Genomic DNA, 144,179 nt, shown 5'->3' on the forward strand with positions numbered 1-144,179 from the left:
TGGAGTAGCCAGATAGTGGGGTCCGGGCGGGGGCCTGTCAGAATGTACCAACTCTGGCTGATGGATGAGGTTTCCCACCGGCTGTTTCAAACTGAATTTACATTAAACACGATTTTCTACCTGCTAATCAAATGTCTACAGTCTGCTGTCGAGATCAGTTCAAGCGTCTGCCTCTTAATTTGTCACTCCTCCGGTTTAAATATTACATGGAGGTGGAGGTGGCCCCCTCCTGCAGCCACTTCACCTCCTGTTACCCTCCCTTTGGAGGAGCAAGTGAATTATTGATGCATGGAGGTGAGGGTTGGAGTGCAGGTTGCAAAACACTCCTACCTACCAACACACACAACCCCCCCGTGAAAAACCACTTAAGATGACATGATTGGATTGTACAGCTGAGTGTAGGCCGGAGCTGCTGGTGGAACGTGACCACATGGCAGGACAGAGCAGCGGGGGGCTAGTTCATGATTAAATGATTCACTGCTGATTGAATCATTTTAGACTCAAGCCTGGCAAAGCTATAAATCCATGGATACTTTGTATAATAATTCAAAAGTGTAAATCAATAGAAAATCAATAAGGGAAAACAGCATGGGTCAAGGCCTGAAAATGATTCCTATAATGCCTAGTTTTTAACATTGTGTTGCCAAGTTTGCGTTGGTCAATCGGGTCAGAGTCTGGTCTTGCTTTACAGGTGCATCTCAATAAATTAGAATATGAAAAGTCAATTTCCAGCAGTTCAAGTCAAATGGTCCCAACCAAGTATTGAGTCATGTAGATGGAGATACTTTTCAGAGGCCAACACTTTTTAAAATTGGTCTTTTGTAATATTCAAATTTTTTTTGAGACACTGACTTTTAGGTCTTCATTAAATGTAAGCCATAATCATTATAATAATAAGAAATTAAATAAATTAAGACATGAAATGTTTAATTCTTTGTGTAATGGATCTATGTAGTGTGTTATTTCCTCTTTTTGAATTGAATTACTGACATAAGTAAACATTTCTATGATATTCTAATTTATTGAGATGCACCTGTATTACTACAGGCCTGGGTCTGTTTAACGTTATGCGTAAAACTCGAGTGGATCCGAGGAGACCCAGTCACAACTGATCATGACAGGTCAGAGAGCAAAAGTCGAACTCTGAGACCGACTCTGACTCCAACTTTAGCATCTGTGACAACAAGCGATTAACTTAGTTCAAAACAGCAATTATTAAAGTTATTATGCTAGATGCAATAAAACTGCCAAGCTGAATCAAAATTAGTTGCGTTTGTCGTCCATTACCGTGAGTGAAACAGGTGAACTTTTCACTTTGACTTAGCAATGCTGTTTCAATTTGCAAGTGAGAAACAGGATGAAAGAAAACGTATTTGTATTTTACCAATGATAACAGTTTAATTAAAGAGCTGATATCTAGACATTTTCCATGGTTTTCTTGAGAATTATTTTGGTTATTATCAAGAAAACCATGGAAAATGTCTAGATATCAGCTCTTAAATTAAACTCTTAGGAACTATTTTTATTGTTATTATATTTGTCCAAACAAATGTACCTTTAGTTGTACCAGGCATTTAAATGAACAAGAAACTGAAGAAAACAAGGGTGGTCTTATATTTTTTTCCATGACTGTATGTAAAATTAGTGGAGTGCCCCTTTAAAAGCTTTCGTAATTAAGCTTTTAAAGGAATTGTCTCTGTAAGAAATCCAAGGTTAAGGTTTGGAAATTGAATTGGAGCCTTCTTGGAATGAGGAAATTATCTTTATGCACACCGAAAATACAAAAGGTTTCTGTCAAAGCTTTTATAAAAATGTTGAGCTTTTTTACAGGTGAAGAAAGATACACAATAAAAGTATAAATCTTGAAATGATAGTTTGGGTTGCTGTAATTGACATCTTTTTCTATATGTGTCGCACCATCTATTTAATCCTGTGGAGCTGATTTGAGTGTCAAGAATAAATAAAGGATCAGAGCCAGCTGTTAGTGTCAGAGGCGTCCCTGTCTGAAGATGAGATCACCGTGGCTCTGACTGACTCCAGCAGCTGCACACACGCAAACACACACACACACGCCAACACACACACACCCCTCAGAAATCTATGAAAACAGACTTGAACAACACATCAAAACACCTACAGAAGTGGCCGATTAAGGAGTCAAATCAACAAATTGCACGGAAAGTGGTTACAATTTTTTACATCTTTATTCATTAAGATTACAGAATATTTTAAATTATTGCTCATCATCTACCATTATCACTTGCAATATTTAAACATAGGGTTTTTTTTCTTTAATAGACAACTTAAAACATGTTTGAGAATTTTGCCAGTTTGCACTGTATGAGGATTTACAACAATAAATACAGGAGTGGATTCTTCTTTTACCTTCCTATACTTTTTTAACGGTTGTCATATCTGTATATATTATGCATATACATATACGATGCTGGTGTCTTCCCCTGCCCACCCGTCTGCTGGTCAGCTTACGGCTGACGAAACAAAAAAAATGGTTTCTCCCCCTAACGCACAGGCTAGGATCCTGAGGCAGCTGTTAATGGCTACAAAAAGGATGAGCACGAACACAGAAAGACAATTTGACACACACGTCATCATGGGAGTTCGCGAGGTTGATTGAGAGGATATGCACCTTTCAAATGTCTTTAAACTTTAATTTGCTTTTAACAAATTTCAAAAGGAATACTTTGACTTTTTGGGAGATAGCATTAGTTACGGTGATGGAAAAAAACATTAGACCACCCTTGTTTTCTTCAGTTTCTTGTTCATCTTAATGCCTGGTACAACTAAAGAGATATTTGTTTGGACAAATACAATGATAACAAAAAAAAAAAGAATTAGATAAGAATAAGAATTTAATTTAAGAGCTGATATCTAGACATTTTCCATGGTTTTCTTGATAATAATTTTGGTTATTATCAAGAAATCCATGGAAAATGTCTAGATATCAGCTCTTAAATCATTATATTTGTCCAAACATATTGTACCTTTAGTTGTACCAGGCATTCAAATGAACAAGTAATTCAAGAAAACAAGGGTGGTCTAATATTTTTTTCTACGACTGTATTTTCTGGTTGAGATCAATGCAGCTGGGCTAGCTGCCAGTTAGCTTAGCACAAAGACTGAAAGCATGGCCCCGTCCAAAGAACACAAAATCTACAAACCAACACATTTAACATCAGTTTGGTTGCATTTGCACAAAAACCTAGCTTTAGAGTTACAGGTAGTTGGATTGTGTTACCTTTTTCCCTTTATGCTAGCATAAGCTAACTGGCTGCTAGCACCAGTAAGTGAGAATTGAATACATTTTCTCAACTATCTGCAAGAAAGCAAATATGTCCCAAAAGGTTGAAATATTTCTTTAAGATATTGGTTGTCACTAAATATTATGCAACAATATTACATATGTAACAACATAGTTGCATGAATTGTGCATATTTGCATTTTAAAGTATTTCTTCAACTGGTAAACAAAGTTTATTTGTGCTATTTGCTCCTGTTCAAAAGTTATTTATCCATATACAGTACAGTAAATTTTCAGACTTGGTTAATGAGCAACTGAATGTGTGTTTAAGCATCTGATGCCCCTCTGAGAGAGGAGAGCTGGCAGCGTCTCCCAGCAGGTTAGCAGGGATCTGATTGGTTCAGGGGCAGAGTCAGTATAGCAGCAGGGTGCACTGGGCTGTCAGGTGAAATGACTGTCAGGACTTTTAATAATTTCCACCGTCAGGTCAGCTGGGGACGATGACTGTGCAGCTCATTATACCGGTAGAATCTAAGCTTCTTAGATGGGGAGGGAAAAACTCAAATACAGTCATGGAAATATTATTAGACCTCCCTTGTTTTATCAATTTCTTGTTCATTTTAATGCCTGATACAACTAAAAGTATGGTTGTTTGTACAAATATAACAAAATAGCTCGTAAGTTTAATTTAAGAGCTGATATCTAGACATTTCATCAAATAATGATGATGCTGGTGTTATTGTTGATGTTGCTAGGCGCTGTGGGAGACGGTCGCCTCTCCAGTAGCTCTCCAGTTTTAAGCTCTTTTCACTTGTTTACTTTAATATAGTGTATTGTTTTATGTTTACTGTCAATTGTTTCTCAACTGCATTTGTATTTATATGCTATTGGAACTTCAATTTCCTTGAGGGAGTCATCCCAAAGGGATCAATAAAGTACAGTCTAAGTCTATTTTCCCTGGTTTTCTTGATAACCCAAATCATTATCAATAACACCATGGAAAATGTCGAGATATCAGCTCTTAATTTAAACTCTTATCAGCCATTTTTGTTGTCATCATTATATTTGTCCAAACAAATGTACCTTTAGTTGTACCAATGAAACAGATATTAGACAAAATAAGGGTGGTCCATGACTGTATACCTGGGGTAGAATGGCCAAATTTGTTCATCTTTAAGAGACCGTTCACTCCAAAATCAAACTCATATTTAGCAATCTGGTTTTGGTGTGAGTTGCCAAGTGTTGGCGTATTGACAACAATCTTTGTTTGATTTTAGGGTGAATCGTCTCTTTGAAAAGGTTAATAAAAACAACCTCTACAGGTAAATGCACATGAATCGACTGAGGAGGTAAACATGCTTCTTGGATGAAAAGAAAATAACTCACGGTGGATTTTATTTTTTAAGCTGAACCCCTTGACTGTATCTGAGTACCAAAGAGTTGTGGTGTGTATGGTAGGTACAGTAAATCTTAACAGCACCATACGTTTCAATGAGGACGTGATTGAAGATAAAGTACCGGCCAGGCAGCGACTTTCTGCTCATTTGGTTTCTTTGTAAATATTTTCTGTCACAGTATTCAAAGTGAGGGTTTAAGTACATTTTTTATTACACTTATCATTAGAACATTTAATTTATCTTTATGACATATGTTGATTTTTTTTTATCTCCAAAAGTTATGATATTAGATGGTGCAGGAAGAGAAGAAGATAGAAAAATCTTAGTTTCAATATAAATATCTAAATATACAGTACACCCCTTGTAATGATCTGACAACCTGCCATGTTACTAATACAGTATAGTCATTGTTGGTAAAGGAAAAGACAAAATGATAAAGGTTAGCTCTCACACGCTTGAAATACTTCTCATCACTTCAACACTGGCGCCATGTGAGCAGCTGGAAGCAGAGAAAGAAGCAGCCAATGAGATGGTTTCACTGTGGCTTTGAGTGACAGGTGGGAAGAACCGGTCACCATCCAGTCATACGAAAAGAAGAAAACAGTCATGAGAAACTACAGGCTGATTGGAAAGGGAAAGAATGCATAAAAAATGTTTTAAAAACCAGACACAACGGTGAATCTCAATGAAACGATCAAATAAAAGACATGATATGATTGGACCCTGAGATCCCGCCTAACCCCCGCCCACTAGGTCTAACCCCGCCCTCGCAATATTACACAAGAGAAAAACAAAATCACAGGTAGAAAAGAAAAGACAACAACAAAGAAAAAAAAAAAAAAGGACAGGAAAAAAAGTGTCCGTCACTAAATCTTGAACGGTCATCTTCATTCACACAGATTTTTTTTTTTAGTTAAGTTTTTTCTTTTATATAGTATATATCTTTTTTAGCATCAATAATTTCATCTTTAATAGTTAAACAATAAAAGATCTGGCAATGGGGAAGGGAGGATGGAGGATTTACATACAACTCGACACACAAATGAGCGACTAAAGAGATAATGGCGGTGAAATGACGAGTGGAAGGGAAGTAAAACATCTTCCAGGAGAAGACGGCAGGGAGCTAGCTAATGGCAAATGGCGGGAGCAGCTCCACGGAGTTAGAGTTAAAGTTTTCATTATTGTTGTCGAGCGTGAATAAATAAAACGGCTGCCATAAGCGCAGGGAAAGCCACGCCCCTCTGCACCCTCCCCTTCCCCTCAGGCTCAGTCAGAGCTCGGCCCCTCCCCTCCCCAATATAAAGCAGGTGTGTTCTGTCCATCCGTCCGTCCTTCTGTCCTCCTCCTCTCCCTCTACGGGTCTGTGCCTTTCATGGAGTATTTGTATTTCTTCAGTCCAACCCCGACACTGGATTAATACCTTAGGGAGAAAAAGAGAAAGTCAGTTAGGATTATAGGTGCTGTAAATATAATAATGGTGGGGAGAAAAAAAAAAAAATCACAATCCTGTACATGCAGGACTCAAATGATAGTTTCTGGCTTTATAGGATTATCTCTTGAACATTCCTTCTCATTTGCATAATGAAGAAGAAATGCTTAAAAAAATACAGTCATGGAAAATATTAATAGACCCTTGATTTCTTCAATTTCTTGTTCATTTTAATGCCTGATACAATGGATTTTGGTTATTATATAGAAAACCATGGAAAATGTCTAGATATCAGCTCTTAAATTAAACTATTATCAGCTATTTTTGTTGTTATTATATTTGTCCAAAGAAATGTACCTTTAGTTGTACCAGGCATTTAAAATGAACAAATGCAATGAAGAAATCAAGGATGGTCTAATATATTTTCCCATAACTGTATGTGAAGCAAAAATGCAAAATTGAATCAGTTTGATGAACAAAATAGGTGAAAAAAAAGGGTAAATTAATCGAGAAATAAACACATTTTAAATGGATAAATGAATGTGAAAACACAGTTAAAATAATTAAAAAATAATAATAACATTTATAATGAAACATTATAATATAAAAAGAATTAGAAAATAAAATTAGGTTATTAATATAAACCAAAAATAAACAAACTAAAAACAAAATGTCAACTTCCCAATAAACTCATATTTGATCAATTAATTATGGCTACATTTAAGAATTATTTATAAATCATTTTGATATTATTTTTGGTTAATTTACGGAAATACTAATGTATCTATCAAGTAATTTATATATGCAAAAATCACAAACAAGCTCCACTGTCCACTTAAAATGCCTTTTTTTATTCTTTTATTGCATAGTCATGTTAGACCTTGTGCAATTAAAATAAAGTTAAATAACTGTTTAGAAGAGAGTGCGTTGGAGTTTTCTTGTGATTTATTCCAATCCAAAAAGCACTTCAAACTAATTATATTTCAGTTCAGGAAGTGTTCCGACCCAATTAAAAAATTAAAAAATAAATAAATAAAAAAATAAAAAAATAAACATATATATATATATATATATATATATATATATATTTTATATGTTGTATATATATATTGTATATATGTATATGTTTATATGTTGTTTTAAATTTTGGTAGCTTCCATCTTCCATACATCTACAGGACTTAGGATGAATTAGGATGTGTTGAGGTGATTCCATACCTATAGTAGTTTGGCTTAAAGGGCCCGTTCTTGTTCAAGCCCAGATACTTGGCCTGCTCATCACTCAGCTCTGTAAGATGTGCATCAAAGGTAGGGAGATGTAGGCTGGCCACATACTCATCTGGAAGGCAAGAAAGAGAGGAAGAACATGTTAACATTCATCAGGCGTCTGTGGTTGATTAATCATTCAAATGAGAAGAGGAAGAGGGAGGCTCTGGGATTTACCGTATCTCCTTCTCTCTCCTCATCTCTGCCCTTCCTTTCATTGCTTAATCTTCCTCTCCATCATCTTTCTGTCAGTGTGTGCTGTGGCAGCAGCAGCAGCAGCAGTCACTGACAGGCTGACCTACATTTGGCTCCCTGTTTTTCTTTACTATATATGTGTTCTGATCTAACCCGCCGAGGGAGCGCTGAGAAATGTGACGGGCGACGCTGCAGACATACTGTGGGGTGTGCACGCACACACACACGCACGCACGCCTCATTCTTGTGTGAATGATAAGCTATCGAGGGAACAACTCTGGACTGAACAGATGAGACTGGCTGTGTTAAATGCGATACGCCTGCAGGCTCTCTGCTGGGGCATAAACAAACTCCCTGTAATCACTTCCTGCTTGGTGGCTACTTAAGTACCAAACAAGGTTATTTTGTATCTCCCTGGCCTGATAGCCTGCTGTGTTTGTGTTCTCCAGCAGACATTTAGACTCCTATTTTCTGTTGGTTTTATTTGTATATTTGCATTCACAAGTTTAATTCCCTTAACAAATTCTGCAGCTCTTACCCATCTTCTTGGGCAGCAGGTAAACATCCTGTTTGTAGCGTCCCTCTGGGGCGTTGTACAGCTCTATCAGAGCCAGCGCCTGCACAGACACAAGTGTTACTCACATACACACAAACAGCTTCGTGCATCCACAACTTTACTACTGATAAACAGACAGGGCTGACATTAACTTAGTCTGGGACAAGTGGATTTATTTTGTTGGGCAAATGGAAGAGAAATTAACTTGCCCCAACGGACAAGTTAATAGGCCTGTCACAGTAATTACTATATCGACTTATTGTTCAATATATAAAAATGGACACAAAAGTTTTTTACCGGACTCAATATATTGTCGTTTACATGGTGACTTTTAGTGCTTTTTTATGTTGTGTTTAAAGTAAAGCTGCAAATGTTTGACAGGCAGTAAGAATTGGCAAAAAAAAAAAAAAAAATTCCCAAGCAGCCATTCCAGCTGTTTATATGTTATTTTAATAATGAAATTATATAAAACATAATGTTTATCTCATTGCAATGTTTTGTTAACAGCCTGGAAGTCCATTTTATTTGTTTTGGTTTGTATTTGATTTATGTTTTATTTATCTAGGATATTTTAATATTTCTTTTCCACATTTGGAAAAGGATGCACTTATTATCCTCTAATGTCGTTATAAAACTAAAAACAACATAGATACAAAACGTTTATCTTGATAGTTTCTGGGAAAATATATCGTCCTAAAAAACTTGTTATCGTGACAGGCCTACAAGTTAAAAGTTTAAAAAAAGCAACTACTACTCAGTTATTTAGTTTAATAGCAGACTTTGGTCAACTTATCTGATAAGTGACATTAGCCAGAAAGCGTTAGCAGCTGTGTCATTCACTAGATAACATTAGCTCAGCACCAACCTACAGAATGTGACCTGCTCTCGCTGATCAGTTGCATTGATCCAAAAACAACATTTCAGATTAGCGAAGCTACAAAAATAGCTGCCAAATTCAAGAGAGTCATCTATCAGCAGCTGCAGCTACTTTCAGACTGCTGTTTCCAGCCATGATATTTTTGCATTTGTGACGTTTTGCCTCCAATCATTACGTCCCAGAGGTGTGATTTTAGAAAAGGGACCTCCAAAGTTTCAATATCATCAAATAATCATGTTTGCAATGTCATGAAAACCTTCCCTTCATGGGCTAGCTGATTTTTCCAATACTACTAATAATAATAATACATTTAATTTATAACTGCTTTTCTAACACTCAAGGACACTGTACAATAGTTTGAATGAGACATAACAGGGAATGAAAACAAGACACAAGAAATAAAACAAAACAAAGAAAGTGCGGTGCGGTACCAGAAAATAATTTAAAAAAATAAAAATAAAAAAAGAAGTGCAGTACAATCATACGGTGCAGGAGAACCATGACTGATGTGATTTTACTCTACAGATTTTGAGGAATTTTAATGGAAAACCAGCTTTTATGACAAGTTAAATGTGATCAATTGATGATATTTTAACAGTGGAGCCCCCAGGTAGTAGTACAGTAGAATAACTTACATTTTATGAACTGAACAAATTAACTTAAACTTGTCAAATTACTGCCCTTGGGAGAAATTAAACTAATCATGCACAACAGAGTCAATGAGACAGAAACTGATCCACTGTTTACCTGGGTGGTGGCGGTGATGGAGAGCACGAAAGTGGGCACAGTGGAACAGCTGAGGTTCAGCAGACGACCCTGTAGAGGAAGACAGAAAAAGAAACAAGGTTAGAGAACAAAGTGGCACGATGAGGAGTCTGGCGTAGATGATGTACGTTTTACAAATCTATTTCAAGTCCCCTAGAAACATTTTCAAGCCCCTCACTTTTTGTAATCTTATCTGCAACGGTTTGTTTTCGTGTCAGTCTGACAGCTACTGCTCCACAATTTATATCAGGAAAGATGTGACGGAGATGCTGCATTGCAGTGAATTTGTGAGATCCCAAGTGTTGCAGAAAACTCGATAATTAGTTTGTAAAAGTGAAACACACTGCTGAGATGAAGAGGGAACTGAGAAAAGTAGTGTTGTTGTTGCAAGATGAAAGCAGCATTAAAACCATAATTAGGCCTTTTAATGTCAAGTGCACGCTGAAAATCACATGACTCATTGAAACTCAAACTGTTAATCACTAATACGCTATTAAGATGTATATTATTAATTGTCAAAGAAGTGTCTTTATTGTGTTATTGTGCTGTTTTGACCTTTCAGTGATAAACACAAAGTGCATCCACAGCTGAGATTGTCTAGTCTGTCAAATCCTGTCTTCTTGTACCGTCTCTCTCCCTCTGTGGTTTAGCAATAGAGCCAAGTTTGACTTAGTATAAATAAATGTAAAAGTGTATAGTCTTACATTGTTTAACAAAGAGTGAAAGAATGAACAAATATCATCTCTTTAAAGAAAATCAGCTTCCAACAATGCTCTTTATTTCAAAGTTTAGAGACACTAAAAGATATTTAGACGAGTCATTACTTCTTTAAATAAAGCTCTATTTTGGATCACAGGTGTTGGGACAGACAGTGAGGATGGAGGAACTGATCTACTGATGTGGTTGAAACCTGCTGGAGATCAAACAGAAGCAGAGTCACTCTGACCCTGACAGACTGTTCCCATTCTGTCACAGCCTCTACAGAAACACAAATATCCCTCATACATTTTATACAACTGAATTTGTTGACAAAAACCAAGTCTCACCAGTCTATGTAACTAAATAATAATTACATAACTACACATAAGATTTTTTGCCAGATTCTACTCACAATTTACAGTTGAGCAAAGTCTGCACGGCTACTTGGCACAGAATTAGACCATATCGCATATATCAATATAGTTCAATTTTTTTCTTTTATATATAAATGCTGCCTTTACCAGGGTTTGTCATATTTAGTTCTTTTGTAATATTTGTTGTTCTTTTCTCATATAAATATATTTATTTCAGAAAAAGATTGACCTATTTTTTATTTATTTAAATGTGCACTTTTTGGAGCTTTTGAAAATTTAAAAAAGAAGATTTAAAAAAAAGGTACTTCTGTTATACAGTATTGATGTTCACCGAAATAAACGGTTTCAATAAGACTACTTGTGACTTGTCATGTTTGGCTTTGACATTGACTGAACATTTGCTCTTACTGTACGATAAATATATTAGATATTCAGCCTAAATATATTGGGATGTGACTTTTGGTCCATATTGCCCAGCCCTACTTCTTCTTCTTAAAGTTTATTGGCAGTTTGCAAACAATAAATTGGTGCATTACCACCACCAACTGTTATGTTTGTTCACCCTTTAAACTGTCGCTCTCATGAGAGTTTAATGCGCTCAGTTGGCTTTAGTCGGTTTGACTAATCATGTAGTCTGTGATCCCTCATCAGGCGCAGTTGTTAAGTGTGTGATCCCCAGTCTTTCAGTTGTCACACAAAAATCTGTTGAAACCAGTCATGTAGTGTGTACTCCATGTCCTTTAAAAAATTTGTAAAGACTGAAAGTGGTGTAGTGTGTCCCCAGCTGTAAAGTGTGTATGCCTGAGTGTGTACCTCAGCCAGCAGCACTATCCTCTTGCCATCGGGCCAGATGACGTGGTCCACCTGAGAGCGCACTCTCTCCCAGGTCAGCTCAGGAGTCCGCAGGCTCGCCTACAGGATGAGCACAACATCATAAGCGATTATTTGTTTTTGTTAAATGGGATTTTTTCCTCAGTGCACTTTTGTGAAGTTGTGAGTCACAACTTCCTCAAGTGTCTGAACGACTTCCTTGATTGCAGTCTTCTTTAAAAAAAAAAAAAAAAAAACTTCCACGGGTTAATGTTTTTCTATTCCTAGCACTTCTGTCTCACTGTTTTGTGGTGAGGAGAATACAATCAAGTGCTTCATAATATACGTTATTGGTTACTCTGTGATTTTAATATACACTCACTGTAACACACATTGCATGACATATCAAAAATGTTGGAGTGTGTGCTGTATACTGTAAATCTGTGGTGGAATGTAACTAAGTACATTTACTTAAGTACTGTACTTACAGTACAATTTTGAGGCATGTGTGCTTTACTTGAGAATTCTCATTTTATGTAACTTTATAATTCGACTCCGACATTTTAAAGGCAAATATTGTACATTTTACTCCACTACATTTAGTTGCCAGCTTTAGTTAGTTTTCAGGTCGAGATTTAACATAAAAAAAACAGTGTGATATTAGTACTTAAGTAAATGATCTGAATACTTCTTCCACCACTGCAGTATGAACAGTATTGGCAAGTATGAACAGCAATCATCCTATTTATTTATATATATTCCACTATTTATGTACTTACTCTGCGCTTTACTGCCTTTTTTGACTTCTGGTTAGATACCGTGTTTCGTGTTTCCTAGCACTTCTTATCTAATCTAAATCTGGTTAAAATACTTGCATCATACAGAAAAACTATGACAGGATTTGGGGAAAAGGTAGAATAACTTTGTTGAAGTCTCCTAGCCTAATTCTGACCACTACAGTATTTCACTGCCACCTCACTAACTCACGCTAAGGAGCCAGTTACAGGGTTCGTACACTCTTTCAGTGGTCAAATTCAAGCACTTTTAAAGGTTCATTTTCAAGCTTTTCCAGTACCTTACAACGGTTGTAAATTGTATGTTTTAGGTGAGTACTTAAACACTGAAGGGGGTAATTTCACTTAACCATATCAATAGTGATGGCATTACACTTTTAACAACCAAAAGTATGGTTTGCTAATCTCATAAAACATCACATACTGGCATGGGACGCTAGTAAGCTCAGAAAAATGATCAATCGGCAGCTGGTGGAACTAAACACGACTCAAACTAGGAGGAAACCCCACAAATACTCCAGGACCCCTCGCATCCACTATAAATTTGAAAAATTCCCTTCAATAAGAAGATACAGGGTAGAGCAACAAGAAACGTCTTTAAGAAATATTCTCCACTATTTTCCAAATTTGCACGTGTGAAAATACAAAATTTAAATTTAAGCATTTTCAAGGATTTCAAGCTCCCGTACGAACCCTGCAACTGTTACTTTTTTGGAAATTTTTGTTTCTGCATCGCTGATTCTTAATTATGTTTAGATCTTCCATAAGTTGATACAAGCTGGTGACTGACCACATCGATCTCGGTGTTGGAGTGTCCCATGTTGCAGACGATGCAGCCGTTCTTCATGCGGTCCAGGTACTCTCTCACCACCACGTTCTTATTGCCTGATGGACAGAGAGAGGCGATAAAGGCAGAATGATGAGGACAAATGCAAAAAAGAGCACAAGGTTAAAACAGTGAGACAGAAAAAAATGTGAAACAGACATAAAAGATAGACTTATAGAGAGTAGAGTCTCATCAAATGACATGTTGATTTGATACTCTAAGCTTAAAAAACCCAACATAGGAAACCTTGGGGCTGAGTCTACATCCAGTTCTGTAAAATTAGCTTTCAGTTACTTCTTATTTCACAATTAAGCGTCAATACTTAAGCCTGAAAATGTTGTTTAGTTTGTGCTCCATCGGCCTGTGGATCTCTAACGAAATATAAACTGACATTTTTATAAAACAGGAGCATGCTGAAGGATAATTTAACTGGAAATGATACAAATAAGTTCATGTATGATTTGAAATGAACTGTATTTCACCACAGCAGCTTAAATAATTCTCTTTGAATCCAACAAGCTTTCTGAATTTTTCTGCAAATCCTCTAAGAAATCGGCCTTCATAGAGCTACCAGTACCTTATTAGAGCTTAATGCTTGTCCGGTTTAATTTCTTTTACACTACTTTTACACTTGCCATGCCATGCGCCTTCTTCTACCCTATTATCCTCTTATTATCTTTTCTGTTCAGTTTCTCTCCCTCTGCTTCAGGCCTGCCAGCAGCATTAGGTAATGAAGCAGAGAGAGACAAGTAATTCTCTGCTCCAATTAAGTGTGCAGGACAACTCCCTGGCCACTGAGCTGAGAACTTGATTAGTGACTGTGAGACACTGATGACTGTGATTGAATATGTGCCGAGTCATCCTGACTCGACTCTGTTTCTTCTACTTTTTCAGCTCCGACATCCAAAAGTGAAGGAGGGATTCTTGAGGCTGAACCAACCTGTGCAGGTGATGACGATGTCCACTTGTCTGATGACTTCGTTCAGTTTCACCAGCCTGAAGCCGTCCATGCTGCGATTGGGAGACAGAAAACAAAGAGTATAAGACTGATGAGACGTCAGCCCCGACAGTGAGCCATGAGAAGCGCCACAAGCGGAGTCTCACCAGGCCTGCAAGGCACAGATGGGGTCGATCTCTGTGACGTAGACGATGGAGCCCATTGCTTTGAGGGCGGCACAGCAGCCTTTTCCCACCTGAGGAGGAAAGACGTGGAGTATTATTATTATCATCAGTACAAAAGTAATAGTTAAAACATTTTATTTTAGCTATTGTGACTTCTCTGCTTGCTCTGCTAATAACCAGCTTTATACCAGCAAGCTGCTGGTATAAAGCACCTGAGGAGAATAGAGGTGGGGTATTATTATAAGTACAATAGTAACAGTTAAAACTTCTCTATTTAGCTATTGTGACTTCTTTGCTTGCTTTGCTAGTTTTAAAGCACTCTGCTGGTATATAGCTGGTTAATATTTGTTTATTTTATCATGTATTAATCTTTTTTAAAGACAAAGCTGGATTTTGTTCCCTCCAAATTATTTGAATTATTCCACAAACCTCCACATATATTCCGATAACTGAAAAACCACATAGTATAAAGTTTTAATTGCTTTTTTTTTTTTTTTACAAATATGAACAAGAAAAAAGATAATAAACCATGTGCCCTGGAAGTCTTTCATACTTAACATTTGACCAAAATATGTTAAATTTATTAGGAATATTGTGTTTGATTTATGCTTAATTCATCAATACAGTCATTGTTGCAATTTTTTTCATTTTATTTCTATCTATTTAATTTTTTTTTTTTGTATTTTCATTGCTTTTTATGTGTTCTTCCTGTTTTTGTCATCAAGCATTGCAAAAGCATGTTTTTATATTTTTTTTTAATGATTGTTTCCCAATTAACTAATTAATTAATTGTCATTGTGCCCCTTTATTAATAACATATTGTTATCTTTGTAAATGATGCTTTACAATAAAAACATAAAAATAATGTTTAAATCAAAATATAACATATTAATTCAATAAATAGAAGCTTTCAACAGCAGCTAGATGTCCTACATTATATTCTATGGAGTACAGTCATTGAAAAAAGTATGAGACCACCCATTCATCTCTTGTTCATTTTAATGCCTGGTTTTCCATGGTTTTCTTAATAACCAAAATCATTATCAAAAAAAATATGGTCAATGTCTAGATATCATCTCTTAAATTAAACAATTATCAGCTATTTTTGTTGTTATCATTATATATGTCCAAACAAATGTACCTTTAGTTGTACCAGGCATTTATAAATTTGAACAATTAAATGTAGAAAAACAAGGGTGGTCTTATCATTTTTTCCATGACTGTATAAAAAAAGGTTATTTCCAGACAACCTTATGAACGCTGAATTGTGTGACGACATTTGTCTGTCCCTACTTGGTGTCATGCCTCAAAAAAAAGGATGGAAACAGTCATCCTATTTGTCTTCTAGCCTTTGTCTGACTCTCACAAATCTCACATTTTCACGATTGGATGTATTTAAGCTTTAACATGCTTTCAGATGACTTGCATCTTAGGAGAGAGACATAAAATTCTCTCAGTGAACAAACATTGTGTACGAGCCTGTATGAAAATGTGAGCCGTACCTCTCCGTATCCACACACCACCACCTGTTTGCCTCCAAACATGACATCAGTGGTCCTCTTCAGGCTGAGGACAGAAACACAATTATTTCAACCGCAGACTAATATTTATTCAGCCTGTTTGGAGCAGACGAGCTGTGGGTGTAATTGCCTTGCAACACATGTTCTGTTTTTTTAATGAATCCCTAATAAGGTTACACAGGAGCAGAAGCCTGTTTCATACCCGTCTAGGATGGACTCTCTGCAGCAGTAGAGGTTGTCAAACTTCTGCTTGGTCACTGAATCGTTGACGTTCATGGCTGGAACACAAAGCTTGCCTGCCTTGGACAGCTGGTACAACCTACACACAAACAAAAACATATGGAAGAATTAAAGCAATGTTATACATCAATCTTTTATGTTTAATACATATTTCTTTTAAATCAGCAGTCATACATGAGGGACTAAGGACTTTTATTTATTATTTATCATTTAGTGACATGCATACTAAACATTCTGCTCCTATATACAGCAATGGCTCAGTTGTGCAATCACAGTCAGCTGTTAATGGTGGGAAACAATTTCACCACTAGATGGCGATGTTGCCACACAAGAAACTGTGTGAGAGTAAGTATGTTTTAGTGAGAGTTTGTGTAAAAAATTACATTTAAATTCAGAGAACTGATTTAATTAGAGACAAGGTCATATTTTTCAAAAAAACACTGCTTAATTTAGATTTAGATTTGACTTTATTAATCCCACAGTGGGGAAATTTCTTTGTTACAGCCGCAAAATTTCGCACAATTTTTAAGATAAAGATTAAAAAAAAACAATCTAAGAAAAGACATTTAACAATCTACAAAATATACAATAATAATATACTATATACAACTTTAATATATAATTAAGAGAATAACTAGTGTATGGAAGGATGTGTGCATGTTGTGAGTCCCACCTGTGCACACCGGTGACGCTCTCTTCTACGATGCCCTTGATCTTCTTGAACATGTTGGGATACTTTTTATAGATCCAGTGAGTCAGGTCTCCACCGTCATCCAGGATCTGACAGACGACATCACGGATGAAGAGGAGCAGAGTGGAAGAGGAAGAGAAAGAGAGAATGATGAGTATTAATACAAAAGTAAGATTGACAGACAAAGAAAACAACTTCTTGGTACATGTTTTTACACAACAGAAATCTGAACATTGGATAAAATGATTGTTTTATTTTGTTTACATATTAGAGTCAAAGGTTTTCATGGAGGGTATTTTTTAAAAAGTCAAGTTTTTAGGAATATAATGTTCTATAAATGAGATATTAACAAGGTCTTTGGTAAAAACCTTCAGAATATACAGTCATGGAAAATATTATTAGACCACCCCTTTTCTTCAATTTCTTGTTCATTTTAATGCCTGGTACAACTAAAGGTACATTTGTTCGGACAAATATAATGATAACAACAAAAATAGCTCATAAGAGTTTCATTTAAGAGCTGATATCTAGGTATAATGGTTTTCTTGATAACAACCAAAATCTTTTTCAAGAAAACCATGAAAATGTCTAGATATCAGCTATGTTCAAACAAATGTACCTTAAGTTGTACCAGGCATTAAAATGAACAATAAATTGAAGAAAACAAGTGTAGTCTAATAATATTTTCATGACTATAGACAGGAGCGAGGCTGGAACGTTTGGTGTATCTAAGTGCTACTGAAGTGGAGAATAAAAAACTAATTTTGATGAACGGTCTTTAAAGATATATCATAAAATTCCATATATTTAGCAAGACACTAAAAGTGAAAAGGGTAAAAAATGTGATGAGTTAAAGTTTGATAAATCACATTAGGAAAGTTATATTTTCTATTACAAGTTTTCTGAATGTTTTGTTTACATATAAAAATTAGGGATAATCTAATGCTAACTTTTGATGAATTTAGGAAAAAACCTACACACAGACAAAGTGGAGTAAAATAAACACCTTAATGTGTATTTTTAATGTTTTTTATTCCACTAGTATGAAAGATGACATGAAATGGAAGCAAAATTTCTCCAAATCTTTTTGAGATGTTTACTGCCGTCTTCCCTTGAACACTCAAAAGAAGGAAATTGGTTTTACCACCAATATAGCTTTACAAGAAGTCTATATAAATATTTAATAGCTCACTTCTGAAGTTCAGTCCTGCATCTCTTAAAAATGCTATGGTTAAATATGTTTTTTTGCTATACATATTATCCTTCCTGTACTTCTACCCAATGTAAAAATAGACCTTGCATTTAAAAAGACCTAGTTGTCTGATGAAAATATCCCACCACCAGCAGGGATTGCAGGGTGGAAAAAAGGAAGGATTAAGTAAGCTTTATTTAGACTGTAGGTGTTCTACCATGTTGGGTTGCCAGCCTTCCACGTTGACACAGCGATCGATGCACCACCAGAAGTCGTCCTCTGACTCACCCTTCCACGCAAACACACTGAAACCTAGAAAGAGACAGGAAGCTTTTTATCCAAAGACGGACAGGGAGCATGTGAATATTTTAGAGTGATGGATAGGAGAGAAGAAGAAAAGGTGCAGGTGTCACACACAGGAAGTCCCGGTTCTCACCTCCTTCTGCCAGGGCAGCTGCCACTTCATTCTGGGTGGAGTAAATGTTGCAGGCTGCCCATCTGCACTGAGCCCCCAAAGCTGACAGAGTCTCCATCAGCACCTGAGGAGAATAGACGTGGGGTATTATTATAAGTACAATAGTAACAGTTAAAAGTTCTCTTTTTAGCTATTGTGACATCTTTGCTTGCTTTGCTAGTTTTAAAGCACTCTGCTGGTATATAGCTGGTTATTATTTGTCTATTTCATCACATTTTTAATCTTCCTTTTAAAAACACACAAAGCTGGATTTATTTCCCTCCAAATTAGATTAATTATCCCACAAACCTCCACATATCCTCCAATGACTGAAAAACGGCATAGTTTAAGGTTTTAATTGCTTATTTATTTACAAATATGGACAAGAAAAAGGAGAGTAAACCATGTGCCCTGGTAGTCTTCCAGTTGACCAAAATATGATAAATATTTTAGGAATATTGTGTTTGATTTATGCTTAATTAATCAATACATTTATGATTGCAATTTTGTTTTCTTTTATCTGTTGATTTAAATTCTAACATTATTTTCTGTATTTGCTTTTTATGCGTTCTTCCTGTTTTGTCATCAAGCACTGCACAAGCATGTGTTTATATTATATTTATATTTTACTTTTTAAATTATTGTTTCCGAACTAAGCAATTGTCACTGTGTCCCTTTATTCATTTCATTTTAATTATTTTATGTGTTTTTCCTATGTCTTTTGACCTCACGTTTGTTTATAAGTACAGAGAAGCATGACAATAACACATAGTTATCTTTGTAAATGATGCTTTACTATAAAAGCATTTTTAAATCAAAATATAACTAATTAATAGAATGAAGAAGATTAATACAAAAGTATAATTTACAGAGAAGCAAAAGACAAAGGAAACAACTTCTTAGTACATGATCTGAACATTGGATAAAATTATTTTATTTAGTTTACATATTAGCGTCAAAGGTTTAGCCTTTACCCTTTACGGAGGGTATTTTTTCAATCAAGTCAAGAGGACAGGATGGAAAAGTTAGCCTTTTTTTTGGAGCTGCTGCACTTAAACCACCCTATGTTTGGGCAGTGTTTTGCATGCGTACTACTCACAGCAGTCTGGGCAGTGATGTGGGTGCAGCCCACCACCTTGGCGCCGGCGAGCGGTTTCTCCCCCTGGGCTCGCTTCCTCAGAGCCATCAAGGCTGGCATCTCTGAAAGAGACACAGAAAAGTAACACATAAGTGGATAATCAGCTGGATGGTGAAGGAATTCCCATCATTTAATCCTTCTAATACTTCATCACTAATCCATAGACTCATCCAGCTGAAGGAGTTACTGATGCTGTGTGTGCGTGCGTGTGCGTGCGTGCGTGTGTGCGTGTGTGTGAGACTGTAGCCTGCAGGGTTCAGCTGGGGCTCTCTGTATGTTCTGTGAAGTAATTAGGGGATGATATTAATGTGTGTTAATGTGTTGGTTCTTAAATGGTGTTCTCACTTGAGCGGCAGGGGACATATGTTCACCCAGCAGTGGAGGAGGCAGAGAGACACACACAGACACACACACACACACAAAACACTCCTTAAATCTAGTAGGCCCTCATGTTTGTATTACTGTTACAGTTAACTTTTTTAAGTGAGCAGAGGAGACTGTGGTTTGGTTTACCTTGCTCTGCAATCTCGATCTCTCTGCGGCCGAAGTCGGCCTGTTTGATGTTTTTGATGCAGAAGTCTCCGTTGCCCTTGGAGTTCTTCTGCTGTTTGTCCCGAGGAGACGTCTCATCATCAGAGCTGTCCGTGTATGAGGCCGCTGTGGAAGGAACACGCACATAGAGAACAGCACTGTCAGTATGTCTTTGTTGCAATATAAGTAAGCGTCCACTTTGAAACAGCCTGAACAGCATTTTTGTTCTTTACAAAAATGTTTCATTGCTACTTTTTCATACTTTTCATAATTTATCCTCCAAATGAATTGGCTGTAGATATGTTGAAGATTGAGACAACTTGCTCTTTTTTTGGTTTTCCATTATCAAAAGCAGTGGATTGCACCTGGTGCTAGGTGTGAAAATCGTGGGTTTCACCATGATATATTAGATCGATTCATTGCTGATATTATAAAGTCTTCCGCGGTGTGACTTCGATTCAGGGGCCATCGATCGATACGAGATGCCCTTTTAACACAACCCGTTACATTTATATCAACTCACATAAAACAACTTAAATATGATTTTGCCATTTTATTTCTGGGCTCTTCCAGATATTCAAATATCCAAATGAAAAACAATCCGTTCTTTTGAATACAGAAATTAAAATGTTCCTTCTGTTCACTATAAAGTGCCACATTGCATTTAAGTGCAAATGTTATTTATGGGTTAACTTAAAGAGCCTGTGATGATCTTTCACCTATGAACACAGACCACTCTCAAGATAGCTTCGATTTGTGTGCTCAACAAAACTGGGAGATTTTCAAAATAAAAGCATACATTAAAGACGGCGATATGCATCGATGCAGTTAGATAGTTCACAAAGAAATTGATAAATCAATCTATATCGATGTATTGCTAACTCTAACCTGGCACCTGAATGTTTTTGGGACCACCTCAGTCAAGGTTCCTCAGTGAGCTGAGCTGTTATTAGAAGGTGGAAACAAACACCAGTGATGGGTCATGAGAACTCTTTTTTTTTTTTTTAAACACAGGACATCCTGTACAAACCCGCATTTTTAAAGAAGCCTAGCGATCACACTATATTTATTGGCCTCAGGTTTTACAGTCTCAGAGGTGCTAAAGCAGGACTGTTAAACTGCCAGGACAAAGCAGCCCAGTTTTAGTGGACCCCTGCCAATGGTCAACGTAGGGGTCAACAGGTTCAGAAGCCTCTTAGGACCCAACACATGGCTCAGCGAAACCTGATCTAAAAGGGATCAACTGCACTGATAAGTTCATTCTGTTCTGGGGATGCAGACATCTTTTCAGGGCAGTTAAAGTACCGTAACACCCATCAGTCAGGCCTAAAATGATGCACCCTGACACACAGCAGCCTCAGCAACACAAAGACAAAACATCACAGCCTCAATGTCAGCGTGTTGACAACCAGCTTATGGATCAGCCTCCTAAATCCTCCTCTCTTCACTCGCCCCTGCCTTACCCCTTTTGGGATTCACCAGCAAAATTAAAGCGTTGCCATTAAATTCAGCCCCCGGCCACTGCCACATCATCCAGGCACATTCTCATACTCCAACCCCACTGATAACAAAGACAGAAGACCTCTGTCTCTTTCTCTGGCGGTTGAAACTCGCCGTTCCCCTCTTAGGGACATGTCTAACAAACTAAGATGAGAGATTAGGGAACTGGATTTCACGGACGTCACTAAGCTGCACTGTCACATCTCAAATCACTACTTTTAAAATCGACATGAAGCAAATCTGTCTGGCATCAGTGCAGACAGGAGAGAAGATGTCTAGGACAGACCGGGTCCTTTTCCCACTTCTGTCTCCTACTGGACATGAAGAGTCCTCACTAAGACCAGGAGAGGGGGTCAAGTAGCTGCAGTTCTCAGATCTTTACACTGGTGTGTCTAAGGATTTAATTTCAAATGCTACTGTTGCTTCATAAAGCTAAATGATTCAGCACCAAAATACATTACAATGCAATGCAGTATTTGTTGAAGCAGCCTCATGAGAATCTTTGTATATTCATATCGGAATAGAATCAATGCAGAATATACAAAGGAGAGATACATTTCCATTCTAGCGCAAATATTTACAATATTAGCCATTGTTATTGGTCACTGGCATTAAAATTGGGATTTAGTCTCAAAGATCTTGTCCAGGCACTACCACAAACCAAATGTGGGAAAATAGTTTTCAGTTTACATAATACACATCTAAAACAAAAACTTTTCTTTTAATGAGAGTTTAAACCTTTGTCTGCCACTACATTTTATTAACCTAAACTTTGTTTCATATCTTGCATGACACTTTAGGCTACACATCTATCTAATTCTATTTAATCTTTTTTAACCTTCCGTTTTACTTTGTTTTAATCCTTTTAAATCCTGTTTATGTGAGTCTTTCTATATTGCCTTGTGTTGAGTCTTAATGCCTTTATGTTTTATGTAGAGCACTTTGAAACCTTAAAGCTCTGAATTGGGAGCCTTTGTGCTGAAAGGTGCATACAAATACAGTTGCCTTGCTTTATTCAAAGTGCAGAAGAAACCCAATGTGCCTTCAGGTTTTTTTCCTGTGAATAAAACCTGTATTTTTCCCAAGCCAGCAATTTGACTTTGGTCGGCCACAGATTCTGCACAGCACCGAGGTTAATTGATTATAAAGCTGTCTGCAAAAACTCCAGCTTCTTTCCAATTGAAGGCTGCAGTAGAAAGTAAACACAGTACAAATGTGTGTTAACACTTGTATGGAAAAAAAGAAAGCTATCATAGAGAGGGATCTGTGCACCTCTGGGAGATATAAACAGTAGTGGGTACAGTATACAGCAGCGTACTTAGTAATGAGATGCCTCCATGTCTGGCACCAGCACTGTGTGGATCCTGTTCTTCAGACTGACTCACTACAGGTGCACGAGCAGGTACAAATTGTCATTATCACTACTCTCACCCTTATAAAATGACTATGGACCAGAACCAGATAACACTGGGTACCTCGCCAGCACTCTAACAATGCTGAAGTTAAAGTACATGATGTACTGTGCCAGGAGGGGAAAGGCTTTTAAAAAAAAAAAAAAAAAAAAAAAAGGTAATAATCCATGAGTCTACTATTTTCTTTTAAAATCTTCCATCCGTACCGACAGGAAGAAAGGGTGGGGGAGAGGGGGAGCCGAGGAGATCTTAGGGGTCATGAGTGTGGCTGGACTGATAATTGCAATGGACGCTGGGACAAAGCCAAAGACAGTGTGGTGGTCAAGAAAAAGTCTTCTATATTCACACAGAAGAACTGTAGATAGATCCAAAAGATAAAAACGGGAGAATAACCTTAAACTATCCCACAACTCAAACCTAAACCTTACCTTAATATAAGGCTAAAATTAGTTTGTTAATTCATGTTTTGAAGATTCGCACGAGAAATGTTTGAGGGAAACACCAAAATTTGATAAAACTTTCGAATATATGCATAAAAGTTTTTACACTCGCTTGACATAGTTTCAGTACATTGCGAAAAATAGTTATTGCGCTAAACAGGAGATGGCAATGCTTTTACCAAATAAGTTCTGACGTAGCGAAAATTTAATCCGCATGACTGATCAGCTGTTTTCTCTCTGCCGGTCAAGACAACCTGACGTAAAAGAAAAATTATAAGTTGCCCAACTGAATCCAATTCCTGAAGACTTCAGGAATCAGGAATCTCCATTTTCTCTCGTTGGTGGCCAAAGTTGTCCGATTACCAACCTCTTATTTGTTGTTTTTTCCTCTCTCGTGCAATCTCTACTTCTTCTACTGTTCACTAACAGACAAGTCTACAGCAATGCAGAACACTGCCATCGTCTGACCTTTGCTTATTCGCTTTAAACCAGTTAATAATAATAATAATAATAATAATAATAATAATAATAATAATAACGTCCCTAATTTGCATTTTCATTAATGTGACATTTCAAAATTTTCCTTCAAAATTTGCTTCCACTCAATTGGAAACATGGCTAATGACACATACTTGAAAAACACAGACTACATTTTACTTTTCACATTTTTCCTCCAAAACTACTGACATGTTAAACTTATTACAAGGTAATTCATAAATGCACATGCTTTGCTTTTACAGATTTTGGACCACCACCTTGAGAAGAACGAAACCTATCCCAAAGATGGCTTGGGAAAACTACTACCGGTGTAAGCGTGTCGTCTGCACTGTGGGAACCATCAGAGAAATAAGAGGCACTCTGGTGAAGGAATTATGGAAGAAGACAGGGAATCAGCAGAGAGTCAGGAGAAAAAAAATGAAAGAGGGTTCAAAGGGGGCGATAACAGTACTACAGCGACACATTTCACTCAATTTATAATAGCTGCTGTTATGAGAAGAATCCAACAGCACAAGCAACAATGAGCTTGTCAAACCATTGAGGAAAATAAATGCAGACAAAGTGCTCTCATTACTATCTCAATATCTAGTGAAAAAAATCCAGATCATTATTCCAGTCAGCCCCAGGCTACAGAGGAAGGTTCTTGGGAGGTCGAGTGTTATAATGAGTCCTGATCTGGTTGCAGGAGGGAGGTGAATAAGAGCTGAAGTGAGAAGAGGGAAGTAAAAAAAGTGAAGAGAAATAAGAAGAAAAGGAACACAAGATGTGTGTTACATACTAACTGGAACAAATCCAAATCTCACCTAAGAAACCCAACTTTGATCTTTAAGCTTCGCTTAGCAGCTTTAACTGCTTGAAACTTATACATTTAATTCTTAGAGTATGGTCTTGTGGTTAAGAGACAGTCGCTTGTAAAATACCTGCTCAGAAATTTACATTAATTACATCAAATGAGTCTCACAGACAGAACTATCTCCATAGCCCTGGAGAAATGTATCGCTGCACTCATCATCATTCTGGGATAAAGGATAAATGCTCTGGATTGTTTTCTTTCCTTTAAACCAATCACAATCATCTTGGGTGGTGCCAAGCCCAGGATACAGATCTAGATACCGGAGATAGTGGAAGGAGAGAGTTCTGTCTAAAATAGGCGGCCAATGGCTTCTTCAAGCTGTCTACATCTGGTGAATAACACTACATCTAATTCTCAAACAGGGGGAAAAGATTTTAAGAATATTTTTCTGTCTCATTGACAGGCTTGCTAGAAACATTTAGGTCTTGCTGTTTTTTAACATTTAAACCTGAAAAAGTAACATGTTATACCTTTAATATAAACAGGTCTAATCAACCAGTGAGCATTTGGTCAGCAGTTTAGTTTTAAATATTACAGGCAGAAACAGCACAAACAGTAACAGCTGCAGGGACTTGAAAGGTGGTGCAGGTGACAGGCTCTTACTGTGGTTTATGACGAGTACACCTCCAACACATCAAGGTAAACAACTTTACCTTGCTGTGCTGTGCAGTGGAAAAACACTCGAGCTGTGCCAACATGGATCAACTGCTCATGTCCATTCATGGCATGGCTCAGCAAACCTCACTTACTATGGAAAACCCCTATATGTGAGCAGTTAAGGGTGAAGTGTTTTGATGTTAAGAACACATTTAGTTCCTGGAAGAACGAAACAAGGTTATTTTTCGCAGCTCATCCTGATTAGTACTTGGCTACCAAATGTGGCGGGCTGCAGATGTGCCCTGGGTAGTCACAGGACTAAATCTTTTCTTACTAAGAGTACTGAATTAATACCCACTTGAATATTTTAGCACCCCTGATCTTATGGGCCCATTACAGCCACTCACTAATACTGACTGAGAGTCCATTTGTCCATCTGCCATCCATCTGTCTGTTCAACATATCCTGTCACTAGAAGTGACGCTGTCCGAGCAGTACGGATTAATTCATCGCGTTAATGGTGTCATTGGGAGAACTATTGCCTGTGACTGACCCTGAAACACGGCAGGATGTCTAAAAGCAGAGTTTTTCAGAAATGTTTATGAATTGCTTAAGCTGCTTCAAGTTTTAAGGCTCTTTGAGTGGTGATGACAAGAGGAGAGGGACAAAAGGTTAAGAGAGAGCAGGAGAAGAGAACAGGATTATTCATATCAGACTGTGCTCTCTCATCTTGATGATAAAGCCAAATTTTTTCCCTGATTTTTCCTTATTTTAGAGAGGCACAAATATTTTTTTCGCAAAGTGAGAGCAAATGTTCAGTCAAAGTCAAATATGACATGTCACAAGTAGTTTTATTGAAACCGTTTATTTCAGTGAATATAAATACTGTATAACAGGAGCACCTTTTTTTTTTTTTTTTTTTTTAAATCAAAGCTCCATGAAGTGCACATTTAAATAATAAAAAAAAAACTTAAATAAAAATAGCCTATGAAATTAAATAGGCCAATCTTTTTCTGAAATCAATATATTTATATGAGAAAAGAATAACGAACATTACACAAGAACTAAATATGACAAACCCTAGTAAGGGCAGCATTTATATGTAAAGCAGCTTGCCTGGAGCAAGGATCACAGCACAAATTTGAACTATATCGATATATGCGATATGGTCTAATTCCATATCACATTAAAAAAATATAGTGATATATTGCCCAGCCCTAGTACTTTGCCAATTTGAGTAATGCAGTACACTTATTGTATGCCATACACAGCCTCTGACGTCAAGACTCGAGGAAGTCACTGCGCAAGTTTTTGTATGGATTAAACAAACAGTTATTCATTTCTCTCACACTGCATTAGTCATGAATGGGGCTGGGGATGTAGTTTAGTTTAAACCACGCCCAACACTTCCCACCCCTCTCCCCCTCACTGACCAGCAGACCACCAGCAGTTAATCCTCTAATGCAGAGCCCACATTTTCACATGAACCACAGTGTCAGAGTGCGAGATGTGAGAGCTGGCAAGGACAGAGGTGAGCTGGGCAGAAAGTACAATCAAGCAAAGGAAACAGATAAAGCCAGCCAACTATTCTTCCAGGTGAAACACTTTCTATATCTAAGGTATCATAAAAAACCTAATGGAAACAGGTCATATTTGCTGTCTGATAAGTGGGTTATTGAGATTGAGCAACAGGAAGAGAATGTGTTGCGTGTCTACCTGAACTGTAGCTGTCTGTGGAGGACTGGGAGATGGAGCGGGACAAGGAGCGGCGGCCGATCTTAGAGGGACGCTTGTTGAATTCCTGTTTCTGGTCCGCAAACTGGATCTGCTGGTGGACAGAGAGCAGAAAGGGGATCAGAAATCAATACAGGACAAGTGAATTAAAGTAGAGCACATTCACAGTTGTATGTTGCATTAGTCTCTGTATTACCTACAGTAGATGGTGGACAGCACATCCCCCATTATGGAGAAAACTAAGCAATGCACTGCTGTGGAGGGGGTAAGCAGCAAAATGTATTTTAGCCATTAGGAAAAAGAAAAAAAAAGTAAAAATCAACATCAGTTGAGACTTTATTTACAGCCCTTTTCAACAGGGAACTGACACAATTATATTTATATGTGCTCTCTTTAAAGCAACCAGATTCCCTTCACAAAAACAGTAATTTAACCTTGCTGAACATTGGAGTTGCTGGTCTATCGTTACCTCGATCAGCTACTTTATTTGTGTTGTAATATATTCTAAATATAGTATAGCCTTAAACTAATATGGATTTCAGGGGGCTAAAATATGTTTTGCTGCTGCCCCATCCACAACAATACATTATTTATCTTCAATATCAGACTGCTTCTTCAAACTGGGGCTGTAGGCTACCATCTACAGTAGGTAATACACTGTCTATGGTTAAGTATCTCATACAACCCCAATTGAAAAAAATCTGAACTCTCCTTTAATTATGGGTTGTGAGGACACTTGAAATCCAATAGCCAACCATTAGGAGGAAGGTAGGACTGCATCTATAATGACCATTTCTTTTTATGTCAGGTCATGCTGGGTTAATGCAAGGACAGTAGTACAACTTTGAAATGTTTTGAGAGATATAAACTAAAAAAAAAGGCTGATAAAAAGAAGAGGCAGAACCAGAAGAGCCCAGCTTTGAGTTCAGTTTGACTTTAAAAGATAATGGAGACAAAGGGGCTATTATCAACCAGCGACAAGGCCACACAGCTGACACGAGGTACAACAGTTCACCCTAGGTCTGTGAAGTGAGTGGGAGGTGTTTGGCTATTAACTGTAGTCAGGCCACAAGCTGACCATGATTCTATCGCTTTGTTAATCTTTCCGCTATTACACAGTCAATAGCTTGGCACATCATAATTTGTGTACTGATAAAATTTAGAGTATGAATAGCTGACTTATTCCTACCATAAAACCATTAAACAAGAACAAAACATGCCAGTGGGTGTTTGTGTAGTGAAGCAAGAAAATAACATGAAGTTATGAGACTTCTTCCATCTCTGACAAGGAAAAGTTGCTGAATGACGCCCACAAACCAGTGCAAATCATTTTGTAAAGATATGTATTGGGAAATGAGACGTTCTGCCAATGCTTCAGTCCTGTGACGGAGGTGGGGACAAGCTTTTCAAAGACTTGATAAAAGGAGCAGAATGAGTGCCATTCCTAATTTCACTTCCATTCTTTATCATTCTCCTTGTCGAAAACGATTGTCCTTGAGCACAAAACAAGCAAATATTTTCAGAGAAATGACGAAATTTCTGACATTCAGACACATCCTCTGTGTATGTGTGTGTGTGTGTGTGTGTGTGTACGTCAGATACCAGGAAACTGTGTGGGTGGCTGTCTTCATTCACTCATTCACAGCGGTGGACGAAGTATGTATAATACAGAAAATGTACTCAATGCAGAAAATGTCCCTTTGACTGTTACGTCACATACTATCACTATGTAAAAGCAGGGTTTTACTGTTAATAAGTGTTGTAGTTAAACGAACAATTATTTTTTTATTATGGATTAAGCAGTCAATAATGTTTTCCCATCAATTAATAATTTGCTTTGTAAAATGGTGAGAAAATGCCTTCACAATACTGGTTTTGTCCAACCAATAATATAAAATTCACATTCAACAAAATGAAAAGCAGCAAATCTTCACATATTCGCATGACAAATTAATTATCAAAATAGTTACCAGAACACAACTGTCATAGGACAGAGCTGCTGTCCAACAAGTCCTTATAACTGAAGGTTTTTTCATCAACAGTATAAACTTTTCTTATTTCTGTATCTTGCTTTTTCTCTCAGTTCAGTCATCTAGTGTCCATAGTAGTGCCCCATCACTACAATGCAGCCTAAAGCATCAACACATTTCAAACAGGTGTCGAGAGGTCCATAATCAAACATTACAGCTCTCAAAGATCAAGACAATCAGCCATAACACAGAGATGAAAATCCAACGCACACGAATGTACTATCGGCTAACTTCCACCTCCAATATCAGCCAACTGTTGGTTATTGACTTTTCCAGCTTCATCTGGAACCCGATATCCTAAACCTCCAGCAACTGATGTCAGGGCGTCACCTTTCTTACAACCCTGCTGTCTTTTTTTCCTTACCTTCTTCACACAGGGCTCACTGCTTTCCCCATCTTTTTTCTTCTTCAGCATTGCCACATATATGTGGGAGTGTGCGATGAAGTTGCAAGTATGATGCTTGAATGATTCAAGGGCTTGTGCATTGAGGGGGACCTCGTCATTCAAGGTCTGATCACTTCATCTGCCACCTCTTCCCCCTCTGCCTCTTTTTAGCCTCTGTTTTCCTGCAACCCTGCCAAAACTGGTCCAACCATGCGCCGGCAAACACAATGCAATGAATTGTTTCCCCTTCCTTTCATTTTTCCCTCCCTCTCTCCTACCTCTGTGTTCTTGTTTAATTGTGGATTGTTCAAGAGATTGGGGCCTCTGAAAACCAAAGCCAAACTCTGCCTCTGCTGACCCAAGATGGTTAAGATGTCTAATACAAGAACTGAGTACTGAAAGTCTGATGAAAGATGTTTAAGAATTTCGGGCCAGGATACAAGGTCATTTCTGTGAGACCCAAATTCTGTTCATCCCCAGATAATTTATTCTAGGTCAGGTGCGTCAAACTGATCCATGAAAGGCCCGGTGTGGCTGCAGGTTTTCGTTCTAACCAAGCAGAACATCTGACCCAACTCATTGAATCACCTGAACTGTCTTCTCTCAATTGTTGTTTTATGAGTGTTCTTGCTTGGTTGGGACAAAAACCAGTAGCCACATGGTTCTTTGGTGGATCAGTTTGAAACCCCTGTTCAAGGTGATGGATCAGGGTTTAATGGTAGGAGACAAACACATTAGAAGTTTGGTCCAAAGTGATATGATGATTGTAGTATCAGATCAATCTGATATTCAGTTTTAGTATTGGGCCAATATTAGCCAAAATCACTGGATTGGGATATCCAACAAAGAAAAAAATCTGATCTGATCCATAACTATTACATAGATTGGTAACTAAACTTTGGGCGACCTACTGTAGAGAGAGGTATTGTTGTGGGTAATGTATTTCTTCCTTTAGGGGAGTATTTAACCTGTTATGTGCTAAATTCTTTGGGGAGTCTCATGTCTTGAGTTTACATTCGTAATCTATGCATGAACAAAAATATGTCCTTGTTTTGTCCTTTTATTGTTGTGTGATGGCATTTGTAGAGTGTCTTGTCTCTGTTGTTTCGTCTTTATGTTGACAACCAAGGCCAACTGTGCATGTGCTGGTGGTGAGTTGTGTTATTCAGGGTGTGGGTTTTATGTGTTTTGATGCATTTTATTTTCTAATCTGTTCAAGAAGTAATTACACAAATTTAAGTAAAGATTGAGCAAGAAGCCACAATATACAACAGGGACCAGCATAAAAACAGACAACACTAACTGTAGCAACACCAGTCGCAGCTCTGTGAGATTTTACTTTTACTATCTACACGTTCCTTGGAAAGGAAAGTTCCATATTACACTTGTGAAAATATACATATGATAGACTTGACTCATGATATTATCCTTCTCAAAAACACTATCTAAACACTGAAACTAAACTAATAATTAAATTAGATTAACGAAATGCTAATATATGTCTGCGTTTACAGTATTGTGGTATATTGCAATATATTGACCCCTTTTATCCCAATACGTTTTGTATTCCCAGATTCAGGAGTGCAGCTGAAGGTCCTAATAACCCTGACCCCCATAACAGGCTATAATAGGGCTATTGGTCTCTTCAGGTTTATCGGATGGAGGTTAGATGAGGGGCTTTAGGAGCTCAGAGTTGTACTGAAGGATTGAGGGTCATTTTGGGAGCTCAGGAGGAGGGCATACAGGAGCTTATGACACGTTTTTGGGACAAGATTATCACAGGTTAGCTCAGGCCTCAGAACAGGGGGTACTGCCAGAGAACATGACACAGTGGTTTGCATATAGCTCTCATTCTTTGGGCCTTTCTCAAAGGACTGCTACAAACATAGCATTCACTCTATTCTGCAGAAGCTCCTAAGCATGCAAAAAAAAGCTTCAATGGGCAATATAAGTAAGAGCAAATCATAGTGCAGATTTCTGTTATTGTTATGCAATCTTGTGAAAAAAAAATCTATTTTAACTTGCTGCAATGAGACTTATTTCAAGGCAGTTTATGAGCCGATGTTCTTATCCACAGCAGCTTACAATAACCAGCCAGCCAAATGCTGGTCAGCTGTTTCTGCAGCACTACCCTCCTCTGAGTCTTTCTGTATCTTTGAATGAAGTGTGTCTTATTATAAGCTATCACATGTAGATATAAAAATTTAAAAAACATTATGGGGTAATCAAATCTGGATGACCCGAGCTGACATTTCAAACATGACTTCATAGTTACCCGACATGTCCGAGCCTAACAGAAAGGTTCATTATGTCTTATGTAAGGAAGCCACTGAGGACAACTAATGGAGAGAGCAACACTCAGCTCCTGTACTCGTACACTGAGTAGGTCTACATGACTCAGTAAAACGTAAAAAGCTTATTTTCCAAAACACTGGATGCTATTTTGGAAAAGTCATTATGTGGAGTTCATTCAATCAGTCTAAAATCTAGAGTGCAGCTGGGAGCAGAAATGTCATCATGACAGCCAAAAACCTCACCATCACTGGGTTTGATTTTCTATCATCTCTAATTTTACAAAATAGAATATAAAATAGGCTGCATGACTAATCAAACTTTATTTTCTGTTATGATTTTTGGCTTCCAACTATCATGAAAACAAGATACCGATAAAGCTTTTGCCCATTTCACTGAGTTACTGACTGGCATATGTTGAATTTAGTTTGCCAAAATGTTAAATATGTTTTTTATCAGCAGGTTGTGGCAGTCTAATTTTTACAAAGCAGTTGTTCTTGGTTTTTTTTTTATCCAATTAATTTGTATATTATATATTTAAATGTAAATATTATTTTATATATTTTCTTTTATTACCATTTTTCCGATTAAATATATTTTATATTCAAGAAAATCCAGTTATTTATGTATTTAAAATAAAAATAAAAAAATCGAATAAAATATATGTTTTCAAAGTAAATCAGTAATTATAAAGTAATCATGATCCCAAAATAATATTGATAATGATTTTGCCATCCTCGAGAAGCACTGATTGTTTTCAGGTAGTTTGCACATGTAGTTAATTTGACTCTTGTTTGCAAACACTGACACAATTATTTTTCTCTGTAAATGTCATAGAAGTGGAAAAGGGGCACAATAGAGACTGACAAGCTTCCACCTTCTCTCAGCCTCTCTGAACTGGCAGTTCACTTCTTACATAATGAATGGTGACTGATTGGGAACCTAATGACATGTGAATAATGAATGTTAACTCAATACTGGGACACATGGGAGCTCGCCCAAGACTGCCACCTTCCACTCACCAGTATGTGTTACACAATTAAATTGGACTGCAGAGAACCAAGAGGTAGAGTTGTTAAAACTTGGTTTTTATGCTGGTGAAACACACAGTAGTAGTGACCAGGACCAATTCACCACAAGGCAGAGGGGATGTGGGATACTGGGACTGAAGCCAGGTTTAGGCAATCCCACTGAGGTGGACTGTGATGGTTGGCAAGGATAACTTGAACAGCGTGTTCACACTTGTTTTTGACGCTGGTAGTCCTGTAAAAATGCATGTGTACAACGCAGATAATAGTTCCCTAATGTTGCTAAGCAACTATTACAAGCCTGTTTTAAGCATGGTGCTCTTTTGCCACAAACGAGCACTCCAAGTCCTAAAAAAGGGAATAAGGAAACGACCCAGTCTTGCCTTGTTTCCTGTGTTTTCATTGGAAATAACACAGACACAGCAACTAACTATCCACACCATGAAATAAGCATAAGAAAATTCATGTCTCGATTATCCTGGATAGAGCCTGACCAATATGGGATTTTTGAGGCAGATGTCGATACCAATTTTAGAGGTGGAAAATTCATTGATAACCAAAATGTATATGTATATTATACACAGATACCGACAGGCCTTTCATGGCCAATATCTTTTTCAGATGACAGGTAAGATGATGACTTCACTGACAAGACTGACACCATCATCATATCGGTCAGTTAAAAATAAGGTTTCTTCTCTTTTCAATAAAGGATAACGATGCTGCCAAGCTAGAAGAGAAATGTAAAAAAAGAATACGAATGCTGGGGTTGGGTGGAGGCCTATGGTTTACTTATAATTCATATCCTTTAAACTCCAAATAGAAGCCCTAAAGCAGTAAATGCATATGTGGCCTCAAAGATCACACACAGGCTTTGTTTTCCATCTGCTCATCTAACTCATGATACTATACAGTGGTATCCTAAATACCACCATAAAATGCTAGATAATCTAGATAACATCCTCTGCCATAACCAGCATGAACTGCCCCCCCCCCCCCCTCGCTGTAAGGACATGGTTTGTTCCAACTCTGTGGTAAGCAGTTTTGTTTCAGGAAAGGGCAGGGGATCTCTCGCTGAACACAGTCAACAACACCACTGGATGTGCGGCACAGAACAGGGTGAACGTCTGGGCCGGCCTGGTGAAACAACAGAAACCCCTCTGGGCGAGAGACAAGGAAAACAAACAGGCACAGATGTACTGTAGCAGGAAATGTGATGAGATATGATACTGTACGGTTTCACCACAGCCACTTAGTGCAGAGGGAGCTTATCCTGCTGAACTGGCAACTTCCTCGAAATAAAATCCATCAAAAAATTTTGCAGATGACGGACATTTTTAAGTGTTTACTAGTGCATCTTGACAACAATTTTGATTTCCCCTATAAAGACACTTTATATTATTCCCACTGTGTTTTACTTTCGTCAGTAACGAGCTGTTTATTCACCAGCCTCCACTTATGGGTGCCCGCAGAGTAAAATTTCACTGAAGCACGTCATAATAACCCTTTAGAAAAGGTTTTTATAAGCAAGGAACAACAAACTGCAGCGGAACAAACAGGAAGTTTTGAGAGATCTACTCCCTTTAACAAATTTGGCTATCCTTTGCTAATATAAAACAAAAACTGAAAACATTCCAGCCATATTGCATACTCCCATAACTATAACAGCCTGCCATGATTACATACGGCACCGCCATGAATACCCAGCATTACCTTTAAGTGCTTAGATTCTCTGCTCCTCTCCATCGTCTTGAGAGCCATCAGGTTACACACTCTGCTCATTTCCTTTTCTGCCAAATTCAATCACAACCTCCGATTCAAAGATTCACAGACGCTTCAGTGAAAAACATGTGGCACAAGGAAAAAGTTCTCCCTGCTTGTACAAATTGTACCCTCGCTAAGAGGTGGACAGAAAAAAATATTAACTACTGACACCGTAGCTAAAACAATGCAAGGTGGGTGGATTTGGTTACAGGTAGGGTTGTGTTTGTGTATGAAACATGAATCTTGTATGGTAAGGAGGTGGCATGCAGCCTTTTGTAAGAAGATTACTTCAGATCTACCTGAAAAACTACATGTTGGCGGTTTTAAATGTGCCAAGGTGAGAAATAAACAACTACTGCAGGCAAACTTTAACTTAAAAGCTCAGATTTTTCACTCCAATGAAACAATGCACATATTAAACTCCCTCTGCATTTCCAGCTGCACTCAATAAGCCTTTGGCAATACTCCAAGAGGCCAAAAAATAATGTTAACTAAAATGTTTCCAAGAAAAAAAATTTAATCCAGAGTAGGGGTGGGCGATATGGCCCTAAAAGATTATCACGATATTTCAGAGTATTATCGCGATAACGATATTCTTGACGATGTCAAAAATACTGAAAAATATATAGAAAATTATTTTGTAGTCCATATAAATAAATAAAAATTGTACAACAAAATAAAAATCAATCATAAATCTAAATGTAGTGTAAATTGCAAATCTCAACAGTTGCCAAATACAAAAAAATTACTTACTTGAGTATTAGCGAATAATAATAAAAAAATAACCTTCTAGGGGGTCTGGGGGCCCCCTGGGAGAAAATTTTGTACATTTTATAGTACAATGTGATCAATCTCGTCCACTTTGAGAGCTAAATGTGAGCAAACACCTCACAAACACATCATTGCCTATTTTAATTAATTATTGTAAAGGAGAATAAAGGTTCTTCTATGTTTTATTTAAGGCATCTTATTTTGACAGTCTTGTAATTTCTGTGGTGGATTCTGTGCTCTTATTTTGAAAGCTGCATTTGTGAAGCGACAGGAACTAATAGTAGCTTTTTGTGATTAAAACAACTTTAATTGTTAGCTAATGTTAGCTCGCGGCTAACGAACGGCACAATGCAACAGTGTTTGGACCGTTTGGACCTCTGACAGGACATGTTGACAGTATTTAGATCGGCTCACGCACACGCAGACGCACAGAGAGAGAGAGAGAGGGGACGGGACTGATACATTACAGACAGGTAGGTGCTTGTTTTGAAGTGCAGTGGGAGGGCAGCTCGGTATATTCAGTGCGTGTGTGTGAATGCGTGCGCATGTCTTGGAGGAGGACAGAGAGGTGGGTCGGGGTTTAGACTGACTGACGGGTGACAGACACTGCTGAGCAGAGACACAACGCAAAATAACTTTGTTATGAATAGTGTAGATATAGTTTCAGTAGCTTGAAATGTGACGTTAGAGCAGCACAAGAGACTCTGGCGGGCCGCCAAGGTCTAGGTAATTAATAGGAAATCCTTACGCCACTTTGTCAAGAAGTTTTTACCCATAAAAAAAATATACCGGTATTATCGTGAACGATACGATATGGCACACCCCTAATCCAGAGGCTGTCTAAAACTTTGCAAGATTACTTTGAGGTTTGTCCAAACATCAGCGGTGAATGACGTCTTGAAATAGTCAAACAGTATCTCTGATATCACGACTTTAAGGACCACGACTGCAACAGAGCTCCAGTTTGACGTCATCTGTGATGTCACTGATTGATGAGCTGGTCCAGCCGAAGCACATTTGTAAGTAAATGTGCACCGGCTTGACATCACACACATTTCTTTGGCTTGCTTTTTAACCAGGGAGTGTTGAAAGAGCATGCTTACTCCTTCCAGGAAAAACTGCCACATGCCCATTCAATGTAAATGTTTTTAATTTCAGAAATCTACCTGCCTGAAGTCAATTTTACTTGCCCCAATACAAATTGGTTTACTTATTAGCGGTAATCCCTGCTAGTCAAATGTCTTAGTGTTACACAGGCTTTGTCCTGGTTTGGAAATTTGTTGGGACACTACGCTGCATGTGTGCCGTGTGTACTCAGCTGTACCTATAGGGATAAAAGCTGCTATGCGATGCTAAAGACATAAACCCATGTCTACGCAGCTGGATTGTCTGCAGGGTGTCCACACATTCCCCATGAGAAACTTCCCTCCTTCAAGTTTCTGCAGAGGTCCTGGACATTTTGGTTTCTCAAAATAAAAGTACCTGACTCTACAAATATAAGAAACATATTCCTTACTGCTGCATATGAGCTTTTCCTGTGCCTACATTCTTTTTTTTTTTTTTCAAAGTCGATCCATACCAGAAGAGATTCATCTTCTGTATGTTTCCACACCTGTGTCAGAAGGAACCCGATCCTAATCAAATACAATGGGGTCATGGGATGAAGACCCCTGCAGCAACTAAACACTGGGCCTCTTGAGCAGTCCGCTGGGTTGGAGGTCCTCGCTCGGGCCCTGCACATGGAAACATGTCCGTACCGACATTTGGTTGCAAATTTTTCTTGGTTCTTGTTGACTTAAGTCTTTAAACCAAACTTAAATGAATGCATTAAACTTCACGACCGTTGTCTGTTGATGCAATTCTGATTTCTGTGTTGCTCAGTAGCCCATGGGTGTCACAGAGTACAAATTCAAAAAGGAAACAGAGACCTAAATGGTCCTCAAAACAAGAATGGTGACCCTATAAAAGTGCACATACATTGGATGACCTAATCAGCCTTTTAAAATTAACTTTCACTATCAATCTGCATGAATATCCTACAGGTCTTGAGCCTCAGAGTGGACAGTAGTGGCTCATTGACAGATTGCCTTATTTACCAAGCAAATAAACCTTAAAAAAGGTATACACTATACCCTCTGCCTGTTTTGTCTCTTTTTCCCCCCATTTTGTGGTGTTTGGAACATTCCTGGGCCACGAAAATAGCAGACACAGCACTAGAGGTGGGCAATATGGACCAAAAGTCATATCCAGATATATTTAGGCTGTTTATCGATATACGATATATATCACGATATATTTATCGCAAAGTGAGAGCAAATGTTCAGTCAAAGCCAAATATGACATGTCACAAGTAGTTTTATTGAAATGTTTTATTTAAGTGAACTTAAAATACTGTATAACAGGAGTACTTTTTTTTTTTTTTTTTTTTTTTAAATCAAAGCTCCAGTAAGTGCACATTTAAATAAATAAAACTATAATTTAAAAAATAGCCTGTGAAATAACATAGCCAATCTTTTTCCAAAATAAATATATTTATATGAGAAAAGAATAATGAACATGACAAAAGAACTAAATATGACAAACCCTAGAAAGGGCAGCATTTATATATAAAGAGAGAAAAAATATTTTTGAACTATATCAATAAGGTCTAATTCCACATCACATTTAAAAATATATCGATGTATCGGCCAGACATACACAGCACCAAAAAAAAAAAAACCCACCAGTTTGCCTTCATTTTCGTTGAGCCGAGGCACAGTTTGAATCTTGTTTACAGTAACAGTAAGCAACAAATCCTGCATAGTGTGCCTTTAAGTTGGGAACAAGAAGCTGTGCTCTTGGGGTTAGAGAATCACAGGAGGTTGCTGTTGACAAGCACTTGTGAAGCGGTAATGTAGTAGAAAGAAAATTGAAATTCAATGATAATCATTAAGGCAAAATGGCTTGCTCCCTTTGGCTCCATTTGCTGCTATACACACAGACTAAAATAATTTGCACACTGCCTTGAATTGTTCAACTTCCCACAATCCAGCATCACCTTGACCTGGTCAACAATGTCATGTACTCGTTTATGTTTTCCTGCATGTTTCCTCTGGGTAACATGTTTCTGATTCATTTCTTTGTTTACATCGCTCTGTGCTCATTTCCATTCATTTCATCCATGCTTTAGGCTGAGGTTTCATGCTTGCATGACCATACAAAGCAGGGGCAGAAAAGACAGTGATTTCTCTCGTCTCACAGGAGACTCATCTGTCAGCTTTTCCATCTGGTGCCAGATGTCATTGTATAAACAGGCCTCAAATTAAACTGATACTCAGATATTTGTATGCAGTGTAATTTTCTACAATAGTTGAACTTTAGAGTGATGCTCCCTACCAATACAGGAATGGGAGAGGAATGTCTCCAGTTAACTGAGGACAACAGGGAGGAGGCGTGTCAATATAGTGGGGACAAAAGCAGACAAGCCATGTCTCATCATTAAAACACTCCCACAAACCTCTACATTATCAGTACGTCAAGGCTGCTTTTCAGGCTGCAAGACATCCATAATTACTGCCCTAAAAATACAAAATCACCCATCAACAGACAGCTGTCTGTTTCTAGACCTCCACCTCAAAGAGCTGTCACAGACCATCGCAGGACACATCATTCAACCCCCCTCCGTCCCAAACAAAAGAGTCACTGTCCACAGAGACAAAACTAAATGTGAGAAACTTCGTGTTTATCTTGGTATCAGAGATACTGAGACCCATGTGCAGTGAAATGGAGCCTCGTCTGAATGACGTCTGATTGTGTGTTTGTTTCCCTGATTAAGAAAACTCTGCTGGCAGCTGGGATCCTTCCATCATGGCAGTTATGCCTTTTTCTATTGAACTCAATATGAACTAACAAGGAAATCCAGCAGGAAATGAATAAAACATTGTGTTGTTTTCCACTTCTGTCCAACTGCACAAGCTTTCAAGGTCATGAGATGATGCTATGTGAAGTCAGGTTGTGAGGAAGGTGTTTATTCACAGCACAAGGACATTTTGAGGAGTTAGTTAACAGCTTGACACATTTTAAAAGCTATTAACATTTAACATCGAGTTGGAATTACAGGACCTAGGGGAGCTATGACCTCACTACTAAGGGTTTACGTTTCTCAGCTTTGTGGTTCCCAAAATGAGTTTTGAATTACTTGCAGAAGAGCGGCTCCCCGTAGACTTTTTACATCATTTGGTGACTTAACACTTACGTCAACATCTTTCTCTATGCCTGCGTGTCTATCTGAATCAGGAAAGAGAGATGCTCTAGAGGCAAACTAGGCCGGGCCAGCGGAGACCTGTTGCATGGTCCTTTGTGAGGAAATCCAAAGGGAGAGAATGGAAGGAAGTGTTCTCCATCAGGCCCATTGGGAAGCTGGCTGTTTATACCTCCTCACTGCTGCTCCCCTCTGGGGGAATCCAGCCTCCATCGCTGGCAACACAACCTGAGCTCCAGCCAGGAACACACACGGAATGGGTATATGTGCCAGGACTGGGCATAATAAAAACAATACCCATTTACCATTCTGAGTTGTGTAGTTCCTGTTTATAAAATATTATGCTTGACAGAACTCTCAGATGTTTCAACAAGCTGAACCTTATGACCTTGGCATTGGTTTTAATGCAATAAATTGCGGAGAGAAAAAAAAAGCTTTAAAATTTTGCATTTCTAAGTTTACTTACCCTTTGAACATTTCACAGGGGACAACCACTAAACTGTGAACAGAAATTATAGTTTCATCTTGAATTACTCGCACAAGTTTGTCCTGGGGATCATTTGTGTTAAATTCACATTAGACATGAGGCGTTCTTCTATGGAGATAACGTGGGCTAATGCTAGTGCTAACTTGGTTCAGGTAAAGTACAACAGAACAAACCTGGAATCAAGTAACAGACATTTTTAGAACAAACCTCCTTGCAAACTTTTCTCCAAGCAATCTCCTTTTAACTTCCGATCTCTGTACAAATATGGAGGTACTATCAAAAGACCTCTAAGTGCCCTCAGACAGCTACAATAATACCAATGCACAAGATGTTTTGTTATATCAGATTTTGGAGAAATTTTTACTGAGTAAGATAAACAAGCTTTTTATCAGACTGAATCAGACAGTCAGGTGCACTGGACCAAAACACAATGTACCAGTGACCCATTTCAATGTCACCAGTTTAAATCTTAACTAACAACTTGAATTGCTACTACAGTATGTTTAGTGTCAACACCTGCTCTGTTCTGGGAAGCTAGCAGTGGCCAGGAAATCTCATATTACCAGACAGTATCGGTCATGGGAGTATGATTGTGTTGGCAACGTGTAGCTCAGGCATGCTGGGAATATGCTTTCCATCCAGATATATAAGGATTTAAGTGAAGCCAAACAGTATGAGAGGGTCCTGGCAAGTTGTCAACAAAAGACAACAGTAATTTGTGAAGAAGTGTTCAGGTAGAAGACAGCTAAGACAGCTGTCCAGGTTCCTGACTAGCAGACAGAGGCAACTTTCACCAGTATATGGCCAGCAGTCAGCTTTTCCATAGTGTCTGTCTGAGTATTTAGCCTTGTGCCCATGTGATGATAGCAGTAGAAAAGCTGATGATGACTAAACAAAGTTAAAAGGAGAACACACAGGAAGAGGAAGATGAGACAGGCTAAGTGCAAGGAGGGGTACTCTTAAATCAAAGTGCCAATGGGCTTTTAATAGCTTTATGTTTGGATGTTGTCTGCCAAAAGGCCTGGAAAAGTGAGTGATGGCATTAAAAAAGACTGCAGGGGGAGGAAAAGAGGAACGTGTCCTGTTAACAGCTTAATGCTATAAACAAATATCTGGAAATATCCTCAAAGCTAAATCCTGAAAGTGCTTAGGCCAGGCGGTCCTAAATCTGGGAGTAATTGAAGGAAAAAAAATACAGGCATACAACTCCGAAAGAGTGGTAAAAAGAAATGGTAAAAAGACATGCCAAGAAGTGTAAAAACAAAAAGACCTTGCACATGAAATACTATAAATCCAATAAAAAGTCAATCATAGAAAAGCTGAGCCTGAATTAATATTTAAATCCAAAAACAAACAGGTGCAAATGGTATAACTGATATGGGAGATCTTATAGTTTGGTGCCAGGTGTTTTTGGAGCCATAAGTCCATGTTTGGACTAAAAGATTACGGTGGGAAGTTACACAGGTTACCAGTTGGCGGGGCAAAGCACTGCCAGCACAACAAATGCTAAGCTATCAGCTAATGCTAGCCTGGTTGGCAAGGTGCATCTGGAAATTGCCACTGAGCTATTAAATGGGATACCAACAGCTAATAATGCATTCTTTTTTTTTTTAAATTTACAAGTACAACAGCAAACTCTTAATAATCAAGTGAGAATAGGGTCCATTTCTCTGACTTCTATAAAATCCGACTTCTTTCTGCAACCAGTGGTGTCACCCCCTGCTGGTCATTAGAAAGAATGCAGGTTTACAACACTTCTGCATTGGCTTAACTTTTCAGACACAGGCTATTTCCATAGACTGTTTAAAATGAGTAGAAGTAACTTTTAAGCTTTAGCTCCTAGTATGGGTCTAGTTACAAAAACACTGGATCCTACATTTCCCATAATACAACACATTAGAGTCTTTCATTCCACACCAATGACTTGGCAACACTTACAAAAATATGGCATGTGTTTTATAATGTATGATCAATATATTGTGTTGGAATGAAACTTCTATTCACACAAACATGCACACATCAATACACACGCGTACACACACGCACACACACAGGCTTGTTGGCAGTCACAGCAAAGTGTTTATCCCTGGGGCACAAATAAATACCAATGTGTCACTCCATCCATTATCCATCCAAGTACAAAGATTTCATTGAAAGCAAAAAGCAGTTGAGTGACATCCCTTGTTACCTGCAAGTTTGGCCTTGGCTCTTAAAGCAGCTCAAGGCCTTTAGTTTAGTCGTACTTTAGGCCTAAATGTGAGGCTACAAAGCAACGGATGTCTTGTTTTTCACATCTCCCACACAGTACTTAGTGGAGGACGTGCACTTGTTCATGCTTCCTTCTCCCTTCATTCAAGTCTCTTCACTCTTTTCCTTTCCTCCTTTTTTTCCAGCCACAACACTTGTCCTTATACAACTTAACAGACTAGAGAGTTAGACCACAGTTTATTATGTGCATGTTTTTAGGAAGCCGTTGGATGGCACATCAAAAGAAATGTTGCCTGTGGATGTGTTTCTCTTTGCTTTCAACTGCTATTCATGGATTACTATTGTGCTTGTGTACAAGAAAAACTAAAATAGACTGTACCAGACATAGAGGTGCCAATGTTTTTCTTCTTACTTCTTTCTACCACCACTTCACACACACACAAACACAAACACACACACACACACACACACACACACTCACATATACAAAGTCTCGCCGTTTTCACAACTTCCCTAATTGAAGCTAGATCAAACACAATCCTAGCTAGTCTGGGATACAGTGCCCCCGGATTCAACTCACACGGCATCAATGTCCGAGGATGAAAAAAGTACATCCTGTGCTGTATGCTGCACCACTAGTGGCAACAATGGAAACAATTGTTTTCTGGTTTGATTGTCACCCTTCTCACAGTAGGGTCAAAATGCAGGTCACCTTCCAAACATTTACAACAAACCTTCACAGTTTGTTATGACATTGTTATCTGATGCAGCTCACCATGACAGAGCTGACAGGTTTCCTGGTTTTGACAGAGCACCCTGTTGTTGATTGGCACATTGGCTGACAGCCCATTGCTGTCGCGTATAGGACAGTCTGTCACACTCAAGGCCATGCTGCCCCTGTATGACTGCGGTCTCCAGTTAGACACAAGAGCAGCAGATTTTACTTACCAAGTTGCATGTGTAGGGGTTTCAACCTCTTCAGAATGTTTCCAAAGGAAACAGTAGGGGGGAAACAGTGATTCTTTCATGAATGTCAGTGATATTCCTGAAACAAACCCTAAGTTCATCAAAAATTAATTATTTTAGTAGTTCACTGTGTTCACTTCAGACACTGCTTTACTTCCATCATCACTTCTGAGTCATGGTGTAAGAACTGAGCACTGCTTTAAAGTTTTGTGCAACAACAGCCATTCTGAGGACTTTAAATGTATAGAGCATATAGAGAACAATTTGCTCACTGTGGCCTCTACTGCAATGTTCTGCATCTCTATGGAAACAGCATGGATTGTGCAGTATACTACAGTTAAAATGTCATACATCTAAATAAAATGGAAATACCACAAGTGGAATTTCTCTCCTCTGTGTACAACATCCTGCAGTTCAGTCAAAGTAACTGTTTAAGCTGAATCATTTATGGCTTCCCAGTGGCAGTAAGAGTGCAGAATGTACTGTTTAACAGGATATGGTTAAGGCAAATTGATTATTTTTGACAAGATTTTGATGAAAATATAATTTTTAAGTCAATTTTGATAACCATTCTTAAAGAAGGCTTTCCTCGCACATGATTTGTTCAAGGCAGGCAGAAATTTGAAAAAATGATTATAACTTCTATTTTTACAGTTTCTGGCTTTGTTAAATGGTGATATTTTTGCAATTATTACAGAAAACCCACCCTGGAGGTTGTGAGTGTTAATGCATTTATCCACATACTTGACAGAGACCCATGACTGCAATTGTAGTTTCAATATACCTCTAGTTGTACAGTATGTATCATTTTATACTTGTCAGTTTTCTTCACAGTCCATTAAATCAAACTGGCCAGCAGAGGGGCAATGTGCATGTTTATCACCCCTGTGTTCACCTTTTGTCTGAGTAATGCTCAATTTTGCGCTTCACTGGCACTTTGAGTCAAAAGTCGAGTTACTGTCTAACACATAAACACATGCAAGCAAGAGAGTCACCTTCGGTTTCATAATGAGACGCTGTTCTGTCAGCCTTGAATTATAGAAGCACCGCACTGACGCAGTTCTGAAAAACAGTGTGTTAAGACTTCTGAATTCAGGTGGAAACAATTGGTCCTGGAAAAAGTCAGCAGCTGAGACCATGTCTTCAAGTCCAACCACAGGAGAGGCCAGACACTTTGCTGGACAGACATAAAAACAAGCATACAACTCTGGCACAGAGGCCTGGCTTTTAGTGAAACGACTGTGTAGTTGTTAAGCCCTGGCAGCCACGCAGACGGAGGCATGGACAGGAAAATAAAAGGCTAGCAAAGAGCAGCACAGAAAAGAAGCAAAAAACAAACATCTTCACAAGAACATGCATAGACATTACTAATATTTCTCTCTGTATAATGTCCACCAGTACAGATGGGAGATGTGAGCCAGCTGTGTTGACCTTGACATTTCCATCCTGGGGTCATTATGGCGGTAGAGTCCCACTACTGGGCTTCACATGCAGTTCTCCACAGGACAAAAATGTTTGATGCAGCAAATAGGATACAACAGGCTGCTAGCAAGTCTGCATGCACAGTGAGACAGGAAATAAGAGGTAGCACACCAGAGCGTGAGAACAAGAAAATCCTCAAAGAGAAGGTGGCTGCTCCAATCACGGCTCAATTACCCTGCACTCATCCAATAGTAAAGCCCTTGTGACCACTCTGACCAATAGAAGGAAGAAAAAGGATGGAGGAAGCAGCTAGTGAGAGGTGGTGTGTGCGAGTGTGCGTATCAGAGCGCAGCCCTGAGGGGGGCTGTGATGCAAGAATGGGTCCTGATGATTTATACACACGGACAAGTGCTCAGACTGTAAATAATGGCACAGAAACATGCATGCACTCAGTCACGAGACACACACAACCATTACCATGCATACACTTGGCAGTTACAGAGCCCACACGCAATTACCAGTGGCTTAACACGTGCCCACACACATATATATATTGCCAAAGGCTTTGTGCCAACATAGGGCCTCACTACTCTCAGCACTGCCACGTCACCAGCAGCACCAGAGCAAGTCATCCCCTGCTTTTTCACTCTGAACCCTACATATGGCATCAGCATATACAATGTGCGAGACACATTATACGGAAGAATGGCTAACAGCACAAGGACCTGCTGCTCCATAAACTGGTGGTCATATTCAACAATTTTCTGTTATGGGAGGATTACATTTGCACAGTAGCCGTGTTACAATAACAATCTTGATTAATTTGTCAAAATAATGTGAATCATAAATCACAAATTCAGCACCAGTTGCAATTAGACAATGTGTCCTGTTGTTTAGTGCAGTGAATGACACTGACAGGTCCAAGAGTCTACAACCATGCTAACACGCTAATATTAAATAGGTACAATGTTTAACATGTTCAATCTTATATTAGCATGGGAGCATTAGAGCTGCCAAGAATAATCAATTAGTTCAATAAATTCATGTTTGAGTAATAAAAAATATATTTGTAAAAAGTCTCTAGTTTCAGTTTCTTAAATGTGAATATTTTCTGGTTTGAATATCTTTGAGTTGTGGACAAATCAAAATATCTGAGGCTTTTTGGGGCAAGCTGTGGTGGGCATTTTTCAGGTGGGCATGAAATAATAGTTGTAGCCTTGGTTATCATGCACTAAAAACAAAGTACAACTGAGACTGCGTTCTGACCGAATGCATGCAAATCTATAGACATTTCAATCAAAGTACCACATTTTTGCCTGTACCAAATTTTGTTGCAATCCATTTGTAGTTTTTGAGATATTTCACTCTGGGCCAAAATGTTGGGCTGACAGGACCAGCCTCATAGTCATGCAGCTAGTATGGCTAAACATTTTTAACTTTAGCTCACACCTGAGCTCTTAAAAATGGTAAGAGCTGTAGAAAAGAATCGTAATTTGACACAAAAAATTTAAATCAACCTAGACTCCATTTGAGTGGGTCTTACTGACTGCTTCAGCCCTGAATAATTGCAGTGTTGCTCTGAAACTATGGAAAGTATGCAGGGCCATCCAAAGTGAGCACTGTCCACTGGAACAATCCTTGTCCTTCTGATATGGTCTGATAGTCACTGTAAAAGCCAGGAACACTGATACTAGAGGAGAACATGCAATGAATGATGGGGCTTAGTGACAGATTAAACCCTACCTACTTCTTAACAGAGAGGGGGGGAGAGGAGAACAGCCAACACACTTTCTGAAACTTTGTTCCTTTGGATCACATGCCGTTCCCTTCTATCTTCCACTGAGAGGAGGAAGAGTGCCAAGACTGCAGGCTTCATATGTCATTCAAGGACAAATTAAAGCTTTCATCAGGTTTCTGTATTATAGTATATATATCTCCATCTCCCTCATACAGAGACAAGCACACTTCAGTTGTGTAACAGGGTCTTTTTACCCATATAGATCAAACTAGGGCACAGTTTGGAGCCCAAGGGCATAATGATTGCATCCAATGACACTGACAGCAAAGTGATCAGCATTATTGACCAGATTGTTTAAAAAGCTATTGTTTCCGTCTCTATATGGCTCTCAATTCTGAGAGAAAACCAATAACGGCAAACAAAAGTTGATGCTAGTTGGTCCAGTGATGGATCAACAATGCAGAGGCTTTTACGCAAATTAAACAGCAAGCTGTATCTACTATATGTATCCATATCAATCTACTCATCTATTTACCCATGCAGTCATTCATCTCCCTCAGCTTTCCATCATATTTGTCACTTTTTTTTTTTTAAACCACTCCAGCCCTAAAGAGTCAAATCATTTCACTAAACAGAACAACAAATGGATTGGTGTGTATGTCAGTCATTAAGCTAAATGAAACCTTGTACAAGCTTAAAAGCTAAATCAAATGCTGTAAGATTTAACAGCAACAAATGCTTCATGAATTGTATGTTTTTGTCTGCCCTCCTCTTGAATTGCCAAAAATAGCCCTCTCGCCCTGTGGGGAAGGTATAATTACATCAAAGGAACACAGACGGGGGTGATGCTGGTCTATTTTTGAATAAACCCATTATGGGGGTCAATGATTTATGTTTAATCAAGAGTGTGAAGCAATTCTTCAGTAATTAGGTTGGATTTGTATTTTCTTTTATCCTCTTGACAAAAGCTATAAATCTCTGGATTTTGGCAAAAAATTAAACAAAAAAACCCTCAAAATTTACAATGTTAGGAAATGCAGTGTTTCAAGCTGCTCTTGTTTATATTTTAATTAGAGATCAAATGACAGCTGTCAGTCAGTGATGAGCTCATAGATCATTTTTATCAAACAAGCTCTGCAGGACAACTACTACAAAGATCCTGATGTTAGGGCAGCTGTGGCTCGGTTGGTTGAACGGTCGTCCACTGATCGGAAGGTTCGATCCCTGACCATGGCAGCCTATATGTATCCTTGGGCAAGATACTGAACCCCAAATTGCTCCCGATGCTGCGTTCATCGGTGCGTGTGAATGAATTCCCAATGGTGGCAGGTGGCACCATTGTGCCCTGCTAGCCTCAGCCACCTGTATGAATTTGTGTGTGAACAGGTAAATGAGCGTAGCGTGTAGTGTAAAGCGATTTGGACAAAAGCGATATATAAGTGCACTCCATTTACCAGTTACCATGTTTCTCTCACGAGTTGGCGGATACCAAAGCAGAGCTAAAAGGAGGGTGAGTATTGGATTAACCGAACACAACTCCAAACGAACAATAATGGTGCTCTATATTTGCTGGAATTAACAATATATACACTGCCTTTTGTAGCCTATAGAATATCCATTTCCCAGCCCTAAGATGTTTCAGGCCCAAACAGCAATCTCCTCTGTCTGCCAAGGGTTGGTGGTTTGGCCTGACTAATAGGAAGCAGGGCAGACTGATGGGTGTGTGGGGTTCATTTCAGGCTTTGTGAGGGCCCCTTTGTGAGGCAGCACTTTTTGAACACAATGTTGGCCCTTTGTTCACACGAGTGCTTGAGTATGGAGCTGCATTCCTCGTCATGCTGCATAGCCAGTTCAATGTTAATGTCCACTGCTGTCTACTGATGCTCAGGTAAACTCACAGTGGGCACACATGCACATCATTGGAGTTGGTGTTTCAACACCAAGGGTTTAAAATATCACACTATACTGGTTTCTTTCGGGCACAGAGGTTCCAGGAAAGACGAGTGCTCGCCTTTTCCCTTTATTCTGTTTACCTGACTGTTCCAAGAACATGAGCCTTGTAAGAAGCCTTTTGGTGGAAAGCCGTGTAACCCAATGAGATGCTCATGCTCAGTGATAGCAAGCTGGGATGACGAGGCAGGAAATGAATGTGGACCAGGAAGTCACAGATGCATGTGTGGGTGGTACACTCATGTACAGAGAAGAAACCAGCGCAAACGCTATTCTCTGCCTTAGGACAGGTGTTAGGGCTCCAATATACGGAGTGTGAAAATTGATTTTGGCATGTCGAGTACAGCACCAGTGTGCTCGGTATTCGCTGCCATTGGAAAGCTGAGTTAGACAGCTAACATGTACCCCTTTCCACTATGGCATTTCTAAAGCTGGTTCGGAGCCAGTGCCTAATCTTGAACCAGTTCTTCACGTTTCGACATGCTGAAGAACAAGCTCTCGGACAGGAAAACTGGTTCCAGAGCAGCATCAGCTGGTCTTGAACCACAAAGCGCTTACATCAGGTGCTGGGGCGGGATTATTGTGACCAACAAGAGGTAAAGTAAAAACAGACAGATTTCACACACAGGGGCTAGCAGGCAGAGTATTTACTTTTTCAATACAACGGAGGAGAGCTGCACAGCCTTAATGTCAAGATGACTAATTAACTACTGTTATAAAATATCACAAAAGGTCTGATATGATCATTACAAGAGCTACTTGCCAAAAGGCTAATTTCTCTGATATTAGAAAATTGTATTACCCTTTGAAATTGGGGCTTATTTCAACAGACTTAAAGTGATAAATGATAGTTATACTTCATATTGGCTCAACAAAGGCCCAGTTGAACACAATGACACTAACACTCTTTAAGCCACATGTATTTGCATGTAATTATTGCAATATGTATATCCATATGTTCATACTGCGTCAGGAAGGTGTTAAGGCAATAAATATTTGCCATTTAAAAATTATTATGAGTAATAATACATTTAAATTAAATAATTTAAATTATTTGAGATCAAGAGAAAATTGTGATCTCAAATCCAGACACTCAGGCCTTCATGATGTAGCTGCTAGAACATCCCGCCTGAACAGTGATGAAGAGATCACTATCTGGCACCCTGGGGGTGAGAGGAACTCAAAACTGGTGTAAAGTACCAACAGTCCATTTCCTCAGTCGGCCCCTGTGGCATGGATGAGGATGGTTAGAGAGGTGTGATCTCACATGCTTTTGCGACGGGGTGCTAAGATTTACAGAATGCACAGCCCATGAACACAATGAGACTGAGAAAGCTAGACATGGGCTCAAAAACAAAACAATAAAAACAACACAGGGAGTGGGGCGGGTGTAGTTTGACAGAGGAGTAAGGGATGAGTTTACGTTTATTTTAAAGTAGTCTGTCAAACCACTTTATGAACGGTAGACAGTATTGTGGAGCAGTGCAACACGAGGTAAACAAGACCAGCAGAAACAGAGTGGAGGAGATGCAAAAATAAAAGTGTTGTGAAGTGGTAATTTGAGGAAGAGGAGAGTGAGAGCACCAGAGAAAGATCAGATAAATCAGGGTTTCACTCATAGGTCATTAAAAACAGCAATAAACCATGGCTAAGTGCACCGAGGGCAAAGCTGGACAGATATACACGCTCTTCAATGAGTGGCAGAGGCAGCTAAGACATGCAAAATCACCCAACACTACAGCTGACTTCCTAGAAGAACTTATTTTAAGACACATTTCTTCTTCTGCTGCTGCTGTTGCCTGGTATCATTAATTTAAGTAAATTTTCCTACAGACACTGATTACATAATAAGGGGGTGCACCAATAACAGAATTTCCCTCTTAGTGAAATGTAAAAGTAAAATGAGTAGAGATCCACCAATATAACGGCCAAACACAGATATGGGCCGATATTCGCCTTGTAGACTGCCATCAGCCTATCAACAAATAAGATCACATTCGCCAATAGCTTTGGCTGTATATCTGAAGTGTTGCATACATTTGGCATTGCCTAAATGTTGTGTTGTTTTTTGGTGGTGGAACTTGGACAAACCATCATTTAAAAACAGTTTTTTCTTTTTTTTTTTTTTTTTCAAATAATCAAGATTTCTTTGTTAACCTAGCAAAAAAAGGGGTTATACCAAACAGAACATCAGAATCGGCATATGAGCCAAATTGGTATTCGAAACATTGTTATTGGCCCAAATATTTAATTGGTGAATCCTAAAAAAAAGGGATCAACTTGACTATATTTAGGTATCACTGCAGCAAAAGGAACAAGTAAATATCTACTATACACAATATGAAGGCTTGCAAAACAAGAATAAAAGGGCATTCATTTTCTATATAAAAATATATACAAAGCTAATACACACATCCTGACTTATACGTGACGATATTTCTCCCTACACATGAAGCCACCTATGAATCTATTATCCAGTACCTTTAGCATTCGATGTCTATAAAAAGGAATGAAAGTTTGAATCTATTTCTTCTTTGTTTTAGATAACCTACGATTGTTAATGACATCATACAGGGCAGATACTGATAAGGATACATAATACTACCAGGCAAACTTTTTCATTGAATAAATTCTTACCAGTGTCTAAATGAGCATTGACAAATCATTAACATCCAAGGTATGCACTCGAACAAACTCAAACAACTTGATTCACTCCCCACCCCCATTCTCAGTACAGCCCTAACCAACCGTGCAATATCATTAGCAAGTGCTTCATATGCAGGCCTGGCTGAGGCTCTGCTCCCAGCCTAATGATTGGCTTTTCTCTGTCTCATACAGTCCCCCCTGATCAGGCCGGGGCTGTACATAACAGTCTCTCTCCCCCATCTCTGCTGTGTTATTCACACTCCCTGCGTCACAGTCTGTCCCTCATCCTCCCTGCTTCCCCAGCGACCCGGCCAGTAACCTCTGACAATGGTCAAACTTACTCGCTGTCCTCCAACAGCCATTGAAAGCTCCTGTCAGCACAATAACCAGCACAGCAGTGTTTAATCTATTACAGGGCTGGACAGAGATAGAAGGAGCTTGAAGGCAAACTCCTGTCACTCAGTCTTCAGAACAATATTAATGTTACTCTCAAAGAAGAAAGGCACTCCACAGTTCGGCGTGTGGTTTTACAGATATCAATAGGAAAGACATTTTGTAAAGCCAGTGTTTTACATTTCATGAGAAAGATAAGGGTGCCTTCCAATTATAACAGTATTTTATTTGAGAAGAAGTTGTTTTAGTTTGGTCAGACTTCTTTAACAGTTTTCTAGTCCGGTTTGAACATACAACTTTCTGATATTTATGATACAAGTCCACGTCTATTTCCTCTCTAGTGTGTGCAGTAAGTCATTAAATACTTTTTTAAAGCACGTCTTTTAATTTCTCCATCAAAAACAAATTGCTTCAAAAAGGTGACATTCGCAGTGAGAAACCTAATGCCCGTTTGTCAAAGGACAAAGTGGATGTATACGGTGTGGCAACTGCAATGCTTTCAGAAAAAACCTGTGATTTCCACAAGTTAGGGGTCAGAGACGGAGTTTGGGATTGAATTCTGAGAGTCGCACAGAAACTGGGCAGTTGATTTTTTTCTTTGAGCTTAACGTCCATGGAAAAAGGGGGTGGAAGTCTGAGGGAAGGCTGGATTTAGATCCAATGCTCCCTTTCTCTGCTTCACTCTTTCTCAGACTTCACACCAGAGTTCCACATTCTCTGTGTCAACACACAGCTAAAGGATCCATGCATGTGTTTGTATGCCTTAAAAGACTCTTCCCATCTGTCTAATGTAGCAAAGAGTCCAAGGCTGGAAGTAAATTCCAAATGAAATCACATTTGGCGCTTTATGTTTCTGGTATACTCACTGTGACTCCAGATGCGTTGCTTATTATGCAGTATAGTGTATATCTATGGGCCTTCAAGCCACATTAAGATGGCATTTCGCACCTCTGAAACTGTGGTGCATACATTTTACACTTGTGTCGTGGAGTGGACTAGGGCTGCAACAAATACTTAAATAATTTATCGATAGCAAATATGTTTTTATTTTGATAATCTATTGATCGTTAAAGTAATTTTTCATGCACAAATTGCAGAAACGAGCCTTTTTAGCTCCTGAAATATGGAGATTTCCTACTTTTCTCTGTTTTATAAATCATATTAAACTGAATATCTTTGGGTTTTGGACTGACAGAACAAGACATTTCAAGACATTACCTTGGACTTGAAGAATATTGGATGGACATATTAACTACTTTTGAACTAAAAGATCCCTTAATGTAGAAAATAAGATTATTTGAGGATTGGAAAAATTGTGACGTGCAGACTGGGGATACAGTTCCTTTTAAAACATTGTCCTTGTTGCAATGTTAAAAAGCCTGCATCTTTCTGTTGGTTTCTGGTGTGATGTAAACAAATACAACCAATCATACTGTTGATTATTACAAAAATAGACACGTTTGTGTGCAATTAAAGACGAGACTGATTTCACCATCATGCATCATTAGTAGTTCATAAAACCACTACATAAAAGAAAGCAGGACTAGGCTATGACCACATTTGACTCCAATAAAAGAAGACAGGATCCTCTGGGGGGGGGGGGGGGGGGGGGGGGGGGTGCATGTGATTATCACTGTGCATGCCCTCAGACACATACTGACCAGCTCAGTAGCAGAAGTGACTCACAAATGAGAGGGCATAGGGGAAGGAAAGTGACATGTTCTCCTTTACAGCAAATAAAGATGCTCAATGACCTTGCATGAAGATGACAATACTGATAACCCACAGAGCAGAATGATATTTTCCTGAAGAGAACTTTACTTAGCTATGAGAATATGAAAGGAGTTATTCAGCAAATTGATTACAACTTGTGGCCTTCTGTTAGATTAATGAATTCCTAACCATCAATTAACCTTTACCATTGTCTCCAAAAGGTTCAACAAGTTACACTTGCTTGCCTGCCCACCTATCCCACCACAATGAAATCGTTGCAGTGCAGCAACTTGGCCAGCTGGCTCAGACAAAAGAGGGTTAAAAGAAAATGTCCTTCGGGATTACATTGCAAAACCAAATGCAAACATTACAGGTTTCAGCAGATGCGGAATCAGAATGAAAGCAGAGCACTGGATTCAAATATGCATCTTTTTTGAATACATAAAGTCTTCTTCCACAGAGTTCTCTTCCCAAGGAGAGCAGCCACTGGTCACTGTAAGCCTGTTTACCAGTGAGCACTACCAGGAACACCAGCTTAGTGTATGACATAACATTACATCAGAGAGGGATGACCTTACTAATACAGCGTTCCCTGGAGTCATTCAAAAATATCGCAGTGCATGCTCTCTTAAAACCTGTTGGCAAGTTTGATCACTGCCAAATGTCAAAGGGCAGGGGGAATTGCTTAAGTCACAAGTATGGTGACTTACAAGGCGAGAAGTCTTGTGTTTGGCAAGTGTGTCCAGTGGGAAATGAGGGACTTAATAGTGCCATACAGGCAGGTGAACCTATTGGCCTAATATCAGACTAAAACAAGGTATTTTGCCAATAGGCACAAACCACGCCCATCTGGAGGCATCAGCCTGAACTTCCTAGAAACTGGACATATTCGTGCCAAGCCATGCAGGCTACGATGAAACTCATCACTGGACTCAAAAGGCTTACATCTGGGCCCACCTACAACAGAGAGCTGGCCTTTTAATCCCCTCATGTGGCGACATGATAAAGGCATGGATTAAAAGATGGCCGGTCATCCAGTCAGTCAACACTGCTGCCTGCCTGCATACTTGCATCAGCCTCATTTCCCCTTTACTGCACCGGGCATGCAGAATAGCAGATGCGCATAGCCAGGCTGTGGTCATATATCTATAATGCAGTGTGCTATAAGACCCACTATACACTGTGATCTATAAATAGGCTGGAGGCAACCTTCTGTCCCCCTGGCTATACACTTAGGTGGTTGATCAGACAAATGTAGTGACAGAGTATTTAAATTATTATAATGGACGCATACATCAGCCCCAGTGTATTGAAAGTGTCTATTATCCATTACTCAGGCTTACTGCATTATATGAATAAAAAACAACAACCTTTGACCCTGCAAATTCAGAGATTCCCCTGCTTAGGTTTAAATGATGCCTGCTGTACAGTTTCGCTTTACAATAACATGACCTATTTAAATTCAAATGGATTGCAGAGAGAATATCCTACACATTATTCTCATTATTTTTTTATAAAAAGTGATCATTGTTCTTATTAAATATAAAAAGTCACTATAGTGTGTCTTTAGGGAGCTTCTACCAACTATAACCACAAGTTTCATTCCAAGACAAAAATATTCACTATTTTTTAAATACATTTAGCCTTAAAAGCCATAAAAAGTATATATTTAAACAACTTCGATGCTACTTTAAGGAATATTTTACAAGTAACGGCACACTACCCAGAGAAAGAGTTGGATGATTGGAAAAATATATCATTGTCTTTATTTTTGACTAATATTGCAATTGTTATATGCTTCATACTATTGGAAGGAAAGATCATTTTTGCATTATTATTCTCATTTTCATTGGGAAAAATATTTAAATGATAAGTGTCATTTTGTTTTTCAAGGATCTATACCAAAGACTTTTGAAGTCAATAGGAGGACATCCTACAACACCACAGTACTTACCAGATTGTAAGTGACTTTGAAACATATTTTGCTTTTAACAAATTCTGCACTTCCTGCAGTTCTGATACTGCACTAGTACATAAAATGATTTCAATAAAATTGTAATTGTTCAGCCCTACCCAGAGAGTAGTTTGTTTATTTCATGAAAAAAAAATCACGATAAACTGGGAAGAGTAATTTGTTATGAAATAAAAACATATTATAGCATTTTAGAAATTAACTCTGTACCATGGTCCTGTATGCGAAACTGGTCTGCTCAATAATCCAGATGTGCCTGTCGCTCTCCGGTTCATCTGGTTTTGGGCTATCCCCCAAAAGTGGATCAGCGTGTTGACCCAGTGTTCCTGGCTGCTGCCTTACATCCATATGTGCACTTTCTGATACGGGCAGAGGTGCATAAGGCAATCTGCTCTGAGCTGCTGTCAATGTGGAGTCAATTCTCACACTGTACTAACCAGTTCTCCCCCTTTTGGGGTTTCCTTTGGGGTTGCCTAACGGGGTAGGATCATCATCAATGCGTAGTAGTGGGTGTCACACCCTGATACTCACTTTGGTTTTCCATCTCAAAAGGTTCATAGTGAAAACACGCTTAACATGTATTTTGCATTAATGTCTGCCCAAACTGGTCAACACACAGAGTAAGCCTTAAACATTTTCAGCACTGGGTTAGTTAAGACCATAGATCTAAAATTCATTCCTGAATCTGAACGGCACTGATGAAGTGCACTGAAGTGACAACAGGCCATAAATTATTGGAAACTGTTAATAACTGTGATCAAAGGAATAGAGCTGGAAGCTTCCTCAAAGGATTCCTTATCACATATTGTTCTTTCCCTGAACCTTGCCCTTCATACCCACTTCTGTCCTCAAAAAGATAAGATGCATCTCAGTCACAACCTTAGTCAAGCAGTGTTGTAGATCCTTGCTCACCAAGAAGAAGAAAAAAAGACATGCTAAGTTAGTGCGACCTCTGAGTTAAGCTACAAGGGCAGGAACTCCCTTCACTGAAGTATAGGTGCTCTAAAGGCTAAATCAGGCTTGAGAAAAACTAGGTGACAGGAGCACTGCAGGGTCAGGGATTACTGACTAATGTTATGTCTGAGTTAGATCACACACCTTGTGTGGCACTGCATCAATCAAAGTAAGATTACCATGGCATTTATTTTAAGAAGTGAACTGTGAATATCTTTAAGTTGGGGTCAAGGAAGGAGCAAAGATCATTTGAGCTACCTCTGCAAAAACCTTAAGCAGTCTGTCACTCAGGGGAACACATCAGTGCATTCTTTACTTTACTACAATTAAAATCAACTAGCTACTTTAAAATGCTTTTATTGAAAACAACCACGCAACATTTATTAACACCGTGGTCCCAACCACGTGCCTCATGAGTGTAAAGTACTTAATTGCCATTTTTTCCTGCTTGACCAAGCAAAAATGGTAATTATAAAGGCAGTGGCGGTTCTAGACCAATTTTACTGTGGGGGCCAAGGAGGGGCCAGTGTTCAATCAGAGGGGCACATTAAAAAACGCCAAAGATGATATCTTAGCATTCAAAACCTTTATTTTAGCTTATTTAAAAAATCTCATTTAAGTATATTTGGAAGATACAAATACATTGATTGAAACAATGAGACTTACCAACAATAACAATTATTTTTGTAGGACAATGACATTACCCATTTTTGTGCACAATTACTTTTTTTTTATTTTGAAAGTGCAGAACAGTGAGAATGATCTTTTATTATATATACACAAGCTTTTATTGCACAATAAACTGTTATACAATGTACACATTCTAGGTTTCTTTTGTGTACAATGAGATATTGTTTGACCAAAAATGGGTAAGAATTAATTTGACACAGGGGCCACAGCAGGGGCCAAGAGCTTTTTCACAGGGGCATTGGCCCCTGTAGGCCCCTGTGTAGAACCGCCACTGTATAAAGGCAATTTAGCAAAGACAGCAACTTCAGCTCTCATTCAAGTGACTGAACTGCTTATTTTAGCTAGCATCATATTATCTTTATTTTGTTGCCCTAAGTTTTTTGTTGTTGTTGTTGTTGTGCGTAATTGTTGGACACATATCCAAAAATCAAATGTTTTAGAAAGGTGGAATAGCAACACCCACTCTCAGCAAAACTTGTGAGAACAGTTGGATACTTTTATCCAGCTACTGTCCTCAAAGATTTAGCCATGTCAGCCTAAATTAAATGGATAGACCTATTTTAAAATACTGTTTATACATGATTACACCCTCTACAGTGTTATTAGCATCGAAGACCGTTATTAAAAGCGTTAAGTGACACCGCTGAATCAGCTTTGGGACCAGCTAGCTTGTTAGCATCGACACACAATGCAAGCTTTCAATGCGGCGAGGTGCTTAGTGGTGGTCCAATAACACCGAGGACATATGGAGAAAAATGTTGGTCTCACTCGCCTTTTTCATCCGCGGAGCCTCGGCCACGGTCCCGTCACGGTTGACAAAAGCCTCTCCGCCGTTCTGCTGCGGGTCCGTCCGCTTCAGAGCCGACGTCTGCGGCATCTTCGCGGGGTTCGGGGTGAGCAAACCCAGGCTGCCTTCCCCGGCTTTGGCGGAGGGCTCCGCTGTAGGGGACGCAGCGGCAGAGGAACCGGCCTCGTGTGGGTCGTTTCTGGCGAGGCTCTTGCCCTCCGAGGTCGGTGTCACCGGGGAACCGGCCGGTAAGTCTTTGCCGGTGGGAACGTCTTTGAGTTCGACCTCTGCCATTTTCGCTGCCACAACCTGGACTGACATCGCTGCAGTTTCACAAAGTCCTTTTTCCAACACAAATAGCGAGTCAAGCGGATGTGAGCAGAGGAGCGACTGTGTCGAAATGCATTCTGGTCCTTGCAGTTCCTCTAAGTATCTAAAAACAGTCCCCCATAGGCCACATTCAATATCAATGATAGCAACACATCTGATATTTCACAAATTGTAAATTCAACTTGGGGGAAACAATAAAACCAGTATCACATACTTTTCATTAAGCTGAGAAATGGTCACAATCGATAAACCTGACTACATTTCCCTGCAGGAAAATCTAAACTCCGAAATGCATTCCGGGAAATGACGTTTGTAGTAAAAGAGGACGACACTAAACTACAAAACAAACGCGATTTATCCCTGCTGCTTTTTACTCACAGGGCAATCAAAACAAAAAGAATCCACATGGTTTTCTTACAAAAACATATCATTTTCTTAACTATGTGCTAAATTTTTAGTTTCACATGTGAGTATTAATAACACCAGAATACTCTTCATCACTTGTAAGGTTACATTATGAAGCCAGTTTTTCCTTAACCAGCGTTGACAGCAAATCGTGTTAATAACACATGAAATTGTCAGTCAGCATTGTTCTCCAGCCTCAAGTCATTCATTGGACGTTGCTGCACAAGACACTGCATCACATTACAGTGCTCGTGCGGGAGATATGCAGTATGTCATATGAGAAACCATGAGTAAGGTCAAATCTTTAAAAAATGAACCACATTGCCACCAAGTGGATGCCTACAATAGTCAAAAAATATAATTACATGCAGGGGAATGACCATGCTTCAGCTGTTGCTTTTTAATATCTCAATTTTATTTTCAAGTCTCATGTGACAAATGTAAAATGGCATTATTGAAAACAGGCAAACATGTACAAGGTTTGAAATTTAACAAATGGCCGACATGAGACGTCAAGATACACAGCTTTTGAAAAAGACGTATTCAGAAAAACGACTTTGGTGAGTCAAAGACTTTTCATTTGTTCTCTATCGCATATCAAAATAATTAAAACTGTACATAGTTATTTGTTGCATCGCAGCCTAGGACTATGGGATGCTTCGTTACTACAGAAGACTTTAACACTCTCTGTAGGTGACTTCAAGCTTGTCAGGAGCATCCCTACTACGGCAGACAATCATTCAACTACAGGGGAGAAAAACAGCATACCAGTTGCAAAAGGTTATTGAAGCTGAAGAAACAAAAGTCAGGTCCACACATACTGTATTTACATTCTTGCTAAATGGGTCTGAGCCCTTTACAATTCACCAGGTAAATCTGAGGTATATTATTTACAAGGCTGCCATGCTGGTACATTCTCAAAATACAAATTCAGAAAACCAAATGTTAAAAATACAGCTCTGTGGTTCTTATCATAAGCATAACATAAATCTGTCCTTAAAATGACAAAACAGAACCAATTTGTCCACGAAACTTGAGAAAGTGTCCAAAAAATATGCTTTTGTTGTCTTTCAAAGTGAAGTGCTGCTTTTCTGAAGGGCCCCAGTCCATAACTTGGGGTGGTATTCCAACCAGTTAAGCCGAACAGCATTGTGGGAAAAATCCACTTGCGGCTTTTTGTTGCTTGGTAAATGATGACGCATCAGTTCTCGTATATCCATAAGATGTTCACACCAGAGAGGCCGAGATTTACCCTCCTGAGGAAAGTATGAAAAGCAATTCAATTATCCGCCAGAACACAAGCAAGGTCAGAGTGATCATTTTAAATCAAAATTCAATCTGCGCTTTGGTGTTTGACCTTTTTTCTGAAAATGAATCAATATTTCATTATTCTCTGAAATGGCATATACCATACAAGCTAGGCAGGCATTTATGGGATTTTAGTAGCAGAAGTAGAACTACTCACCCCAGCATCCCTGACTCCTTCGTCTTTATGACATAGAGGAACATGAGGATCGTGTGGAACAGGTTGTTCCTGCCCTATAATAGAAATCAGGATGGAGTCATGTTAATGCAGTCAAAGAGCTACAGTAGTAGATGAGACAACCTTTATAGGTCTACCTCTGTACGGCTAAAGTTTTCGGAGGTTGTTTTGCTTAATTGCAGTATTGAGTTTAAAGGAAATTGTGCCAATTTCATCCAATTGATTTTATAACCAGACATGGTACTAAATTCACTAACATTTTCTAAAATGGGATAAAAGAGGTTAATTTATCCAAATGAATACTTAAGCAAAAGACACAAATGTACAACTCAGGCTTCACAACATTAAATTGAACAAATAATATTTTAGTAAAGATCAGACAAACAAATTATTAGCCCATTGTTTTCTTCAATTTCTTGTTCATTTTAATGCCTGGTACAACTAAACGTACATTTGTTTGGACAAATATAATGATAACAAAAATATCTTACAAGAGTTTAATTTAAGAGCTGATATATAGACATTTTCCATGGTTTTCTGAACCAAAACCATTATCAATATAATTCATTATCATTATATATCATATCAATATCATTATATTTGTCCAAACAAATGTACCTTTAGTTGTACCAGGCATTAAATGAACAAGAAAGCAAGGAGAAAATAAGGGCGGTCTAATAATTTTTTCCATGACTGTAGCTTACACAACTCTGAAAAACAGATTTACTTCTCAAATGTTTTGTGTGTTCAGCTGTATATCCTGTCTTACTGTTGGAAATGTGTGCTACAATGCTCCCTCTGTTATTTTTATGCACTTTGTATTCATTATTCTGCAATTTATAAGCATTTGAAAACTTTAATCCCTGAGGGAGTCAGTAAAAAAGATTTGATCTTATTTTTGATTTACAGTGCCACATCAGACATCTTTAAATAGCACAACTTAGAGGGGACCAAATTTGGAAATCTGACTTTTCTTGGGATTTGATTTAAGCCGATAAGGGCAACATAAGAGCGCAGCCTGTTTTATAGGAGCTTGGAAAATAGAGAACTTATTTTTGAAAAAGGAGAAAAAAAGAGAGGGAACACTGGTTGTTTTTGCCGTCACCTTGGGTAAACTGTAGATATGTCCCTGGTAGATGAGTTGGTAATGAGGGGGAGTGGTACTGCTCTGGTGGATGCAGAAGAGGCTCTCCTTGGTAACATCTGTGAAACAAAAAGGGACACAAGAACTGAAACAGCATGAAGTGAAGTACAGATTAGTACCAAGTTCTAAGTATCTAGGTGTATACCTGGATAATAAGTTGGACTGGTCCCTAAACACAGACGCTCTCTACAAAAAGGGGCAGAGCCGCCTCTTTTTCTTAAGGAAGCTCAGATCTCCTGACATCTGTAGTAAGATGCTGCAGATGTTTTATCAGTCTGTGGTGGTAGTGTGTTGTATTATGCTGCAGTCTGCTGGGGAGGCAGCATCAGACACAGAGATGCAAAGCGGTTGGACAGACTGGTCTAAAGAGCTGGTTCTGTGGTTGGAGCCAGGTTGGACACACTGGAGGAGGTGATGGAGAGATGACCTGTCAATATGTTCCAAGCCATCCTGAAACACCCAGATCATCCGCTACACAAAACCTTTAAGGACCCAAAAAACAGCAGTGGACGGCTCCTCTCTCTGTGTTGCAGGACGGAGAGATTCAAAAGATCCTTCTCTCCTACAGCCATCAGACTGTCTCATCCTAACAGAGATTCTACCAGACTAACTGAATTTCCCCTTGGGGATAAATAAAGTAATTTTGATTTGATTTGATTGAGATAGAAAGTAGGTGCTTGGAGACATACAGTAGCCGTGGTTCCATTAAAGCCGAAGTGAATTTTGAAGCAAAATTTTGAAGTGTTGCATTAAAGAAAAGGCGAATTAGGAACGTTTCCATCAACTGGTTTAGAGCAAATAAACAAAGCTGCATAAACGTACTTTGGTGAGAAGATGGAAGTGTAATGTATTGCTGTAGGCTAATCTGTCAGTAAACAGTAGAAGAGGTGGAGATTGCATCAGAGAGAAAAAATAACAACAAAAGAGGTCGTCTTCATGAATTGGATTCAGTCGGGCTTTTAAATGTTTTTTTCTGGGTTTTCCAACGGAGCAGAAACAGCTGAATCAGTCAAAAACCAACTCAAACGAGTGTAAAAACCTTTATGTGCATTTTCTAAAGTTTGATCATATTTTGGTGTTTCCATCAAGCTTTTCTGATGCAAATCTTCAAAATGTGCATAGAAATTTGTTGATGGAAACACAACTAGTGGAATCACAAATCTTTCAATATGCTTCCTTTCCATTTGGCCAGTGTGTGTGTGTGTGTGTGTGTGTGTGTGTGTGTGTGTGTGTGTGTGTGTGTGTGTGTGTGTGTACTCACCAGGTTTGTCTGGGGTGTGGCTGAAGTGCTGTGAAGTGAAAGTCTTCCCATCTGGGTACTTTGGGTGTGGGGGAAGTCTGGAGTCCAAGTATGTACAGAACATATGCATGAGGATCTGGAGGGAAAAACAAAGTATGAGGGGAAGTATTTGGCCGGGGATCCCCCACTGATTGGGAAAGCCACCCAGACTGCTACGGTTGATGTTAGAATGGACGGTCTGGAGGGACACTCTGCTTTGATTGATTGTTAGGTCATCAGGTGTCTCACAGCAAAACTACCAATCACATAAGAATACAGTTTTTTACTGTGTACCAAAAAATGGACTATTATCAGTTTGATGTAGTTCAAATATCACAGTACATCATCTGGAGGAAACAGGCGCTCTTGTGAGAATCATGTTCTCTGATTTTTCAAGTGCATTCAACACCATCCAACCCAACATACTCAAAAACAAGCTGACAGAGATGGGAGTGGACCTGTCCTTTATCTCCTGGATCCCAGATTACCTGATAGGAATACCACAGTATGTCAGGTTGGGGAACTGTGTTTCTGGGACATTAATGAGCAGCACAGGGGCTCCACAAGGGACTGTTCTGGCTCCATTCCTGTTCAAACTGTACACAGAAGACTTCAAATACAACTCTGAGTCCTGCCAAGTGCTCGGACGACACTGCGATTGTGACGTGTATCAGGAATGTACAGGAATCTGAATATAGGGATCTGATAAAAGCCCCCTCGGGGATAAATAAAGTAATTTTGATTTGAAAAGTTGTGATTTGGTCCCTCTGACTGATTTATTACATACTGTCATTGTAGTACTGGTCCACAGTATAAGCAATACATTTAGTTTTTGACTCTTCCTCTACTCCTTTAATAAGAGACTTTAGGTCAGCGAGTTTGACATTTGTTTCTCATGAGTACTGTAAGACACAGCTACCACATGGGGGAAGTTAGCATCAGGGCTTTGATGTCCTTTCTGGCTCTGCCAGAAAGGACATCAATCATCATCAATCATCGTCAAACTTGTGATGTTCATATTTCACAATTTGCTGGGATTATACAGCCCAAATTAATAATCAATTACTCAAGAAAATATGCGGTTGTTCAACTATCTTGGTGTGTGTGTGTGTGTGTGTGTGTGTGTGTGTGTGTACTCACAGCACAGTCAGTGGGGAGGTCTGTGTCCCACTTCCTGTTCTTCAGATCACCACCACGATTCCAGCGAAAGGAGCTCATGCAGCCGCTGTGGGCCAGCTCTGACAGGACACAAAACAAAAAGCACACAACTAAGAATTAAAAAATGTGTTCCACAATAACACATACCACCATGAAAGAACATGCCCCCCCCTCACATACACATAGTATCACATTTGGTGTACATTAAATGTCAGGCAGTGTTTAGTTGAAACTTACCCTTTACACGCTCTACTAGATACTCCTGGTTGGGAGTGATGTCCAGATACTGAACAATAGAGTTCATGGTGGGGATGGACGAGGCTTTCATCACTGCTGCCTGTTTCAGGCTGCTGATGCTGGCCTCTGGTGGAAGAAAGAGCGGAAACTAGTGAGACTAGAAATATTAGAAGAATATATTGAAATCACAGTAACAATTTTAGTAACGGTCATATTTGAAATATATTCCATATTATTGGAAATGTTTGTAATACATTCTCCTAAACAAACCGATATCTTGGTGTGCATTGCACTTGTTTCATATAAACATATTTACTTTTAAGAAAAGAAATAAAATCCATTAAACAAAATATTTTTAAAAATCAGCTCAGCTTCTGTAGCATGAAGGCACTCGCTTCAGGAGCCCTTTAATTTAGATAGCCAAGTTATTGGTGGGCGTTTGGAAGAAACCTGCCACGTAGATTATCTATAGCGTTAACGACCAAATAATCGCTGCATGCATGCATGGGCAAAATAAAAGATATAAATAAAGTACTATGCAAAAGCCTGTTTTGATAAAGGATGCTTTTATTTTGAAAGGACGAAAAGAGACTTGATCCTGTCTATCATAAAACAATCTCAACTGAGATTAAACTGTAAAGATAATGTCAAGGAGTTCAATGTTTTATGTTTTAGCCCCTGAAGAGGCATAAGGTTAGTTTTCACAGTAATCTTCATATTTAAATGTGTTTTGTGTTTAAATAAGTTTTGAATCAAATCAAACTCAGTAATTCATGCTAGCAAGGTTTGATACAGTAAGCTAGTTTCTCCCAAATGAATACTCATGCAGTTCAGTGTGTTTTACAATTGATATTGCAACTTTCAGTTTGCAAACTGTAGCTTTATCCAACTTAATTCTCAGCTCCTTGGTTGATTGACGTACGGCCGCAGAACTGAATGCTCAGCATGTATCAGTTCAGTGATACTGATACAGAGTCAAAGACAAAATTTAAAAATACACATATCGATTAACAACTCTATGTGATCGATCAAAAATGAATTATTCCCATCCCTATTCCAAGTGCTAAAGCTCATTATTGTTTGTGCAATAAAACATGATAAACCCATAAGCTTTTACAATGTATGGTTCTTACTTTGGTTGACTAGTAAGCAGCTTATATAAATGTATTTTTATCATGTAAAATTTTCCATCCAATGGCTTTAATATACTTGCATGACCACCACTTTACACTGAACTCATAAGGACAAAACAGATTGTTCTCTGCAGACGGTTTACCTCCTATCTGGAGCTCAGGGCAGCCCATCCTCCTGAGCTGGCTGTTCACAGAGTCCACTTCCTTCACCAGGGGGACCAAGATGGTGTCACTGATCCACTGCAAAAGACACAAACAGATTTGTTCTCAAGAAAGTAAACAAAAAAAAACAAAATTGACAAAAACAGGAGGAGGTTTAGAGGTTTGGGAGAGTTTCTTGAGTATGTACAGCCATGGAAATAAATATTAGTCCACCCTTTTTCTTCAGTTTCTTGTTCATTTTAATGCCTGGTACAACTAAAGGTACATTTGTTTGGACAAATATAATGATAAAAACAAAAATAGCTGATAAGAGTTAAATTTAAGACCTGATATCTAGCCATTCTCCATGATTTTCTTGAAAATAGCCAAAACCATCATCAAGAAAAAATGTCTAGATATCAGCTCTTAAATTTAACTCTTATCAGCTATTTTTGTTTTTATCATTATATTTGTCCAAACATATGTACCTTTAGTTGAAGCAGGCCTTAAAATGAACAACAAATTGAAGAAAACAATGGTGGTCTAATCATTTTTTCTATGACTGTAGTTCTGTAATTATGTTTGAACACTCACATTTCTTAGCTTGGCTGTCCAGCTGTCTATACGGTCCACCACAGGGCGACTGGTTGTGATTCTGGCCCATACCTGCATAACAGAAAAGGCAACAGATATAATTTCATGCCAATCATATATTCTACTCAAAAACTGACGGACTCACATGTCTCATATTGAAAACCAATATCGCCTTTTCACAAAAATTTAATTTTTTACAGACCTCCTCTGCAGCCTGTTTGGAGCCCAGGTCCGTCTCATCCTTGTGGGCAGACGGGGCCTGAGAGCGGCAGGCCGGCTGGTACAGGAACTTCCTCAGACTCTGGGCGTAATCTCCCACTGATCGGTTGTAGTTCCAAAATGTTGGGCTGTGGTTCGGAGACACAGACTCTGGACTGCCTGTGGAATCACCAGTCCATTATAATACCATTATATGATCATAGGGATGCTGCTCGATGACAACATATTCATGATTATTTGGGTTGTTTTAACACTGAATTTTCTTTAACTTTAATACATTTCAATGGAAAACAAAAATTTTAAAAAAGGGTAAATAAAGCAAACGTTGAATAACATAATGTAAATACATTTAAATAAATAATAATAAATAAACATTTTGGTAAACTATGTTCAACATATTTCAGCCAGTAACTCAGCAAAAACTGGTGAAAGTGTGTAGGCCTGTCATGATAACACATTTTTTAAGAAAATATATTTTCCCCGAAACGATAGTATTGTTGTTTTGATGTTGTTTTAGTTTTATAACGAAATTAGAGCATAATTTAAGTACATAAGTACATCCTTTTCCACAACAATGAATTTTTTTAATCTCGACAATATTAAAATTGGAATTGAAATGTGAAAAGAAATATCAAAATATTGATGAATAGATGAATAAATAAACTACAACCAAAAAAAAAAAAATAGACTTTCAGGCTCTGTTAACAAAGCTTTGTTGTTTGCGAGATAAACATTATGCATTATATTTTTTTATTATTAAAATAACATATAAACAGCTGGAATGGCTGCTTGGGAAGCACAAAAAAGCACAAAAAGTCACACATGTAAAATGACAATATATTGAGTCCTGAAAAAAACTATTGTGTCTACTTTTATATATTGAATGATAAGTCGATATAGTAATTATCATGACAGGCCTAAAAATGTGTCGCTGCAGAGAAACAGGTGCTCTGGATTTCGAACACAAGACAAAACAAGAGCATCATTTTAAAATAATTGCTTTATCTCAATTATCTTGTTTTCATAATGTTTGGAAGCCAAAACATAACTGAAAATACAATTGATTATTGCACAGCTTTATTGTATTATATGGGGCTAAATGTTTTCTCACTTAGACTGAGACAATAATGACTCAATCCTCTAAAGTCCTGAATATAAAAACTCTTGGTTTATATCTGCCTGTCTCCGATTTTGGCTCTGGATGAATAAAGTTCACTGTACCGAGCTGACTGCGGTGACTCCTCTCCTCCTCTGTGCGAATGAACCTTTCTAGGCTTTTCAGATCCTCCATGTAGTCCTCCTTGCTCCCAGGGGAGTTAAACACTGAGGGTGACGTCCGGTATCGAGCTCTCAAGCCTGAGCTTTCTGCTGGTCCAATGCTGCTGGGGTAGGGAGAGGAGCCGGGGGAGGGACTGTAGTTCAACACCTGAGAGAGGAAGAACATGATGCTTTCAATGTGAAGAGAGAGATTAACTTGAGAGGAAGTTCATCCTTTTCACTCCAGACATCTCAAGACTAGGTGAGATAAGAGTGATGTGATGTGCATACCTTCCCAAAGGCCACGGAGGGGGAAAAAGGCCCCCCTGCACTGCTTGGGGTTGATGGGCTGCTGAGAGGAGGGCTGTACCCGGGTACACAGCTGGGGGAGAACTTGGGGCTGGTGGTGGCCGGACGAGAGGGGCTGAAACTCAGCACGCTTTGGCCCTGGAGCGGAGACGACTGGGCTGGAGCTGGGGTCTCCTTTTTTTCTGGCTTTTGGGGCGGAGAGGCCTGAATACCTGCAAGGAGACAGACATAAACTAGTTAATGAATCCTTCAAAATAAGTACCTATGAGTAGTTACATGCATCCCATAAAGAACAAAACAAAAGGAGTGAAAAATATACATTCTGCAGGCAAAAACCTAAAGAAAATCAGATCCTTACTTGTGTTTCTCAAACCCAGTAGTTGATGCTGCGCAGGGGATACAGCAATGGTGGAGGGAGACATTGTGTATTTGAAATATTTCCAAAAGTCAAAAAGAGCATTGAGGCTAAATAGAGAGGCTAGCACCAGTTCTGTAAATGAGGGCAGAAAGAAAAGGACACTGTTAGCATACAGGGTCTTCAAAAAAGCTAATATCACACAACTGAAAACACTTCATGACTTTTTAACTCCAACAGACACCGGCTTAAATTAATGAGGGAGGAGTGGGACCTCACCAATGTACCAGATAGGCCAGTAGGTGATGTTGTAGTATCTGCTCAGCAATTTCCCTGACCTAAAAAAAAGTAAGACACATACAGTTAGAATTGCAGGAAGAGGAGAAATGGGAGACAGTAGGACAGACTCAGACTCAGACAGTTGTAGTGTCATTCAAACCAAACCACAGCATGAAAGAACAAAATATAGTTTTGGTTACTAAGATTAAAATATATATATGTACAGTTACTACATTAAGTCAAGTTATTTTTTCCTCAAAAAACTATTTTAACAGGGAAAAAGAAACCTCAGGGAGAGACAGAGGAGGATCCCTCTCAGGACGGAAAGACATGCAATAGATGTCGTTGTACAGAACAGATCGACAGAGTAGAATAGCGTAGACAGAGGTTGAAGGAGGATAGAGAGGAGCGTTGAGAGAGGGAAAGATTACAAATGATTGCTAATGTTTGCCATAGAGCACTTTGCTGAACTTGGATCAACTTACATTTCAGTGTAAATCATGCCAGCTAGAGACACGTTCAGCACAGCCCAGGCCAGAACCACCTGCCGAGCCTGCTCCTCCCTCCTCATCCTCAGCGCCCTGTCTATCATACTGGGCATCCCGTCCTTCGCTGGGGTCAACATGACTATATCTCTTCTGTTTAGGCTGAGGCAAGAAGCAGAAAAACAATGTGAGATAAAACCTGCATGCACTGAGCTACGATATGAAGAAACTACAGAATCCACCAAAGTTACTGCTAACACATAGCATGTTCTACAGAACAAAGCACCTTTACTTTAGCTAGACATCAATTAACACTATGAGGCATGACAACTGTCTCTGCATGACTGACGGATAGAAGTAGGGCGCAGTTAGCCGACCGGCTAGCTAACGGTTAGCTAAAGTTAGCTAGCTTACATGTAAGCATTACAGAATTTTCAGGTAAAGTAAACAAGAGGACTTTCTAGAACCAACATTATAACAGTTTGTACAAAAAGTGATGTAACCAAAATACAAGTACAATGTGTAGGAAATATAAATAATTCATACCACGCTGAAGTGAATGACAATTGCGGCGCTGCATATTTTGTATTTTAACCGGAAGCTACACCAAGTACTTCCGGTGGCGTCAAACAAACGCAAGGCTGCAGAGCATAGACATAATAAAGACTATTTACTATTATTATTATTATTATTATACTATTACTATTATTATTAATAATAATAATAATAATAATAATTCGATAAGATATATTATTTCTATGCTGTAGAGCATACGACTGCATAGAGTAGTAGTGTGATCAGAATTATGCATTTTAAACCTATTTAGAGTATCTATTTATCTCCTTGTGTTGCTTTATTTTATGTTAACCCGACAGTAATACAATTGGCCATGTGTACATAGAAAATACTTTTTTCTATTTGAGTTCTGAGTTCTCGTAATTAATTCGATATTTTCGAGTTTATTCTCGTAATTAATTCAATATTTTCGAGTTTATTCTCGTTATTAAATATTTACGACTTTAATCTCGTAATTTTTTTTTCTCTAAATGTGGCACTAATACTCCGTCATAGTATCCATTCCTAATATTCATGCACACACACTTAACCATATATTCCATTTCAGATTTTACACCGTTGTTATAAATTGTAGTATCCATATTGTTATATATTTTTCTCATGATTTGTTTATATGCATGTTTATTTTCTAGAATGATAGCAGTTGTAATCCAATCTACCCAGGAGATCAATAAAAATATTTCTGATTCTGTTGACCAGTCTTTTTGTCACAAAGGCAAACATTCACACTGCCAGGTGGGGGCGCTCTCTGTTTTATCCATATGGTTTTACAATGAAATCGTGTGTTGATTGTACAGCAGGTGGGGAAGGGATGACTTTCAGTCCATGATCATTATGGTTAAAAACAGATATAGACCCAAGAAAATGATGGTATCAGTGAAGTAGTATTTTATGCTTCCAGCTCTATCATGTATATCAGTCAACATGAAACAGCTGTAAATGGTCATTTATTTAAACAATATGCAACAGATAGGATGGAGCTATTACATTAAGTCAACACTCACACAATGAGGAATATTACATTAATGCCCAGAGTCCTTCTTTCAAGAGGCTTACTTCCATTCACACAGAAATTAAATTAAATACAGGAATACAAATCATCCTGCTTTTAATTAATAAATAGAGAATAAAAGCATGGACCATTTAGCAATTACATACAAGGACTAAAATGCAAGAATATGGCATTAGAAGTTTTAATTAACATTATTGTGCAACTACAAATGAATATCAGCCATTCATCCCATATTATCGAGTGAGTCAAAGAAAAAAAACAGAATAATGGATAACAATGAATGAAAGATAGCTTATATGAATCCCATCAATCAATATTAGACAGGCCTGAGTTGAATGAAAAGAAACACAGTCAGATCTCTATCAGTTGTCTTATAATATTACATTATAATTATTTTAGCAGCACTGATATGCTTGTGTGACACTAGACATGATTGTAAAGTTGTGATCATGTAAAATGTGGCAAATAAAATGTACTGATTTTGCAAGTTTGACAAAGTAACTGATATTTGGCAAAAACTAGAGGTAAACATCAGCATTGTAGTAAAGTTTATAAATAAACAAGACATCTCAAAAGGCACAGTGTTGTCAATGAGGGGGTGACAGGGACTTCTCAGAGTTATATCCTCCAACATCTAACCCGCAGTCTTCATTGCTGGCCGAGTCAACGAGTCTCCCTCCTCCTCGTCCCCTACCGTCCTCCTCCTCCTCCTCTTCCTCCTCTTCATCTTCCTCCTCATCCAGTTCCTGCTCCTTACGGGACGCTCTTTCCGTCTTGGGCCCTTTGCATATTTTGAGGTGACGGGTCAGGTGGTATTTGGTGAGGAAAGCTTTGTGGCATTTCTCGCAGACAAAGTCTCTCCGGCCCTCGTGAGAGTTCATGTGCTTCTTCAGGTGGTTGGTCTTCAGGAAAGGTTTGTTGCACTTTGGGCACTGTATCCGGCGCTCACTGTGGAGAGGGATAAAACCTTATTTCATCATGTAATTTCATTGACACTGTTTCCATTTAGCAGTAATATGCGGTCTGAGTGAACTAAACAGAAGTGGACAGCTTTAAATACAGGTAAAAACACTCTCAGGACGCATTGTGAATGGATGTCAAAAACCACATCAGGAGGTGGTTCATGCCGCATGTGTCCACATTCAGATAGTAGAGAGAACGGGTATGGACTCCTGTCCACATTAGGGACCGCCTACTCAACTGCCTCCCCTGCCGATCGATCAATTTGTGAATTTTTTAATGATGAATGAATTACTAGGTTTAATTTTATCCAAAACTTATTTAAATACAAAACTTACTTAAAAATGCAAGATTACTGTGAAAAATAACGTCATGCGTCTTGGGGGGCTAAAACATAAAAACACAGAACTCCTTGACGTTATAGGATCACCTCACTTGAGTTGTTTTACGATTGACAAGATCAAGTCTCTTTTCGTACTTTCAAAATAAAAGCATCCATTATCAAAACAAGCTTTTGCACAGTATATATTTTAACACACACACACACACACACACACTTTTTATTTTATATATATTTTATTTTGCGCATGTATGCATGCAGCGATTAATCATTAATTGAAAAAATACCAGATCATAGGATATGTCCAGAACACTTAAACTTTATTTTGTAGCCTAAGGAAGATTTGTTATCTTAACCGGACGACATACGGTTAAAAACAGCAATGCATTTGGTGTTTCTCAAATGGAAATGATGTACGTGTTAATTTACATACAGAGCGGGGAAGTGGAAACGATCACAAGTGGTCACTAAACACGTATGCGGAGACGCAGCTACTGCCAGGTGAGAACACAGACAGAGCTGATCACTCAGACCACATGTTACTGCTAAATGGAAACAGGGTCATTGAGATCAAGGTCTTTTTTTAGCAAAAGATACCATACTACATAACTATTTAAAAAAAAGTTTTACTTAGAGCACAATGAATGAGTTACTTACTGTGTGTGAGAGAACATGTGCTGTTTCAGGTCGTGTTTCCTGATGAATGCCCGGTCACAGAGGTCACACTTGAGCTTCTCTGCACCGGTGTGGATGAGCATGTGCGATGCCACATGGGATTTCTGGGTAAAGGACTTCTCACAAACCGTGCATCTGTAGTTTTTTTGACCTGTTAGTGCGAAAAAGTTGCAGAAGTGGAAAATGTTTCAGAGTAGAAGTTTGACATTTTCAGGCACTTATTCTAATTTTCTATGCAAATTAGATGAGAAGATATATATCTATCATATCTGTTCATTCATTATCAAGCTACAACCAGCAAGTCTGAAAATAGGGGGAAACAGCTAGAATGGCTCTGTCACAGCATTATTATCATGAGCTAAACTAAAACTAAAATAGGCAGTGAAAAATATTCTCAGAACTGAAAAAATACTGTGAACTCTCACAACATTGAACCTAAAAGATGAATGAACTTGACATTCCAGGAGGTGGCGCTATGCAACATTTGCCTTAAACTGAATGGCACGCAGTCCAGTCTTGCAGAATTAAATAACAAGAACATTATTTAAATGTTGTAGAAGATCAAAAGCCATTTAACCAAGCTATTTGGTTCAGGTCTGATGTTAACCAACTGGGGTCACGATGAAGTTTTCCAAAAAAATATATATTTCCCAAGCAGCCATTCCAGCTGTTTATGTGATTTTTAATAATAAAATAATATAATACATGTTTATCTCATTGCAATGTTTTGTTATCAGAGCCTGAAAGTCCATTTTATTTGTTTTGGTTGTAGTTTATTTATTTATGTTTTATTTATCTAGGATATTTTAAGATTTCTTTTCCACATTTCAATTCCAATGTTTAATATTCTCAAGATTTAAAAATTCATTGTTGTGGAAAAGGATGTACTTATTATGCTCCTAATATCGTTATAAAACTAAGACAACATTGATTCAACGATACTATCGTTTATCGTGATAGTTACTAGGAAATTATATCGTCCTAAAAAATGTGTTATGGTGACAGGCCTAGGGTTAGATTTCACATGGCTTGTCAGGGGAACTCAGGGTGTTACAACAGGACACCTGAAAATACAGATTCAATTATCCCTGTACACACCTGTGTGAATCTTGAGGTGCATCCTGAGGTTGCTGGGATCGCTGAAGGCCTTGCTGCAGTATTCACACTTGTGAGGTTTCATCCCCACGTGCCCCATGAAGTGCACATTGAGCTTAGTGGACGTGATAAAAGCCCGGGAACACATGCTGCACTTGAATTTCTTCTCCCGCACATGACCCTGACCTTTTGCTCTGGAGGAGACATTATTATTAGAGTTCCTATTACTGCTGCCCCGGGTGCTGCTATGGTTATTATCACTGTTTGTTTGTCCTGCATTGTGGGCGTGGCAGGGCCACGGGGAAGACGAGGAGCTTGAGGTCCCATTGGTCAGCTTCTCCTCCTGGTGAGTGTGTTGCTGTGGTTGTTGCTCTTGTTGCTGCTGCTGTTGTTGTTGCTGTGATTGCTGCTGTTGCTGAGAGTGGTCCTGCTGCGCCGGGCTGTGGTTGTGTGGAGGTTGGTTATGGCTGTGGTTACTGTTGTGGCTGCCAAGATGAGATTTGAGCTCAGAGAAGGAGGAGCATTCTTTGCCACATTGACAGATCTGGCCCTCAGGTACCTGAGGAACACCTGCGGATACAAAAAATATGGTGGAATGGTCGAAACCAACCAATCTGTGCAGCTTCTTTCAAATAAAAACCAAACAAATCATTAGGCCTGTCACGATAATGACTATATCAACTTATCATTCGATATATAAAAATGGACTTGATAGTTGTTTTCTGGAGCCAATACATTGTTGTTTAAATGCGTGACTTTTTGTGCTTTTTGTGTTTAAAGTAAAGCTGCAAATGTTTGACAGGCAGCACGACAGCCCAAAAAAACTATATTTCCCAAGCAGCCATTCCAGCTGCTGATATGTTATTTTAATAATAAAATAATATAATACATAATGATTATCTCATTGCAATATATTGTTAAGAGAGCCTGAAAGTCTATTTTATTTGTTTTGGTTGTTCTTTATTGATTTATGTTTTATTCATCCAGGAAATTTTAATTATTTTTTTTCCACATTACAAATACAATTTTTTATTTTCTCGAGATAAAAAATGAAAAAATCCATTGCTGTGGAAAAGGATGTACTTATCATGCTCTAATATCGTTATAAAACTAAAACAACATCGATACTATTGTTTATAGTGATAGTTTCTGGGAAAATATATCGTCCTAAAAAATGTGTTTTCGTGACAGGCCTACAAATCATCTGTCGCCTCACCCATCAGCCTGCAGTAGTCTCTGCTGTAGTAGAAGAGCAGCTCCTGGTCCGGGTGGATCTCTGTGGTTGTACAGAAGAACAGTTTACCGTTGGCAGGGTAGGCCACCAGGTTCTGCTCCTCACGGGTCCTTAAAAACACACGCACACACACACACACAAACAAAAGAGGAACTGTTTACAGCCATATTGATTCAACTAAACTACTGATGGTCAGAAGCATTGAGCATCGTCTTACCTTGCTTTGCGAACAAACATCATCCAGTTGCATTCATTCTCATCCGTTGTCACGATGTAGAATTCCAGCACATTGTTGTGGTACATCTGTAACAGAGAAATGGGTTCATCTTCTAATGTTGTTTTGAACAGACTGGAACAACCCATGACCCACGATCCAGCCAAAGCCACAGCACTGACCTTCCATATTTGTGGCGTGTCCTTCTCTGGCCAATCAGAGAGATCCACGTTGCTACAGTGCTGGCCCACCATTGGTCCAAAGCAGGTCCTTGGAGGAATTACATCCCGTGCAAAAACTCCTAGGAGGAGCATAACCACATGTTGTCAGTAATCTAAATCAGGGTTCCATCTCTTCCAAAGTAAAATTAAAGCACTTTTCAAGCATTTTCAAATTGCATTTTCAAGCTTTTCCACCACCTGACAGCTGTGGTAAATTACAGTAGAGTATAATGATTATTTCACTTCTCAATCGCATTAAAATAGATGTTACTTGGCTATAAACAACCACAATTGTGTTTTCTGAAGCATTCTACAAAAGGATGACAAATAAAAACAACATTTTTCAAACCGTGTCCCCTGTTTGTTAATAGACTAAGCATTATTTGTAATCTATATTTCAAGCAGGTCTGCAAATTAGATGAGAAGATATATATCTATCATATCTGTTCATTCATCATGAAGCTACAACCAGCAAGTCTGGAAATAGAGGGGGAAACAGCTAGAAAGGCTGTCACAGCTTAATTATCATGAGCTACACTGAAGCTAAAATAAGCAGTGAAAAATATTCTCAGAACTGAAAAAATACTGCAAATACTACAACATTGAGCCTAAAAGATGAATGAACTTGACATTCCAGGAGGTGGCGCTATGCAACATTTGCTTTAAAATGAACGGCATGCATTCCAGTCTTGCAGAATTAAATAACAAGAACATTATTTAAATGTTGCAGCAAAAGCCATTTAACCAAGCTATTTGGCTCAGGTCTGAAGATGAAGATTTCTTCCGAGTATGGTAGTGAAAGAGTACTAAATGAGTATTGTGGCCATTTCCACACAGTTCTACAATTTTAATTTTGCATTCATGTAACAAAACAAACTAAAATTAAAACAAAATATAGAAGAAAAAAAAAACTGAACCAAAACTAGCAAACACTCTTTGAAAACAAACTAAATCGAAACTAAAATGAAATCCAAAAGTCAAAACAAAAATAAAAATGAATTGAAAATTCCAAACTATAACCTTGATCTCGAGCAGAAAGCAAATAAATATCAAATCCTGAAAATGGCAACTCCTTGATAAAGTTAAAGTACTGTTAAGTGTCAAGCACTTTATTCAAAATCCAAGCAATTTTAAAAACTTCAAAAACACCACATTAAAGTCAAGTGCTTTTAAGGATTAAGGATGGTCAGCCTTAGAACACATAGAAGTGTTTTCTACCTACCAATGTATGTACTGCTTTTTAAAAATCTTTCTTATACAATGCGTCTTAATAAATCCTAATGGCGATTTTACTTTGTACTAATAATACTGAAAAGTACTTCCAGATTAAATGGTAAATGGTAAATGGACCTGCACTTATATAGCGCTTTTCTAGTCGCTTTGCGACCACTCAAAGCGCTTTACACTACAGACTGCGCTCATTCACCCTTTCACTCACACATTCATACTGGTGGCAGAGGAGACCCTAAACAGTGCCACCTGCCACCATTGGGAATTCATTCACACACCAATGAACGCAGCATCGGGAGCAATTTGGGGTTCAGTATCTTGCTCAAGGATACTTCGACATATAGGCTGCCATGGTCAGGGATCGAACCACCAACCCTTCGGTTTGGGGGGCAACCCACTCTACCAACTGAGCCACAGCCGCCCCAATTTTAAAAAATATCAAAATGTGAAGGAAATGTCTTTAGTTTCTACATGCAAGAACAGATACATTTTAAAATTAAATCTAGGACCCCAGTGGGTTTATATTCTTACCAAGCGGTTCGTCAGCCACTGAGATGCGCAGGCACAGTGGACGCGGCAGAGAGAGGCGAGCCCGGCTCTGGATGGGCGTGTCAGGGATGAAGGTGACCGGGCCGTGCTCTGGGCAGTCTGAGGTATACGAGCGCTCACACAGTGTGCACCCTGGAAGACAATAACAGCATGAAAGTTGCAACAGATGAGAGTCACACATACTTACTGCAAACCTGCAAAGTCAAAGGCTTGCTGAGGAGATCATGCTCATTTCTATGACTGGTTATTCAACAACTTGGAATCTAAATGATATATTTTGGTGGAATTATAGTATTTTACAAAGATTTGTAGCTGTTTATCACACCACTCTGTGGAAAACTAGACTCGATTGGTCAATTACGCCAATGGTGTAATATTTCTGCATAGGACTGTGGCTGCATGTGCATTTTTAAAATCAATAGAATCATTTTTCAGGGTATATATAGAAATACTTAAGTTGAATTTAATACCTTTACAATATTTTTTTAATACCAACACAACATTGATCTGCAACTGTAGTGGCAAACTTTTTAACTTGTGTTAAAGTGTTGGTGGTAACTAATAATAAAGTAACTGATTACTGAGTACTGTCATTTTTTTACTTTTCGAGTAAGTAAGTGTAGTAATGCTTACAATTCGAATCAAGTACTTACATCACAGTTACTTGATACTTTTTTGCTTTGATAGCAGCACTGACCTAGACACAATTATTTGCTATTTAACTCTAACCCAAGACAAAATGTTATTCCATTGTTATGTGTAGGGAGAGCACACAACACTTCTCCAGCGCTACACTCATTCAATCATTCTTTCTTAATGAAGGGGCACAAAGGGATTAAGGTTAAAAGTTAAAAAAAGGTTTAATGAAAGGACTTGAAATGAAATTTGAAGTGATGAGTAAAGGAGTAACAAATTTAATCAGGATTAAAAGAGGTAACTTGCAACTAATTACAACTGTAACAACCAAACAAAATTTAATATCTCATCATGTGATGTTTATTACTTTTTCATGGCCTTATTTTTGGCTAACTTATTTTACTACATTTTAAAACCCCAGACAACCCTGTTTTTAAATGATGGAATATGGAAAATGGAATAGAACAAATGATTGTTCTATAGTAAGTAGCCTTGCAATAAGCTGCATAGTTTTATGGGAGTGGGTCCTGCATCTACCATCAAGGTTTATTACACAATAATGACTTGCTCACTGAACATTATCCCTTACATATGATTTCCAATAATTCAGTCAGATCTAGAAAACATGATTTTGAAATCGAAGAATATACAGTCATGGAAAAAAATATTAGACCACCCTTGTTTTCTCCTTGCTCTCTTATATATTTAATGGCTGGTACAACTCTAACGGTACATTTGTTTGGACAAATATAATGATAACAACTAAAATATCTCATTAGAGTTTAATTTAAGAGCTGTTATCTAGACATTTTCCATTGTTTTCTTGATAAAAAAAAACAAAAATCATTATCAAGAAAAATGTCTAGATATCAGCTCTTAAATTAAACTCTAATGAGATATTTTTGTTGTTATCATTATATTTGTCCAAACAAATGTACCGTTAGTTGTAGCAAGCATTAAAATGAACAAGAATTGCGAAAAATGAACAAGATTATAATAATAATTGTTTCCATGACTGTATCCAATTTTTTAACATCTAAAGAAACCACTCTAAATATACACTCACAGATGGTGTAGGCGGTGACCATGTTCTCCTTGTTGGAGGTGGAGTCCTCCAGCTGCAGGGTGGAGTTGACCAGCACCAGGTTGTTTTCTGGCCCCAGCGACACCTCTGCAGTGATGGGGGACACGTTCACCGCCTCCAGTCCCATCCCAGAGTGTCCATGGAGCGACACTGGCTCCAGCTGGCCCTGGTTGGCCATGGAGCCAGTGAGCACCACACTGACAACACCCGAGTTCAGCTCCCCATTTGAATGTAGCTGCTCCCCCAGTCCTCCTGCTCCTCCTCCGCCAGCGTTCCCCACTCGGCCCCCCATGTGATCCGGTTCCATCACAACCGGTAGTTCAAGAACAGGAGGCCCATGAAGGGGCATCACCCCACCAGACGAGTCCACCCCAGTGAGTCCCTCATGTTGCTGAGGCTGCCGTCCCCCTCCGAGCTGCTGCTGAGTGTCAGACACCGCCACCACCCCGACTCCGTCCATCGTGGCCAGCTCCTCTCCCATACGATCAGGGGACATGGGGCTGCTGACACGTGACTCCATGTTCAGTCCTGTAGAGTCCAGCTCATGTGCTCCAGCCTGGTGGAGGTCTCCCTGTCCGCTAACCTGTCTGGAGTCCATGGGCACCAGGCCCTGCTCCAGTGGGCCTCCAGGGCCACTGTAGGGATCCAGACCTGAGGGATTGTTGCTGGCCACAGACAGGGTCCCATCCATGTTAAGGCTGCTGGGATGAATATATTGAGGTGGTGGACGGTCTGCCAGATAGGACAGGATCCCTACAGCAGGACAAAACCATGGAAGTGAGTAACACACATGACTGACTTATTAACTTTAATCATTTCAGTTGAAATTCAACAATAGGGAAGGGGTTAACACATCCTTTCTACCTATTCTTTACTACAACTGAGGTGCTTGCTGCTGATGTACCTGTTATTTTATTCATTTATTTTTATCTAGAGTGAAATACTCTACTTTTTTTTTTTTTTTACTTTAATCAATATATTTTTTTATTTAGTAGTTCTATATACAGGTGCATCTCAATAAATTAGAATATTGTAGAAAAGTTTGTCAGTAATTCAATTCAAAAAGTGGTAATAACACATTATATAGATCCATTACACACAGATTTAAACATTTCATGTCTTAATTTATTTATTTTTTTATTATAATTATTATGGCTTACATTTAATGAAGACCTAAAATTCAGTGTCTCAAAAACTTTCGAATATTACAAAAGACCAATTTTAAAAAGTATGTTCAATCTGTTAATGTTGGCCCCTGAAAAATATGTCCATCTATATGACTCAATACTTGGTTGGGGCTATTTGACTTGAACTACTGGAAATTGACTTTTCCATCATATTCTAATGTATTGAGATGCACTTGTATATATTATTATTTATTTTTTTTGTATTATTATTATTTTATTATTCCATTTTTTCTCCCCCATTTCCTTCTGTCATTTAAAAAAAAAAAAAAGCTTGTTGTATGAACAATGGTGAGATGCCGGTGTAATTTCTGGCTGCCAGTAAAAATTAAAAAAAAAAAAAAATTGAGTATATATAATAAATACAGCAGAAAGAGGCAAATAAGAGCATCTGGGATCAAGTATCCATACCACAAGAATCTGACTGTCTGCTTTGAGAATTTCAACACAAATTAGTTATTTATCTCACACACAAATGGAAGCCCACCTGGCAATATGTGTCGGAAGTAGCTGCTCTCCAGGTGAGGGTATGGAGGCGGCGGCAAGGAGTAGTTCCTCTCCGGCAGGCCGCACATCACTCCTCTGTCACTCAGCGGCCCCATGGGGAGCATCAGCGAGAGGGCAGAAGGAAGGGAGCCTAGGGAGGGACCCAGGCTGGGGATGGCCACTGGCATGCCTGAAACATGAGAAGAAGAAGATTATAAACCAGCAAAGAGATACGACTGCACAGTTCCTTATCCTATCCCAGAGCATTTACCCCTCTGAACCCCTAAACCGGCCAGGCAGGTATAAAAAGAATATTTTCTTAAAAGAAAAAAAATCATAGACAGAAACTGTAAAAAAAAAAAAAAAAGTTTTAAAATGTAAAAGGTAAAAGAAAGGGGGACATTGTCATCCAACGGCCTTTGAAAGGACTATGGGAGTCAAAGTTACCTTAAAATATTTTGCACTCACCAGATCCTGTAAAAACATTGCATTCTGCACCCCTCTGTGCAAGTGGGAAGCCATTGGCTGAACTGCAGGCTGTTTACACAGAACAGAGAGGAGAGGACAAGTCAATGTATGTAGAGCTTGTAACAATGTGCATAATTCAACATGTATAGCATGTGGAGCACCCACTATTGAAACTGTGACAGGAGCAAACACGCTGTGAAACTAGGGCTGGGCGATATGGACCAAAAGTCATATCCCGATATATTTAGGCTGAATATTGATATGCGATATATATCCCGATATATTTATAATAAAGTGAGAGAAAATGTTCAGTCAAAGTCAAATATGACATGTCACAAGTAGTTTTATTGAAACTGTTTATTGAAGTGAGCATAAATACTGTATAACAGGAGTACCTTTTTAAAAAAAAAAAAAATCAAAGCTACATAAAGTGCAAATTTAAATAAAAAAATATATTAAATAAAAATAGCTTATAAAATAAAATAGGACAACCTTTTTCTGAAATAAATATTATTTATATGAGAAAAGAATAACGAACATTTAAAGATAATTAAATATGACAAACCCTAGTAAGGGCAGCATTTATAAATAAAGGAAGAAAAAAAGATTTAACTATATTTATATATGCAATATCGTCTAATTCCATATCACATTTAAAAATGTATATCTATATATATTTTTATATTGATATATCACCCAGCCCTATGTGAAACTGCTTAAGAGTTTTTAAAAAATGCAGTATTACTATCATATATAGTTCAGCAGTTTATCTTCCTGCAAATGAAACATGTTTCAGTCCAACAACTAGACTAGAAATCTCAACATGGTCTGATAGTTTGAGAAGCATCTACAAACATGATGTTTAGTCTTATTAAAGTTGGTCTAGTCAGTGTGTGAGGGATAGTGTGTGAGGCTTGGTTCCTTGCTTGGCTGGGAGAGTCTTCCCTACCTGGTGTGGGAATGGTGTTGTGTGTGGGGGAAGTGGGCAGACCCAGGTGGCTGGCACTCACAGAGGGCACACTGAGCTGGTCCATGCCCACAGGACTCAGGTTCATGTCGTTCATCCTGGAGGAACAACAGCTTGAAACTGAGATGGAGCAACAAGATAAATATAATCATGGAAAAAATTATTAGACCACCCCTTTTCTTCAACTTCTTGTTCATTTTAATGCCTGGTACAACTAAAGGTACATTTGTTTAGACAAAAATAATGACAACAACAATAATAGCTCATTATAGTTTAATTTAAGAACTGATTTCCAGACATTTTCCATGACTTTCTTGATAATGATTTTGGTTATTATCAAGAATGTTTTCATGACTGTAGATGTAAAATGACCAAAGATAGTCGCAAAAATGACCAAAAAAGGACACAAAATTATCAATTTAGAAACAAAATGACCCAAAATAGATGTAAAAATGACCAAAAAGACACAAAGTCACCAAAAAGACACAAAATTAGCACACACAAAAAAAAACACAAAAATACCTCCCAGCAGAGCAGCGTTGGAGTTGGAGCTGATATCTAGACATTTTCCATGGTTTTCTTGAGAATGGTTTTGGTTATTTTCAAGAAACCATGAAAAATGTCTAGATATCAGTTCTTAAATTAAACTCTTATGAGCTATTTTTGTTGTTGTCATTCTATATTTGTCCAAACAAAAGTACCTTTAGTTGTACCAGGCATTAAAATGAACAAGAAATTGAAGAAAATAAGGGTGGTCTAATCATTTTTCCATGACTGTATATCCAAACAATTAGCTGATTGGAATAGACTGTTTCTGGCTGCTGATTAGATACAGTGAGCAATAATACGACGTGGATTTAGGCTCAATTATCTCGTCAGTGGTGACCATTTCCGATTAATTGAGCCTGTGTGTGTAATTTTCAGCAAATAAAGACACACAGGCGACACACAGTGTGAGCTACGTTAAGTTAGCTTACCTGAATTCAACAACTGTCCATCAATAACCGGCTAAATGCTGCTTTTATACTTCTCTCCCTGTGAAAGAAAACACCCGGTATGAAAACAACTCACATTTCAACACCACGCTACTCACATGTCTCACAGACCTGTGATTATAATAGCTAAAACAACAGTTATCTTGTCATTCACAACGACTTGTTTGTAACTAGTTAGCCAGGGTTGCCATAGTGCTAACGCTAGCTGTGCTAACTAACATACTACATGCATCAGCAGAACAGAGATTTGTCGTTAGTTTCGACTCACTTAAAGTACAGATATACCTGTCAGGAGCATATGTGGTGCTCCATTACAAAAATACTGATTATATGCAAAGGAAGATGCCTTGAAAACAACAACATACCAGCACAATACCTCCCTGAAAGGGGCCATGGTAGCGTTACTGGCTGCTCCTAGTGCGCATGCGCGGTGCGCTTTAAGAGTGAAGGAGTGTTTCTGCTGTTTACAGGTCAGGTTTTAAGATTATGATTCAGATTAATCACTTTATTAACCCTCTGGAGTCCAATGACAAGTTTCAGTTTTATGATAATATACCAAGTAAAACTGGAGACAAGTTAAAATATATTCTGTATAAAATGATAGAACTGTAACCCTCTTATATGTTATATTTGCAACCTTTGTTCACATTATCAACAAATAATTCTTTATTGAGCATGAAAGTGACTAAAAAACAGACACAAAATGACCAAAAAAGACACAAAATGACAAAAAAAGACACAAAATAACTAAAAAAGACACAACAACAGACACAAAATAACAAAAAAAGACACAAAAAGACACAAATGACCAAAAAAGGACACAAATTGACTTACAAAGACACGAAAATGGACAAAACAGCCCAAGACTCCATAGAGTTAACCCTTAGTCCTCCCGTCGACTGTGCACTGGTGGTCCTCAGGGGTCAAAAAGGACCCCATGACACAAGACACTTAGATAAGCACACATGCATACACACATAGTCAAACTTGAAACTTGAAAATGAGGCAATAATAATGAAAAAAAATATGAAAATTATATATCAACGTGTTGATCTTGAGTTGCCTTAAAAGGTGAAAAAAAAGTTGTTTGTTATTTTTTTCTACATGTCCTAAAACCAGTCTAATGTCATGGGATCCTTTTTTGACCACAGGTGGGATTTTTTTAAAACTTTTTTTTGCTGTCATCTAAAAATTATTAATAATAATAACTCCCATGTGTGCATTCCCATCAAGACTTTTTCCCCCTTTTCTATTGAAAAAATATTCAGGTTTTATTACTTCTTGAGGCCTAATTTTGTGTATTTGACAAAAATTGACCAATAATAATGAAAAAAATTATGAAAATGATATATCAATGTGTTTGTCATGAGTCGCCTTAAAAGGTGGGGGGAAAAGTTGTTAATCATTTTTATCTACTCAAGCAATTCTATGAAAGTCAACCTATATTAATGGTATGATGAAAATGATTTGGGGTCAAAAAGGACCCCAGGACCACAGTAGGGTTAATCCCACAATGGGGGGGAAAAACCTCTGCATTTAACCCAATTTTATTTACAAAGAAGTGAACACACCATGCAAGGAGCATATCCTCCACTCTCCAGATGATTGAAAAAGCATCCATCAGGACTCCCATTGAAAGAGCATGTTATACCTGCAAAATATTGTTCATATGTTGCAGGTATTTGGACCAATATCCAAAATTGGCTAAGGTTAAAAAATATTTATCTAGATTTTTGCACCTTTATGTTGGGGGTTCTAGATGGAAATATTCAAACATATATACATTTGTTTAAAGAGAGAAAGGAGAGAAATTAACAAACAAACAAGTAATTATTACAAAAAATTAAAATGCATAAAGCAAAATAAATCTTCAACCACTTGATTATTTGGTTTACATGTTCGAAAAGGAGTGAAGTACAAACTAAAGTTCCTTGTGAAGCTATTATCTTTTGGAAAAAATAAATGCTACAAACCACTAAGTAAAACAACACAAAATGAAATGGGAGGAAAATGTGATGTGTGTGATTCTATGAAATGGTCTGCTGCCACGTTTATTTCTAACAATCTAAATACTGAATTGAATTACTGAAGGGATTCTATTAATTGTATTGTCTCATTGTATAGTTATTTTACTTTCTGTGATGTTATATTGCCATGTTATTATAAAAAAAATGTACAGAAGTGATAACAGTCTGCTTAAAACATTAAAGTTTCTGTAAATAAACACTTTTCATCACTGATATTATTAAATTAATTGTGATTCAATTCAGACTCAAATGGTGTAACTGAATAAAATAATGCATATTAATCATTCCTATGTGTGATTTTGATTAAACCTCCTCTGCATTAACACTATATACACTTTTTTAAATTACTTTTTTTTAAATGACTTGTCCAGGAGTAAACATAGATATGATCATATTTTTTTGTTTTATTTTTTTTTTACAATTTTATTCCTAAGTTTTCCATCTCAAGTATACAAAAATCTGAATATAGAGTAGCTATGACATGAGTGTAGCCCTTAAAGTTTGCCTGATATAATTCATGATGAGAGTTGCTTCACAGAGCCAACGGAAGGAAGAAAACGTTATGTAAACAGTTTTTATCTTGATGAGAAACCCATGGCTGCATCTCCGCCCCGGATCACACCCACCATGCCTTCAGACTCAAAACCCCAACAAACATGTTGTCACACAGACTGACAGAGTAAGCCAGATGAAGAAGTGGACACTTGTTAAAGATCACAATCTAAATATTTAATCACAAAGTGGCGAGATTTAAAAGGAACCACGGGATGACTGTGAGGAGATTCTGACACTGTGAGCTGCATCGATGCTGAAGAATTAACTGTATATATTTTACAGTGTTTTATCTCCTTTTTAATTTTTAGAGAGATGTCTTATCACAGTAAGGAGCTGATGGAGCATGTCCCGTATGTCCCTCCACTGACTCTCCACGGCTTCTCCATGGACAACAACTACAAGGACGCGCTCCGGCTCGGACTGCCCTTCCACCTGGACGCTGCATACCTGGACTCTGTGCACGGCCAGAGGTCCCCCTACAGACGGTTAACCTATTTCCCCTTCCACGTCCCCCTCGGTGTGTGTGATTACTCCTTCGAGCCTGCGTTTATCCGGAAAAGGAATGAAAGGGAGCGCCATCGAGTGCGCTGCGTAAACGAAGGTTACGCGCGGCTCCGGGAGCATCTGCCGCAAGAGTTTGAGGACAAACGGCTCAGTAAAGTGGAGACCCTGCGTGCGGCTATTGACTATATCAAACACCTGCAGAGCCTGTTGGACTTGTCCGGGATGGAGACGTCACTTGGAGACGCGCGTAACCGGACAGACTGCAACAGTGATGGAGAATCCAAAACTGGCCTCAGAGACAGCGGGGAAACAGTTTGCTCTCTCTCAATATGATCTGATGTGCATTAATTAAATCGGAAGGAAAGTTGAATATTCCTAACTGACAAGATTTCTACTGTCTGATTTTATTCCACAGTCTATACACTGAGCAGTTTGTTTACATGTAGGGAGAAAACATCCATCAGAAAAAAAACACAAATTTTCTGATGGATATTACATTGTGAAACATCACAATAAATTGATGAAGTTTTATGCTTTTATTGCTTTGTTTCCTCTAATATTTCTTTTTTGAAACAAGCGTTTGTGTACTTGATAACATTATCAGGTCAGGACCATGTTTTTTATTACTTGGTGTTACATTAAAAATGAAAAAAGCCTTTGCCATTATAAAGTGACTGAGGGGAATATACTATATATTTAATATTATACAAAATAGTTATTACTTTTTTTGTAGGACAGTTTACAAGTTAAGCTTTTAATTTCTTCTTAAAGATGAAATTAGAGGAGGACAATATATTAATTTGGATATTCCTAAACAAATTGTTGTTGAGTTGTGAGTAATATTAAAGTCTTGTGAATTACCTATGAAGGATGGGTCCAACAGTATAATGCCATGCATCAAACAGAAGTTATGTATAATACAAACTAAATGGACAACATCATCACAGCAGAAGCACAAGTGTCAGTAATAACAATAACTGAGTTCCATGCACCTTAATGTAATGCAGCCATTTAATCTAGAGCCTTTTAAGCCAATTTTTGCACATATTGGTATCTGTATCAGCATATATGTATCTTAATTGAGATGAAAACCTTTTTTTACAGAACATTAATGCAGAAAATGATGCTTGGGGCTTTTAGAAATGGTGACATATACTGTAGCTATTTCTTCTATGTTATTTATTTATTTAAATGCTCAGCAACTGACTGATACTGAACATACAGTACTATTCAGCTATTTATTTTATTTTTATTTATTATTTATTAAATTCTCAGCAATTGACTGATACTGAAGGTATCGTACTATTTAGCTATTTATTTATTTAAATGCCCAGCAATTGACTGATCCTGAGCGTACAGTACTATTTAGCTATTTATTTTATTTTTATTTATTATTTATTTAAATTCTCAGCAATTGACTGATCCTGAGCGTACAGTACTATTTAGCTATTTATTTTATTTTTATTTATTATTTATTTAAATTCTCAGCAATTGACTGACACTGAGCGTACAGTGCTATTAAGCGATTTATTTTAATTTTATTTTAATTTATTATTTATTTTTAATTCTCAGCAACTGACTGATACTGTAACTGAACATAATCCATTATACATCCAACCACAATCCAAATAGAAAAAAAAAAATATATATTATGCTAGCTCAAGGTTTCAATCTATCGGCCACTATATTGATCATGGATGGTGAACTTTCTCCTTCTCAAATTGGTATCAGTCCCAAAAATCCCATATCTGTCAGGCTTTAATTTAATCAAATTATTAATCACAGCTGTGATTTTCCTGCAATTACGTATCAAAAGTTACTTGATGTTTATTCTGTCTGAAACTGATATAAGTGTTGTGTTTAGTTTCGGCCAATGGAAGTGAACACTACATTACAGTAATGAGGCTTAAGTTTTCCCTCAAGCGCAGAAAGGACGCCTCAAACCACAAGTGTCTATTCAGAAGAGTGAGCTGAGTGCTCTTCAAAGACCACCAACTTACTCTACTGTATACCTCCGGGTTCTCAGGAAGTTTTTCTTCACTAATAGCTTCAGGAATGCATTTATCAGGGAGCACTATTTGTGTGTTTATACTTCCCACCTCCGCTGACCTGCACGGAAACAGCTCACAATTTCTGATTTTCCCATAAACCACAAATTGGGTGGAAAAGTAAACATGATATTGTATACAAGTAAAATGGGTTTGGAGAGACCAGCAGAGTGCAGTTCATGTGAACCGTGCTGGTATGGAAGAATGGCATTGACAAGCACAAAGGCGTGACATACCCATAACAAAAGGTGTTTGTGAATTAGACCCAATAATTAGCCAAGTGCTGGTACCCTGGGCTTGATGGTTCAGTGGTACTCTGAAGATAGAGAACATGATGCTACTTAAATGAAAGCCTCTGCCATAATGGATGTTTTCTTTCCTGGTGCACACAGGCTGATTCTAATCAGATTCCAGCACAGATTCCTTGCAGGCATTGCTGCAGTTTTACTGGAAAGGTTGTAGCTAATGCACGAATGAGATTTAATGCAGAAACAGAAGAAAGGTTTATGACTTTGCAGAATCGTCTGGATCGTTTCAATTTGTTTCATCCTGTCACAACAAATTGCCTCAAAAAATCCACAAACCTTATTTTTTTTTAAACCAACAGATACAACAAAACACCCTTATATAGCTCCTGTCTTCTCTCAAATCAAATCTAGTAATCTTGTGATTACTGTAAGAATAACAACAACTCCTCCACACAAACAGTCAGAGACACAGGGCCACCACAGGCCGGGGAGTAAACATACTTTTGCAGACAATAACTCCACTGTTGGATAAATTACTGAACGAGTCTGCCAGACACAGGCCCAGGGGCCCAACGTGTCGGGGGCCCCCTGATCTTTACCTAAAAAATGTCACTCAAAGAGACACGTACCAACCAGGAAGATACGCAACAAACAAAAAATGACTCCAACAAGACACCAAAAAGACTCACAAATAGTATTAAAGGGCCAGAACAACCATGAAAGACACAAAATGGCCACAAAGAGACATGAATTGTCTACAAAAATAAACAAATCAGCTTCAAAGAGACTCAAAACAGAGACAAAAAGCAACTACAGAAACTCTAAATGTCTATAGATACACATATCAACCACAAAGAGACACAAAACAACTACAAAGAGGCTAAAACTCAACTATAAAGAGATCCAAAACTACAACCAGACACACAATACAACTACACAGACACAAAAGGACTACAAAGAGACACAAAATATAAATGAGACACAAGACAACTACAAAGAGACACAAAGCAACTTCAGAGACTCACAATTTTTATAAAAGAAACACAAATCAACCACAAAGAGACACAAAACAACTACAAAGAGGCTCAAGATGTTTTATGAGACACAATACAACTACACAGAGACATAAATGGGCCGCAAAGAGACACAAATCAGCTATAAAGAGGCACAACTTGTCTACAAAGATACATAAATCAGTTCCAAAGAGACTCAAAGAGACAACAAGTAACCACAGACACTCAAAATGTCTACAAAGAGACATAAATCAACCACAAAGAGACACAAAGCAACTACAAAGAGGCTGAAACGGAACTATAAAGAGATCCAAAACTACAACAAGACACACAATCAACTACACAGACACAAAAGGACTGCAAAGAGACCCAAAATATAAAAGAGACACAAAATATAGATGAGACACAAATCAACCACAAAGAGACACAAAACAACTACAAAGAGGCTCAAGATGTTTTTTATGAGACACAATACAACACAGAGACACAAACGGGCCGCAAAGAGACAAATAAGCTATAAAGAGGCACAACTTGTCTACAAAGATACATTAATCAGTTCCAAAGAGACTCAAAGAGACAACAACCACAGAGACCCAAAATGTCTACAAAGAGACATAAATTGTCTACAAAGAGGCTGAAACTCAACTATAAATCAACTAAAAATCAACTACAACTCCACAGCTCCACAATCATCTACACAGACACAAAAGGACTGCAAAGAGACACAAAATGTTTTATGAGACACAATGCAACTACACAAAGACAAATCAACTACACTACAACAAGACTCAAAATACAACTACACAGAGACCCAAATCAGCTATAAAGAGACAAAACTTGTCTACAAAGATACAAAAATCAGCTTCAAGGAGACAACAAGTAACCAAAGACTCAAAATGTCTACAAAGAGACACAAATCAACCACAAAGAAACACAAAACAACTGCAAAGAAACTCAAATTCAACCATAAAGAGACACAAAGCAACTACAACAAGACTTAAAACCAACCACAAAAAGACACAAATTGACTACAAAGAGACTCAGATTGGTGTGTTGAAATAGGGAAAAGATAAAATTAAACAATCAGAGAAGTGCTATATGGGTGTCAGATTATAGTTAATTATTAATAATCTTGCAAATGTTGTCTTCTGTGTTTGAGGCTGCAGATTTGTGCAGTGCAGGAAAGAAAATACCTGCAAACATGCACGATGACTTGGATAGATAAAGTTTATCAGCTGGAGTGAGATCAGTGCGGGACCACCAGGACAGGCTGCTGCGACGTGTCCAAACAGAGAGCCCACATTCAGAGGAGGAAGCAGAACAACGGGGAGTAACAGGACACATAGTGATGCAGGGTCGTCCCTGTGTACTGCAGAAACAAGTATTGATGCACTTCAGCTTAAAGTGCTGAAAAATGTTCAGAAGCATATCCACCATTTGGGATTAAATGGACTTAGTTTTTTTTTTTTGTTGCAATGAATAAAGTTTTACCAGTAGATACTGTGCAATAGTGATGTCATTCACAGTGTGCTGATTAACTCTCTGAACCCAAAGCCGTTTCAGGGCGTTTTTTGCTCGTTTTACATTTTACTCAGTGTGGCCTTGTATTTAACTGCAATTTATAAGGCCTGCACCTCTACGGAAACAGCACAATCATGGCTAGATGTGGGAATAACACAAAAAGGTCTTTTGTGCAGAATAACACAGTTATAATGACATCATCATAATCATAACAGCATAGAAAAAGTTGTATTTCTCTGATAAATGTTTAAAAAGATAAATAAATTGGGATAACATGGAATTACGGGTGCCCACAAGTAGGCCTGTGAAGATAACACATTTTTTATGACAATACATTGTTGTTTTTAGTTTTATAATAATATTAGAGCAGAATAAGAACATCCTTTTCCACAACAATGAATTTTTAAATCTTGGGAATATTAAACAATGGGATTGAAATGGGGAAAAGAAATATTAAAATATCCTAGATAAATAAAACATAAATAAACTACAACCAAAACAAATAAAATAGACTTTCAGGCTCTGATAACAAAATATTGCAATGAGATAATCATTATGTATTAAATCATTTAATTATTAAAATAGCATATAAACAGCTGGAATGGCTGCTTAGGAAATATAGTTTTTTTTTTCAGCAATTGGTACTGCCTGTCAAACATTTACAGCTTTACTTTAAACACAACACAAAAAAGCACAAAAAGTCACCATGTAAACGACAATATATTGAGTCCAGAAAAAAATAACGTGTTCATTTTAATATATTGAACGGTAAGTCGATATAGTAATTATCAAGACAGGCCTACCCACAAGTCAAATCACCTCCTATATGCCCACAAAAAATGGGTCTCCACATGCTGTACATATTGAACTATTTGCATTTTTACAACCCCTACTTGCAACCTCTCCTGTCCTCTCCTCTCTGCTCTGTGTAAACAGCCTAGAAATATGTCTGATTTTCAGTGAATACCGTTTCATCTCAGCAGAATCAGACACAGCTTCCCAGTTATGCTGAGTAGTTGTTTTTTTTTGGGGGGGGGGATCCAAATTCTGTGCTTGAACAAGGTAAAACACCTCAAAATTGTTCCTGAATTCAGTACTTGAATATACAATTATTCACTTAGTTGATTTCCACCATGCATATTGTACTGCACGCCCTTCACACAGTTAACAAGAGGAATATAAATTGTACTTAAAAGCTGACAATCTAAACACGACACTAATACAATGAATTCCAACATTGTTATAATTGTTAAATCAAGACAAAACAATGCGATTATTATCATCATGATAAGAATAACTGCAAAGTCCTGTTATTTTAACTGCTTATGTTGTTTATGGCTTCACATTAACAATTACTTCATGTTACATGATGACAGCAAGCTTGGCTATGCTGATAATGTCAGTTAGTGAGTCATTACAGTAATAACATGTCAGTCAAGTTATTCAACGCTTCAGCAAAACTGGCTTGTATGAAAACAACACACAGAAGCAAATGATGCATCTTTTACTGTGATTTATTAATTTAAATACATATTTACAAGTAGTTAAAAGTTAGTAACTGAGTGACATGGAGTGAAATGTGAGTTTGCAGTAGAGCTCGTGTGTGTGTGTGATCATTGGGCCTGTAGTTCATCAAGCTTTACAAGGAGAGCGTCCTTTTCCAATTCTAACATGGAGATCTGACGATTCTTGTCACTCACCTCCTGCCAAAGGTGGAAAATATGGTCATAACATGAAGACACAAATAGAGAATCATGTAGAATGTATGGAAAATGGAAACACAAACACCCCTGGTGGACACAATGCAAAAAAAGAAAAGTTGGGTGAACTCAAAATTTCAAGGCAACCAACTTCAATAAAATTTTAAGTTGGACAATTAAAGTAAATATTTTAAGTTTTGTTTTTGAGTTTGCTTAACTCTGAATTCTGATTTTTGTCAACCTAACTGTAAGTTGCACTAACTTATAATTTACATTGTAATAAATTGCAACCACAATTTTGAGTTAGCATTGATAGGCTAATGGCTACTCTTGTAGCTGTAACAAGCAGTGCCGCTAGCATCAGTTAGCCGCTAGCTTTCGCTAATGACTGAATTTCACCGCTTTCCCGCATTTCACAACGAAGAAATAAGACTTAGCAGAACTATTGTCCCTTGTTGTGAACCCCAACTTAAAGATATAAGTAACAATAACTCACAAACACTTTTTGAGCATACAACTGGCTTCCTTTGTTGTGCTAACTTACATTACATACAAATCACTGTTTTAGGCCAAAAAATACAAGTTGGCTTTCTTGCAGTGCAGGAGCAGTTAAATGGGAAAAACACAATATAAATATGTCAAACATGTAAAATTTCCAGATGTAACCTGCATGTGTGATTATTTTACATGCGAATATTTTAATTCAACACATGTAAAAAACACAATATGGACTTGAAGGGTGCAGATCACGTGGAGGAAAAGGAAAAAAATTATATTTTTTACATGTGAGGATTTAATGTGTTCACATGTGAAATAATCATATGTGCTAGCAGTTCACCTGTGGAAAAACATGTTTATATTCACATGTATACTTTTCACATGTGTCTATGTGCTTACATGTAAAAATACAGTGGTGGGAAGTTATAAGTACATTTACTCAAGTTCTGTACTTCAGTACAGTTTGAAGTACTAGTACTTTACTTGAGTATTTCCATTTTATGTAACTTTATACTTCTACTTGACTACATTACATCTTGTACTTTTTACTCCACTACATTTAGCTGACAGCTTTAGTTACTTTTCACATCAAGATTTAACATAAAAAAATGATACATTAAAAATGATTAGACATTTTTTAAAAATTAAGCCTCATAACAGTATATTAAGTAGTAAAAAATGTGCCCTATCTTTACAAAATTAAAGTGCTAACATTAATCATCAAAACAGCATCAAAACAAATAACCTAATAATATATTTAAAATATATAAAACAATGTAAGTGGGTCCAGTCTGCATATTATGTACTTTTACTTTTGATACTTTAAGTAAGTTTTGATGCTGATACTTTTGTACTCTTACTTCAGTAAGTTTTAAATTCAGGACTTTTACTTGTAGGGGAGTAATTTCAAAGTGTGGTATTAGTACTTTTACTTAAGTTGGGGATCTGGATACTTTTTCCACCACTGTAAAAATAATTACATATGTTTACAATTCACATGTGGAAAAAACAACAAAAACCATGTGTTTGTAGTTCACATGCATATTTTTCACATGTATAATGTGTTGAAATGTGAAATAAACACATGTGGATGAAAAACAATATAAACGTGTAATAATCACACATGCCTGCACCTCATACAGTCATGGAAAAATATATTAGACCACCCTTGTTTTCTTAATTTTCTTGTTCATTTTAATGCCTGTTACAACTAAAGGTGCATTTGTTTGGACAAATATAATGATAACAACAAAAATAGCTGATAAGAGTTTCATTCAAGAGCTGATATCTAGACATTTTCCATGGTTTTCTCGATATTAACCAAAATCATGATCAATAAAACCATGGAAAATGTATATTTGTCCAAACAAATGTACCTTTAGTTTTACCAGGCATTAAAATGATGGGTGGTCTAATAATTTTTCCATGACTGTATGTTGGACACAAAACACATGTCCAGAGTTCATGTGTACTCTTCACAAGTTGGGGTTTCATGCGTCTTTTTCATAAGGGAAAAAAACAGTTTGAAGCCTGTTAAGGGTGTGTAGTAAATGAATCGGTAACGCTTTATATTAAGGTCCTTGTAATAACCATTAATTAACAAGTAATACGGCCCTTGTAAGTCCATACAAGATGCTTATTAACATTGTTGTGTGTTTATAAGCTTATATAAGAGTTAATAATGGCATTACAAACACCCATGACCCACCCATTATGTCTTTGCCATGCCTTTATTATTAATCTTATTTTGTTTGCTTATTGATATTAAAATATACTGTATTGCTCATCTATTATAAGTTAACTATAAGTTAACTATGCTTTTTGCAACTACCGGATCTAAAGCGAGAACAATGCCTTATTACTTGTTAATTAATGGTTATTAAGGACCTTATTCTAAAGCGTTACCAATTAATCTACCTCATCTTCTCCCAAAAGAAACTTTTCAACAACATATTGTTCTTCTAACCTGAGTCAGGACTGTGTTGTGCCACCGGAGGTCGCTGTCTGCCACTGCGTCGGGCAGAGAGGGGGTGCTGCTGGTGACATTAGGCTCAGCCATCACAGAGCCCAGAGAGCCGTTCACCCGCTGGATACGAGACCTGAGGAGGCAGGACCGAGCCTGTGGGGACACAGGGACACCATGAGTGACAGTACAAGCCACCCCGCACACAATCTGATCAGCCTCCTGCCCTCTGGGAGATGGTATAGGAGCCTCTGTGCACGCACCACCAGACTCGCCAACAGCTTTATCCACCAGGCTGTCAGGTGTCACCCCCCCACCAAATAATGAGATGAGATTCAACTTTATTGTCATTGAACAGAGTAACAAGTCCTAGGACAACGAAATGGGCCATCATCCCGTCCAAACATATACAACACACACACACACACTATGGAACAAGCTCACAATGTCCAAACATGAAACAGTTTAAAACGAGGTACAAAGACACTATTTTCCAGAGGTACATGGATGAGGGAGATGTTTGGTAGCACCAAGTGTTATGAGGGTACTGTGATCTTTTTTACACTGGTTGTCATTTTGTGTTGTTGTTTCTTTTCTTTGTGTTGTTGTTCTTTTCCTTGTTTTGTTGTTTCTTTTCCTTGTGTTGTTGTTTCTTTTCCTTTCGTATGTATGCATGCGTGTGTTTGTATGTATGTATGTATAATTACGCTGTATAGGTAAATTATATTTATGTTTTTGTAATACAAGACATGTTTAGACAAGGATTTTAACATATTTAATTCATATTTAAGGAGAGGGGGTGGGAGTTTATAAGTTTTACTTCTTCTCATTCCTTTTCGAATATGTATTCTACATGTCATGTTAAATGTTTTGTCTGACTCTTTTTTATTATTATTTGTTTTCATATTCGAAAAATAAACTTCAATCAATCAATCAATCAATCAATCAATCAATCAATCAATCAATCAATCAATCAATCAATCAATCAATCAATCAATCAATCAATCAATCAACCAACCAACCAACCAACCAACCAACCAACCAATCAATCAATCAATCAATCAATCAATCAATCAATCAATCAATCAATCAATCAATCAATCAATAAATAAATAAGGCAAAGGTGAACAGGAAAGGAAGACAGGGGAAGACAGTATTGTACCATTGCAATGAATTCTTCTTTTCAAAATCATGTTCATTTCATAATCTTTTTCAAGTTAATTTACATGGAAACAAGGTGACAATGTGACAGTGGGCTCTTACAGCGCTGCAGAGCAGGGGTCCTTCCTCATCTCACATTTGGAATTCTGCGATAATTCCCATAACTTGTTCCCAATTTATTCCAAAATTATCATCATTCATCAAATCAGTCGGTTTATATGTCTTCATCTACTGTGCACTTTATTTATTGTCTACTTTAGTGTTAGGATAAGTTTGGTGCTATTTTTTTGTGCTGTGCACTTTACTGTTTACTTTAAGTGTTAGAAATTTCTTGTCTTGTGTTCACCTTGGTCTAACAAGAAACATACTTTTGATTCCTTTGTATGTCTGCTGCATGTGAAGAAATTGACAATAAAGCTGACTTTGACTTTGACTTTGACTACACTGAGCAATGGTCAGTAAAGTCAATGAGGGCCTGACCCCGCTCCTGCATCATACCTCTGCTGCGCTTTCCTCGCGTGAGCCGAGCCCACTTTTGGCCTCGATGTTGTCCTGCCTGGCTCTGTTCTCCTCCAGCCGCTGGAGGTACCAGAGACGGGCCTTCTCCAGGATCTCCAGACCAGAGTACAGAGCGTCTTTCTCCTTCTCTAGATCCTTTAGGCGCTTAACCTGAGGGGGTGGGGTGGGGGGGTGAACAGAGTTTGATCAGGTTTTCAGGAATTTTAGGTTGTAATGTGAAAATGAAATTAACCTTCATGGTTATCATCCAGGTTTGTGACCAGAATGATAATAAATGTTGGCGCATCCTAACAGTTCAGCCAGTGACTACTTCATTTTCTGACATATTCCTCTGTCTACTTTAAAACAAATCAGGATAAAGTTCTCACAAATGCTTAAAACATTATAAATATCTGCAGCTTTGGCTCTCAATCAAAATAATAATAAAAGACAGAGTTTGGTGATGTGAAGTTGGGTGGGATCTAAGGATTTGTCGTCTTCCCCACCATTTCAGTCAGCTTCTCCTGCTTAAGATTCCTTCAGTGTTTATCGTTCAGGAGGTTTTTACAGAGATTTTACACAAATTATTTGCAGAAACCTCCTCCTCCCCAAAACAGATGGACCAGGTGATTAAAACCAGTAAACACACAAAATAAAGCTGTTTCACAGTAAAAATCAGTGTTTCTCCTACACTGTTTGGAAGGTATAGGACAGCCTGGAGGGGCTGCAAGCTGATTTGCTGCTAACATTTAGTCATCTTTACTCATGTTTTAAGTTTTAGTATGCTGTATGTATTTTATTGTCATGTGGAAGTAATTGTGTTGTGATTGTGTGTACTGCATTGTTTTTAGTAGTTGCACATATGAATTTTGTTGTACTGCTGTATAATGACATGAAAGATTCTATTCTATTCTATCTTGGTTATCTGATAACTTCTGATTCAGACTTTCAGGAGGTTTTTAACTGTAGCAGAATTATCCTCAAATGTCCTCCTCTCCAAAACAAATGAACCCAGTGATTAAAACCAGTATAAACATTGAATAAAGCAGCTTAACTTTAAAAATCGGCTGTTTGGCAGAATGCTGCTGTTAATGTTTACTCAGCTTGTTTCTCTGATAACTAAAGATTCAGATGTCTGATGACTAAAGCCTTTATCAGGCGAAGAACTATATTTGGTAACTTCAGCGGAGATCTAAAATGAGTAATAAATGAGTAAGAAATAAAATAATATTTCAAGAAAAAAAGTTGCAAATTTACTAGATTAAAGTGGCAAATCTACAAGAAAAAAAGTTGCCGATTTCAGAGATTTAAAGTGGTAAATCTGCAGGAAAAAAGTCACAGATTTACAAGAAAGAAGTGAGGAAAAAAAAGCAACTTTTTTCTCGCAGATTCACCACTTTAATCTCTTAACCTTTTTCTCAAAATATGACCCCCCTCCCCCGGGTCCGTATGTTTATTTTACACATTCTGGCTGCATGTAATATCCTCCAATATTCTCTAGGGTTGAAATTTGGAATTTGCAAGTATTTCAATGAATGCCCTATTAAGGGTTAAATCTTGTACAAAGACATTTATTGCACGTCTGTCCGTCCTGGGAGGGGATCCTCCTCTGTCTCTGCCTGAGGCTTCTTCTTCTTTTTACCCTGTTAAAAGTTTTTTTTTTAGGAGTTTTTCCCTTGCTGATGTGAGGGTCTAAGGACAGAGGGTGTTGTACCATGTACAGTCTGCAGTGGCGGTTCTACAGAGGGGCCTACAAGGGCCACTGCCCCTGTGTAGAAGCCCTTGGCCCCTGCTGTGGCCCCTGTGTCAAATTAATAATAAAAATGATCGATCTATAACGATGAACGACTTAACAATTCTTACCTTTTTTTGTTGAAACAATATCTCATCGTGCACAAAAAGGACCCTGAATGTGTACATTGTATAATCGTTTAATTGGGCAATAAAAGCTTGTGCATATATAAAAAAGATCACTCTCACTGTACTTTCAAAATAAACAAAAAAGTAATTGTGCACAAAAATGAGAAATGTCAGTGTCGTACAAAAAAAACTGTTATTGTTGGTTAGTGTCAACATTTCAACCAATGTATTTGTATCTTCCAAATATACTTAAATGAGATTTTCAAATAAGCTAAAATAAAGTTTTGAATGCTTAAATATCATCTTTGCCGCTTTTTAATGTGCTCTGATTAAACACTGGCTCCTCCTTGACCCTCACAAGTAAAATTCATCTAGAACCGCCACTGACAGTCTGTAAAGCCCTTTGAGGCAAATCTGTGATTTGTGATTCTGGGCTATATAAATAAAATGTAATTTACTTGACTTTATCCAGTTAAAATACCTGGTTAAAAACATGTAACAGTGAGTACACAATATATAGCATATGTCTTGTTGTTTTTTGGCATTTTAAGGCAGAAAGTTACATATTATACCTTTAATAAAATATTCCTAAATGTGTTTATGTGACAAGTTTAGTTTAGGTACGCGTGTTTTGTCGGCACCATGGGAGCCGGCCCGCAGCCTGATGTAAAGCAGTGTGATCACACAGCACTGCCTGTTGTCTTCCAGAGGCCCCAAGGCTTTGTTTATATCAGCAAAGCCAATCTACAGAACAGCAGGATGCCTTTAGTTCTATTGTATGCACTCAGATGGGTTACATGCACTTTAAATGGGCTCACACAGCGCTAACAGTGCTACAACAAGCAGGGAATCATAATATATGGTGGCGGGTGATCCACCTTTGGTATCATGAGGTCAGGACGTCACAGTCAGTCACTTTGTCAGTTTTAAGGTAATCAACAATGAGATGGATCATTAGAAACTCGTGACACTATTGTATCACTAGTGAATGTTTGATTTTACCTGGGTTTGTTTAAGATATGCAATAAAAAGTTCAATTTACTTAATCTTACAGCTGTACGTCTCCCTAAATAATCTCAAATACATTACTTTGAGTTACTGTTTGACATCTCCTCTTATAATAATGGATTTAGAGTTTGTGGGTTATATTGAGCCTTAACAGGAAGCTGTGAGGAGCAGACCTGACATGTGGGAATGTGTCAGTGGAACGACTGCAGTCATGCTACCTCCAAATAACACTCAGACATAGAGCAAAGAAATAGAGTCACTCAAGCATTTAAATGACATTTTCAGTAAAAAAAGAAAGCAACTTCCACTTGTTATTACATGAATAAACCAGTTGTCTCAAGACTACACAGTAAATGCTGTTATTTTACCAGTTAAAGTCAGTTTAATAACTAGTACTGGGCTATTTTCCATTCAACAATTAAGAACTCAATAGTGAGTATTTTAAAGGAAGATTACATTTATCTGCAAACAAGTGTATTTCAATTTGAGTACTTAAAGGTAAAAAAATAAATGAGAAATTAATAAAGAATGCAGATTTTTCCTGCTAGATTAGGATTAGGATTTCTGGTAGGGTGGAGAAGGCTTCGAAAAAGCATTTTCATATTTGTTTTGGGAAAATTTGATTTACAGGCAATATTATTTAACGGCAAGGCTGGATCAATAAAATATAAAAAAATCTATATATGAAATGAAAATTTAAGACATTTTTTGGTATTTTTAGGGGAGTAGTAAATTGCAGAAACTTGTTATAATTATCTCAGTATTTTTTAAATCCACGGCTATGACTGTGCCTTTCTGTTGACAATCCTTCCCTATATTAAAAATATCTACATCACATTTTATTTAGAGGTTTTTTAATACTCAAAGACTTATTTCAGTGTGATGCATATATGTAAATGTAATGTAAAGATGTTATACAGTTGGTCAAAAATTGCTTTATTATAACTCCACTACAGAAGTATATGTCTAAATATATTCAATGGCTACCTGTGCACAGTCTAAACACAATCCAACCTTAAGTCAACTTTTATGATGCAAATAATGGGCAGTTGTTGTTTTTCTGACACTGTTATAGAGTTGTATAATTCAGTTATATTTTTATTATTGATAGTTAGTGGTGATGTCTGTACTGGACTGCATTATATTCAGAGGTTGTAATTGAATTTATAAATTTCAGACAATTTCACAATTTATATACTTTATATGGTATATACAGTCATGGAAAAAATTATCAGACCACCCTTGTTTTCTTCAATTTCTTGCTCATTTTAATGCCTGGTACAATCCTCTGGAATGTGGAAGAAATGGTTTCATTTAGTCATTTGAGCCTTCTTTTCTTAAAATAATGGTTTTCCAAAATTAAACTTGAAGTGATACTGAAATACAAATGAAAAAACATGTACATGGTACAAGTAAAGGTACATTTTATTGGACAAATATAATGATAACAACAAAAATAGCTGATAAGAGTTTAATTTAAGAGCTGATATCTGGACATTTTCCATGGTTTTCTTGATTATGATTTTGGTTATTATCAAGAAAACCATGCAAAATGTCTTTTTAAATTGCTATCAGCTATTTTTGTTGTTGTCATTATATTTGTCCAATGAAATGTACCTTTACTTGTACCAGGCATTAAAATTAAGAATAAAGTGAGGAAAACAAGGGTGGTCTAATCATTTTAATCATTTTTTCCTAAACGTAAAGTACATGTTTTTTCGTTTGTATTTTAGTATCACTTCAAGTTTAATTTTGGAACACCATTATTTTAAAAAAAGGAGGCTCAAATGACTAAATGAATCCATTTCTTCCACATTCCAGAGGAGCAGAAAAGGTCATGTTAATGTATCTTTGCCAAATGTACCAAACTGGTGACACTTACAGACTCAAGAAGTGGTAAATGCTTAACTTTGAGTAATAAATCAAATCTTTTTGACAGACAATGTATAGTTCGTTTTTAAACATGACATGAAAACAGGCCTCCACAGTATAACTATAGTTGTTCAGAAACTATTTAGCTGAAACCTGGAAAACAAAACATATGCGAGTATGAACGGAAGCTGATGAGAACCAGTGGTGTAATGTTACTAAGTACATTTACCTAAGAACTGCACTTAAGTACAATTTTGAGGCATTTGTACTTTACTTGAGTATTTCCATTTTAAAAACTTTATACTTTTACTCCACTACATTTTGAGGCAAATATTGTACTTTTTACTCCACTGCATTTAGCTGACAGCTTTAGGTTACTTTTCACGTCAAGATTTAACATAAAAAACATGATAAAATTAGACAAAAAATAGACCTCATAACAGGAGATTAAGTAGTTAAAATGAGCCCTCCCTTGAGAAAATAAGAAAATTGCTTACATAAATGCATCAATAATAATAATAATCCAATAATATATTTAGAATATATAAAACAATCTGAGGCCATTCTGCATAATGAGTACTTTTACTTTTGATACTTTAAGTACATTTTGATGCTGATACTTTTCTACTTTTACTTCAGTACGTTTTTGAATGCAGGACTTTTACTTGTAGTGGAGTAATTTCACAGTGTGGTAGTAATACTTTTACTTCAGCAAGGGATCTGAATACTTTTTCCACCACTGATAAGAATCACTAACTCAGGAGAAAATTCACACACACAACAAAGAAACAATGACATGCATCTGAAAAGAATCAAAACACATGTGCAAGATCATATCTCCCCTTATATGTACACACACACACACACACACAACACACACACCAGGTCCCTCCTCACCCATAGGTAGAAGCGGAGTGCATCCAGGCTGTCGATGCTGGTCCTGAGCGGGATGATAACCACAGTGTAGGATCCAGAGCCGGGGGGACGACAGGCCATGGAGAGGAGCTCAGTCACTGACTACTACTGGCCCATACAGCTGGCTGAATAACAAACAACAAACCACAGCTCGCCACCGGCTGACTCAGAATAATACCACAGAGAGAGAATGAGTGTGTGAGCGAGAGAAGGCAGGGGTGGAAAAAAAGCAGCATGATACACAGGCACAGACAGCATGGTGCCCCTGGGGCGAGGTAATGAAAAATTCCACATGTCACTGCCATGACTGGTTAATCGACATACAGTGACAGAGAGTGAGGGAGAGATGGGGTGGAAAGAAGTTTAACCAGCAGCGCAGGATCAAATAAAAGAGAAAAAACAACAGCTAGAGGCAGGAAACATGGAGCTGTGGATGGGAGATATGAGAGGAGGATACAGATGTGGGCAGATGTTTGACAGCTTGTGTGTTAAAAGCCGTTGGCTATTCACCTGTATTCCCAGCTTTATAAAAATGATCAGAGCAAATCAGCCTCTGAAGTTTCTCTGAAGCTTTTTCTGTTTAAGGGATTGGCAGACTTTTCTAGAAATCATGTCATCCTGCAGCTGAAGTGTAAACATGACATTCCTCTCCTGAATGAAAAGCGAGCGCATGTTATTATGTTGGGTTAGGTTTCAGGTGAGCACTGTCCCGACATGTTCCCTGGAATGTGACATAACCTGAGGATGAGGACTGTGTGCCAGGGGACATTATAGCAGCAGTTAAAGACAAACAAACAGAGCAGTCAAGTACAGTTTTTGCACTTGGAACAGAGGGAGGAGCACTCATGGATTTCAGCCGCAGTGGATTGACATGAACATCATTACTACCAGCGCTCAGCTGTTCAGCTGGTCAGTGCCAGCACAGATAATCAGTGGCACGTGTTTTATTACTGCCTCAGGCTCCATTTCAATTCTTCAAACAGTGGATCCCCAACCTTTTATACTGAGGTACCCCCCCACAGCCCTGTCAGATGAGCTCATGTACCCCTTCATTAAACTGGATGTGCTAAACATATAATACAAGTGAATATTGATAATTTTCATACAGTTGAACAGTTGAATAAAGGTTGGTTTCAGCAATACAAATACAGAGTGAAGCTGAAATTTTACATTTTTTAACTGTTTTCATTACTTTTAGCTAACTATTTTAACCATTTACTCATTATTTTAAGCTTCCCTTTTTCATTTAGTCATTTGCCCTATGCATTACTTTGAGTTATATCAATACTTTTCATTCACATACTTTTAGCTAACTATTTCAACCATTTACATTATATTTTACTTACTGTATTAACACTTTTCATTAGCCTACTTTAAGCTAACTATTTCAACCATTTATTCATAATTTTAAGCAAACTTTTTTAACCGTTTAGCAAATACTTTTTGCCTTTTTTTCCCCACAATTTAACCATCCACTACTTTGAACTAATCATTTAAACTGTTCAGTCATGATTTTTAGCTTCGTGTTTAAATTTATGTGCTTGCTTGCTCACTAGAATTCACACATGCACAAAACTGACATTAATGTTATTTTGTTGCTGTCAGCCATAGCAACTTGAGTAAATCCAAGTGTTCAGATGTTACAGCAGACTTAATATGTGGATATACTGTTTTAATCAAATCATTATGTCTGTTTTTGTTTTGTTTCTTCAAATTATTGAGCTACTCTACAATTTTTCACCCTCGTGTTGGTTATCCAAAGCAAATTATTACATCAAAAACACCTAAACATTTTTCTCAGGGACATTTTGCAGATATACTACAAGTCAAAGTGGCTTAAGAGCTTACTTAGTGTCACAGTTTGGTTGAGTCAGATTCTCCTGACTACAGACATCTTAAGGGCACATTGGACCCTATCATAGATCATGTCAAACACTAAATTATCACATTGCTGTACAGTGATACCCCTTAAAGGGTTTTCTTTAATAAATGGATAAAACATGTCTTGAGCTTGGCTATCTCTACACCTAATCAGGTTATTCCATGAAAAAGCCATTGAAACTTATTTAAAACTCACTCGGTGTCAAAGCTGCAGTCCTGCCTGTTTACCAGCAGAGGGAGCTCCGAGCACACACGACATGCTGGAGTTGAGAATCATATCCAGAGCTGACATTTTGTGACACTTTATGAATTTCTTATTGAAGTATGAAGCTGTAGCTTTTACACAACACCAGATGGCGCAACACAATAGAGACGTAGCGCACTGAGACTTCCCTAAAAGTATATCAACTGTTTTCAGTCCATGTTAAGACATTTCTACAGCCTGCAAATCATGTAAAAAACGAACCCAAACTTAAGATCTCTGAGAGGCCACATTTATACAACACAAGTAACAAAGAAATACATTCTGTGGGTATTCCACAAATAGAAAGCTGTAATATTTATGTGTTGGGTCAGGGTGTAAAGGCCAATCAGCCTCGAGGCTTGAGGATCAAAACATGGGATTAAGCTGCCAAAGAGGTGCTCTAGCATCTATGAGATGGAGCCTTCGAGGAACCAATGACCCTGTTACATCATGAGACCCATTACCAGAATGAAGCTCTCCTCATGACATCATGAACACTAACAAATCATGTGTTTTCTACTATGATTGCTTGTTTTTATCTGATCGTAGCCACTTAGGGCTCTTTTCTGGGAGTTAAGAGAGGAAAAAATGCACAAAAAATGTATATGTAAGGAAATGTATCTGCCTTTACAGAGGCCACTTTAAAGTTAAAAAAAAAAACTCAGCAGCCTTTGTGTTGTTTATCACAGAGCCTAATGAGTTGTGGGCCCCCAGGGGGGAAGTTCACATTGCCGAAAAAAAAGCGTGAATATATTAATACAAGGTCTTTTTCACACATGTATTCACATGGGTGGGCTGTTGTGGCTCACTCTGTTTTAAAAAATACACACAAGGTCATATACACACACTGCAGTAACCCAGTCTCCCCTGTACGGACTCCTTTTAGTCACTACTACTTCTTTGCGGCTGAAAGTGGGCCCCTAGTTGTTTCCTGTCTCGCTCCCTCATACACACGCACTCTTTCACACATATATTTGCTCTCTCGCAAACCGTCACAACAACATAGTTTTAAAACCACTTGAGAATGCACATTCACACGAAGGTACGGTTGTGTACACATATGATTCTTCAAAATAAGAAGTGTGCTCAGTGCTGTGAAACAGAACTGAAGAGGCTCAGCCAGGCAGGATTTAGACATGATTGTCCCGGGTTATGGAAGCTGGGCGCTCCCTTCCCCTCCCCAGCCAACGCCAGCACTGGTGGCTTACGGCTCACTGTTCCAGATCATAGCTCCAAGGAATCTCTTCCAGATATGTAACCCCCCCCCCTCCATACACACTCTCTTCAACCAGCAACTAAACATCTCTCCGGTCTCTCAAAGGGGCCTCATTACAGGCTGACACTCACCTCCTCGTCTTCAGAAATCTGAGCAATAGGCTGAGGAAAACAATTCTTATTGCAGAAATAAGATCATTTAAACTGAAAAACATTTGATGTCACACCAAGCAAGGAATTAGACAACATACATACATAGCTAAAGTTACGTAACAAAAGTAGCCTACATTTTAACCCAAAGCATGATCATTTCCTGAACCGAACCATGTCATTTTGTTCGATCTCCAACCTAAACGACTCATTTATCACTACCACCCATAACAACCCATGTGAGTGTTTATCAAAATGACGCATTTGAGAGTTTTCACGGTTCGTGGTACAGAGCGGAGCGGACCGTACTAAAAATAGTACACACATCATAAAACGTACGTACAGTTCGCTGTTTTAAAAAAAGGATGCAGTTTTGTTGAATATAGGTCGCAAAACCACAGATTTAGGGTAAAAATAAAATAAAGTTTAAACAATAAATAAATGTATGTAAATGCTGGAGGTGAAGTAGTTACAAGGGTGACGTGACTACCGTAAGTGACATAATTATGTAAAAACTTGATGCACAAAAGTTCAGAGATGTTGAATCACTTCGTTAACTTTTGTCTTCATGTGGGACACAACCCCATTCTCCTTGGTGAAAGACCCACCCCTCAACCTTAGCTTACCGCTAGAGGGCGGTGGAGACAGTCTAAAACGTAAATATGGGTCGTATTATGCTGCCAATACAAATAACCTATAGGGTCGCTTTTGAAGGGAGACCAGTCTGTCTAAACTGGACTGTGACTGCTCAACGCGTGTAAACTAAACCACGTGTTTGTGGTTAATGTTAATGTTAATGTTGCTGACTGTGTCTTCAGCTGCATTCTACCAAAAATTCCAGCAGGGGGCACGTATGGCAGCTGCAGAAGCATTTGGGTCCATTCATTTCAATACAAAATGCGAAAACTTCTCACTTGATTTATTAACTCAGAAATGTTTTTTAGGACAACACTATGGTCTCAATCACTAGTAAAAATTTTCCTCAAGAGAATTTGATGTTAGTAGTGTAAATAATGGCCCCTTTTAGAAAAAATAGAAGATAAAGAATCCTATGATTTGAGACTTTGATTGACAGGTCATGAACAAGGTGAGTCGTCATCAAGAGAGAACAGGAGAGAAGGAAAACAATGCGTTTCCTGCCAGTAGGGGCTCTAAATCAGGAAAAACTCTGATGGGTCGTATTACAGGATAGGAACAAAAAACTTTTGCTGTCATATTGATTGGACAATTTTATATACATTGGGTAGGGTTTCTAACATCTTCATCCACTCTCTTGTCCTACCTTTCTCTATCTTTGTACTTTGTCTTCCCTTGACAGTTTCCTGCAGTCAGACGAAGCACACTGCAGCACCTGGTTTGTACCTAAGCCCAGCTGGGCCTGTTACCATTAATACCATGGGCCCCCAACACAGGGACTCCAAATATTTCTCCCCCTGCTCACCCTTACCCCTCCAAGAAACGTCTCATCATCTGGACTTTTCTACTGCCCTCTTTATCCCATCAGGCTTCTCAAGTCATAATCAAATATCTGCCAAAAGTTATCATCATTGGGTGAATACCTGGAATCTCCATGATCACATTTGAAGTTTTGTTTTCAATGATGCATTCTTAGCTTCACAGCTAATCTTTGCACCTGCACAAAAGGACTTAAGAGGTTTCCACCCACAAATGTCAAACAGATAAGGCTGACTGTGAAGCCATGCATGCACACGTCTTTTCTGATAGTCACAGGTGTTGAACAGATTGCACTTTCCTTGTAAAAAGAATGTGACTTTCACATTTTCAGCACACTAATTTCCTAAAATTGAAGACAGTAGTATTAAGATTATAGGTTGCAGGACAGGAAACATAAACACACACACACTTCTCTCTCTTTTCAGCACAATCATTTGCTTGCTTACTCATTCATTTATCTTCTCATCCAGCCAGTCACGCACACGCCTCCAAACTCACAAATAACTCACATGCCCTCTTCTTCTATTTCTCCCACAAACGCACATATTGTCACGCTCATGCACAGCCCGATTCTACAAGGCCAAGGCCAGATGCAAACCAGATGTTCCCCAGATGTAGATAAGGGTCGAAAACACATCAGCTGAAGCACACCACCTTTTCACCTCAGCTGCATGGAGCAGAAACAGATGAACCTCCAGGAGTAATGAATGACAGATAGAGAGTTCAGGTTGTTATTGTGACTGTAGTTGCGTTGAAAATATCAGCTGAGAGCAGGTTTCATTTGAAAGCAGCTTTTTATGCATTTTGTGGGATCGAATGTAGCCTTTTTTGGGTGAAATAAACATATTTTTGCTTGACTTTTATGTATTGTTTTATATTTCAGAAAATGCTTTGTCTTGCTTTGGCTCTCTCTCTCTCTCGTTTTGACATTGAACTCGTCTCAAAGTCACCTCAGTGAGACCAAAACAAGTCCCCCTCAGACACATATGCAAGGAGGAAAACAAAGGATCGATTTACACCCGCCTCGCCCCGCCCTTCAAACCCTCCTCCTCCTCCACGCCCACTAACACGCTCTGCAAAAACAATATTTCAAAGCCTCAGGCTGCTCTCATAAGAACAAGAAGTGCTTGGCCACTGCTCCTAAGCACGGTGTGTTCACTGGTGTGTCAGAAAGGATGGGTTCAATGCAGAGGTTGAATTTCTCCATTATGGGACTAATAAGGGAATCTTAATCTTATAGAAAATTGCAGTCACCAGTGCTCAAGAAAGCAAATACGAGAACACCAGCATCCCCCAGACCAGCCCCTGAGGACCCCCCCCCCCAAAACAAACACTGAGTCAGGGTCTTGGGCATATTTAATCTTAAACCCGTTCACCCTGACATGCAAGCTCCCCTGGTGAACCCCTGACAAAATCCAGCTGGCAGCAGGCAGCCTCGCTCTCCCTGCACCCCCAAATTTCTGCGGACCCTGCCCTAGAAAGCACACACACATACACACACACACACACACACACACACACACACACACACACACACACACACACACACACACACACACACACACACACACACACACACACACACACACACACACACACACACACACACACACACACACGAAACCAGAGTACGGCTCACTCCTCCGTCCTCCCCCACAACCCCACCTGTGGCCTCCACAGCTGGGAGAATACTCCCATGGAAACTCCTCCCACTTATGTATGGACTACTTCTACTGTGTGTATATATGTGACTTCATTTTTCACTTCACTGCCTTTTTTATTCCCCTGTGCATCTCCCCATCCCCCCGCACAAAGGACAAGTTCCAAATTTAGTTTACACCGCACAGATCCCTTGCACTTCATTATATGCAGAAAAAGTTGCAGCTTGGAATTAAAGTTACTCCTCATTCAGTATTTTTTCTGTTGCACACGATTTGTGTAGTTAGGTAGAAAGTCACTATAAGCTGTCCCTGACACGTCCAAAGCCAAAGGGGGATTGGGTGTTTGTATGACATACAATTGGCAAAAGCATCAGTATCTGAAGACCTGGCTGGAAAAGCGTTGGATTTATTACCTAAGTAAACATTTTCCTAATGCTTGTATGCTCTCAATCGCTAGTTTCAAGTCATCTTCATGGAGTTCATTTAACAAATTATGGTCCCCTTTTGAGTAAAATCAACAATAAAGCAGGCTATGTCTTCAGTCAGGGCTACCTTGTAATCAACAAGTACCTTGTGTTTTTGTCTTAGACCTTTGACCCTTTCACAGTGTTTTTTTTAGTTTATTGTAACATTTTGGTCACTTTAAAATGTCTAAAACACACTTAAAGGGGTCGGCAGCTGCTTTTGAACTGTGGCTGCCAGAACTTCACCCTAAAAAATACAGTGAGTGGATTTTCTACTGCATATTTATGTAAATATATAGCAAAAACTGTAATGTAGACTGAATAGTCATTATGGTATCACTGCTTTAATTTTACATGAAAAAAAAAAGTGTTTTTTACAGTTTAAATGTTTTGTACTATTCCTTGGTTTACGGTAATTAGAAGAAACTACTATGGTGATATTCAATTTTTAATTTTACGCCCTATTTCTGATGCAATTTGACAGTCTTTTACTGTAATTTCTACACATTTTTTTACAGTCAAGCGAGCATTAGCATTTACTGATAACATCGTGTCCTTCTGGCTCTCGATCCGTTCTGTGCTGGTTCAAAAAAAAAAAAAAAAGCCAAACTCAAGGCTTCAAAACAGTAGTCAACAAACCAATGTGTTACATCACAGTAGCCGCATCTACTTCTTTTATACAATTAAATATAGACATTTAAATGCAGTTGATCCCTGCATACTGATCAGGTAATTTTCCTTCCATACTACTACTGCATACAACATAGCTTCTATCTGTACGGTTTCAGCCTGCAGGCGTCCTTTACTTCTGTGATGTGCAGCATTTTTCCAGTTAGATCACTATCTGCTGTATGAATGTGTGCGAACATGTATGTGTGTCAGTGTGCATGGCTGGTCATAAGGGATGTTTCTAGAGTGCAGAAGTAAATCAGTGAATGTTAGGCCGTTCATCTCTTTAATCACCAGTTAGTAGACAGCTTTTAAGACTTCCCTAAATTATGTGCACACGCCGTTTCTCTTCTTTCTCTTTGAGCTGCTTTATCACTTTCTTTATCATTTTGCCATTTCCAGCACCACATTTCTCTCTTCCTCTCCTTGTTGTGGTGCGACAGTGAATCATGACTGACGTAAACAATCCGCTGTCTGTGGTGCGTCTCTTCTCCGAATTTGCCTCCACAACTGAAAGGCAAAAGGACGTGGAAACCCCCACACTGCACCTGTGAACAAACTACTTCCTCTACTGTGTTTTTCATCCTGCTTTCTCCATCTCAGCTTCCCCTTCACCACAGAGACTTCCTGCTGAAATGAGACTTCATGCCATTTGGTACACCTTGACTGTACATCTGCTTGGTGTTTCAGCGAAGAGCATCCTTAGCACCAAACTCTCAGTTATAAGGTTTTGGTTTAGCCAGTGACCTTTCGACCTGCAGCATCTGAAACCTCTGTCTCATCCGGAGTGAAAGCAAACAGCATTTTAATCTCAAAACAACGTCATGATGCATTCACATGCTCTGCAAATAGTTGGGAAGTTTTCTTCAGACTTCAGTGTGTTTGCAAGCCTCATGTCATAATGTGAAAACAACATGGTTACGACAAAGTAGATGCATTTTATTGCTCACAGCAACACGTTAATTGAGGTTTTCAGTACAAAGACTTCTGTACTGCTGCACCAGTACATCTTCTTCTTCTTAAAACCACTAAAATTTTGCTTTACCTGACTTGTCATCAGGGTTAATGTGCATAAAGAACTCTTCCAAATAACTGTGACAACTTAATACCATATTATAATTTACAATTAGTTAGTCTTTAGTTGATTTTTCAGACCCTTTTTCTCATAGAAATACAAGAAAGTGAAGACATCAGCCAAGGCCATGCCCTCACTGTAACCAAAATTAAATATAACCCTGTGATATTTATCCACTCAGAAATTTAAGGGGTTCTGTATTGGTCCGTTCTTCACCCTACCATCAAGTTTCATCAAAATTGGACCAATAGTTTTTTCCATAATCCTGCTGACAAACATACAGTCATGGACAAATTATTAGACCACCCTTGTTTTCTTCCATTTTGTGTTCATTATAATGCCTGGTACAACTAAATGTACATTTGTTTGGACAAATATAATGATCACAAAAGAAAAAGCTGAAAAGAGTTTAATCTAAGAGCTGATATCAACACATTTTCCATGGTTTTCTTGATAATAACCAAAACCATTATGAAGAAAACCATGGAAATGTCTAGATATCAGATCTTAAATTAAACTCTTATCAGCTATTTTTGTCACCATTTATCATTTTGTTATCATTATATTTGTCCAAACAAATGTACCTTTAGTCGTACCAGGCATTAAATGAACAAGAAAGCAAGGAGAAAACAAGGGTGGGTATAATGACAACAACAAAAATAGCTCATAAGAGTTTAATTTAAGAGCTGACATCTAGCTATTTTCCATGGTTTTCTTAAAAATGATTTTGGTCATTATCAAGAAAACCATGGAAAATGTCTAGATATCAGCTGATAAATTAAAGTCTTATCAGCTATTTTTGTTGTTATCATTATATTTAGATTTTTTCCATGACTGTACAAACAAACCAACAAACCAAACTGAAAACACAAAGCAAAGGAACTTCAAATATAGCCTTTTCACGCTATATTTGTATTATTCTCTCTCTTTTCTAATAAATATCCCTAATAATCATTACGTTACAGATGATTTCTAACTGATTAACACTCCATTCACATGTGAAACACTGCCTGAGGTTGCAGGATGTATGTATGGTCAGCTTCTTAATGGCTTCTCTGTGGTGCCCTTTGTTTGTTTTACGACCCAGTGAATCAGTAACATTTGAATGAAAAGACGTGAATTGATTTTTTTCTCCCCCTGAGCAAAAGACACACCATGACAGTCTCCCAGCACCTCTTCCTCTGACTCGAGTCACATTGTACTGTGTGACTGTTGTTTTACTAACAAGCTAATGTATTCAAAGGGCACTGACCGTGGTGGGGAGACAATGGGCTTAATGACTATAACCAACTGTAACATACAGCACAGGATTAAGGATGGGAGAGGGGGCACACACACACCAAAACACACATAGCACTGCAGACAACAAGAAGAGGATTAATGTCGAACAATAAGCTGACTGTAAATACAGGTCAGAGAGCTGACAAAACAGTCAGGGATCATGCCGCCGAGGCTTCATTGTCTGCTCACGAATCCTCAAATATGACAGTGTATAAAACCCTCTTGACACACAGATTAGTAGGGAATTAGGGAAGTGGGCCACAACCCTAATTGACTATTATGTATCACGATGGGAGGGACCTAAAATAACTCAGCATGTAAAAAAAACAATACTAGTTTGTGAAGGGGCAGATCATCCTGCGTGACAAACTATCAGCATTTGATTTAGGGAATGTACGGAAATTATTAGGTGGATCAGAAAAGGAAAAAAGGCTGTTTGAATGTTATGATGAAATAAAAAAATATCTTGTTATAAAATGAAAGGTTTAATGTTAAAATGTGATAAAATATTATAACATCAAACTTTTCACATTATAATGTGATACTGATCTGTGAGGAGGGGGTTTGTACAGAAGCACATTGCCACCTACTCTTAATCATTTTCATACAGTTCCTTACTATTCAGAAATTAGGTTAATTACAGGTGCATCTCAATAAATTAGAATATGATGGAAAAGTGCATTTCCAGTAGTTCAAGTCAAATAACCCCAACCAAAAATTTAAAATTGGTCTTCTGTAATTTTCAATTTTTATTTGAGATACTGAATTTTCAGTCTTCATTAAATGTAAGCCATAATCATTATATATTAGAAGAAATTAAATAAATTAAGACATGAAATGTTTCATTCTCTGTGTGATGGAGCTATATAATGTGTTATTTCCTCTTTCCACTAATTTAATTACTGACATAATTAAACTTTTCTATGATATTCTAATTTATTGAGATGCACCTGCAAATGCACAAAATGTAATTTTCTGCTGCTATGGGTATCTTGATCAGAACAATATTAAGACATAGATGTTGTGACATCCTTTGTTGCAGTCAGCTTTCCTGGCTGACGATTCCTTCAGTTTTAATCGTTCAGGAAGTTTTAACGGGAGCTGAATTATCCGCAGGGGTGTCCACCTCTCCAGAACAAATGGCCCACATGATTAAAAGTGGTGGAACAATGGATAGAACAATTTCACAGTAAAAGTCTGTGTTTCTCCAATGAAGTTTGGAATGTTATCGAAGGGGCCTCGGACCAAGCTGATGCTGACGTTCTCTCAGTTTGTTTCTTTGATTACTTAAGTTCCAGATGTCTGATGACTCTTTCTTCCTGTTAAAATAAAAAAAAAAATCAAAAAAGTTGTGGCTTAAAATAGCTTTAGACAGACAATCATAACACTGATGCATCTACAAAGAAGATATGATGTCACTAGACGTTTCCATCAATGAATTTCGATGCACATTTTGAAGATTCACATGAGAAAAGCTTGATGGAGACACCGAAATTAAAAAAAATGTTCCGAAAATGCGCATAGAAGTTTTTAAGCTTGCTTGAAGTGGTTTTTGTCTTTTTACCAAAAATAGCGAATGTGCTAACGGGAGATGGAATCTATTTTTGTGAATAAGTTCTCGTATTAACATTTAATTCACATGACTGATCAGCTGTTTCCGGTCAAGACGAGCTCACATTAAAGGACTGTCACGACCCACCGGCCGTGATCTGGCAGCTGCATGAATGAACCGCTGGTGGGCGTGGTCACTGCAACTCCAACCAACACACCTGCAACTCATCTCACCACTCCTGCACTCCGGTTCCACATCCCACAATCAACTCTCCTATAAAGACCAGACCGACCTTCCAGTCCCCGCCGGATCGTCGTATCAGCTCGTATGAAACACGCCAGCCAATATTGAATTTAACTCTAAAGTGAATACCTGTGTCTAACCTGTTTTTACTGTCTCGCCACCAGCCTGGACCCAGTTCAGCCCGCCAGCACAGCCAAGACCGAGAGCTCTGGAGCCCGGACCCCATTCCCACACTCAGTCACGTCAGAATCTCCAGCAACTCTCACCACGACCTGTTTTTTTGTGAACCTCTAATAAATTAACAATAATCACTCGTCTGCCTTTGAGTTCTGGTCGCTAGCCCTGACAAGGACAATTAGAAGTTGCCCAATTTAATCCAATTCCTGGAGACAAATTTTCTCTCGTGGGTGGCCAAGATTGTCTGATTAGCAACCTATTTTTATTATTTTTTCTCTCTTGCTCAATCTCATCTTCTTCTACTGTTAACTGACGGATTAGCCTACAGCAACATATAACACTGCCATCTTCTGACCAAAGTATGTTTATGCAGCTTTGTTTATTCGCTCTAAAACAGTTGATGGAATTGTCCCTAATTCACCTTTTCTGTAATGCAACATTTCAAAATTTTGCTTCAAAAATCGCTTCAACTTTAATGGAAACATGGCTAATGACCAGTGACCAAATGAAACAGGCCGTTACTTTGTTTAAAATTACAGATTCCTCTTGGTTTGAAAATTGTTGGAAGCATTTGAGTTAATTTAACAAAGAACTCAACAAAATATATAAGAGGTCTAGTTCGAGACTGTTCATATTCAGGCGGCAACCTCCAGGTCTGAGCAGGGAGGCAAACCAGGAAGTGCCTTAAGCCGCATTCTACCAAAAATTCCAGTACGGGGTGCTAAGTTTGGCTGCAAAAAGATTTCTGTCCATTCATTTCAATACAAAATGAGAAAACTTCTCACTTGATTTATTACCTCAGAATTTTTTTTAAGACAACACTATAATCTCAATCACTAGTTAAAAAATCTTCTTTAAGACAATTTGATGTTAATAGTTCAAATAATGGCTCCATTTAGAAGAAAATAGAAGATAAAGAATCATATAATTTGGGGCGTGGCTACCTTTGATTGACAGGTCACTAACAAGTTGAGCTGTCATCAGGAGAGAAGCAGAGCAATGTGTATCCACGGCAACGTATCAAGTTATATATAACGTTATATAGATATAAAACGTTTACCAGTTTGGTCCAGGCGGCAATCTCCATGTCTGAGCATGGAGGCCAACCAGGAAGTGCATTAAGCCTGCAATTCACCGAAAATTCCAGCAGGGGGTGCTAAGTTTGGCTGCAAAAAAAATCTGCCCATTCATTTCAGTGCAAAATTTGAAAACTTCTCACTTGATTTAGTACCTCAGAAAATTTTTCAGGACAACACTATGGTCTCACTAGTAAAAAATCATCTTCAAGACAATTTGATTTCAATAGTTCTAATAATGGCCCAATTTAGAAGAAAATAGAAGATAAAGAATCGTATGATTTGGGGGCGTGGCTACAGGTCACTGACAAGGCGAGCTGTCACCAGGAGAGAAGCAGAGCAATGCGTATCCCCGGCAACGTGTCAATAAAGTTATATATAACGTTATATAGATAGAAAAGAGGACGTTTACCGATTTGGTCTCATGACTTTGACCCTTTCACACTGTATTTTCACTTAATGACAGTTTATTTGAACGTTTTGTTCAGTAAGAATGTCTTGTTCAGTGTTTGGTTGGACTAACAGACACTCCAAGGAGTCGCTGCTCAGTTTTCTGAGATAAGAAAGATACATTTTGTTTTTGTTTTATTGCTAGCCAAAACTAACATCCCAGTTAATGCTCCAGTTAATGCTAACATTAATTAGCAGCGGCTTCTATCAGTCAGGTTGGGGTGTAGAGAGGCGTGTAGTCAGTGATCAGATCCCTCTCGCTCCGCCACAGTCCAAATATGTTCTGCTCCCTGTATCGGAAACAAGATGGCGACGCAAGATGGCGACGCGTGTAACCCTGAACTCAATGCTTCCAACGGGCCAAAAACCAATGCATGACGTCACAGTCTCTATGTCCATTATTTATACACTCTATGTTCATATATTTAACAGCAAACTTATCTTTTTCATTTTGCTTTTATTTTAACCATTTTTAAATATTTTTCTGCTCATGCATCTTAATGTTACAAAATCTTCTCTTTAATTTATTTTTTCGTATTTGCTTTTATCTATTAGTCTATTTTCATATATATATCATCATGCTTTACTTTTTATTCATTCTTAATTATTTATTTTTAATTATTTTCATCTTTTTATTTTTTTTTTTTTACAATTTAATGCACAAACGTTACATATTGTACTTTTAAGTCCAACACTAAGATACATGGAACATTGTGAAACATTAAAAAAACACTCTTGGATGCTTTTGAGGAAAGTGTTTTGATTCTTTTGGTTCGTGAACCAGCTTGAACTTTTGTTAATCCCCTTATGTGAAAATAGCTTATTCCAACTAAGACACATTCCTTAGTGGTGACATAATTACTTCTCGGCCCTGTCAGGCACTGTCACACACAAAACACAAACAGCACCGTCTCCAAGGTTGCTGCTACCCGTATTAACATTATTAAAGCAGAGTATCTCACAAACCACTTGATGCATTTTCACTCACGAGGGAAAATATGACGCGTATGAGGCAGTCCAGACGTTAACTAATGTGTAAAAATAGTAAGTGCGGGAAACCTGGAGTGACCTCTCTGAGTCAGGGGCGTTGGCTGGTTAGCATGCCTCTCCAATGACTTCTATAATGTGTCACTGAGAAGCTGCGCAACAATAAGACTGCCCATGTAATACACAGAGAGTCTATGTAATAATGAGAAAGACGAGAATTCTCAATTACAGTAGAAAGAAGAACCTACAATGTCATAATAGCTCAGAAATAAATAAATGTGTTGTAACAGGTGTAGGGAAGGGTAAAAGGAAGAAACATGATGTAATGAGGAAAAGCTATTAAAGCAGTGATTTATGAGTGGAAGTTAAGAAGGAAAAGGTGCCATGTATGAAAGGAAGGAGTGAAATTAATTCTTTCTTTTTAATGTCATTGATAAATCAGTGAAAATGCCTATTTCAAGTTCTGAGAGCCCAAAATACATTCAAATCAATTACAATGTCTGACTTTGAAGTCCAAAATCCAACTGTTTGTTACTGGAGAACAACAACGAGCCAATATTCATATTTGATGAGTTGGGAATGTTAGACATGTTTCTTTGAAGTCATGTTGCTTTAAAATGACTTAAATGATTATTTTAATTGTTGCAGATGAATTCAGATCTATGAGTTAAACACATTCATTTACATCAGACTAGTGCTGGTTGGTTTAGAACACTAATATACATTAAAACTTAAAATAAGTCATAAAATGTTTGCTGATTAATATTTATTTCTCAGTATATGGCTATACAGTCATGGAAAAAAATATTAGATCACCCTTGTTTTCCCTCAATTTATTGTTCACTTTAATACCTGGTACAACTAAAGGTACATTTGTTTAGACAAATATAATGACAACAACAAAAATAGCTGATGAGTTTATTTTAAGAGCTGATATCTAGACATTTTCCATGGTTTTCTTGATAAAGATTTTGGTTATTATGAAGAAAACCATGGGAAATGTCTAGATATCAGCTCTTAAGACTACTAAATCTAAATTAGTCTACCAGTGTGACTAATTGGTGAAAATGAGCATTTATTTATATGATTTTGGAGTTTGGAATCGAAAGATAGCCGAGCTAGGGAAATTCAAAACTAGATTGCAAGTTGGCAAAATGTATATTTTAAGGGTTTTTAAGATTTTCGTACGCTATGATGCACATTTTAGTTGACTAATATGTTACCAATGATAAATGAAAATTAAAATGTAATGGTCTTAATGGTTTTCTTGATTATAACCAAAATCATTATAATTACAAGAAAACCATATATTTGTCCAAACGAATGCATCTTTAGTCGTACCAGGCATTAAAATGAACAAGAAATGGAAGAAAAAGGGTGGTCTAATAATAATTTCCATGACTGTATTGTCTGAATTGTACAGTTACTGTAAAAAAGTTGAAAGTCTCATGTGCTTTCAAAATCAGAGTTTACTTTGATCAATAAAAACGAACCTAATTTTCCACATTGCTTTATTAATTCTAAGTCATTATTATTACAAGTCAAGTAAGAGGTCAGGGAGTCATAAACTTGTTCCCAGTTATAAGAAGAGAACATAGGGTGTTTCCTCTTCACTTCTTCCATTACCAACCGAATGCATGTGATTCATGCTTTTAGGTGCTTTTTCCACCTCACAATCCTAACTATTCTGTATATCCAAATGTGGATGTGGGCAACCTGAAGGAGAAAGAAAAGTGGGTCAGTGTGTCCTACTCCCAGTCACGTTGCAGTTCAACGTGACTGTAGGAGGAGGGCTGGGTGCCAAAAAAAAACGTGATGCAAAGACTACACGAGAATGTATGTCACATTTGAGGAAGAAGGGGAAATGGCCGCCCTTGCCAAGATATTTGACCTACTTCTGGTGGCTGTGAAGGAAAGGCGCGCAGCAGAGTGAAACAGAGTGCAGCAGCAGGTTGGAACAGCAGCAGCGCGCAGACTGAACCAGGGGATTTTAGCATCATGAAAACAGGGTAAGAAACTACTTTTTTAAATGTTTATTAACACTTTTATAGCAGCTCACAATAAGGTAGAATTAATTTTAGGTTTATTACTTTTTTTCTTTTTCATGCATTTGGGTTTTTTTTTTTTCCTTCTGCGCACTTTTGCATCAGTGCAACTGCATCTTGTGTTGAGTTTAATGGTCGTATAAAATAATTTATGGTACCGATGTTTACCTCCTGGCTGTGCTCCAACAATGACTGTTTTGATGGCCACCACGTGACTAAATCCTCGAGTGGGCCGTCCCCACTGCCTGTCTTCTAAGTCCATAACAAACAAGTCACAGATAAGAGCACAGGACCGACCCTCCCGTGGGTAGTGCCCACTGAAACCTTTCAACGTGACACTGTTTGGCTGTCAGGAACAACTTTCAGTCCTCACTGGATGAACTGTGCGGAGTTTGTGGACGCGTAAAACTTTTTAACACTTGAGATATTGACGTTGATGGTAAGAGGAAAATGTGTTTTTTTTCTTGCCTGTTTCTTGTTATAGTTAATTGTCTTAACGTTATTTTATTATTTTTTAAAATTAATGTCCTTTGGGTTAATTTTATCTTGCTTTAGATAGAAGTTGATGCAATTTTAGTAGATTTTCACCGCTTTTCCAGTCACAAGTACGCATTTAAAAGTGTCAGAATCTGTATAAGTGCTCCTTAATACTATGTTGTTGTTGTTATTAACTTTACAAGGTCATTATGTGGTTGTTGTGTGTAAAACGTTTGTTACGTGTCTTGGTGGATGTTGTTTGTGTCGCATCTCATTGACCCACATCCGCAGTGAATCTAACTGCGTCACCAAGTTTTTCCTCCTCACTTTGCAAAGCCTTAAAGTCAACTTTCTGCTGTTGTTTGATTCGACATTACTAAAGTTATTGCCATGGTTGCAGAGATAGTTTGTGCACTTTTAACTGTAGTCATTTTTTGAGGAGTTTGGGGTTAATTAATGGAGGTTTTCTCGGTGTTTTTCTGCAAGTGGGGACACCAGGCACAGGCAGTAACCTGATCAGCATGTACAGACCGCGCCCACTTCATTTTCGTCGCAAACAACTTTCACTCGGAGAGAGAAGCCCTGTTAGTGAAAGAAAGTAATTATGGTTTTGGGTTTGGGTTGTTCCATCAAGTCTCTTGACATTTATCCAACTCTGCAGGAAATATAAACGAGGAAAATGAAGTTGTTTTTTTGTTAAATATATTATTGCTCATGATTAGTTATTCGCGCTAAGGAAAATGTTTGAATTAGTCGTCTGCTGTGGTCCCCAACACGTTTTTAGTTATTTTTACGAGTAGACAGACACGGTAAAATGACATGCTATGTGACTTGTGTAGGTGATCTGACCTACTGTATATTCTGTACGTGTCAAACACTTGCGCAACGCTTTTGCTCCCCCTTTGCCCCCTCTGGTTGTTTTTGCAAGGCGGCCTCTTATTTCGTCTTGAAAGAAAAAAGTAACTACGCATTTGTTCTTTCCGTGTTATACAATGTATTGAAATGCTGAGAATGTGACAATATTATAATATATAATAACAATTATTGGTATTGTAAGGGCTGGGCATAACGAAGAAAATCGATCAAAATCAATATTTTCTTTTTAACCAAATCCGTCGATATCGATATTACGACGCATCGTAGGGTTGGTGCTTTCACAGAACATTTACGCTATGGGATTTTTGATAAATGATCATCAATAATGTGGATATAACGACCTAGTGGTTTAAAGGTGAATAAAAGAACACTTTATAGTATAGCTTTTCAAACCAGGAAAAAAACAACACATATGCAACATTATAGGACGATATTAAAATCTCACATCACAATATCTGTATATGTTGCCCAGAATTTGTGTAAACTTTCTTCCCAAACTAGAGGTTGGGGCAGGGTAGGATTAACCCACTATGGGGCCCATTTTCAGCTTCCCACACCCTTTGCCCACATAACTTGTTTGAGATCATTTCATGCATGCAAATTAATTGATGTTTATACACCATGTAAGATAACACGAAAGCTACTTCAGGGCCCTTAACGGTGTAGTTAATAATGTCAGTTAGTGATGCATATCACCACGTTAATTTGCAATTAATCCTGTTTCCACAAACCAGTTGAATTTCCCTTCAGGGGCCCCTGAGGGCCTATGACCGACTTTTTCTAGTTGTAGGGAAATCCAACCATTTAAGGTCTATGAGAGAAATATAAACATACTTAACATATGCAAACCGACAGAGGCATTTGTTATTTACTTTACTTTGTAAAACAGTTAATTTAGTTAATAAATCTGTAACAGTTTGCAACATTTAACATAGGGGAAATACAACATTTAATATATATATATATAGTATAGTACTAATCAGCAGCACCATATGTCTAGGGTGCCCATCCCTGAAAGCACATATCTTCTTTACTGCCTTCACACAGCTGATAAAGCTGAGGCTCCACCTATATGTAAAACTACATTTCACCCATAGTGCAGGTTAGAGCTGCAGAAACATGGTAGAATATCAATTACCAATGTAACAATTTCAGAATTTGACACTATTGCTGTAATTGAATGTGGCAGATAGCGGCTGGGGAATGTGGGAAACATTCCTCACACGCGATTTTTCCCTGTGTGACCTGCTGACCTTCACGGTTGACCTTTGACTGGCAGACACCAGAGCAGGTGAAGAATCACGTGGCAGGGCAGTGGATTTGGTTGGAGATTTATTTGGTGTTGTTACCTGTTGCTGCAGTAATTACTCAGCGGGTTAGGGCACACATGTATTTGATCACATAAAACACAAAGGCGCCTAAGAGGGCAGATACTGCTGGTGTGTCGGGGGGTTTGGGCACTTAATAGCTTGTACGTTTGTAAGTAATCTACGCTAGTAAAAACACAGATCACATCTATGCAGGCCTAACACTCAACTTCTCACCTCCCTCTGACAGGGACACAGCCATGGCCCCTCCATCAACATCAACAGCTACGGCATCCAACCCAGAGCTCTCACGCCTGGGGGGCATTGAATCTTTGGATCTGAAGATGGGGCCGGTGCGGAGGAACCTCTTCGGGCCCGTGGACCACCAGCAGCTGCAGCATGACTTCGAGCGGTTGCTCTGCATGAATGTGGAGGTGGCCAACAAGCGCTGGAACTTCGATTTCCAGAGTGAAATGCCAGGACAGGATTCCAACATCGAGTGGGAGGAGCTCAGGTACCAGGACGTCCCCAAGTTCTACCGCAGCTGCACGGTGAGGCCGGTGCAGCGCCAAAAAATGGCCAAAAGGCGGTCATCGTCTTCGTCGGGAGAGTGTTCGCCAGGGTCCAGCAGCTCGTCCGGGTCTGGAGATGAGTACATGGAGGTGACCACAAGGGGGTGCTACCGGATCCAGTGGCAAGGAAAACGCAGACAGGCTTCCATCACAGGTCAGAACACCAACTTCTTAAAAATAAAACTATCCAGTCACGGAAAAAAATATTAGACCATTTTTTTCTCTAATTTCTTGTTCATTTTAATGCCTGGTATATTCATACTAAATGTGAAGCATTTTTGTGCAAAAGTAGGTGTCGGGCAATGCAAATTATTCAAATTCCGTGATTCATATTTGCTAAATTTTTCACCTCGAGTGAGAGGTGAGAAGGTCTGTAGGTATTTTTCCTGAATTTTCTTCTTTCCCTCTCCAGATTTCTTCAAGGTGAAGAAGAGGAAGCTTCTGCATCACAAAGCATCTTCTCGGCAGTAGAAGAGCTCAGCCGGACACAGTGGAAGATCACTAAGTGGTCGTCATCCCTCTACACATAGATATGTGTCATATCACATGTAAATATGTAGCAAACTGTAACTGACTGTCCATAAGCTCATTCGGTATGGGCTTAAAAACTCCTCTGACACCATATACCTTAAGTTTTCAGCACAAGGAAGCTACCATTCCCTAGTTAATCAACCTCAGACTTTAGGAACGGTTTTGTTCATAATGTATATATTCTATATACTGTTTTCCTCAGCTTTTGACTATACTGTGAAATTATCTTTAATGCACTCTTAATAACAGAAACAGGCTCTAGTTTTAAGAGGTTAATTTTCTTCTGAACGAGCCTTGAATAGTATTTGACCTCAACCTTTTTTCTCCCTCTTGCTAAAAGTCATAAGAGGGTTTTGATTAGATGAGTTACTATTTCTGGTTTGTACCACACTTAGCCTTTAGTCTCACCCCAGGGCTCGATAGCACGAGACAAGCCAGGGGTCAAAACCTCAACCAGGGCTTAAAATTTGGCAGCGCGACTGTGATTATCTCCAGGGCAAAGGTCAACGGTGGAGGTTCAGCGATGAGGTAATGCGGCTGTTACTGTTCATCAGTGACTAAATTCTAATGTGACTATTTATTTATTATTCAAGACAAAAAAAAAAAGAAAAAAATCAGACAAGCAATGTGTAAAACGAGGTAAGATAAGGTGTTTGTGGAAACCTGTGCCAATGCCCCCACATTCTGCCTGAGACTCTTAAGTCTTTGGGCCATACACACTCCACCGTTGCCACTTAGAAATATTGACATTTAACACCGTCACAACTAAAGATATACAAACTGCAAATCATATTCCCTTTTTGCTTTGCATTATTTGTATAATGGGGCCGTAAAAATCTATAATTTTTTGGCGACAGACCAGAACATACCTTATTTAGCTGTATGTTTTGTTGGCTTTATGCTTGTAATAATGTAGCATTTTTTTTTCTTCATGTGATGTCACCTTGTAGGTGTTAAATCGACTCTTTTCTCCATGAAGGGAGTGTAGTTTTTTATCACTGTGTTGCAGTTCAGAGGAATCAAAAACTTTTTCTGTTCCACTTTTGATAATTTTTTATATGAAGAGTTGGAGCTGCTTCACTTTTCCTGTCTTTAAGTGTTTCTGTATATATGCATATAAGTGTTTGTGGATGATTATGTTGGTTTCGGTGTTTATCTTGAGGTTTTTCCGCAAGTTGTAACAGTTTTGGCAGCTGAGGCAGTTGAACCAAAGAGATGCTGTGCCATCAAATTAGACAACCCATTCGCCAGAAACCAAAAAAATGCTGGTAGCCACAGATACATTAATATAAAAACGTTTCCAGCACCCTTTAGCTTTTGCTATCTAGGTCAAATGGTATAAAGGGCAAGAGAAAGAAGAGAAAGTCAATTTAAAGTAACTTTTTAAAAGTTTGTTAACCTTTAAATACACCATTTCCATTCGTACATACACATTCTACATAACTGAAGTAATTGTGCCCAGTAGTTTTTTCAAATCTTTACTGAAACTGCATCCAGTAGTTGCACTCAAAAGTACTTTTTTCTTAACCTGTATCATCTAGTTTTGTTACCCAAACATAACAGATTCGTTTTTTTAAATTGACCTGCTTAAAACTCTGACCTAGTATATTTCCCCCCCCAAAGCTTTGTTAAAACCACGGGTTGCAGCATTTCAGAAACGTTGAGATTTAATGTATCTGTGGTTTGTCGAAATGTACAAATCCAACATTTATTCTGGCGGCTGGGTTGAACTAGAAACACATCATTTATACAAGTTGTCAGAAGGTCTCAAACGTGTCAAGATTTTCAAATATATAGTGTAAACACACCACTACTGCTCCAACAGTTTTGGTGACTCAAATAGGATGTTTCTACTTGTTTTTCCCTACATTCAGTCATTCTAATTTCTACATGGATAAAAGCCATAACATGGACTAATCCACTCTTACTACCTCATCAAGTCATTTAGTAAAAAAAAACAAAAAACAAAACCTCAGGTTGTTTGCGTCTACGGGAGAAAGAGAGACCGAGACACAGAAACGAGGGGGTCGGGTCTTATTATTTTGTTGTGGTAAAAGCTGTCGAGGTTCAGCGCTCAGTGTCGAGTTTCACATCAGGTAAAAGAGTCAGTGTGTCAGAGCGGGGCCCAGCTCCGAGCAGAGGAAACTCGGGCCCCTTATGAGGGGGGCCAGGCAGCTTTTGTTGTCCCTCCCACGCTCTCTTTGCTTCCCCATAAATAGTCAGAGCAGAGGAATAATAGCGGGCGGTGATGGTGGGGGGTGGAGGACGAGGAAAAGGGACAAACTTTTAATAAGGGAACCTTCACGAGAAAATGTCTCAGACCCCTTCTGGATCAAAGGATTTCTCCAGCCAGACAAGTGGCCTGCGATTCAGACAGGCTTTTGTCTGTCCCCCTTTAAAGTCTCTCAGTCTCTCTTTCATGAATCAACCGCCTCAGTCTGCGAAAAATCAGCATGAAAGCAGTCGTTCTTAATCATGTTATTCTTTCATGGCTCAACAAGGCGATTTTTCACACATCTAAAAATAGCAAACATGGCTATTTGAAATTGTTTTTTGTCAACTATCTATGTTTGTTTGTGTGTGTGTGTGTGTGTGTGTGTGTGTGTGTGTGTCAGAGAAAAAGTTTGTGTGCACCTATCTTCTCAAACAAAACTTTCAAAGTCTATATTAACTTATTTTGAGTTCGTATCATTTGTTGTGTAGGGAGATAATTATAACTTCCCTATATTTTTTTGGTATAACTAACTAATTGTGTTATTTCCGAAACTATATCTTTGCACTACTTTAGACATTTTTGACAAGAGAACTATTTTTTTATGGTAATCTTTAAAAAAAAAAAACATACAAAAACTCTCAGAGGCACAGATTAGGAATTTCTTGGCATTTGAAATTAATAAATATTTTTTCCTCCTATCAGACTTGTCACACTGTTAGATGCAGTTTTAAAATAATTTTTTTTTTAAGCCTTGGTAGTCTTCTGTTGGTCTGTTCGGTGGAAAAAATGAACAAAGGAAAACTAAAATGATAAATGTCAAGGTTGATCTGTTAGTGCCTCACTGTGCCCAAGCAAACTTCGCTTTCCTAAATCACCTGTCGCAGCTATATCGAAGTGTAGCGTTATTTGTATATGCATGAATGTATGATAATCTTTGTACAACATTTGTTATAATTTTAATGTAATTTAATAGTGGTTTATGTACCCTTGCAACATGTAAGGATGTGTAGGGGATCAAAATCATATCTTTTTTTGAAAGAAATTGTAAAGACAAATATATTGCTGGGTTGTTTTGGGCACTGTTGCCTTTCATATTGTTGGTTTCATATAGCGTGCTGAAAATAATAAAAAGAATGAATGAGACTGATATAAACAACCAAAGACTGGTCTGGATTTTTTTTTGTTTCCACTCTGTTTTGAAGTGTTTTAGATTGGATGTGTTAAGAGAAGCAGGGAAAGGTTGAATCTTTAGCTGCTTTCTTGCAGTAGTAGCACCCCCTGGTGGCTTTTTAAGGTAACATTGCACACAATAATATTGGAAAACTAGAGTCATGGAAAAAATTATTAGACCACCCTTGTGTTCTCATGCTTTCTTGTTCATTGTAATGCCTGGTACAACTAAAGGTACATTTGTTTGGTCATATATAATGATAACAACAAAATAGCTCATAAGAGTTTAATTTAAGAGCTGATATCTAGACATTTTCCATGGTTTTCTTGATAATGATTTTGGTTATTATCAAGAACACAATGGATTGAAGAAAACGATGGTCTAATAATTTTTTCCATGACTGTATGCCTAAAAGGTGTAATATGCAACCTTTCCACATTCAAATGTCTAAAAACTATATTTTTTCTGACATTATGCCAAATGTAGATCATTTTCAAACATTTAATATGAAATACGTAGTTTTAGTCCGTTTCCTTTGTCTTATCCTTTTATGCATCAATGTCAGAAAATTACAAATTGTCCATTTAATGCAACTAAGAATCTATCATAAAATAAAGTTCAGAAAGGAACAAAACCAATATGTTTTTGTCCACTTATACCATTACTATCTCATCTGAAGTAATCTCTTGATAAGTCAATTTCCAAAATGGAATTTGCATTTATTTCAAATGAAAATTTGCATTTACATGAGTTAAAACTTGAAAAGTACACATAAATAAAATAAAATAAAAACAAAAAAATACACCACAGATAGTGTTACACATTCCACATACGTTTCAATTTACATTCTATTACAGTTGGCAAAGTCAGAGGCGTTTTAAGAAGAGGTCATTCAAAAAAAACTGATTCTTATAACTGAATAAACCAACACCAGTTAGATTGATATTCTTTTGAGTTAAAAACATGATTTAGGAAAATAAATATAATCTGTTTTTTTGCAGATGAACCCTTCAGGAACAGAGATCTCATGTCGGTGATGATCAAACAAAGATGCTCTGAGCTCATGAGCTGAAAAATTCTTGTTTCTTTAATGAATACGATCTTTTCCAATTCTGACAACAACCCAACAAACATCCTGCCAACAACCTGGTGTGTTATAATACATGTTCCACCCTGATCATGAGTAAATATAATGTAAAAGACAAACGTTTTACCCTCATTGGCCTTTAATAACAAATCTGTTCAGACACGGATTTGCAGTTAAGTTCCCAGAATAAATGTGCAATAGGCAAAACTTGTCTCTCCTGTCAGTTCAATGTGCATTATGCATGCTGCACTGTAAACTTAATGTGTGAGGCAATATAATGGCAGATATTTATAATTAGTTTTTGTCAGTGTGTGTGTGTATTTGTGTGAGGGGTTTTCACAGCGATTGCTTGTGACTTAAGACACTAAAAAAAGGAATGAGCATAAATCAATGAGTATTATATACAGAATGGAGAGATCCAGTCCCCGTATACAGTAAAGTTTGTATCTCTGATAACACAAAACTGTATACACATGAAAAAAATCAAGAGTGGTTCACTAAAATCTTCAAGATGAATTACTGTACTACAGTGCAATGTTGATTATCTCGATCAAAAATGACAAATATCTACAAAAGCTGACGATACATTTCTACATGATAATTATTATTCACATTCTTTAGGCAATCCTGACCCCCGAATCGTCCTAGAGGGCTTGGTCTTTAAATTAAGAACTCCTGATTTAAAAGACCAAACTTCATTTACTTTGACATTTAAAAAAGTTTTTACATCCATTTAAATCCTAAAATATTTACAGTAGTACATTCTGTGACGGCCCCGCAAGGCCTGATTTCACAGATTGGACAGTAGGTCCCTTTAAAAGCCTTTTTTCAATCAGGCACTTCAGCGCAACCGCTAAATCTTACACTAAAAGAAGTGTGGATTTACATTTCTAGGCTTTTAGTGAGTGGATAAGACTTCAGTGTTGTGCTCAGAGACTCTGCCTGCTCATACTGGTGTAAATAGACAAACACTGGTGGTTGTATCTCCTTGTCACCTTCACCATCGCGGTCGTGAGAAACAGCATCCCGCAAATGTTTCCACCTCCAGAAACTCACCTAAAAGGAGCTGTTTGTGGGCAGCCCCGCTGTGCTGTCACTGATAAGAGTTGGGACATTACGGCTGGCAGATGTTGACTCGTTCACAGCTGGCGGCGCAGCGCTCGCCTGTCTCTCCACATGGCACACAGCTCTTTGAAGAGCAAGGGAGTGATGAACAGAATACTGCCCCCTGTCTGTAACATCAAAACAAGAATCAAAGTTACACAGCCCTAATGTTATACAATCACATGCGGTTGTGCTCCTAAAAGTGATGATAAAAGAGGAAGAAGCACTTAAAAACGTAAAAATTATCAGTACTACATGTACTTGAAACCCGTGCAAAAAATACTTTATACATGAATATTAGAGGTGTGGGAAGAAGTCAATACAGCATAGTATCGCGATATTTTGCATGGCGATATTATATCAATTCATGGCCGCCAAGTATCAATATATAGCATTCCGTCTGTCAGTATTTTCACAGTTTTTGTTTTTTTCCGTAAGGCTGTAGCAGGAATATACTGGAAATAGTGTTATCACATGAAACTAGAAGATGTAAGGAATCTATAGGCATATGTGTGTCAGGATATCATGTCGGGAAGTTGTTGAAATGACGCTGCAAAGTTAGGCTTTTTGTTTCATTCAAAAAAATTCAGAGTAGTGAAGCTTAAAGTTGAGGAAAGTTTGATAAAATGCTGCAGTTGTTGTTGTCCATACATGTTTGATATCAGTTCAGTTTGACTGAATACTTTGTTGGTCAGTCTGTGGGTTTGACTCATTGTGGAGAAATAAAAAGACTGAAGTGAGATGAACAGACTGAGAATTTTCTCTTATTTGACAAAGCAATACTTGATTGAATTTAATTTTGTGGACTCAAACTGCAGTTCAACAGTTAAATCGCAATATATTGTATAGCAATACTCACCATATCGCTAAATGCTTAAAATCGCAATAATATCGTATTGTGTCTCAAGTATCAGGATAAAATCGTATCGTGGGGAATATACAAAGTCAGAATTAAAAAGTCATATTTATCCTAATGTACTGTAAAACAAACACCTTTTCCACAGCAGATATTCTGGCTTGTCATAGTAAGAAAAGTACAGGTGTTACTGATAACACTAACGATGGCTCTGTTTGTTAAAGACACCTGTGTTTCCCAAAATGTCTTCAGGTACAAAGGACAGTTTTAGAAAACGATCTCACCATGACCACGAAGAAGTAGAACACACACATCCAGCCCAGCTTGCTCTCAATCAGGGACACCAGGTACTAAAGGACGACAGAGGTATAAAAAGTCACATGTAAGTCATGTGAAAGAAGGACACCGTGCACAACACCTTCACCAGGCAGAGGAATGTGTTCAGTGGTAGACTCCTGTCCCTGTCCAGCTCCACCAAAAGGCTTCCTAACCCTTTAGGCTGCATTCAGACTGCAGGCGAATCTGATTCAAATCAGATTCCTACTCAAATCGTTCTAGATATCAGCTCTTAAATTAAACTCTTATCAGCTATTTCTGTTGTCATCATTATATTTGTCCAAACAAATGTACCTTTAGTTGTACCAGGCATTAAAATGAACAAGAAAATGAAGAAAACAAGGGTGATCTAATATTTTTTTCAATGACTGTATGGTCTCAAATCCACCTGACTCCATTGACAAAAACAGTAATTTTACCTCACAGAACACAGGAGTTTCTGGTCTGTTGCTCTTGATCATTTAGTTTATTTTTTTATGCTATGACTATGGATTAATAACCCCACACAACCCAACTGAACTATCCCTTTAACAAGCAGACACATGACAACATGTATCAACAATAACTGCGCAGATTAATAACAAACAAACTTTTATACCCTTTAGTCTGGTAGTTCTCAACCTTTTTGAGTCGCGACCCCCAATTTAATATACATGTTGTCCGCGACCCCCGCTCACTGAACAGAATCTCATACGCACAGTGCAGATCACCCAAAAAAGAAACAAAATTACCAAAAAAGACACAAAATGACTAAAAAAATACACAAAATGACCAAAAACACACACAAAATGACCAAAAAAGACAAAAAATGACCAAAAAAAGACATTAAATTACCAAAAAGACTAAAACACATGAACACTTTAACACAATGGAGACAGAGCTGACTTCCAAAATGATTTGGCGACCCCCAGAAATCATCACGCGACCCCAACTGGGGTCGGGACCCCAAGGTTGAGAATAGCTGCTTTAGTCTATAAAGTAATCTCATCTGGGGTGGTCGGTAGCGTAGTGGGTTACGCAGGCGCCCCATGTGTAGAGGCTACAGTCCTCACTGCAGCTGGCCCCGGTTCGAGTCCCGCATCGGACGGCCGTTTACTGCATGTCATTCCCCTCTGCCTCCTGCTTCCTGTCTATCTTCAGCTATCCTATCCATTAAAGGCATGAAAAAGCCCAAAAAAATACATTTAAAAAAAAAAAGTAATCTCATCTTTCCTGCTGTCTTAATGCATTTTTTGCGTAGTGAACAGAGTTGTCCTGTGTTTCTGCTCACCTGCCCCCCAGCAGCTCCTATACTTCCAGTCCCGTCCACTATGCCAGTGACCGTAGCCAGAGCCTCCTGGCTGCCCCGCAGAGCCTCCTGTCTGCCCAGGTCAGCTGATATGGCCGAGCTGATCATATTCGATGGGCCGCCGATGAAGAAGCCAGTTGTCGCCAACAGCACGGCGTTTATCACCTGGTCGTTAGGGGAGCCTGAGAAGCATGGAGAGAGATATATATAAACTTTATTACAGGCTCTAGACCCAATAGCAAGACATACAACATACAGAAAACAACAGATACATAAACACATTCAAACATACTCTTATTCATGAGAGTTTTAAAAGGCACCCATACCAATGTTTCCACAGATTGATTGATACCTGACCGAGCTGCACTTGGGACTTGTGAGCATCATTATAATACAGTTTTGTGACTCATCAAGTCGAGACATACATTTAAACATCAGGTTCCTCAAGTGAGCCTGTAAAGTGCTTAGCCCCGAGTCACAAAAGAGCTTACTAGCACTGCTACTCCTGGCCTTTTTTACTAGTATCCTCAGACAGTCATTGTATGCTACGTTTGCGCAGGGTCTCCTTTTTGTGGCGGACCCATAATGGGGCTGCATACAGGGGTGCAGTAAGCACGAAACAAGTTTACTTTCACATCATCAGAACAGCAGTGGAATTTCCTGACTAACATGTTTGCTTGGACATACAACATTCGTCTCTGCCTGTACATGTCAGCATCATCTTCCATCTTGTCAGTGATGATGTGCCCAAGATATTTCGTACAGTTAGATACACAAAGCCCTGACAGGTAAAACATTGGAAAGTGCAACTTCTGATCTTCCTTGGTCTTACATATCAATACAACACTCTTTTTTGCATTGTACTGTACGTCAGACTCAACCCCATACTTGGAGCATATATCCAACAGCTTCTGGAACCCAACAGTGCTGGGGTCATAATAACCAAATCGTCTGCGTACATCAGATGGTTTAACATCTGATGTACAACAGAGAGAATTGGGATATTGTGGAAATGCCACCAACGACCTTCTATTATGAGGTTTGGACCATTGTTGCCTCAGGTCAGCTGATCTGCTGCTCCTGGAGGTACCGAGGTCCAAACGGAAGCTCAGAGGGGACAGATCTTTTTCTGTTGCAGCCCCCAAACTGTGGAATGAGTTGCCTTTGTACATCAGACAAGCCTCCTCACTGTCCATTTTTAAAACTAATCTTAAAACCTATTTTTATTCCTTGGCTTTTAACCACGCATGAGACTCTGCTCTTGTTTTCAGTGTTTTATGGTTTGCTTTTATTTATTGTTTTTTTAATTGTTTTTTAAAAAGCAATGAATCTATTTATTTTAGTGTTTATTCCTGTTTTATTTATTTTATTGTCTCTTGTTCTGTTTGTTTATGTACAGCACTTTGTTGCGGCTGTGGTTGTTTTAAAGTGCTTTACAAATAAAGTTGAGTTGAGTTGCAGATTGAGTTTCGGCTGATTGATCAATCAACTAAACAAAAACTTTATACTCACGGCTGTATCCCACCAGGGCTCCCATCGCCATCGCCAGACTCAGAGCCAACACTGGAGCTCTCTTTCCCATGAAGTCAGAAATCAGACCCTGAACTGTCCCTCCTGACACAAATAAAACAAAATGACTAATTGAGACAGTTAATTATTAAGTAAACCCAAAATGCACTTAAAAAATGACTGAAATCAATTTTTAAATTAAGATTAAGTGCACAAAAATGTTTATTTTTCACATCCAAAAGTAATGTATTTCTTATGTCTCATGTTTAACTGTACCAGCACCAATATTCCTTGAAAAAAAGTAATTAAATCAAGGATGGCAGCCCATCTCTGGCAGTAAAAAGAAAAATTAAGATAAAACTTAGCCATGTTGTTAAAAAAAAAAAAGACCCTGTAAGTCTCAAAATAATGAGAAAATAAAAACTTCGTATCGAAGTAGATATTAAATCATAATCCCGCTTTAGTTTTCTCATTATTTCTAATTATAATGACTTTTTTTTCATCACATAAACAGATAATGCCTTCCATAAATAAAGGATAGAAAATGTCCTGCTGCTCACCGATGATTCCTCCGACATCGTACCACACAGACAGCCGGTCGGCCTCGGCCTCCTTCCAGCCGTAGTTGTTGCTCAGGTAGAAAGGAAGCCAGAAGAAAAAGGAGTAGTTTACCAGCTTCAGACATGCGTAAGCCAGAGAATACTGCAGTACAAATAGACACAGAGTCAACATTAGTTTGTTATTGAATGTCTGTTTGCCCTGCGTTAATGAATTTGTTCTGTTGGAGTTGTGGACTCACAGGTAGCACTCCAGGCAGACAGAAGGCCTGGCAGAAGCCGATAGCTTGAGGTGTCTCGGCTAGAGGTTCGTCCAGCTGCTCGGCTGACTGGTACTGTCTGCCGTACACCTTCACCTCCGCCTCATCCTCCTCATCGCTCATCAGAGGCCTGTGGCTGTCTGTGTCCGTCTCCACGGGACTCAGGCCGGTCTCTGACTCCAAGCTCAAACCTGACACACAAACACACATTCAAGCTGCGGTATTTCCCTAAATTTAATCAACTTAGGCAATCGAGACACTTAATTGTTTCTATTTCAGGCAGAGTTCAACTTCAAAGTGGCTTATGTGGGAATGAGGTCAATTTAAAGTTTTTCTTGCAATTCTTACCGACTTCTTTTGGGGAGGTAAGTAGACCGAAAAACACCACCACGCCACCGGCAAACTGCACCACTGAGGTCACCAGGAAGGCATACTGCACACAGCAACAGACAGTACATCATGTCAGCATTTAGTGGCTGATGGTAAAGTAATGATAATCAATAAATGTGTGTGTTTCTTATAGGGTTGTCAAAAGTATCAATACTCAAAGAAGTATCGATACTAAAACGTTGTATCCAGATACAATACTCATTTTCAAAAGTATTGAGTATCTGAAGCTTGTTATCATAGTTGCAGTTTCTTTTTGCACAACTGTTTTTTATTATAAGTATTTAACTCTATGGAGTCTTGGGCTGTTTTGTCCATTTTTGAATCCTTTTCATGTCTTTGTAAGTCATTTTGTCTGTTGTGTGTTATTTAGTTATTTTGTGTCTTTTTTTGGTCATATTGTGTCTTCTTTTGGTCATTTTGTGTCTTTTTTTTTTGTCATTTTGTGTCTTCTTGTGTATTTTTTTGGACTGCTTTGTTTTCTAGTCTGGATGTGATGAAGAAGTCATGCTTTGACACTTTTGGAGACTCCAGAGGGTTAACCTGTGGTTCTGTTAATTTTTACATGTTGCAATTTTCTCATTAATAAAAATATTTCCGTTACATTTTGGGGTCTTTGTTTTTATCCATGCGGTATCGAAAATGGTATCGAGTATCGAATATTTTCCTAAGTATCGGTATCGAGTTGAACATTTTAGTATCGTGACAACCCTAGTTTCTTACCTCATATCCATACTTGAGCACGCTGGAAGCCAGGAAGGCCCCCAGGATGTTGCCTACAGAGGCACAGGCGCTCCACAGGCCGAACACAAAGCCACGGCTGGAAGATATCATCGTGAAGTTCAATTAGAACAAAAAACACACTTCAACACTGCCTCCATTGGTTGTTTTTTGTGTTATTGTATGACTTTGGGGTTTTAAAGGGTTAGTTTAGATTCACCAAAGTCTCACAATAACACGAATGAACCCAGCAAGTCCACAGGCGCTCCACAGGCCAAACACAAAGCCACGGCTGGAAGAGATCATCGTGAAGTTCAATTAGCACAAAAAACACACTTCAACACTATATTTTACTAAACACAACTTCACAGACAGCTCAGTGATTTGCTTTTTTTTTTATACAGGGCAAATTATGTCCACAAGTCCAGCCACTGAGGAAAACTGAGTGTAAATGGCGTCTATGTTCCGGCAGCAGCAGCAGTGAATGGATGTCATTGTGTGAATGTGAGCGGGTGTGTTTCCGTGTGTGGGCGTGGATCATAAAGCTCTACTTGACGGACACAAACTTGACTCAATATTCCCAGACTGGATGGATGAACTATTTGAAGCTGAATGCTGGTTAGATGAAGGTTTGATAAACAGAGAAATGTCACGCACCCCGTCTTGCCGAACCAGTTCCCCATGACGGCCACCACGCAGGGCCAGACGGCCGACTGCAGCAGGCCGTTCAGCACCCACAGGCCACAGTACAGATAGATGTTGTAGATGTGGAGCCATTCGGTGAGAGTGCCGAACACAAACTCCTGCAAACACACACATACAGCTACAGTTGTATTCCAGAAAGTTATATGAATACAGTGTGTTGGAAATACCGTCATGGAAAAAATGATTAGACCACCCTTGTTTTCTCTAATTTCCTGTTCATTTTAATGCCTGGAACAAAAAGGTACATTTGTTTGGACAAATTTAATGAAAACAACAAAAAAAAGCTGATAAGAGATTTATTTAAGAGCTGATATCTAGACATTTTCCATGGTTTTCTTGATGATAACCAAAATCATAATCAATAAAACCATGGAAAATGTCTAGATATCAGCTCTTAAATTAAACTCTTATCAGCTATTTTTGTTGTTATCATTATATTTGTCCAAACAAATGTACCTTTAGTTGTACCAGACATTAAAATGAACAAGAAATTGAAGAAAACAATGGTCTAATATTTTCTTTCTACTTTCTATGACTCTAAATGTTAACAGGGCTTTAGCTCTCACTCGGGACATTTTTTACTTTTTTCGATTTTTGGAGGTTGAAACTCAGCTCCTATAATAAGTCCGGGTAACATGGGTAACATACACATACTCAGACAAAAAAGTCCCCACTGAACCCTTAAATCAGAGCACGTTTTCTTCAAAGTAATGCACAAGAGTTAATATTCATTTGCAAATTTTACAACAAAACACCAGTGGTGGACAAGGTATTATTCAGATCCCTTACTTAAGTAAAAGTACTAATAACACACTGTGAAATTATTCCACTACAAGTAAAAGTACTGTGTTCAAAACACAAATTCAGCATCAAAATTTACTTTAAAAAAAATGTACTTAAAGTAAAAGTTTTTGTTATGCAGAATGGACCCTATTTGCCTCAAAGTGTAGTGGAGTAGAAGTATAAAGTTACATAAAATGGAAATACTCAAGTAAAAAAAAAGTACCTCAGAATTGTACAATTGTACTTAAGTATAGTACTTGAGTAAATGTACATAATTACATTCCATCACTGCAAGACACCAACAAAAGCACTCTATAAAGGATAACAAACACAGCTGAATACACCATCTGTGCACTCACCACTGCAGCAGAGCCACACAGGCCGAAGCAGAGCACGTAGCGCAGGTTCACTCTGTCCCCGATCACACCGCTGAGATACAGACCCTGTGTGGGAAAAAACACCAAACACAAAGTGACACAAGTGACAAAAGGCAGATGCTGCTACTGTCAGAAGCTTGTAAAAGCCAGAAAATGACTGTTGCTGTGTTCCAATACCCATACTTCCATGAGTACATTTAAACGCAGTACACTATCCGCACATACTAAGTACGCAGATTTTAGCAGGTGAGTGTTGTTCCAAATCTCATACTCCGTGGTGCACTTACCGGAAATGACGCTCGCGACAGCCGCCGCGGCTCGTCACCCGCGAAAAACTTCCCGCTTTGAACGGTGAAAAAATTACCCTTTGTGTTGTTTAATCTTTACTTCTACAATCCGGCAATACGGCTCCATTAACGCAGCAAATGTGGAGAATGCGCCGGCATCGTCAGCAACGTTACCTACTCCTCCTGATGTTGACAGATAATGCTCTGCTGTTGTTTCGGCCGCCATTACAAACATTTTTTTCGAGCTGAGCGGCTCTCTGCCTGGCTCCGCCTCTTCCGCTACGTAGACAAGATGGCGGCCGTTGAGTGCGTATAGTGTACATCGTTCCACACTCAACGTTTTGACCGTTATGAGGGCAACATCCGGGTCCTTTAGGTACACTTCTTTTCGCCGCGATCAGAATCGGAACACCCTGCGTACTCAAACTAAGTATAGTAAGTACGGGAAGTATGGGTATTGGAACACAGCATGTATGTCCACTACTCACCACTGCATACGAGAAGAGGAAGATGGAGTCCAGAGCTCCCAGGAACAGCGTGGCCTCCTCCTCATTTGCAAACAGACGATTGTCCTCCCATGTCTGTCACAGTCAGAGAAACACTGTTATAGTTATCTTCAGTGTATCAGGGGTTTAAATGTGATGTGCCGTCATGCTGCTGGGTACCTCGCCAGGAGAGTAAGCTGCTGCGCTGCCATTCTTCCCCACAGATGGCGTCCACTGGGCTGAGATGCTCACTTTCACATTGCTGAACGTCTTCCTGGACGCATGTAGCAGCACATAGCTGGAGAGACAGAATAACGTTTTACTCAGCAAGTAAAGGCAACTAAGATTCAACTGAGATTTAGCTAAGGCTTCCGTATAAAATGCCAAAGTTAAGATTGCACTTCAGCTGGAGGTTGTTGAATATTGTTGAATATAATTGAACAATAATACTTGCTCTGCTCAACATCAGTTTAACTGTAAATGTTGAAAAATGCTAATTATTTACGTAATGATACCACAATATACCTACTTGGACTATTAAGATGATAGCTTAGATTTGTTACAGTAGGGTTGTGTGAGGTATATATCCATAGTCAGTGTATTACCTACAGAAGGAAGTGGTTGACACGCTCCCAGTTTGGAGAAACAGGCAGGAAAAAGGCAAAAATAAATGTGAGTTTAACTGTATGCCTTATTTACTCGAGGTGTGAATCAGCAGAGGCCCCACGACACAATTTTATCCCGATACTTGAGTCACGATACGATATTATTGAGATTTTAAGCATTTTGCAATATGGTGAGTATTGCTGTACAATATATTGCAATTACAATTTAACTGTTTAACTGCAGTTTGAGTCAACAAAATTAAATTCAATCAAGAATTGTTTTGTCAAATAAGAGAAATTTCTCAGTCTATTCATCTCACTTCAGTCTTTTTATTTCTCCACAATGAGTCAAACCCACAGACTGACCAACAAAGTATTCAGTCAAACTGAACTTAACTGACATCAAACATGTATGGACGACAACAACTGCAGCATTTTATCAAACTTTCCTCAACTTTAAGCTTCACTGCTTTGAATTGTTTCGAATGAAATATAAAAAAAAAGCCTAACTTTGCTGCGTCATTTCAACAACTTCCCGACATTATATCCTGACTATAGATTCCTTAGATCTTCTAGTTTCATATACCAGTATCTCCAGTATATTCCTAAAAGTAACCCTGCTACAGCCTCCCCAAAAAAAAAAAAAAAAAAACCCCCGAAAATACTGACGGCCCGCTGGCTGTCGGAACGCCAAATATGGATACTTGACGGCCATGCATCGATATAATATTGCCACGCAAAATACTGCGATACTATACTGTAACAATTTTTTTCCCCAACCATTATTATTTCATTACTATTATGTAAAACGTTTCACAGCCTTGCCTCACCATCAGGAAGCACTGTTTAAGTTTATGTGGAGGGAACTGAAGCCGTTATATACGGTCTCTTTAAAGCCACCAGACTCCACAGACAAAAACAGTAATTTTACCTTACAGAACAAGGGAGTTGTTGCCTCCATTGGTTGTTTTTTGTGTTATTGTATGACTTTGGGGTTTTTAAAGGGTTAGTTTGGATTCACCAAAGTCTCACAATAACACAAATGAACTACGCATTCTAGGCTGCCGTGGACCAGCAATTCCTGCCTGTTTCTCCAACCTGGGCCATGCTGACCTCCAGCTACTGTAGGTAATACACCGACTATAGATAAGAACCTCGTGCTATCCCATTTTAAAAAGGGCTATATTTACAGAAGGTTACATTCCACAGAAGAAGCAGTTCAATTCTGCTGAAACAATTCACAAGAAACACAGGAATGCAACATCATCAAAGAAACAGAAAATGGGCGAAATCCAACGTAAGCCCACATTTTCTGCTGAACAACAGAATTCACTCTGTGCTGCTACCTGCTGCAGACGGCAGGTTTACTTTGCTCCTGATAGCAGCGTTGTGTGATACCACATCTACTGTAATTAAAGATTAACTGCAGTGACTGAAATACACATACAGCATGAAATTTGCTGGGTGGACACATGTACAATGTGTTTTATCTCCTGCTCTGTTTGACATTGCTATATCGATGCATGTAGTAAAAAAAAACCCTCTGCAAACATGTGGCTAAACAAGATTATCTCCAAAGAAAATTACAAAATGCATGTTTACCTTACTTGCTTTTTAAGAGTTTTCTCTTAATCTGTGTAGCAACCCGGTCTATTGGAAATCAGTACTTACTGTCTGTGTTATCTTGACCTCGTCTGACCTGGGTTAACCTTGCCTCTTAAACCTTTCACCTAAATTTACAGTGCACATCCATTCAATGTGTTTCTGCACTCTCTTATTCAACTCAATCTTTTTCTTGTGGTCCGTTCTGGTGGCTTAGTGAGCTCTGAATGGCTGGTTTGCGGATTTTTGTTTCAAAACTGCTGCGAACATTTGATGGAAATCTCATTTCCCCATCTTTCCTGTCACTCTCTTCCATACATTTTCAATAATTAAGACAAACTTTAAAACATTGGGTTTTCAGTTACTTTGAGGATTTATCTGGTACCACGGGGTCATCTAGAAACTATCATAGCAGGTTTGAGGAAGACCTCTATGATGATGGATTACCTAAAGAAGGTGAGGAGGAAGGCAACCAGATGATGATGAGTGTACTGTGACAGGTAGCCACAGCACGAGGGAGGCATCACAGGGGCGGCCGGAAGGAGGAAGAGAAAGGAGGTGGAGGAAGAGAAAGGAGGTGGTGGTGGAGGTCTTCAGGGGGGAGCAGCAACAGGACAGGGAGGGGGTTCAGCTACAGTGTCCCACTATGCCAGATGGGACAAGGGCATTAGGGGAACAACAAAGAAAAGAAGGAATTGGGAAAGCAATTCTAATATTAATGATTGATTATAGGACAACAACTTAAACAAAATATTGCAGAAATGTATTATTTGCCCTCGGATGACTACAGGTGCATCTCAATAAATTTTTTTGAGACACTGAATTTTAGGTCTTCATTAAATGTAAGCCTTAGACATTATAAGTAGAAGAAATTAGATAAATTAAGAGATGAAATATTTCATTCTGTGTGCAATGGATCTATATAATGTGTTATTTCCACTTTTTGAATTGAATCACTGACATAAACTTTTCGATGATATTTTAATTTGTTGAGATGCACCTGTATACTGTTTAGGTACAAGAGAAAATATAAGAACAAACATTCAGTGAACACATAAAAAGAAACCCATGTTAGACCACCTTTGGCCCTGCACTGTAAAAAAAGATAAACAATAGCTACTCAATAACAATGAGGCAACAGATTGCACGCAATATTATTTATTAAATCTAACTATGTTACAAGTTGAGTTAATAACAACTTAACAGGAAGTGTTTAGTGTCAATTAAAAAAGGACTAATTTTATTGTGTTGGATTCATTCAAAATTCTCTTGATTTAGAATTACATACACATAAAGATTATATTTAATGTGGTCAAAATAAGTAGATTCTATCTCAAACATTTTTATATTAAAGTTACTTAAACAACTGCCTCAAAATCACGGACACATTTATATTTAATACATTTTATCAAATATATTAAGTAAAATGAAATGACTACAGAATAATTTATTACAGTGTGATTACAACCACCACACACACCATGTGTAAACCTGACAATATAGTCCAGTGTGTGACTATAATAATAATAATAATAATAATAATAATAATAATAATAACGATAATAATAATAATAATAATATTTTACATGATGAGACAGTCCTGAATGAATCCTGTACTACAACAGGCAATACTAGCTTGTTGAAAGTTTCCATCCCGTTGGGCTAAAAGACGAGTATAAACAGATGCATCTGGTCTGAATGCTGGGGCGTTCACTGGCACCCACAGGTATCAATGGGCCCAGTGTGCACTGACTGCCTCTGAAACCATTACACCTCCCCCACCAACCTGTTCAGCTGTAAGCATGCATCGCCTCATGTTGTTTACAGAGCACTCTACACCATTTTCAGTCCAGATATGATCTTTACACCTAGTAGTTAGGGCTGGTCGATATGGACCAAAAGTCATATCCCGATATAATTAGGCTGAATATCGTGATACAATATATATCTCGATATTTTTATCGCAAAGTGAGAGCAAATGTTCAGTCAAAGTGAAATATGACATGTCACAAGTAGCTTTATTGAAACCGTTTAAGTCAACATTAATACTGTATAACAACAGGGAAACCTTTTACACAAAATCAAAGCTCCATAAAGCGCACATTTAAATAAAAAAATATCTTTAATAAAAATAGCCGATGAAATGAAATAGCCCAATCTTTTTCTGAAATAAACATATTTATATGAGAAAATAATAAAGAACATTACAAAAGAACTAAATACGACAAACCCTAAGGGCAGCAGTTATATTTAAAGAAAGAAAAAAATTTAACTCCATCATTATATGCGATATGGTCTAATTCCATATCACATTTAAAAATATATCAATACTTTTTTTATATCGCTCAGCCCTTCTAGGAGTCTCTTTGACCTGTTTACCTCACAGTGTGGACTCTATAGGCTCATGTCTTTAGATAAAAAAGTGTCGCTAAAGATTGGTAAAGCGACTGAGGGAATCTTAGAATCTTCGATGGCAAGAACAGATTCTTAAAGATGCTGACAAAGACAAAGAATTTAATGTGGATTGTTGAGAACCATTTATCTAAAAAATACTGATATGAAAGTCAATAGCCTCACTTTCATTTCCTTTATAAATCATTCCAAACCAGCTGACGTTTTTTTTTCCACATGACTCCAATCATAAAATCCTGCCCATTACTGAGGCTGCTAGCAAGGGAGAGAATAAAGCATGGGAAATGTTTAATTGAATTAAAGTAAAACTAGTTAGATTTAATCAGAAAAATGTACTCATTGCAGAAAAACCTCCCATGTGATGATGGTTTATTGTTTATTCTCAGTAACCTTATTTTAAATTAATTCTTTAAACCCATTTTTATAGACTTGCTTTTATGTAATGCTTTCTATCTTACCATTACTTTTACCTTTTATGTTCTGTGTATCTGAGAATGTCTTGTGATTGTTCCTGCTCTGTCTCATTTGTTTTTCTTTTAATGTAAGAATTGTTTTTAGCCTTATGGCATCATCTCGTTGTGATTAACTGCTCCCTGTTGAAGCACTTTGCACTGCTGTTTTTAAAAGGTGCTATAAAAATAAAATAATTATAATTATTATGAAAATAGTGTAAAATGGCATAAAAAGTTATCAGAGCCCATTGTGACACATGTAAAATGATGTTTTTTTCCAATTAATAGACAAAAATTAAAAATGATTTAAAAACTAAACTACTAATTATTAAAATACTTAAAATAAGCTGGAAACATGAAACATTTTTTAATATTAAATTACGATTATCAAAATGTTGCAAAAATGTTTCTGTCAATAACTGAATTGTCTTGGCTTCACTAAACTGTTAGGTAGTTTAATTTATAAATATTAAAATCACCCATTCTTTATACGCTATTTATGCATCTTGTTTGCAACAATCTCAATATGTAAAGTATAAAAAATATATCGATATATTTTTAAATGCGATATCGAATTAGACCATATCACATATATAGATATAGTTCAATTTGTTTTTCTTTCTTTATATATAAATGCTGCCCTGGGTTTGTCATATTTAATTATTTTGTAATGTTTGCCATTCTTTTCTCATATAAATATACTTATTTCAGAAAAAAAATTGGCCTATTTTATTTCATAGGCTATTTTTATTAAAAGGTGCACTTTATGGAGCTATATATATATATATATATATATATATATATATATATATATATATATATATATATATAATATCGGGATATGAAGCTGTCAAATCATTGTAGTGAGGTAAAAAGTACAATATTCCCCCCTGACATGTGTTGGAGTAGAAGTGGGACATGCCATGAAAAGAAAAAAAGTCAATAAGTTACCTAATTTTACATTGCTTCTGTAAATGCTCTGAAGTTCCTTTGCAAAACACAACCTCTTATCAGTTAAGGATGCAGGTAAATAATCACCTGCAAAAGTGCTTCTCAGGCTCAAACTCCCCGAAGGTAAACAGGATTTGTCGGCTTTGGTGTGGTGTCTGGTGACACATTTCAAACCCCTGCAGATACAGGAACTTGCAGGTGGGACTATTACACTGTAGCTCACCACACCAAAAGTGAAAATGTAAGCAGGACGCTCTGTTCAAAGGACGCCATCATTTTATTTATAGATTTCACAACATACAAGCTGTTTACTGCCTCTCCTGCAATCACAGACTTTTGTGTTTAAAGGAGTGGTTTAGAATGCTCATTTTTTGTTTACAATACGCACATGAATACTGAGCCAAATTAATAAATTTTCTCCAGCATGTCGTTGATCTTAGAGGGGGCATTTGCCTCTTTTACTCCAACAAAAACAGCTTCTGTCCATCTCTCCCTCACAAACTGACACACTGTTAGCTAGTATCTATCTAGCTAGACAGCCAATTCTGGTCCTTAAAAGTCACAGTAAATGTCTCCGAACAAACAGCAGGTATTTACAACTATAAACTCTTCACAACAAGTCTCAAACCAGAGCGTTTTCATACCTTTTCTGCTCCTGTCGTCGTTAGCTGGCTGGCTCTCAGTGAGGCGACCGTCTGTGTTTACTGTGGATTCCTGTGTCACGGACCGTGTCGCTGTCTGCAGGGCGGAGCGGCGCGCTGCTGCCACCAGCAGGACAGGAGTGGAACTACAAGCAGCAAACAGCTCCCACAATATCGTCACCCTGTTAAAATAATCGCCTAACAAATTTTTTCAAGTTTTTCAGGAAACACTTAAAAACTTCACCAAGAGTGTAACACATGACATTTATTGATCATTTCACTCAAAAAGGATGTAACAAAGGATGGCTATTGGCATAGTAATAACACTGTGTGTAAATTATGTAACTGAAGAGAAATCAATGTCTTGGACAATTTTTGGAACATGCCTTTGTGACTTAAGCAAGATATGGTAACACTTTATTTTGAAGGAGTCACACAAGCCTGTCAGAAACATGACATGACACATCCCATGTCATGTTTATGACACGCTCATGTCACTCTTATGTAGACACCTTCAAAACAAAGTGTTACCATATCTTGCTTAAGTACGGAGCCCCTAAAGGGACATGGAAAGGAAAAAAAATTAAGGTCGAAAAAAAAAAAAGATGTACTTACTTATATTTTGCGAGATATCGCAAAAGCATAATTTTTTTTTTTACTTCGATTTTTTTTCTATTATGCCTAAGTCACATTTTATTTTGACTTAGGCATAATAAATCCGCTTGAGTCACACACTTGACATAGGCCATTATCTTAAAGGGGTAAAATCACATGATCTGATCAACTGAGGATGTAGGCGATTTTACCATAGGTGGCCGGCGTCATGAGCAGATGATTTAGGGAATAAAAAAAAACAATTTTGACAAAAAAATGACTTAGGCGATTATTTTAACAGTGTGACGGTATGTCTCTGCAGACCTGGAGACGACAGATTCAGACCTGCAGTTCTGGACCCCTTGTATTTTGCGACAGTCCTTGCAACACATTGAACATTTCTTCAGTTGGGGCAAGGTTTCCCCTCTCTGGACTGAAATGTGCACCTAAAAAGAGAGTGCTGGATGAGCTTAATTTCTGTCCAATAAATCTCTAAATATATGCTATAGAGTAGCCTAATATCAATGCAGTGATATAAACACACGTGATATATAATATGAATAACAAAGGGAAATGTGTGTGTATAGGTGTATTACATGATATACATAAATTCATACAAAATTTGCTTTTTGCATAAAATACACTTAATGCCAATATGTAGCCTAAACAGTTTTATCCT

At 38.1% G+C, this 144,179-nt stretch overlaps 7 protein-coding genes across 10 annotated transcripts; 2 read left to right on the forward strand and 5 right to left on the reverse strand.

Moving 5' to 3' along the window:
* Positions 1–3,607: 3,607 nt before the first annotated feature.
* ahcyl2b (adenosylhomocysteinase like 2b) lies at positions 3,608–58,020 on the reverse strand. Of its 2 annotated transcripts, none has more exons than XM_059325659.1 (17): positions 57,589–58,020; positions 27,150–27,258; positions 20,116–20,259; positions 19,564–19,664; positions 18,447–18,549; positions 18,228–18,322; positions 16,801–16,907; positions 16,090–16,206; positions 15,870–15,933; positions 14,350–14,438; positions 14,186–14,256; positions 13,210–13,304; positions 11,629–11,727; positions 9,725–9,793; positions 8,083–8,161; positions 7,302–7,422; positions 3,608–6,075 (listed from the first exon to the last, which is right to left on the reverse strand). In XM_059325659.1, the coding sequence occupies exons 1-17, from the start codon at positions 57,922–57,924 to the stop codon at positions 6,069–6,071; spliced, it is 1,806 nt and encodes a 601-aa protein (XP_059181642.1). In that variant the 5' UTR covers positions 57,925–58,020; the 3' UTR covers positions 3,608–6,068. The 2 variants fall into 2 exon arrangements, with proteins under 2 accessions (XP_059181642.1, XP_059181641.1); XM_059325658.1 differs by having other exon boundaries at positions 27,150–27,261.
* Positions 58,021–58,731: 711 nt separating this feature from the next.
* tmem209 (transmembrane protein 209) lies at positions 58,732–69,027 on the reverse strand. Its single transcript, XM_059326369.1, has 15 exons — positions 68,958–69,027; positions 68,412–68,573; positions 67,927–67,985; positions 67,651–67,782; positions 67,275–67,504; positions 66,948–67,152; positions 65,710–65,885; positions 65,508–65,579; positions 64,916–65,012; positions 63,640–63,765; positions 63,385–63,482; positions 62,227–62,341; positions 60,927–61,024; positions 59,804–59,877; positions 58,732–59,594 (listed from the first exon to the last, which is right to left on the reverse strand). Exons 2-15 carry the CDS (start codon positions 68,549–68,551, stop codon positions 59,540–59,542), a joined length of 1,677 nt encoding a protein of 558 aa, XP_059182352.1. The 5' UTR covers positions 68,552–68,573; positions 68,958–69,027; the 3' UTR covers positions 58,732–59,539.
* Positions 69,028–69,917: 890 nt separating this feature from the next.
* prdm4 (PR domain containing 4) lies at positions 69,918–82,663 on the reverse strand. The gene is made up of 13 exons (XM_059326416.1): positions 82,606–82,663; positions 82,320–82,377; positions 81,325–81,440; positions 80,376–80,444; positions 79,909–80,097; positions 78,220–78,990; positions 76,500–76,649; positions 74,700–74,818; positions 74,521–74,606; positions 74,286–74,413; positions 73,073–73,639; positions 71,957–72,125; positions 69,918–70,947 (listed from the first exon to the last, which is right to left on the reverse strand). The coding sequence occupies exons 3-13, from the start codon at positions 81,437–81,439 to the stop codon at positions 70,587–70,589; spliced, it is 2,724 nt and encodes a 907-aa protein (XP_059182399.1). The 5' UTR covers position 81,440; positions 82,320–82,377; positions 82,606–82,663; the 3' UTR covers positions 69,918–70,586.
* A 2,429-nt stretch (positions 82,664–85,092) lies between these two features.
* Positions 85,093–85,845, forward strand: LOC131961122 (achaete-scute homolog 4-like). The gene has a single exon (XM_059326392.1). It carries the CDS (start codon positions 85,232–85,234, stop codon positions 85,754–85,756), a length of 525 nt encoding a protein of 174 aa, XP_059182375.1. The 5' UTR covers positions 85,093–85,231; the 3' UTR covers positions 85,757–85,845.
* A 5,963-nt stretch (positions 85,846–91,808) lies between these two features.
* Positions 91,809–101,809, reverse strand: sapcd1 (suppressor APC domain containing 1). Its single transcript, XM_059325443.1, has 4 exons — positions 101,711–101,809; positions 96,074–96,244; positions 94,418–94,570; positions 91,809–91,956 (listed from the first exon to the last, which is right to left on the reverse strand). Exons 1-4 carry the CDS (start codon positions 101,807–101,809, stop codon positions 91,867–91,869), a joined length of 513 nt encoding a protein of 170 aa, XP_059181426.1. The 3' UTR covers positions 91,809–91,866.
* A 16,453-nt stretch (positions 101,810–118,262) lies between these two features.
* On the forward strand, positions 118,263–125,492 carry cdkn1d (cyclin-dependent kinase inhibitor 1D). Of its 3 annotated transcripts, none has more exons than XM_059325723.1 (3): positions 118,263–118,317; positions 121,264–121,739; positions 121,998–125,492. In XM_059325723.1, exons 1-3 carry the CDS (start codon positions 118,307–118,309, stop codon positions 122,054–122,056), a joined length of 546 nt encoding a protein of 181 aa, XP_059181706.1. In that variant the 5' UTR covers positions 118,263–118,306; the 3' UTR covers positions 122,057–125,492. The 3 variants fall into 3 exon arrangements, with proteins under 3 accessions (XP_059181706.1, XP_059181707.1, XP_059181708.1); XM_059325724.1 differs by lacking the exon at positions 118,263–118,317 and adding an exon at positions 118,530–118,792; XM_059325725.1 differs by lacking the exon at positions 118,263–118,317 and adding an exon at positions 118,894–119,414.
* Positions 125,493–126,754: 1,262 nt separating this feature from the next.
* On the reverse strand, positions 126,755–139,112 carry slc37a3 (solute carrier family 37 member 3). The gene is made up of 13 exons (XM_059325722.1): positions 138,898–139,112; positions 136,424–136,541; positions 136,247–136,339; positions 135,454–135,537; positions 134,264–134,409; positions 133,610–133,706; positions 132,848–132,932; positions 132,482–132,690; positions 132,243–132,384; positions 131,686–131,787; positions 130,156–130,355; positions 128,834–128,899; positions 126,755–127,821 (listed from the first exon to the last, which is right to left on the reverse strand). Exons 1-13 carry the CDS (start codon positions 138,972–138,974, stop codon positions 127,729–127,731), a joined length of 1,512 nt encoding a protein of 503 aa, XP_059181705.1. The 5' UTR covers positions 138,975–139,112; the 3' UTR covers positions 126,755–127,728.
* Between the last annotated feature and the right edge of the window lie 5,067 nt (positions 139,113–144,179).

The sequence above is a fragment of the Centropristis striata genome, chromosome 22, assembly GCF_030273125.1.
Source record: "Centropristis striata isolate RG_2023a ecotype Rhode Island chromosome 22, C.striata_1.0, whole genome shotgun sequence".
In the NCBI taxonomy this organism is placed as follows: domain Eukaryota; kingdom Metazoa; phylum Chordata; class Actinopteri; order Perciformes; family Serranidae; genus Centropristis; species Centropristis striata.

Coding starts and splice junctions, on each gene's coding strand:
- ahcyl2b (XM_059325658.1), bottom strand. CDS start 57,924: ATGTCAGTCCAGGTTGTGGCAGCGAAAATGGCAGAGGTCGAACTCAAA. Junction 20,260..27,149: donor CACAGACAGCTACAGTTCAG/GTAGACACGCAA, acceptor TTCCTTCCACAG/CGGCCTCATACACGGACAGC. Junction 16,207..16,800: donor AGCGTCACCGGTGTGCACAG/GTGGGACTCACA, acceptor GTTTGTGTGTAG/GTTGTACCAGCTGTCCAAGG.
- tmem209 (XM_059326369.1), bottom strand. CDS start 68,551: ATGTTGACCCCAGCGAAGGACGGGATGCCCAGTATGATAGACAGGGCG. Junction 65,580..65,709: donor CCAAACAGGCTGCAGAGGAG/GTCTGTAAAAAA, acceptor TCTGTTATGCAG/GTATGGGCCAGAATCACAAC. Junction 65,013..65,507: donor GGACAGCCAAGCTAAGAAAT/GTGAGTGTTCAA, acceptor TGTCTTTTGCAG/TGGATCAGTGACACCATCTT.
- prdm4 (XM_059326416.1), bottom strand. CDS start 81,439: ATGAACGACATGAACCTGAGTCCTGTGGGCATGGACCAGCTCAGTGTG. Junction 80,098..80,375: donor CAATGTTTTTACAGGATCTG/GTGAGTGCAAAA, acceptor CTCATGTTTCAG/GCATGCCAGTGGCCATCCCC. Junction 74,414..74,520: donor ATGTTTGTTCGCAAAGCAAG/GTAAGACGATGC, acceptor TGTGTTTTTAAG/GACCCGTGAGGAGCAGAACC.
- LOC131961122 (XM_059326392.1), top strand. CDS start 85,232: ATGTCTTATCACAGTAAGGAGCTGATGGAGCATGTCCCGTATGTCCCT.
- sapcd1 (XM_059325443.1), bottom strand. CDS start 101,809: ATGGCCTGTCGTCCCCCCGGCTCTGGATCCTACACTGTGGTTATCATC. Junction 94,571..96,073: donor GCGAGGAAAGCGCAGCAGAG/GTATGATGCAGG, acceptor GTGTCCCCACAG/GCTCGGTCCTGCCTCCTCAG. Junction 91,957..94,417: donor ACAACACAGTCCTGACTCAG/GTTAGAAGAACA, acceptor CACCTTTGGCAG/GAGGTGAGTGACAAGAATCG.
- cdkn1d (XM_059325723.1), top strand. Junction 121,740..121,997: donor CAGACAGGCTTCCATCACAG/GTCAGAACACCA, acceptor TTCCCTCTCCAG/ATTTCTTCAAGGTGAAGAAG.
- slc37a3 (XM_059325722.1), bottom strand. CDS start 138,974: ATGCCTCCCTCGTGCTGTGGCTACCTGTCACAGTACACTCATCATCAT. Junction 135,538..136,246: donor TCCTCTTCTCGTATGCAGTG/GTGAGTAGTGGA, acceptor TTTCCCACACAG/GGTCTGTATCTCAGCGGTGT. Junction 133,707..134,263: donor AACTGGTTCGGCAAGACGGG/GTGCGTGACATT, acceptor GATATCTTCCAG/CCGTGGCTTTGTGTTCGGCC.